Raw genomic sequence first — 144,179 nt, forward strand, 5'->3', positions numbered from 1 at the left:
TGCTCTCTACCTCAGGCGTATTATGTCCCCATCTCTGTTGTTGGTTCATTTTCCACCTTTAGTCCCCTCGGGTACCATTGTTGCCACCTGTCCATTCTCCTTCTAGTCCTTCTCTCCCATACTCTCTTCCAGTGCGGGCCTTCTTCAGATGCTGGCAGGGAACTAAGAGAACATGCCGGTGGGGGGAGATCGTGGCCTTCCTGCTGGCCCTGTCGGGCTGGGTGCTGGTCTGCTCCACGCTGCCCACCGACTACTGGAAGTGTGTGACTCTGTGTGTGTGTGGCTCTGCATGTGGCTCTGTAGGTATGTATGTGTGTGGGACTCTGTGTGGGTCTGTGTGTTTGTGTTTGGCATTTGCGAGAGATTAAGCTATTGGCATTGTAAATGACAGTGCCATTTATTTATCTATTTTCAAAACCAACTCAAATAAAAAATGTGTCATTTACAATGCCAATAGCTCTAACTTTTTCAAAGGCGAGACCATTGCATTGTAAATGCTTGTTAATTACCACCAGGCCTCAGACACAGAGGGACCCGGCCCACTTAAAGCCCTGAGATAGACTAAAGGATTCTAGAGACAGAAGGTAGCAGGTTGATAGGATTCCTGTGTTATTTTAAGGTTGTATTCCCCTCGGCGGATGGAGAGGGGTGTCAGGATAGGGGCTGCCACAGCAGATATGAGCAGTTCCCCTTTAGCATTTGGAATGAGGGGAGAGTCCTTGCAGTGTGCTGCACGCTGCCCCCCTTTATTTCTAGAGAGCATCCGACAGCCATTGCAGCTGTGTGGACTTCTCTCTAATGAGATCCCTTGTTCTTCCTCTGTCTTTATGGTAAGCAGCGTGCTGGGGTGGCGCAGTGGTGTCATGGCTGCTTAAGTGTCTAAGTTATGGCAGGGTTCATTCTGGCGGGTCAAGCACACGTGACCTTGTAGTTTGCTAAAAATGCAGCAGCAGCATCGTCATGTGAATGAATGAATAGAAGAATGAATGACATACTCAACGAGAGCAGGCCTACAATCAAACTCAACGAAAAACAACCAAATACATTTCAAGTTCAATCCTCGGCCCAGGGGGAGGGTTCCCTCCTACCATAAACAGCAGCACCGTTTGACAGCGTGAAAGGAGCTTCCAACACACTACCAATGTGTAGATGAAATACCGTGTGTGTGCCATCAGATGTCTTTATGTAGGACGGATCCAGACTCAAAGACGGGCACTTTTCATTGTTTAAAAAAATGTACAACGAATTCTGTTTATAATGGTTGAATTATATTTACTGCATGGATGCGTGTCCATCTGGTGAACTTTGGCATTCTCTGCATGAGCAGAGCCCATGGAGACAGACCCAGCCTTGCGACGGGGCTTTCAGCGCTGACAGGCCTGCTCTGAGGGCGCACAGTGAGCATTGTTGGGAAGCGGCGCCTTCCGCTATAAATAGATAAACTGGTGGCTGATCATCAATAGGTGTCTGTGTGTTGTGTGCGAAAGATGCCGTAAAAATGGCGGAATGACGGCAGCAGACAGTGCTTCACCCACAAGGCGCACTTCTGTTTGTAAGTGGTGGATTCTGGTCCCCTGCGACAGGACCAGCAGCTGGGTATCGAATGGAGGGGTGTGGGCCGGCAGCACTAGCAAATACAGCTCCGTGCTACTCTGCTGTCAGGGCAGCCCCATGTAAAACCATGATTCAATCCTCTTCCTGTACAGCTCAGGTGGCTACTGGCTTCGTACAATAACCCGGGAGCCTCAGAAGTTAGTGTGGAATCTATATGACCACCTCGGATGCATGTTGTTAAAAAGAAATAGGAAACAAAAAAAGTGATGGATGGAATACTTGAATTAATTTCCTCACCGCTGGAAATTACTCTGGGCTGCTTTTCAGTCCATTTCTTGCTGACTGCGCCATTCCAGACAAGAACCACCCTCATGCTAATCAGGGATCGCCATGCTTCAGTAGGAATAGTCCATGCCGAACAGTCAGACAAGGGCCCCACTGTATGGGAAAAGAGCAACTCCAGACTGTTTTTGGTCCAGTTAGGCCTTGCCAGTGAGGCGCAGCTTTATTCCTCTGGCACTGTGAGCACATGAGCCACATCTGCTCACCCCTGTTGTACTTAAGGCGTCACACTGATGAATACCGAACACTGATCATTGGGATGCTTGACTTCTCTCAGCCACTGCTGAATACTCCTGGCTGCATTCCAGTCTGTCGTTTTTGTCATGTTCCTTTCGTTCTCATCTGGAGGGGGCCTTACCTGTTTCTACAGGAGCAGGATTAAGTCTCATATGACTATAGCTGGTCTCTGTCTAGAGTGGAATAGTGGACAATATAAAGATGGCCTGGGATGTAGCCCGTGTAATTACCAGTGACTGAGATCAACGCAAGCATTCCACCCATCTCTTTAGCAAATGGTTTGTGTGAATTAGCATGTAGGGTATATTGGGCTGATTCCATTGCTGGCAGTGATTACTTTGGATCTAATATGGCGTTGCTGGATTGATGATGTTGTAATCCAAGACTTAGGGCCTTGTTCAGAGTTTTGCAGCCATTGTACCCCTTCAAAAGATGGCGGTAGACCTATCTGCCATATTTAGAATGCCATTCACTAAAACTCACTTGTAATGCAGCAGATGGGAAACCAGGCACACTGTGGATAAAGTACCTTGTCTGCCATCTAACTAAAGCCCTAAGAGTTTTAATTTGTTCTCTGTGTTGGTCAAAGTAGACCAGTTTGTATTTGTGGTGTGCTCAGAGAGTGTACACCCTTAATATATTGAAACCACTGGCACACAGTATTGAGGACAAAATCTCAAAAAGAAAATATCAACAAGTAAGTATATTTAGATTTTCTATGCCTCCTCCTATATTTACCTACATATATATCCCAACGCAAAGGTTGAGCCATCGATGGAAGTGGCCACTTGATCGGAAATTTTGAATCCATTTCATTTTCAAAGCAGGTGCCATGGGAGACGCAGGGGGAACAGTCATCTAGCTTCTTATGCCATGCCAGACCGGTTTCGGGATACTTGTCCCTTCCTCAAGGCTTCTGCGCACAGTTAAAGCTGCTTCTTGCACTCCATTGTTAAGAGCCTGTCCCAGTGGGCGTGTCGCAAAAGACACAAGCAGGTGAATTACGGCATGAGGACACCCAGCAGAGCAGTGCATCAGCCCACTGGGGTTTTATGAAAAACGTTTTATTTGCTGCCACATTGAAAAACTCACTTGAGGAGATGTTTGAAGTAACACACCACAAGATCCATAATGCCGTCTTTTGCGACACGCCCACTGGGGCAGGCTCTTAACAATGGAGTGCAAGAAGCAGCTTTAACTGTGCGCAGAAGCCTTGAGGAAGGGACAAGTATCCCGAAACCGGTCTGGCATGGCATAAGAAGCTAGATGACTGTTCCCCCTGCGTCTCCCATGGCACCTGCTTTGAAAATGAAATGGATTCAAAATTTCCGATCAAGTTGCTACTTCCATTGATGGCTCAACCTTTGCGTTGGGATATATATATATATATATATATATATATATATATATATATATATATATATATATATATATATATATATATATATATTTTTTTTTTTTTTTTCTTTTGTTCCTTTTTGTTTTTTTTACGGAGTTTATATAGCGCAAACGTGACCCGAAGGTATTGAGTATCAGAGCGCTTTACACGAGCATTAGTTGCGTTACATGAGGACACATTCATTTGTGTTAGGCACGGGGAGATTAAGTGATTTGCCCAGAATCACAGGATGTTGTGCGTCCTTGTCAAGACCCGAACCCGCTTCCCCAGATTTGAGGTTGACTGCCCTAGCCATTAGGCCAACTCCTCTCCCCAAATGGATAGATGACAGCTTTCCCCTGCCCTGCTGCTGTTGTTAGAACTCTGCCCAGGAGGGCTAGAGAGTCAGACAGGTTTTTCTGCTCCCTTTCACTATTTGATATTTTTACCTCCAGACGCGGGCAAGCCTTGCTTGTCTCTCATTTACTAATCTGTGCATTTATCTGTAGCACTTAGAATTGCTGAGACAGTTGAAAGGGAGGTAAGCTGGGGGAGTGCCAATAGCTCAGAGTTTGAGCTTCTAGAAAGAAAGGTACACCAGGGTTTGAGACCGAACCCAACGTTGTGCTGTTAGGAAAGGTGACTTGCCAATATCCCAAACAATTGCAGCAGGTCTGATGCCTATGCTCAAGCGGGGTCCCGCCAGGCTGTGTGCACCTTGGGATGGTCCAGAACTCTGGTTTCATGACAGGATTTCAGGGAGAAGACAGAAAATTGTGCCATCAGGCAGCCACCCTCAGGAGGTAGAACCACAAATACATATGTACACAGCTGCACATGCACACATATGTTACCTAATATCCAGGCTCCTCCCTCTTACTCAATATATTCCAATCCATAGGCCCACAGCACTGGTTGATAGGTCTCTACTGCAACTAAAGACACACTAATCAGTCCCATGCAGAACTTCTTTTTTTAAAGGAAGCACGTATTGGACTGATCAATCCATTGCTTATTTTGTTTAAAAAATGTAAGTGCCAGGGCCCTCCCAGCTTTAAACACCCAGTGCCACTGCCAGCGCTGCCAATGGCAGTACATACACGAGTACAAGCCATCAAACTGCTACAAGTGCTACAATTCAGACTATTTAAGGCCCCCCAAAGCTGTAAAGGTGGCTTAGGAGGCAGGTATTAGTTATTTTAATATCTATTTCATTAATAAACAACTCTTGATGTGCTGGTCTCTATGGGGCACACGCATCATTGTAGGAATTTGCATTTCCTAAATTGCGAAAATTAAGGAATCGCAATTTAGGAATTGCAAAATCCTATGCATCAAGAAATCCGAATTTTTTTTAGGATTTCTTAATTTTCGGAATTTGTGATTCCTTAATTGCGAACCGCAATTAAGGAATGGCATTACATTGATTCCTATGGGCCTAGAGGCCCATAGGAATCAATGCCGTTTTGCATTTCTTTTTTTGGGAATTCGCAATTTGTTGATGCATTGCAAGGGTGCAGAGGGGGGTCCAAAGGACCCCTCCCCCTGCACCCCTGATATGTATTTTAAAGTGCATGTTTCACACACACATGTCCTAAAGACATGTGTGTGTGTAACATGACACTTTCCAAAATGCATTTTTGTGCTTTTTTAAAGCATTTCGCAAATTAACACGAGGGTCAACCTCGTGTTAATTTGCACTTCCTATTTCAAAATTTGCATTTTTAAAAAAAAATGATGCATTGCATTTAAGGAATCGCACAAATGCGATTCCTTAAATGCATTCGCATTTTTAGGAAATGCAAATAAAAGCGAATTTTGAAAACTTGTTTCATGCATCCCAAAAACGTATTTAGGAAGCGCAAACGGCCGAATTTACCGATTCGCACCGTTTGCACTTCCTAAATAGGTTGATGCATGTGCCCGTATATTATACAAACAGCGCCATCATGTGACCGCTGTCATAAGTGCCAGTGTTGACAATTAAATGCCAGTGCCACACACTGGAAACCACCAGCTCAAATAAAGCACTGGTCCAATTGAATAAAACTTCTACTAAACATGTTTCTTAAAACACTTTAAGGCAATATTATGAAAGGTTTTGCACAGGGACAATAAGTGGAGCCAATCTATGTTGCACCCAATCTGCTCATTATATAATTGGCAACAAAGAAATGTTTTGCAACACTGCAAAATTGAGAAAGTGAATTTACCACTTTTTTGTAGAAAACCTAAAATGGGAAAATATTTTTTCTACATTTCTCTACTGTGAAAGCTGTAAATAGGTACGAGGCCAAATCTGATTGTTACAGTCCTTATTTCATATGCTGTAAAAATCATGTGAATCCATTTGCTGTGTTTTGAATGTATGAGCATAGAGGGCAGGTCATGGTGGCACATAGTGTCCAGAGCCAAGCAATAACTCATGCATGGGGATCTGTTAAATCTAGTGAGAAGGCATCACTCTTTATTGAGAACTAAAAATAAGGTAAGCACTTACAGGAGATAAATACAAATCCTTTTCTTGGCAGCTCCTCTTACTGCTGCCAGGGACCATCTGCTTCTTTACTTGGAAAGATGTTAGGCCAATCAGCAGGTCTATATGGTGCATGGAAAACTCATTAAAATCAATATTCCACGTTAATGCTGTCACATTAAACAAATGTGATCAAAACACCTTTTGGTCAATAAAACTGATTTTTATTTGTTTACTGAACGTATCTGACCTTAGTGATACTTTGTCTTACTTAAAAACTAAACTGCTCCTTAAAATGTAAAAAATATAGGTTTCATTTTACAATAGGTAGTCGTAGTTCTAAAAGTTATTTTCACATTTCTATGTGTGATAATGTATTCTTGTATTTTCTGTTTTTTATAGCATTCTCTCCAAAGCCTGATACAGAGCTCCAATAGAAATAGAATATGTTTGCAGTAATCTGAAATCCCTGGGTGAAAAACTATACATATTCTCATAGTAGAACAGCACCAGAACATCCAGTTTTAAAGATTATGTATTGTAATATTCAGCGACGGCTCGTGGAGGGAGTTACGGTGGGGCAGGAGGGCGGGGAGGGGGAGGGCAGGGTGGAGGTTGCTAAAAACCGGCATATGGATAATTGCAGGTAAGTAAACAATTTAATTAATAAAACGAATTTCGTAGCTCGCACTGCATTGCATTTTGCGATGCAAGGCGCACCACGAAATTCGTTTTATTAATTAAATTGTTTACTTACCTGCAATTATCCATATGCCGGTTTTTAGCAACCTCCACCCTGCCCCTCCCCCTCCCCACCCTCCTGCCCCACCGTAACTCCCTCCACGAGCCGTCACTGGTAATATTTCTTTTTCAATACAGAAAAATATATCAATAGAAAGGTGATTGTTTGCAAGTGTAATGTCCAGTGAATTTTATATCTCCGATTTGACTGAAAAATAGACCCATTTCCATTCAAGTGAGAGGTAGATAGGTTTGTGACATCTGTTCATGTGTGGAAGCTATGTTGTTACAAATATTCTGTGCCAGCAGTTCTTACCTTTTGACTTCTGGGGACCACCAATGAATCATTACTGGAATCTGGGGAGCGCCACTGAGTCATTACTGGGAGACGGAGACCAAAACAAAGCAATTTCTATGATAGGAACCTCAGAGCAACACACAAACATACGGAAACTAGTATATATCAACTAAATACAGTAATAAATTACATATTTTATCTAATTTTCAAATATATAAAATCGAATTTCTAATTCTATGGGAAGACTAGACGTTTAATTCTAAAAGACTAGGTAATTGCTTGAGTCAAACATAACACTTTGTCTATTTTGCTTATAATGCATGCTTTCTGTTTATCAGCACTTTAATTGAGGTCACCCATTGTTTGTAAGATATTTTGTTTTCTGTATTTGCACTAGTCCTGCAAATCAAGCTAACAATTCCAAGTTTATTTTAGCTCCCAATTTCAAATCCCTTCACATGGAAGTGGAGAAGTGTGGCTCACTGGTTAGAGGAGGCAGACCTGGAAGCAGAGGTCAGCCTGGGACCAGGCTTCAATTCCCGGCTCGGCGGGGTCTTGAGTCCTAAAATGTCCATGGACTCGACAATTCTCCTCCGGTGCCTACTCGATTCATGGGTTCACACTCTGCGACTCTGGGCAATAGCTTGCTTAATCTCCACAATGGCCCCTCACGGCGGGATGCCTGGCTTTCATCTTGCGGATACCCTGTCGGGTTATCTCGCAGGGGAATACCAGGACGGGTTCCCTAAGCAAGAGCTTAGAAACCAGTGGTGATTTGCGCTATATAAATACATTTGCATATATAACTAGTTTTAACATTTTCAATTTTGCATTTTGCTTCTTTTTTTCTATTCTTATTATTGTACTAATATTATAGGATTTTCAACAGTTGCAGATCCCCAATGGTCCATAGACTACAGGTTAAAAACCGCTGTTCTAGAGCTAATTAATCCCCTCCTATTTTTAGGTCTCAACTAGGCAGCGCATGATCTGTCTCGTCGAGAGATGCTGTATACAGTATAGCGGGGGAAGCTCCGCCCACTTTCCGCCTATCTTTTTGATTGGCCAAATTCCTAAATGCTGCAATCAGATTGGGTTTCCTCAACTTAATCCCACCTCTTGACGGTCATGTTGTTGTTTTTCTCCTTCCATAACTATCGGCCCCTTTGCTTTTAAAACTCTTTTGTTTCCCTGCCTCCCCCATTCCCTCACGCAGTCCGTCACTTCGCTGCCCACCATAACCTCCCACCCACTCCCGTTCCTGCCTTCTTAGACGCCCGCATTTTTATTTACAATGCAATAGGTCACGGGTAAATACGAGTCCTATTGCATTTGTAAATGCTTTTTTCCACCTCTGATTGGCTGGCTGCATTTGCACTCTTTTTTGCCTGACCTGTCCAGACTCTCGCATGCAAGCGATTCTATACATCATACGCATGCACTCCGAAAATCTGCCTCTTGTTAGGACTTGTGCCCACAGCGCTTGATAGGATACGCTTTCATTTCTTAAATCATGGCAGCCGCTGCATGTGTGCAAGTGCAGCGCGCCAAACATTATCTCCCAGCACCCCCCAGCCGCTGCGCACAGAACCTTCGCCTGGGGTTGCTGCTGCGTGCATGGGAAGCGGGTAGCATATTTGCACTTTCATAATAGCGGACGCACAAACCACTCGTGGGACACTGCCCTTAACCGCCTCTGTACCTTTTCCTGTCAGGTGTGTACCAATGTCCACGCCCACAAGCGGGGTGTTTTCCACTATGAAAATAAAGTGGTGATATTGGTGACTGCGCACTGCATCCACGGGAGGAGCTGCTGTTGTGTTCTCACTCTGCATGGCCCCTCTGTCGAGATATTTGGAGACCCACACAGCCTTACAGGCTGTTGTGTCCACTTCACTTAATGTGTGTTTCAAGCCAGAGGCGCCGGCGCATCTGGAGAGGAGTCGCTCAGTTCCCAATCCCTCTGCGCAGCTCTCCGGAATTATCAAGGACGCCTCCAGGCCAGCCCCCTTGCTTTCAGTATTTGCAATCACAGTTAGGACATGGGTCTGGTTTACAGCACCCTTACCCAAACCCCCTCTGGTGACGTTGGTGATGCAGCACCCTCCCCCCACACCCTCTGGTGACGTTGGTGACTAGGCACAGCTTTCTCTGGAGGAGCTGCTGCTCCGTGTCCTCATTCATTCCCCCTCCTCTGTCGAAGGCTTGGATACCTGCTCAGCCTTACAGGCTACTGTCTCCACTTCACTTAATACTTTTAATTGGTGAGTACCCGCACTCCTCAGAAACAAGCAGGTACTTTGCTACAAAGTACCTGCACTTCTGTTTCTCCATTTTAAGCACTGCTGGTTAGAACATGAAAGGGACATCACAAACGCAAATAGTATCCTGCTTGTGCAGAACTGTTTTTTTTATGTATTGGATGTACAAGGGCTGGTAGCAAGGTTCGAGTCGGGGGTGCACGCTGGTACACCGCGTCCCCCCACTCTTTTCACAGGGTAGACACCGTCCCCCCTGCCAGGAAGCTGGGCCCCACAGAAATATGCTGAACGTGTCCCTTTCTAATTTTCAGACACAGGGACACGTTCAGCATGTGAAGGTCATGAGGTCATTTGCATATTGTCAGTCCCACCACTTCTTTTTATAGGACTTTTGCCCTGGCTATTAGCGTGTGGTCTGCACGCATAGAATTCCTTCCCCCTTTGCGTTAGTTAGGGTTTTTTAATTCTATAAAAGCCACGGAGCAAGGGGACTTGTTATCATCTGATGAATGTAATTAATTTCGATTGTTGTGAGTCTTAACATTTCGATCCGAAATGGCTTTTGCGTGGTGTATTTTAAAAGCTTGCTACTGTTCTGTAGTATTGGATGCCAGTTACGCCTGATGATTGTATTATTTTCGCTGGATCTGAGGTCTCTGTGCCTAGCTTAATTTTTTCTTTCTATGCCATCTTGATACTTGATCCGAGTCCTGTGATTGTAGCTTAAGATGGTTTATTTTGCTTACCCACAGCAAGTTCTGGGTATCTATTCTACTACTAGCCTGTTTGCAAATTACATGTCCATAAGCAATCGGTGCCACCTGACGAGCAGGTAGACAATCTTCTTTGTGCCGCAAGTGTTTAGGAGAAACAGAAATTTGGCTAAGGTGATGTTAGATTCATATGTACGGAATGGAAGGGTGGTGGTAGCACTAAAACACCGTTAGCATAAGACCAAATGATGACACCTGCAAGGCTAGTACTTTGGCACTAGTAACCGTGGCCATTGGGTAATCCTTCCAACAGATGTTGCCTCTTGAATTTGGTACCTCAGGAAACATGTACTGCAAATTGACTGAATATATAGAGACTCTGTATAGGCTTTGAATCTCAGGATGGCTAGGGTGAGCAGTAGAGGTGGACACAGGGGATTCGTGTGACTGGCCAAGCCACTGGTCTCCTTTGAATCAAAGAGCCAAACTCAAGTCAACTCAATAAAAAATCATGTGAATTCTCTCCCTTCCTATCATTACTGCTGTGTTCCCATACCTGGAGTGTCATGCAGTTTGGTGCTTACTTGCCCTCCATGTTAAACAACAGCAGATGTTTCAGCACCCAGGCTAATGTGCTGCATAGCTAGATACATATAAGGTTCCAAAGGCGAGACCGATTGCATTGCAAATGCTTTTTTAGCGATTGCTCCCGCTTTCTGTGCTTAAGGTGGGGATATTAGGTGTTGGTTGTCGGTGCTTGCTTTAAGAAGTGAAAAAAATAGTGGTTTATGGAATGTCCAGGGAAGTCGTTGAGCATTTTTTCAACTGAAAATCAAGTTCGTGGGTCAAGGCATTTTATGGGCCATGCACGACATCTGGCATGGATATAGCTCATGAGGTAGCAAAGGACCCACCAATATTTTAGATAACCTGGCTGCCATTCAGTGTTAAGCTTCCTTAATGCTTTACATGTAACTGACCTCTTATAATGCTTTGAACTCCACTTGAAGACACTGCTTCGTTTTCATATTTCGACTACCTATATTTCGCTTCCGGCTCCTGAAGAAGGTTCGCTGCCTTGAGCGAGGCTGACACCGTGAATCACCACCATAACGTCACACTTGTCATGCTTCCCCGAAATGACGGTGGCGCTCCCTCACTAGTGAATTCAACCCTTCCTAACTAGGGAAACATTGAAGGTGAAATGAAAGGCCCCACAAAAAAGGGTGGGACGTGGAGATGCGACATTAAACTGGACAGCGGCGATTCCAAAATTAAAAACAAAATATTCTCCTGTTCACGTTTAAATGGGAGAGCGGTTTGCACTCCTTTGTCGAGCATCATTGGTGCCTCGGTTGGCTGCCGCTGACTACGCAGTAATAAGCGTCAGCTAAGAATAGGCACGAGACGGTAACAGGATAAGACAGTCTGGCGCACGCGGAAAGTCGTGCTTGCAGCAGGCTTCACTTCTCCTTTAGACGCCAAGGTCTTCCCCTCTCCCGCTAGTTACCAGACGACGGTATTACAAAACGATTCAGACACGGCCTAATAGGCGTTCTACTGGCTCCTTCCTCCCAGCGCTGAAGGGGCGCCAAGAGGCCACGCGTCGCGCCTGAACGCTAATAACTACTTAAGAGCATCGGTAACTTGTATACATGGAGAAGTTATGGCATTCACTTTTAATCTCTTTGTGTAAATGATATTACCCTATCAAAATTGTTGCTTTTTACGACCACACCCAGATGAAAGATATGTGAGTACTGAAATCACTGGAGGATACATCTGGAATCAAAGGAGGTAGCCCTCCTTGCACGTAAAGCATGAGATGAAAAATGAACTGACCTCGCTTTGCTTTTTTCTCCATTGTTTTTTATTTTGTAGCTATTCTGGCTCCACCAGCAATACTTTCATCACAGGAAAACATGAAAAATGTTGAGCAGTTTTGGATTCGAATCAATCCTCGTCTAAGCCTAAGGAGGTGACAAATCGGAGTAGCGGGGCAAAACCGGTCGGCAGGTGAGGGCAAGAGTGGGTAGGACAGGCAGGCGGGGAGCTGAGAGGCGTCCGTGCTCCCTAGGTGGTGTTGTTGTGGGTCTGGTGAAGTGCGCCTCTGCCTGCAGCCACTGGTCCGAATCTGCCCGTGAATTTACCGGCTGCGTTTCTGCCGGTGCATCAGGCGTTTCTGCGGCCACTGATGCCAGGTGCTGGCACTCCAGGCGTCTTGTACCTGGCCAGTGCGATCAACTCACCTGTAAAAGAAGACTGCAGTGTGAAACACCACGAACGCTACTTAGGCGCTGGTTCTGTCTCTGCTCTCAAGCAATTGTTAGTACTCATGTTTGTTTCAGCACCATGAAGTGTCATATTATATGAATGCAATAAATCGGCATATTCTGAAGTATTACTCTATCTATTTTCCCTTCTTTTTTTAAGTTTGAGTTTATTGAGAAATAAAGAGGCAAAGAACAGAAAGAGAAAATAAAAAACAATCAAAGGTTACAATCAAACAAAAGGCACCTCAAAAGTACGAAACAGTATAAACAGAATAAGTCAAGGCATTAAAGACTATACATGCAAATAACACTAGTAATCTCAATATTAAGGTTAAAAAGGCATTGGGAGAGAATCATGGTGGCTTACGAACTTCAACATTCTCAATATGGGAAGAAAGTGGTGAGGAAGCTACTAGGGATAAATAAGTGGTTAGAGGGAGCCATAGGAGGTCACGTTTGACTGCAAGGGAGATAGGATATCTATTTTCCCTTCTGACACACATGGATACCGGTGTGCAACAATACCAGGTTTCCGAAGAAAGTCAGCTGCACACATTCAGGGGATGCAAAACACATTGATATTTACGTGAAATTAATACACCTGACTGTCATGGAAGAAGAGTAATACCTGTTTACTAACGCTGTCTTTGTTGCCTCTGAGGACACGCATGTATGTACATGTATGCCATGTCAATGAAATACATGCGGCCCAATGATACATGGAATCGATTCCTTAACCCTTTCGATGCTGATGACGAGCTCAGCTCGTCATCACCCACGGGTGTCGTGTGCTGATGACGAGCTGAGCTCGTCATAGTGCCACTAAAATGGCATTTTCCAGCACACAGCGGGAAAACGCCTAGCAGCCAAGAGGTTAAAAGCTACACAGTGCTGGACACAAGAGAAAGCAAGCCCACTTGTGCACACTCCTAGTAGTAAAAGGTGTGCATGACGCCTTCAATACACTCCTTATGTTCTGAATTGTGTCTCCCGCTTTGGAACTAAAGTGTTTCTGAAAGCACCTCTCTCCAACTAGAAACCGCTCCGCAGACCTGCACAGAGCAACTATAATTACTCCGTCTGTGTCTCACTGGAAGGCCCTTCAGGATTCAAGGCTTTGGGTCTGAAAATAGATTTGGGGTTGGTTTAGATTCTGAGCGCGTCTTCAGCTAGCTACTGCTTTTAAAACGTGGTGCGCAATGTAATGAAGAATGTGTGTGACTATTAAAACAAAACCGACCGCACTTTGTTTGAATTACATTTGAGTATGGAGTGACACCTGCACAGAACATCGTTTGCTGTGCCAGAAATCAAAGCTTTTCATTTACTCCTGAGGCTTGAGCCGGGAGGTTTAACTTTTAAAAATTGATCTTGCTTTTAAAAACTGCTGAATATTTTCCCCCGTGTGTCCTTCCCCCTCCCCCTGGCATTTGTGCTTAATACTCAGGGTTTAATCTAGAGGCACAAACATCGTAGGGTTTACCTTGCACCGATTTAGGGTGCCAGACAAGGAAAGGGTGTTCAGACCTTACCCGTATTTTCCTCGATAGCTTGGCAGATTACTTGCCTACCCCCCTCAGCGTGTGACCGATTTTCGGGCCGTCATCTGCGGGGATCGACAGGGAAAGGGTAGCGGCCATCTTTGTGAGGGCTCGCGTTGTACGTCGCACGGACGACGGCATAAAAACATACGGTCATGGCTCCGCGCAGCGGACGCACATTGCGGGCGCGCCAATCGCGCGCCGGATTCAAGCCAGAGTCCTGCCCGTCTGTGCTCGTCCGCGAACGATCGGGGCGCGGGGCTGGACTCCATGGCCCCACCCTTCAAACAGATGCCCCAAGCAGTAGCAGCCACCGGATACACTATCCCAAAGCAGATCTCCTTACACTTGGTAAGAGGCCGACTCAAAACTGCTCTCATACTCTAGAACCTGATTATATACCCCCCTTTGTAAAATATGCAACCAAGTACTTCCCACGATAAATAAACTACCAAGAAAGGTAGCTAACCTAAAGATGATATTGTTAAACTGTAGGTCTTTGACTAAACATAAAATGGAGATCCACGACCTATTGATAAATAAAGATCTGGATGCCATGTTCCTCAGGGAGACATGGCTAGAAGAATCGTCCTCCCTTGATATTCTGGACGCAATACCCCCCAGTTATAGCCTACTGAGAATTGACAGACAAAAACAACGTGGAGGAGGGCTAGCACTTATCTATAAATCAGAGATAGAATGCACTTTAATGAAAACCACCATAACTAATAGTGAATGTGGCCTATTTACAATAAAAATAGAACCGACAAATGCGATCACTGGTCTACTGATATATCGACCCCCGGGAGCCGCGGCGCCTTTCTGCATCCAACTCATTGAGTCGGCAACCCAGCTAGCAGTTAGATACAAAAAACTAATTATCTTAGGCGACCTAAATCTTCATTTTGAAGATATTAACTCCAGCGAGGCACAACTTGTAGCGGCCGCACTTAACTCTGTAGATATAAAACTTCTCTCTACAATCCCCACACACCAGCAGGGGCATCTTCTAGACCCCATTTTTGCGAATTGGGAAGGCATTAAGATCCTACCCCCGATCCCACTGATCTGGTCTGGCCACAGCATTGTGCCATTTGAGATACTAAGAGAACCGATAGGAACTATACCCATAAAACATCCTCCTCAGAAACTTCGCAATTGGAAAAGATTCACCCCTGAACTCTTTAATAGCATTTTAGCAGAGCAGCCTCCAACAATAGGTAACACCTTACAGGAGGTTTGGGACAACTATGAATTATGGATGTCGAAAGCATTAGATAAGATTGCTCCTTGGACAGCCAAACCTCCAACAAGACAATCCAGAACCGCTCCATGGTTTTCGGAGAAACTTAGAGCAGCAAAGGCTCAATGTAAATCTACGGAGCGTAGATGGAGAAAAAGCTATGCACCTGAACTCAAAGAAAGTTACAGAATTGAGCTAAAAAAGTATCAGAAACTGGTCAGAGCGGAAAAAAGTATCCACTATAATAATAGAATTGAGCAAGCAGACAATCCCACGAGAGAGCTGTTTAGTATCTACAAAGAACTCACAATTCCATCAGGACTAGATGCTCAAGACACATACTCTGCTGAGATATGTGATCAAATTGCTGACTTCTTTGTAGAAAAGGTGGATAGAATCCATGCCACCTTTGTAAGCAACACAACTCCCGTAAATATCAACGCGGACACCAGGTCCACTCGAACATACAAATCCCCACTTACCAGTTTTAAAACCCCTGACAAACAGGATTTGTTGGAAATCATTAATCACATACAGTCCGGCTCCCCCACCGACGCCTGTCCACCGGATCGGTGTAAGGGAGTTATGGAAAGCACATTAATTTATCATATTAGTCATATGATCACTTCATCTTTCCAGGATTGCTATGTTCCAGAAACATGGAAAACTGCCCAAGTTATGCCATTAAAGAAAAAGCCCAACATTCACATTTCTCAGTTCCAAAATCTCCGCCCAATCTCACTTCTCCCTTTCTGTGCTAAAATCATAGAAAAAGTTGCTAATAAACAACTCATGGAGTTTTTGGAGAAAGAAGCTCTCCTTCATCCCTCCCAGTCAGGATTTAGATCAGGCTACTCAACTGAGTCGGCAGTTCTATATTCGACTGAATGTATTCGGCAGATGGTGGACGAGGGCGAGACAGCGGCGTTGGTCCTGTTGGACCTATGTGCAGCATTTGACACCGTGCTGCACTCAACGCTGCTGTCTCGTCTCTCGGACATGGGAGTAATGGGCCCAGCACTTGCTTGGCTATGCTCCTTTCTGACCGACAGAAGTTTCCAGCTACACTGCCCACCCTTCCGATCATCTCCTCGGAAGGTGAGCAATGGGGTTCCACAGGGCTCGAGCCTTAGCCCTACGTTATTTAACATCTATATGGAACCCCTGGCACACATTGTAGAGGACTTTGGCGTGGGCATTGTCAGCTACGCTGACGACACCCAGTTGGTGTTTAAGCTAACCCCTGACCGAAGAGAATATGCCACCAATTTCTCGGACTGTATGTCGGCAGTAGCGGACTGGATGAACAACAACTGTCTCCGTCTGAATAGCGATAAGACCGAATTACTGATGGCCGGGAGAACTGCTTCTGCGTGGTCTCATGCATGGTGGCCTAGTGAACTGGGCAATCTGCCTACCCCCGGAGAGGCGGTTAGAAACCTAGGCGTTATGCTGGACTCCGACCTCTCCGGTAAGACCCAAGTCAACAAGATAACGGGAAAGTGCTTTGGCATATTAAAAGTTCTTCGAAAGGTGTTGGATCTTCTTCCCACCGAAGCAAGGAAAACCATAGTCCATGCACTGGTGACACCCCATTTGGACTATGGAAATGCCCTCCTGATTGGGCTCAGCCAGAAGGGCCTTCATCAATTACAATGCGTGCAGAATGCTGCCGCACGACTGGTGCTCGGACTTTCAAGAAGAATCACTGCTAAAGCTGCCTTATCCAAACTCCATTGGCTCCCAGTCAAGGAGAGGATTAAGTTTAAGTCCCTTTGCTATGCCCACCGCATCGCTCAAGACAAAGGTCCTGAATACTTAAAAAATCTCCTTACTATACATCGCCCGACTCGGAATCTAAGATCATCGGGCATGATGCTATTCAAACTTCCCCGAATCACCAGAGCCAAAATGGGAGGAAAATCCTTTAGATACTTAGCCTCCAAACACTGGAATGCGCTCCCGCTCCACCTGCGGATGGAGCCATTCGAACTGAGATTTAGGACAAAATTAAAAACGTATCTGTTCCCTAGCATGTAATTCCACTCTGAGCTCCTTTGCCTCTGGATTTCTGTATTGTATTAGCAGTCAGCGCGGGGACACGCAGTTTTGTGCAGCCAGGCGCTTTATAAATGCCTTATTATTATTATTATTATTATTATTATTCTACCTGATTTATGCAGATAATTCAGCCCTACTGGCTAGAACTGACAACACAACATGGCAGCTTCTCTCCAATCCAACTACATCCAAGTGAACTAAACCACATGACAGGAGGCCTTAATGTTACACGCAAATGATGAATACATGCCTGTAAACTGTTTCTGCTACCTGGCAGTAACTTCCTGGCTGCCTATAATTTGGAAGCGTTATGTTGGGAAAGCTGGGAAGAACATTGGTGTTGTACCGCTGGGTCTAGTGAGGAAACAAGGCCTCCAAGCAACATCCAAGGTAAAGGTGTATGAGAGTCAAAGGTGGAAGCCAGCTCCTCTTCAGAGCTGAACTGTGGGGGTCTCTCCAAAGAGGCCAACAAGACTGAGAAACTCAAAAAAGGTTCTGGAGTATATCCTGCTGCTTTACCAATCACTGCTTTCCACAGTCGTCCAGGTGGACTGCGGCTACTTCCCTCTTGAGCTTGCAGCCAGGTAGGAACTATGAATTTTATCTGGAAAAATAAACCCCCTCCAAAGAAAGTAATACAACGGTCTTCCATGGAAGCATAGCAATAGATTTTTAGTAACACTGTCCTTTTTGCCTTTGAAGTTATGCAGTTGGAAAATCGTCATAATCCCAGATTCTAAAGATTTGACACAAATTAAGGAGAAAGAAAAGTGGTTGAAATTTAAAGGAATGTAGTGACCCCAGTCGGCTCGGACGTCGGCGTGAAGTACCGACAGACAGAGCGGTGCTTCCTTTCCCTGAGCCGCTGCCAGGTGAAGTGAGGCTCATTTCTCCTGCACAATAGTGACAGAAATTGTCCATTCACAGGAAAGAAACAGACACCTAGGATTTCAGGTGCCCACGTTCCTTTTTTTTTCCTTTCATTATTCACTACTTTATCACTTTTCACATTTTGCAATAGCACGTATACATTGGTCCTGATTAAGGCAAGGACTACTTGGGCCATCTAATTGCTGAAACATGTTGACCTATATACCATCGGAGTAGTTATTTGTTGTAAACTGCTCTTTGTCGCTTTGTTTTTAACATTGGAGGATTGAACAAAATAATAAAAGTACTGTTGCTCACTCACCCAATTTTAACACACTTTTTCTCACTTTCACATGCACTGCAATTCAGTCACTCACTAGTTTAGACGTTAAGCTAACATCACGAGGACCTCCCAGTGAGCTATCTGTGGATGGCGGACATTCCACCTAGTCCTTATATATCATTCAGATCTCAGGGAGTAAGGTCCACAAGGAGTCCCAAATGATGAAGGGCGGTATCGAGTGGTGACTGATGGTAATCCTTATCTTGTGATGATATGTCAGGATCGGATCAATCTTTACCAATCAAAAATGTTTTCTGATCTCGACTAAGTGTAGTTGCTCAATTTGCATCATATGAGGTTAAAGGTTCTTCTCTTCTTTTGACTTAGACCTGTAGACATTTGTGTGTTTATTACAATATTTGGAAGGGAATGTGTCTATGCTTGGTCTCTGCATATTCCCTAGGGCCCCCACCCACCGTGTTGTCTATGCAAGTTCTTGAGTCACCTTATTTAAAGTAGCGAGGACAAAAATGGTTAGAAAGTGATATTTAAAGAAGAAGGACCATTGATTCATCAATCAACTCAGACAGCCAACACTTTACAAACTCTTTATTTTCTCTACTATCGTTTATTATTTATTCTTCTTTTCTTGGCTCTATGGCGGCGCAGCATATTTATAAAGCAACTCATTTGCCAAAATAGGTAATTTTATAAGGCTTTCATAGGGCAAAAACTGTTCTGAAAACAGCTGTGCCATGCGTTTTATAATATAATATAAATAATATATTTAATGTAGGTGTTCCCCCACAAATATAGTTGTAAATATAATGCAATCATATTTATGGGTTTGCCAATGCATTCTGAATAGTTGTGAAGTGCATCACAAAGCCTGAAATGCACGAGAATTGCTGTGCATCAGGAACCCAGGCGTAGGAAATGACACAATGACTGTGGAAAAAAAGGAGCAACCCCACAAAACATTTCGGCAACCTCATCTACATCATGGAGGTCATCCTCCTGCAACTAGGAGTCATTAGGAGACCACAACCATCACCACATAAACAGCCAAGGAGGAGGGAGCTCGTGCTCTGGGAGTGCATATCCCTCATCAACCGCAGGGAAGATGAGGTCATCAAAATCTAAAGACTCAGGAGGGAGTCCATCATTCAATTGTGGCAGAAGATTGGGCCAAGTCTACAGCCACCAACTGCAAGGCCCAATAACATTCCCCCACATGCAAAACGTATGGCTGTACCACACATGCTGGCATACGGTTCCTTCCAGTTATCAACAGCCAGATTAATAGGAATTTTACAGGGAGTATTTTCTGCCTTTTTACCCTCTATCTTGGGTGCTAGACTCAAACTCACACCATAGTATCTCCTCTTCCTCAAAACTCAACAACAACTGGAACCAATCAAGGATTTTATGCAATTGGTGGATTTCCACATGTCCTTGGTGCAATTGATTGCACACATTTCCAGTAGGTGCCTCCTGCTGCAATATCCCACCTCTTCAGAAACCGGAAGCACATCAGTGTCCAGGCTATGGTGGACTACTAAGGGATGTTTCTCAATGTGCTGGCCAAATATCTAGGGAGTGCACATGATGCCTACATGCAATAGCGACTCCTGAAGGGAGTGCTGTGGGGCAGGGGAGGAGCAGGGTGGATGGTAGTTAACTACGGCATACGGCTGAACAGAGGTAAGTAAACCAATAAATAAATGAAACAACTTCTTATTTATTTATTTGTTTACTTAGCTCCGTTCTGCCGTATTCCGTAGTTTATTACCCCCACCCTGCTACTCCCCCGCCCGGCCCCACCGCCCGCAGCACTCCCTCCATGCTGCCTACATGTTCCATCACAGCACATGAAATGAGCGGTTCCAGAATGGAAATATCCTCCTCATTGGTAAGAAAAGCAGAAATATGGTAAATAGCCATTAGTACGCAAATTGTACTTTGCATACCATTACCACGTAAGCGTAACAATGCATGCCCTATAATAACGTGTAGCCTTTACTACGCATGTTATTACCTCGCATGCGCTGTTACAATGCAAGCGTTGTAATGTGTGGCCAACTCATCCACAACCCTGTGCACGAAGGGCTCCCCGCAGCAGCACCAGATCCGCCCTCAGCTTCTCGACTTGCCCCCAGCAGCAGTCCTTGCTGCACTCCTTCCTGCAACACCCGGGCAGTAAGGGGAAGCGCCTCTAAGCCAGGGTCTGGTGCGTTGTTGTGGGCAGGACCTGTTGGGGGCTCCATGCGGGTCCAGTGCAGAGCAATGGGGTACGATCTGGCACATGTCGATCTTGCCCTTACCGTAGCATCGAGCACCCCCTACCTCACGGGAGGCTTCCAACGGCAGTTCCGGCTTAGCGACCCCTCCGGCCTGGTAACCAATACCGGTGCCCAGTGGGCAGAGAATGCGAGGAGGCAGCGATGATGGCAGTGGGGCGGAGGTGGCCTCTAAATCTCCTGTGTGTTGGGGGCTTTTTGGGCACTTCTGCTGTCCTCTCCACCTTTGATTGAGAATGCTTGCAGCCCAGGACAAGGGACGTGCACAGAGGAGAGAGAGGTAAGAGGAGCTCTGTATTTTTAAAGGGTTTGTGTATGAGGAGTAGTGTTTTTGGGTTTAGGGTAGTGTTGTGGATCGTGCAGGGTAGTGTTTGTGTAGGGACAGGAGTAGGGGAAGGGGGACGGTCGTGCAGGGGTTAGTGTTTTAGGGATTAGGGTAGTGTTATAGTGTTTGTGTAGTGTAGTGTTTCAGTGTAGGGACTGGACTGGGAGTAGGGGCTGGGTCGTGCAGGGGTAGAGTTTTAGGGTTTAGGGTAGTGTTGTGGTGTTTGTGTAGTGTAGGGCAGTGTTTTAGGGTTTAGGGTAGTGTCAAGTGTGTCGTGCAAGGTGGTGTTAGAGTGTAGGGACTGGAATGGGGAAGGGGAGGGTAATGCAGGGGGTAGTGTTTTAGGATTTAGGGTAGTGTTGTGTTGTTTGTGTAGTGTAGGGTAGTGTTTTAGGGTTTAGGGTAGTGTTGGGGGTCATGCAGAGTAGTATTTGCAAGTAGGGACCGGTTTGGTGGAAGAGGGAGGGTCATGCTGGGGGTAATGTTTGAGGGTTTAGGGTAGTGTTTTGGAGTATGTGTTTTGTAGAGTAGTGTATATGGAGGTAGAAATTAGCATAGTGTTGGGGGTATTTAAAAAAAATGTGTTGTAAAAGTATGCGGGTAATGTCAGAATCTGAACGTGCGCCTGCATCATCAAGAAAACGGGGGAACTACAAGTCCCAGAAGGCAAATGGGGAGGAGTCACGCACTATTTCAGGCTGGAACTCGCTTCACCAGAGGTACGTAATTCCAGATATTGTTTGGATGTTCCACATTGCTACAGGGGAGTAGCATGTTTGTTTCCTGAACTCTGCGGCTATCTCGGCAATTTCTAGGGGCTTTCTGCGTTCAGCAGGAGAAGCTGTTTGTGTGCTCATTGACCCGAAGAGGAGGTAAAAGTCTGAGCCCCAGGGCTTAATTTGTGCCGGTGCTTTCCGGTGCTCAGCACCGGCACTTAAATATCAGGGCCGGGTCTATGAGTCTGCTGGTCGTGCACACACACATTGATGTTTTGTTACTGTAAATATAAATGTACCGTTCTTTATTGTACTCTGTCTCTGTGCAGCTACAGGCCCGCCCCGGCCCCCGTAGCGTGTTTTTATTTAAGTATATATCCCGCCGCCGGCCGCAGAGTGTGTGAGTCACTCTCATAAATCATACTGTCAGTGTCACAGTCACGGCGTTTGGGTTTCGTGTTGCGAGTGAGAATTCACTTGCAAGTTGGGAGTCAGTCAGTCAGTGCTGCCATGATATATATATATATATATAAAATATATTATTGTTGTGAAGGAAAGTTCGTTTCATCATCAGCAGAGTTGACAGTTTCTGTTTGCCAGTGGGTGGGCGGGCTGCGGAAGTTGGTGGGGCCAGGCTGGAGGTTCTGATGGGGGTAGGGGCTGTGCTCGCACGCAGATTTCTTTCACTTTGGGCCAGGCTGCCACGCCCCAGCATAACCAACGCGCTGCGCAGTTACAGCAGCAGGCAGCAGCTCCCCACGCCATGAGTCATCCTACGTTAGCCCGGAGGCCCAGCCCGACCCGACCTATGACAACGACGAAGGGCTGTGTAACTGTGTCTGGTCAGGTGACGCCTGGTGGCCTGGCACTGCAGCCAGTACTGTGTGTGTGTGTACAGTACTACAGGACGGTCTGGGCTGGCACTGCAGACTGCGGCCTGGTAGCAAGCAGGGAGCCCTCACCAAAGTACAACTGAGCAGTCCAGTGTGCAGCTAGCTAGCAACGTGTGTGTGTCCTGGCCTGCCGACCGGTCCCACCACGAATAACGGTAAGATACAAATTAAATTAATGAAGCAAGCATTTACAGTTTTAAGTTAAGCTGACCCGGTCAGCTCCCACACTTTGTTTTATTCCGGTGGATAGGGAAGAGGAGGAGGGGTGGGGGAGGTGCGAATATAAGTTTCACTTCATGTTAAGGGCAGGCATTCTTTTAATACTCACCAATTTCAAGCTCTGCAGTCTGCAGCAGTAATGGAATTCTTGTATTCATTATGATTTGTAAACTGTTACTACCTAAGCAAAGCCAGGTGAGCTAACTAGGGATCCCCATTGCCAATGCTATGCCGTCACCGTCAGGACCAGTCGGACCGTTAAAACCAATGCTGTATTTTTTTTTGGTTAGCGTGATGGGGTCCGCCGGTCCGGTTGTAACTTCTAACATCAACCGCTGATTCGGCAGAACTAAATGAAAGAACTCAGGAATGAAAATCTGCAGATTGCCTGTAAGGCCCCAAGCAAAAGGTTTCTTGGTTTAACGTTATCCTGGTAGTCTGTTGAGCTAGCTGCCGCGGCAGCGCTAATATCAGGAAAGGAATTCTTTAGGTGTAAAGGAATAACAATATTTCCGTGATTGATTGCCCTTCAGAAAGGTGTCCCTCCAGCAAAATGGACGAGAAAAAATAATCAGCTGCTTCGGTACCCTTCCGTACCTGCTCTTCCATAGTTAAAACATAACGGCTCATTTGGCAATCCAATTCATGAACTAGCTAACAGAGGACGAAGTAAATCGGAGCAGCCCGCTTGCAGTTTGGTTGGGCACATTTTGTTACAGAGTTTGTGTTGTGGGAAAATGCCTCTCCGAAGTGTCATATCCGGAACCTGTTCACACACAGCACAAACATTCAATAAAACCTCGTCTGCTCGTTTCTCTGATCTCTAATGACGTATTTGCAACCAGTGGCAGGTAGGATCGCATTTTTTGTTCGAGTGATTGGGCCTTTGTGGTCGCCCGTTCCCACGTTCAAGCTTTGTACGCGTCATCTTACCTTACAATTCGCCAGGTCTCTCGGCGCTGAAGAAACATAAAGATAGGGGGTGGGGGCAGCATTCAAAATGTAAGTAACTTATTGGATGGTTGGTCAGAAAGTGGACACATTTCATATTATAAACGTTAAGGCCAAATTTTATTTTAAGCTGTAAGAATAATTTTGTAATTGTAAACGCATGTTTGTGTGTGGTGCCTTTTGTGAAGCAACAGAAGCAGCAATAAAACAGACAGATGGGCAACCAGTGGCAGGCACGATGCTCGGTGTTCTTTATCTGGTTGAGTATAAAGACACTGGCAGTCTGAGCCAGGGACAGAAAAGTTACAGCGATACTACAGGGCTCATATTTCAGATAGCTGAAGAGAGGGGCTAACAAGTCACAGCCACGAACCCGCACATGGAACCCACATCATCGAGGGGCATTCTTTTGCGTTACGCCACCGGTGTATGCACCAAAGGCTATGCCTCAAAGCCGCACTGAGTCTCTGTATGAAAGCAGTATCTCTTTTATAAGTAGAAATATAAGGCATGTATCAAAACTAAAGTACACACTCTGCAATAAAACTGTCCCGCAGGAAATGTATTTTTATTAAACCTCCACAGTAAGCCCTGTATAATATCTATCAGAAATGCACCACACTGTGTGTATTACTGCTGACACTCAGGCCAAGGCGTGGACCGTGGGGCTGGCTCGAGGCAGGAGGCACTGAGGCAGGCAGCAGGGCAGGCTGCAGGACAATCTGCAGGGCAGGCAGCAGGCAGCTCACTTCCGGCGGCTCCAACTGCTCCATAATATATATATGCATACAACGATTATTAGATCAGTGTGATCCTCATGATCAGAGAGAGAATTATTCTGGGCAGGGGATGTGAGTGTGATGAGGAATGCGGTGCCTGCCTTTTTGAGCTCCTCAGGTCCTATTTGTGCAGTGCCACTTGAAGATGTGGGTGGAGCTTGAAAAAGTGGGTGTGGCCTCCGAGAAACAGTTGAGCACCTGCACTTCATATTTTACAAATTAAGCACTGCTGAGCCCTTCAATTCGATACCGCTGTTTGGACTCTGAGGTGTGTAGCGGAAAAAACTCTTTCTTTTTTTTTTTACTTTGGGGACTCCGGCATTTTTTCTATCTGAATGCCGACCCGCTCCATGAACTCTTTGAAGTGGTTCTCAGTGGTGAGAATTAACCGCAAGAGATGCCGTTCACCTTGCCTCTGGTTCTGAAGAATTCTCGACGGCTGTCGATATCTATTAGTTACTCGGGATAGAGTGGCAATATTAGGAGGAGTACAAAGCGGGTGCAGGAGTGGAGAATCATTATAAGGTTGCAATGGTTAACGCCCTGTTATTAACGACCAATGCTGGTTATTTGAAGTATTTGGTCTTCACTCTTTTTTTCTTGACTTTATTTTCTGGATATTTACAAAATGCCATGAGTGGGAACTCACATTTTGTTTATTGTGCCTATGACATTGCAATAGGGTTGGGGACCCTCTGGAATCCTTTGCTTCAAATTTCTTACTTTCTGGGAAGGTTACATCTAGGGTACATATGTGAAAGGGCTAAGACTGATTTGCATAAACAAGTGTTGGCTGTGTGCTTTGTGGTTTCAGGAAATCTTTTTCCGTTGTGAGCTGTATCATAATTGGGTAGTGTGCAGGAGCAAGAATACTACGTGAGGAGCCTTAGTCATAGGTAACGGTGTTATCTAGTGACATCATATGAGAGTAGTAGAAAGTAATAGTGTTCTGACCTATGTATTTTCTGTATTCAGGTATCCCTTTTGCAGCTGATCCTTCCTTTTACCTTTCCCCCACTTGATCGCCTCAATACTCGGTACCTTTTCATGGTAGAGTTGATCATATCTAGAGGTGGACCCTTTTGAGCATCACCCAAGTTCTGAGGAGTTCCGAAGGACGTTAAAGGGAATTGGGATCCGTTGAAAAGACATTATATATGCATTTTAAAGCACTCACGAAATAATGGTATGCGCTATATAAAAATGTGTTGCAATGGTACTTGCGAACTAAAAACAAAGTTGTAAAAGTATGCATTGTTTTAGTTTGTGAAGAATCAACATATATTCCAGAAATATATATCATACTCACTAGCAAGTCTTAATGTATGACATAATAGCCATCTCTGTGTTTGTCTATGGAGGCTGTGCCATGTGCACAGTGGGGAAGATTTACTCCAACATGTAGACAATGCTGTTCCATTGTGTAATTCTCTCATAAATCATGCAATGTGTGTAGAAAAATAACAACTGTGAGAAGTATTGTGTCATCTCACACTGTGTGAAAGGACAGAACCACATAATCTGCAGTGGTTAAAAAATAAATTAGCAAATCATTTGCCAAACAAGTCAAGTCAATATGAGTACAAAGGGTGCATATAAGCTAAGTGTGAGATGAGTGTTTTTCAATGGCGTACTGTTGGAAAATGGCCCTCTCTGAAGGGCCACCCCAAACATTTTGCCTTCCTCCTCTTATTGTCTGCCTTTCTTTTTATTGGCTTCAGGAATCACCATCCTCTTTTGTACCGCTTCAGGAATCTGAGCCCTTTACCACTACTGATCAGTGCTCAAGTGCATATGCTTCTCCCCTAAACCTGGTGTCATTGGCGTATCCCCAATTGACATATTTAGTTTACTTGTAAGTCCCTTGTAATACCCAGGGCCTGTAACCTAAATGCTACCAGCACTAATTAGGCTACCCACAAAAGTAGACTTTCAAATTTGTCTCAGGCCTGCCATTGTAAAGTGTGTGTGTGAAGTTTACTGCCACATCCACTTAGCATTTAATACCACTTGAATTTTATGCTAGACTTTATTTAGATATGTTTTATATGAGATTGTATTTGTGGAGATTTTGGGTGTTTAAGGGCTAACTGGTCCAAAGAAACTTTTGTTTGAACTGACAAATACCAATTGCCAAGCCTTAAACTCTCCCTTATTACACACAAGGCACCCCTAAGTCAGCCCTAGGAAGTCCTTTGGGCAGGGTGCTGTATAAGTAAAAGGTAGGACATGTACTTTTAAGATTCACATGTCCCGGTAATGACAAACACCCAAATTCGCTTTTCACTTCTGTTAGGCCTACGACTCTCATAGTTCAGCATTGGGAATTTCTTAATGCAAAGGAATTCCTGATTGGAAACTGATAGATCTGACACCTTTGACATGCGTATACCCTGTCTTTTTTGCTCACGATCTCATGTTTTTGACTGTGTGCTGCATTTAGTTTTTGCTGATTTTAGAACTCTGGGCACGTTATCACTGCTGACCAGTGAGAAGTGCAAGTTATCCCTGTGTAAAATGTATCTGTAATTGGTTTATCCAGGATTGGCATATTTGATAAGTCCCTAGTAAAGGACACCAGGTATGCCCAGGGCCTGAAAATTAAACGCTACTTGTGGGCCTGCAGCACTGATTGTGCCACTCACACAAGTAGCCCTGCAAACATATCTCAGACTTGCCACTGCAGTGTCTGTGTGGGCAGTTTTAAACTGACATTTTGATCCTGGCAAGTGTAACCACTTGCCCGGCCCTAACCTTCCCTTTTACTACATGTAAGACAGCCCTATGATAGGCCCAAGGTAGCCCCATGGGCAGGGTGCAGTGTATGTGATAGGTAGGACATATACTGGTGTGTTTTACATGTCCTGATAGTGAAATTCTGCTAATTTCGTTTTTCACTTTTGCAAGGACTATCTCGCCCATAGGTTACCATTGGAGCTGACTTGTAACATCTTACAAGCGTAACTTCAAATTGCGAACAGATAGAGACTTAGCGTTTGGGTCTTGTTAGACCTGGCACCTTGGCATGAGTTTCCCTCCCACTTTTTGCTGATGTGCCTCAGATGTTTTGCTGGTGTTCGCTGCTCAGGGCACTGAGCCACGAGCCAATCCGTGCCGCAGTGCAAGTGCTCCCAATGTAAAGTGTATACGTGTAATTGATTTCCATGATTGACTTCTTGGATTTACTGTCAGTCCCCAGTAAAGTGCAGCAGGAGTGCCAGGGCTTGTAAATACTGATGCGGCTCGTGGGCCTGCAGCGTGGGTTGCGCCACCCACAGAAGCCGCCTTGTAAAATGTGTCTAAGGTCTGCCATTGCAGAACCTGCATGCATTCTGGTACTGTCATGCTGGCTGGTTAGGTGCACACACTGACCAGCCTCTAACCCTTCCCTTTACTTCATATCAGTTACCCCTTTGGTAGGCCCACGGGCAGGGTGCATTGTATGCATAAGGTAGGACAAGCCCTGATGTGTGTGGCATGTCCTAATAGTGAATTACAGCCATTCTCGTTTTTCATTATTGCAAGGCTACCTGTTCTCGTAGGCCAGAATGGGCTGCTGGATTATTACACTCCATAATCCCAGTAGACTCAGGGAACATGGTAGGAAGTCAAGTTTAGGATGCCTGAACTCAGAATAGTAAAATACTTCTTTTAGTTAAGTTTATTTTAATATCCTATGTTTGCAAATCCTACTTTTCGAAAGTTAGCATTTGCTAGCCTAACCATCTCGGCCCGCCTCTGCTCTTATGTGTATTTGCTGTCTGGATTGTGTGAGTGACAGTGCTGGGGAAAGACAGGTGGTGAATAGAAAGATTACACCAGGATGGGTGGGGGGAGTGCCCCTTGACTCTGAACAGGCCTGTGCTCTGCCACCTCAATGCCGGCTCCGCCCCCTGGGGAGCGGCTGACGACTCTGCCCTACACCGTGTAAGGAGAGAGGGGAAGATCGTCAACAGAGTACTCCTGGACTGCACTTGTCGTCACAATGCTGGCTCCAACTCCTGCGGAGCATCTGCGGGGCCTGCCCTGCTCACTGAAAGGAAAAACCAGACTTCGCAAAACAAAGTACTCAAGAGCTGAGATGGACTATGCAAAGGCCCCCCTGGTTGGGAACGACAAAAGAAACGGTGTATTAAAAGAGGAGCTCTGCTCCTACCAAATCAGATCCAGTTTTGACCATGACGAACCTCTGCCTGACTAGAAGGACCAAGAGAAGCTGAAGAAAGGAAACCTGCAGTGGTGCCTTGCTGAGAACAGAGAGGAAAAGACCAGGGATGACTTTGAAGACTTGTGCCTGAAACGATCTCCAAGGGCTTGATCGTGAGCTTGCCCCCTGAACTGAACCCCAGGACCTGTGGGTTCAATTCTGCCTGTGCCCGTCTGTTGCTGGGCCCTTAAGTTCTTTTCCCTCGCCGGAGTTGTGACTCTGGTGCCTTCACCCTCCTAAGGTCCTGACAGCTCGGAGCCTGGTCGCCCCGCCGTAGAGAGCCCCTCTCTAGCTTGAGTCGCTCTCCGCTTCAGTGCTGGGCCGCCTGCTCTCCTGACACCTCGCCTGCTATGGAGCGAGTTGTGTGCCTCTCATCTTCTCCTGCCGGAATCTGCACGGAGCGCATCTGATAGGCCCGGACGGTCCATACGTCGAAACGTACCTGACTGTCTTGCTTTGCCCTCCTGCATACCAAGGCCCGTGCAACACCTCAAGAAGGCCTTCTGTACGTTGGTACCAGAGGCCCGGTGCTGCACCCGTCTGCACGAGAACGCGTTTACCCACACAGATCCACAGGTACGATCCGGCGTACTAAGAAGAAGTATGTCCCGCAGGCCTGAACAGCACCTCGCCCCGTGAGTTACTCCAGACCCCGGAACGCCGCAACCCTCCACCATCCCGCTCACCCGCCTCGCACCTCGAGGGGGCTTCGAGCCGGATAAACCCCCGTAGAACCGCCGGCCTCGTCCCGAGTCTGCCCTCACCTGAAGCCACACCTGAAACGCCTCGGACACCCGCAACAAGGTACACTTGAACTCGATCCCGAGTTCACATCGGATCCAGGGTTCGCAACGTTTGTTTTCCCTGTCGTCCATCCTTCACCAACGGGTCGCTTCACCAGCGTGGAGCGCGCATCGACCCACAGCATACCTTGCTGACAAAGAACACTTAAGAACTATTGCCTATTTAAGTCTGGTGGCCTAAATTGCTAAACATTATATATTGTCTTGTGATAATTCTGCAACTAAGTATTTTTATATAAAGTCTACGTATTTTTGATACACCTTACGCCTGGTGTCCGTTTGTGGTGGGTCATTATATTTACTGTATGTGATCATAAATGCTTAACTAACTATCGCCCTGAAGATTAGCCTTGTCTGCTCGCACCACACTACCTAGAGGGTGAGCAAGGGTTATTTCTAAGGAGTAGTTCTCTTACCCTGACTAGAAGAGAGGGTCCCTGTTTGTCACAAGTGCATACCTGTGCCAACCAGAGACCTCCGAGTCTAACATTGGAGCCAGCGGTGAGGATTTCGAATTTGCATTTATGATTCATGTACAGTGAATTATTGATCACCACGTAGTGAGAGCAGACCTATAACGAAGCCACAGATTTATTGTCTTTTAATTCTTGTCGAGAGATCTCGTATCGTCGAATCATGCATGGTTCACTCCCTGTAAGACCAGCCTCTGTCATCTCTGGACTAGATGATGTGGATTGGGAAAGGCTTGAAAACTTCAAAGTAGAGCAGCTAAAAGGTTTCTGCCTGAAGTTCCGAGTCGCCCAAACAGGGTACAAAAGTAAAGCCCAACTCATCAAGGCACTGAGAGCCTGGAAAGAATCGAGAGAACCAGAGAATCAGCTGGTGGTGGATCCACCAGATAGCCTTGTCGAGGTGCACAAAGTCCTGTCGACAGAGGAGCTGGTAGACAGGGCCGCAACCAGAGCGCATGAAGTAGAGATGGCAAGATTGAATGGACAAATGTAAATGGAAAAGCAAAGATTGGCAATGGAGGAAAAGAAACTCCAGTTGGATCACGATATGAGAATCAAAGAATTGGAGCTGAAAGCAAAAAGTTTGGACGCAGCTCCTGGTGGCAGCGCAACACCAGTGCAGGTAGAGTCAAGGGTGTACATGCCGAAAGATGTAGTGAAGGAGTACTTCAAGGGGGATAACATAGGACAGTAGTTCTGGGCATACGAGGTAGCCATGTTCTCTCACCGGGTCCCTGAAAGAGATTGGGGAGCAGGGTTGTGGGGGAAGTTGTTATATCCCTTGTACATATTATGTTTTCTTTTAAGTTCCTGTTAATATTATGTTTCTCCTTTAAGCCTCTCTTAACATGTCATTGTTGCTTAGCAATACTAGAATGTTTAGGCTCTTGCTGCTCACTTGAGACTGGAGCTTGACAGAGAGACACTCTGGCAGTTTGAGAGCTGTACTTGTCTTTAAGAATAAATCTTCTTAACATATTGGACTGGATCTGTCTTCTTTGGATACAACATAAATTTGGCGACGAGGTGGTCAAGTCAGCCCTCTTTGGACCCACATCCAACTAAAAAAGCCTCAAATTTCTTCAACTTTACCTTCAACTGCCAGACTACAGTGCCCTCTCTAAATTTCTTCATTTGATTTGATCAAAATGAGACTTCAATCAACTTATTCAAATTCAAGACTCAACCTACGTAATTTCTCAAGATAAGTTACCATTTTCATTATTTTTGTGAACCTTTTCTGCAATTTCTGCATTGATATATCCATTCTTTAAATTTACAAACTCATAGACTTACTCATCTGTGAATTTTTTCAAGTTCTGACTTGATTTTACAATTCTATTTTTACTCAAAAGCCTCATTTTTTCACATGAGTAATTTACTTGACATTATAAAAAAAGAGGATTTAATTTTAACTCAAGCACTACTGAAACACTTGCTTACTGCCTTACTTGACTTTTATACAAGCACTTGTTTTACCACTTTGTTTCTCTACTACTGAGGCACTCGTTTTTTTGCTTTCCTGCTTTAATATTTATGATGATTGCCTTATGAAACTTCAAGACAAGTGTTTTCTTTGAGAACTTTTCCTCTACAACCAACAAATTTGACTGTTTTTATCAGCGTACTACTGTCAGCCTTTCCGAAGTTGTGTTGTTTTCCCCATTAACGTGCTGTCTGGTTGCTCGCGCTCGCCTTTCTTCATACCGGCGACATTTAAAATCACAAGTTCAACGCTTACCGGCTTCGGAACTCTCACGTCTTTGCTGGCATCCTCGGAGCTTCACAGCGCGACCATTCTTACCGCTTCAGAACTCTGACGTCTCTGCCGGCATCTTCGAAGCCTCACAGCGCGACCATTTCTTCGTCTTCGTCTTCACGGACACGTCATCGCGCAGCGTTGCTACGTTACGCAACGTGTCCGCCATTTTAACAGTAACCTAGCAACCACTTTCAACACAACACCGCACTTCGTTAATGCGCTACGTGCACTCGCTGATGTGCACAGCTGATTCATTTCAACTTTTGCCATAATTATACCTTTGCTGACATCCTCACTTCAGAGTGCACTCGCTGATGTGCACAGCTTTATTTGCATCGATTTTTCTTCGTTGCCTTCACGCTGATAGGCACAGCTACTCCAAACATTCCTCATTGGATGTCTTTTTACTGCCTTCACGCTGATAGGCACAACTAAGTCATATTTCATTTTATCAGTTTATACGTTATCTTTTGATCTATTTTCTCATTTTCACATTGTCTTTTGATCTATTTTCTTTGCTTTTCTATCATTTTTCATTTTCCTTGCTTTTCTTTTATTTCCTATTATTCTCATGACCATGCAAACTGCTATTCTCCCTTCTCCTTTTCTTCCTGAACCAGGTTGTCCCAAAATAAAATGGACTCAATGGTATAAATCTTTCAACAGTTATATTATAGCCATTGATGGCATTAAGTTTCCCCCTGTACGTAAAAATGCTATGTTGTATAATGCTTTAGGTGCAGAGGGTCAGAGGATTTTTGACCATCAACCCAAAATCATACGCCCGCCCTCTGATGATTGGAATGAATACACTGAAGCTGTCCTCAGGTTGGAAAAACATTTTATTGATGAACCAAGCATTATTGTAGAAAGACACAAATTTTACACTCGGAAACAAAGGGAACATGAGAGTATTGATACCTTTTTAGCAGAATTGAGAGTATTAGCAGCTTCCTGTGAATTTGAAGGTCCCATTGACCAATATTTGAGAGATCACTAGTTGTCAATTGTCATTCTAACAAAGTCCAAAAAAGAAACCTATGTTGTAGAAATCCTTCACTCACTGAGACTTTGGAAATTGCAAGAGGCATAGAAAGATCTGTTTCAGCTGCCAAAGAACTTGGCAATAACAAACCCTCTATTTCAGAGACAGTTAATAAAATTTCACAACAAGGTTCACAACCTTCTTCACAAAATGAAAAAGATAAGCTCCCTAATAAGACAGAATGGAAAAAATCTGATAAATCCCTTCAATGCTTTAGATGTGGTTCGAAATCTCATCTTGCTAACTCACCAACTTGTCCAGCTTTAAAAAAACAATGCACTAATTGTAAGAAAATTGGTCACTTTAATTCAGTTTGTAAATTTAAAGCTAAAACCATGTGTGTTATAACAGATAACTCCACTGAAGTAAATCTTATAACTGAAAACAACACAGTAAACACAATATTACTATCTGTGGAGATGATTAATTCACAAGAAGATTCTGATAGTGGTGATCCTGTATGTGATATCATTATAGGAAAAGTTTCTCTCACAGTTACAGTTGATTCTGGTTCTCCAGTTACTATTATTCCTGATGTGTTTTTCTTTAAAGAATGGGCTGGAATTGATTTATTTCCAACTGATATACACACTGTTGCCTTCAATGATATTGAAATTGAAATGATGGGATATTTTTTAGATAACATTACCTTTGAAAATAGAACTATTGATACTAAAATTTATGTTTCTAAAAAAGGCTATAAAATCCTAGGTTGGAAGGACCAGGGAAAATTTAAAATGGTTTTGAGACCAGGAAGTGATAATCCCATTTCTCTGGATCGTTCTGAAAATATTAATTCCATTACTATCAATCATTCTTCATTAGACACCATAATTAATAAACATCAGGGTGTCTTTTCTGATAAGTTGGGTTCAGTCATTGGCTATGAACACAAAATAATCCTAAAACCAGATGCCATTCCTGTAGTTCACAAGGTCAGACATGTCCCTTTAAGTATCTGGGATAGACTCAAAACCCATCTTGATCAATTATGCAATGAAGGTGTGATTGAGCAAATTGATTCTTCATTGTGAATTTCCCCTATTGTCGTTGCTCTTAAAAAGAATTGTGATGAGATTAGGCTCTGCATTGACCTTAGGTCCTTAAATAAGAATATCCAGATTGATTGCTTTCCTTTACCTCGCATTCAGGACATGCTTGCTCAACTCAAAGGTACATAAGTATTCTCTACGATTGATTTAAGAGCGGCATACCATCAAATTCAACTGAATGTTGAGTCCAAGGATCTCACTGCTTTCCACACTCCATTTGGTCCTTTTAGATTTCTAAGACTACCCTTTGGCCTAGCCTCAGCGGCCTCAGTCTTTCCAAAATTAATGTCACAACTGTTTGGTAATGTAAAGGATGTTTTGGCCTATCAAGATGACATACTTATTTCCACCAATACTGTTCAAGAACATCTGGCTAAGTTAGACCAAGTTTTAGGTATATTGAACAAACATGGTATGACTGTAAAAAAACAGAAATGTAAATTTTTACTTGATAAGGTGGAGTATTTAGGTCATGTCATTTCTCATGAAGGCATTAGTCCCAAACAAGACCTACTAAGGCCATTGGAGAATGTGCTCAGCCATCCAATAAGGACCAATTGAGGTAATTTTTAGGATTGAGTGAATTCTATTCAAGGTTTGTACAGAACTTCGCCTTAATCAGTGAACCTTTAAGAATATTAACCAAGAACAAAGTTACATTTGTCTGGAGTGATGAGCAAAGTTCTGCTTTTGAGAAATTAAAGAATCTGATCATTTCTGCTCCGCTTACATCTTACATTACTGTTGATGCCAGTAACACGGGTCTAGGTGCTATACTTAGTCAGTCAGACAATGGGAATGAAAATATAATTGCCTTTGCTTCTAGACAACTTTCGTCCTCAGAAAAAAAACTACAGCACTATAGCAAAGGAAGCCCTTGCTTGTGTCTGGGGTGTCAAACATTTTTCCACTTATGTATGGGGCAAAGAGTTTGTACTTGTCTCTGATCACAAACCCCTTATTTTCATATGGAATGATAAAGGGTTGAGAAATGCAAGTCTTAGATTGGTCCGTTTATTTTCTAAATTATATGACTTCAATTTTTCAATGAGACATATTCCCGGAGGAAAGAATTTTAAGGCAGACTTTTTATCAAGATGTCCTGTGAATTCTTCGGAGGTTGAATCCATACTTGATGATAAGGAGGTGGTTCTAAGTTTAGTTGATGGCTTAAAATTAACTGAGGGGGTCATTTCCAAATCGGACTGGTTACAAGCTTCAGGTGGTGACAATTCCCAGATTCTTTTGAAGAAATGGATATCTGATGGTTGGCCGAGAGAAAGTCAGATTGATAAGAACATGGTTCCTTTTGCTAAAATTAGGGACAAATTGAGTCTAGAAGAAGATTTGGTTATGAGAGGATCGTTACTTGTGCCCCCTATATCTATCAGAGACAAAGTAATTGCTTTAGCTCACAAGGAACATGGAGGAATTACTAGTACTAAGAAAAGACTTAGATTGCACTATTGGTGGCCAGGTATGGATGTTTCTGTTGAAACATTACTTAACAACTGTCTTGAATGTTCTCATGCTGAAAAATCCTTGCGTACAGTCAATTCTCCTTTGTCTCTGGTTAAGTTTCCTGAAAATCCTTGGGTGAAATTAGGTATAGATTTTTTGGGACCAATTGGCGGTTTGAACCAAGGTTTTAGATTTATTTTAACTGTTGTGGATTATCACTCTAAATGGGTGTCTTTTAAATTTATGAAGGACCCCAATACAGAAAATGTGATTCGCTTTTTGTTTAAATTATTTAGGTCAGAAGGAATCCCTGGTTTCATAGTCTCAGACAATGGTGTGCAATTTGTTTCACACAACATGAGAGACTTTTTGAATAATTATGGAGTTAAACATCTTACCACGGCCTTGTATAGTCCACAGGGCAATGGTTTAGTGGAAAGGGTAAACCGCATTTTAAAAGATTCTGTTCAGCTTGCTATCTCTTCTGGACAAATCGTACAAGATGTTGTCAGTGACAGAGTCTGGTCATATAATAACACTCCCCACTCTACCACGGGTATCACTCCATTTGCTATGCTACGTGGTAGGGAATCCTTTAATGAATTGTCTCCTCAATGGGTGGTTACTAAAACTAAATCTGGCAGTATTTCCCCTGATCTGAATGTGGTTAAAAACAGGGTTGAGAATTCTCAAATTCGGTCAAAGATTAGATATGATGACAGTAAACATGTTATGAATCAATCTTTTTCTGTTGGAGATAAAGTCAGAATAAGGAGACCAAGTAAAGTCAGAGGATCAAGATTTTATCCTGAAACTACCATTGTCAAAGTTGGCAAATATTCTGTTATGGTTTCAGGTGGTAAACGGTGGAGCAACAGACGTATTGCTAGAGTTGGAGGTGATAAGTCTCCTTCCTCTTCTGCTTCTGGGTTATCACACTCTGTTGAAGATCCTTACAATACTGTTTCGACTGTTCCTGTTTTTTCTTCTGTTGCTGAATCTTCTGTAAATAATGATTCATCCGTCCCTGCTGTTGCTTTGGACGGTCCTGAGTTTGCTTCTGACCCTCCCATTAGAGTCAGCTCCAGGTTGAGGGCCACTCCAAAGTATCAGGATGATTATGTGACTTAACTTTTTGTTTTACAGGTGAGGAGGTGTGTTATATCCCTTGTACATATTATGTTTTCTTTTAAGTTCCTGTTAATATTATGTTTCTCCTTTAAGCCTCTCTTAACATGTCATTGTTGCTTAGCAATACTAGAATGTTTACGCTCTTGCTGCTCACTTGAGACTGGAGCTTGACAGAGAGACACTCTGGCAGTTTGAGAGCTGTACTTGTCTTTAAGAATAAATCTTCTTAACATATTGGACTGGATCTGTCTTCTTTGGATGCAACAGAAGTTCCTTAGCGAGGGACGGGACACCCTGTTAGATTTGCCCTCTGAAGTATACAATTTCTACACCCACATGAAAGAGGCCTTAATGACCAGGTTTGGGTTAACTCCTGAGATGTAGAGACAGATGTTCAGGGGGTGAACTAAGATTCCTGGGGGTACGTATGTGGAGTATGTGACCTTTTTCTGCAGAGCACTGGATTGTTAGGTAAAGGGTAGCAAGGTGAATGATTTTCAAGGGCTTCTTGATTTAATGGCATGGGAGCACTTGTCCAGTAATTGTTTTCCTGAGCTACGCCAGCACCTGATTGATAGCAAGTTGTCCAACCCAAGGAAGCTTGCTGAGGAGGCGGACCACTGGCTCAGCACCAGGGTCCACAAGGGTCACGTGGGAGACTCAGCCAAAGGTGGGCAGGGTCCCCAGCAGAAGAGTGGGGGGGGGACAAGGAAAACAAAAAGGGTTCCAACGAGGACCCCAAAGTAATCCCCAAGGGAACCAGCAGAAGGGTTCTCAGCCTCCCCCACCCCCGAAGCAGAACGGGCCCGACAGGTAAACCTGTTCAAAGAGGGCCCATCACCTGTTACAGGTGTGGTGACTAGGGTCACATTGCCACTGATCCTAAGTGTCGCCTATTTGTAAAACCCACACCCACTGGTGCTCCACCCTGGCAACTGGTTAGTGTTAATTTTGGGGAGGAGGTAGCAGTCCAAGGGGGTGGGGATCCCGTTCAGATGACCCTAGTCTCACTCGGAGACAGCAAGATGGTCCCTGAGAACTACTTACCCTCTAACACTAAAAATTATGGGCAAGTAGTGACCATCAATGGAAAGAAGGTTGAGACTCTTAGAGATTCAGGAGCCAGTGTGACTGCAGTCCGGCAGCACCTGGTGTATCAAGAGCAGGTTGTACCCCATGCCTACTGTAGGGTTGTCAATGCTGACAACTCTGAGAGTCGTTGTCCAATGGCTCATGGCTCAGGTTCCTTTTGAGTGGGTGGAAGGTCTCTGGTACTCTGCAGGTCGCTGTGAGAAACGCCATGCCTGTAGACTGTTTGCTAGGGAACGATTTGGAGAACTCACCTTGGGAAAAGGTGGAGAAAACAACCCATCTGCGGATGGTGGGTTTACCCGATTGGGCGTGCGTGACCACCCGGTCAATGGCAGCTAGTAGGGGTGTTGAAGAGGTCCTGGAGCCTGAAGGAGAGGCCCAGGAACCGGCCTTAGAGAGAAGGCGCAGGGGGCGCGGTTAGCCGGTCCCCAAAGTTCCCACGGGCCAGGAGGAGGCAGACCTCGAGGGGGATGCCCTGAAGCCTACCGGGAAACAGATCGCTGAACTGGGAGACCTGCCTGAGCCGACCCATTGGCAGCAAGAAGGAGGTCCCTCCATAGAGGAGTTCTGCAAGGAGCAGAAAGAATGCCCTTCTCTCGTGGGTATGCGGCAGCAGGCTGCAGACCAGGCCAATGGTAGTCAGTCAGGAAAACACTGGGAGAACGACCTCCTGTATTCAGAGCCTAAGGTTGCTGAACCTGGGTCAGCCCATGTGGTGGTAGTACCCCAGAAGTTCAGAGCCTTCCTACTGGGACTGGCTCACGATGTACCGTTAGCAGGACATTTGGGGAAGGACAAGTCCTATGACAGGCTTGTCACCCACTTTTATTGGCCACAAATGCACAGGAGCTCAGACGCTCACTGTCGAACGTGTCAGACTTGCCAGGCAAGTGGTAAGAGTAGAGGTAAGAACAAAGCTCCCCTCCAGCCATTCCCCGTCATCAATACCCCATTCCAGCGAGTGGGAATTGACATTGTTGGGCCTCTGGATCCCAAGACAGCCAGGGGCAACAAGTTCATCCTGGTCTTGGTGGACCATGCCACCCGGTACCCGGAATACATCCCTCTGAGAACAGTGACGGCCCCGTGGTGGGATGAGCGCTGATGGGAATTTTCTCCCGAGCGGGATTCCCTCTAGAGGTGGTGTCTGACATGGGCACCAATTTTACTTCCAAGTACAGGAAATCCCTTTGGCAAGAGTGTGGTGTAACCTACAAGTTCACCACCCCTTACCATCCCCAAGGAAATGGGTTGGTTGAGAGATTCAACCGAACCCTAAAAGGCATGATTATGGGTCTGGAAGAACCTATGAGGCTTAAGTGGGACGTCCTCTTGCCGTGCCTTCTCTTCGCATACCACGAGGTACTCAGGAAGTCTCTAGGGTTCAGCCCCTTTGAGCTTCTGTACAGTCACCCCGTGAGAGGACCTCTGAGTCTGGTAAAGGAAGGCTGGGAGCAGTCTCCCAGGAAACCTCCCCAGAATGTATACAGTTACATGCTGGCCTTCAGAAACCAGACCAGGCAATTCAGGCAACTTGCTGATACAAATATGGTTCCCAGCCAGGAAGAGATGAAGAGGTGGTACGGCCAGAATGCCACTCTGGTAGAGCTTCAGCCTGGACAAAAGGTGTGGGTCTTGGCCCCAGTGGAGCCTTGTGCACTTCAGGATAAGTGGACAGGTCCATCTGAGGTTGTGGAGTGCAAGAGTCCTGTCACCTACTTGGTGGACTTGCAGATGCCCAGGAACCCTTTGAGGGTCCTACATGTTAACCGCCTTAAGCCCCACTTGGAGAGGTCCGAAGTGGGCATGCTCTTGGCAACTGATGATGGGATGGAGGAGGAGACCGAGCCTCTTTCTGTCCTCTTGGTAGCCTCAGAGCGAGATGGGTCAGTAGATGGAGGTAACCTCTCACCCGCACTGACGCCTGAACAACAGGACGACTGCCGCCAATTCCTGGGGCAGTTTCCAGATCTGTTCTCCCTGGTTCCTGGTATCACAGATTGGTGCGTCCATGATGTGGATACAGGAGACAGCTTACCGATTAAGCATAAGGCTTACAGAGTAACTGACAGGGTCAGGGCCTGCATCAAAGAGGAGGTCTCAAAGATGCATGATCTTGGGGTGTTTGAGTCCTCCAGCAGTCCTTGGGCCAGCCCACTGGTCTTGGTCCCAAAGGCTGCAGCGCCAGGAGCCACACCCGAACTCCGGTTCTGTGTGGATTACAGAGGACGCTGAGACAGTAACCAAGACTGACGTGCACCCCATCCCCAGAGCTGATGAGCTGATCGATCGGTTAGGGGCTGCTCAGTTCCTCAGCATGTTTGATTTAACGTCTGGGTACTGGCAGATCGCCTTGACTGATGGGGCCAAAGAGAGGTCAGCATTCTCCACCCCAGATGGGCATTTCCAGTTCCATTTGGGATGAAGAATGCCCCTGTCACCTTCCAGAGATTGGTCAACCGGGTGTTGGCTGGGCTGGCCGAGTTCAACGCCTCCTACCTGGATGACATTGCAGAGTTGAGTAGTACCTGGAAAGAACACTTGCTACACCTCTGGGAAGGGTTGAAGGAACTGCGCAAGGCAGGCCTCACGATCAAGGCAAGCAGGTGACAGATCGGGCAGGGTTCAGTGGTGTACTTGGGACACCAAGTAGGGAGCGGCAAGGTGGCGCCCCTGCAACCCAAGATCGAAACCATCCTGGCTTGGGAACCCCCCAAGACCCGAACGGAGGTGAGGGCCTTCCTAGGACTCACCAGGTACTACAGGAGGTTTGTCAAGGGGTATGGCAGCATCGTTGCCCACTTGACAGGGCTGACTTCGAAGAAGCAGCCCCGGAAAGTGATCTGGACTGACACCTGTCAGGAAGCATTTGACACCCTGAAGACTGCTATGTGCACGGCGCCCATGCTCCTGGCTCCTGATTTCTCCAAAGAGTTCTTAGTGCAAACAGACGCCTCAGAGCATGGTATAGGGGCTGTTCTCTCACAGATGACTGAGGAGGGCTGGGACCAATCCGTAGCCTTCATCAGTAGGAGGTAACACAAATGGAATGCAATAGAGCAAGAAGCCTTTGCTGTGGTCTGGGCCTTGAAGAAGCTAAGACCCTACTTGTTTGGGTCTCACTTACGTGTTCAGACCGACCACAGGCCCCTCAGATGGTTGATGCAAATGATAGGTGAGAATCCAAAGCTGTTGAGGTGGTCCATTTCCTATACAGGGTATGGATTTCACGGTGGAACACCGCCCTGGCACAGATCACGCCAACGCTGACGGTCTGTCCAGGTTTTTCCGCCTTAGTGAGGAGGAACTCCCAGGGGTAGGGTAGTTCTCCCCACATTTCAGCTGGAGGGGACACGTGCTAGACCTGGCACCTTGGCGTGAGTCTCCCTCCCACTTTTTGCTGATGTGCCTCAGATGTTTTGCTGGTGTTCGCTGCTTAGGGCACTGTGCCACAGCCAATCCGTGCCGCAGCGCAAGTGCTCCCAATGTAAAGTGTAAACGTGTAATTAATTTCCATGATTGGCTTATTGGATTTACTGTCAGTCCCCAGTAAAGTGCACCAGGAGTGCCAGGGCTTGTAAATACCGATACGGCTCGAGGGCCTGCAGCGCGGGTTGCGCCACCCACAAAAGCCGCCTGTAAAATATGTCTAAGGTCTGCCATTGCAGAACCTGCGTGCAGTCTGGTACTGTCATGCTGGCTGGCTAAGTGCACACACTTACCAGCCTCTAACCCTTCCCTTTACTTCATATCAGTCACCCCTTTGGTAGGCCCACGGGCAGGATGCATTGTAAGCATGAGTTAGGACATGCCCTGCTGTGCGTGGCATGTCCTAATAGTGAATTACAGCCATTCTCGTTTTTCACTATTGCAAGGCTACCTGTTCTCGTAGGCCAGAATGGGCTGCTGGATTATAACACTCTATAATCCCAGTAGACTCAGGGAACATGTTAGGAAGTCAAGTTTAGGATGCCTGAACTCAGAATAATAAAATACTTCTTTTAGTAAAGTTTACTTTAATATTTTATTAAACTGTGTTTACAAATGCTACTTTTAGAAAGTTAGCATTTGCTTGCCTAACCATCTTGGCCCGCCTCTGCTCTTATGTGTATTTGCTGTCTGGATTGTGTGAGTGACAGGGCTGGGGGAAGACAGGTGGTGAATAGAAAGATTACACCAGGATGGGTGGGGGGAGTGCCCCTTGACTCTGAATAGGCCTGTGCTCTGCCAACTCAATGCTGGCTCCGCCCCCTGGGGAGCGGCTGACGACGCTGCCCTACACCTTGTAAGGAGAGAGGGGAAGATCGTCAACGGAGTACTCCTGGACTGTACTTGTCATCACAATGCTGGCTCCACCTCCTGCGGAGCGTCTGCGGGGCCTGCCCTGCTCACTGAAATGAAAAACCAGACTTCGCAAAACAAAGTACTCCAGAGCTGAGTTGGACTATGCAAAGGCCCCCTTGGCCGGGAAAAACAAAAGAAATGGTGTATAAAAAGAGGAGCTCCGCTCTTACCCAATCAGATCCAGTTTTGACAATGACAAACCTTTACCTTACTAGAAGGACCAAGAGAAGCTGAAGGAAGGAAACCTGCAGTGGTGCTTTGCTGAGAACGGAGAGGAAAAGACCAGAGAGGACTTTGAAGACTTGTGCCTGAAATGATCTCCAAAGGGCTTGATCTTGAGCTTGTCTCCTGAACTGAACCCCAGGACCAATGGGTTCAATTCTGCCTGTGCCCGTCTGTTTCGGTGCCCTTAAGTTCTTTTCCCTCGCCGGAGTTGTGACTCGGGTGCCTTCGCCCTCCTAAGGTGGTGACAGCTCGGAGCCTGGTCGCCCCGCCGTAGAGAGCCCCGCTCAAACTTGAGTCACTCTCCGCTTCAGTGCCGGGCCGCCCGCTCTCCTGACACCTCACTTGCTACGAAGTGCGTTGTGTGCCTCTCATCTTCTCCCGCCAGAATCTGCACGGAGCGCATCTGATAGCCCCGGACGGTCCGTACGTAGAAACATACCCGACTGTCTCGCTTTGCTCTCCTGCATACCAAGGCCCGTGCCGGACCTCAAGAAGGCCTTCCATACTTTGGTACCGGAGGCCCGGTGCTGCACCCGTCTGCCCGAGAATGCGATGACCCACACAGATCCACAGGTACGATCCGGTGTACGAAGAAGAAGTACGTCCCGCAGGCCTGAACAGCGCCTCGCCCCGTGAGTTGCTCCAGACCCCGTATCGCCGCAACCCTCCACCGTCCCGCTCACCTGCCTCGCACCTCGAGGGGGCTTCGAGCCGGATAAACCCCCGGAGAACTGCCGGCCTCGTCCCGAGCCCCCCTCACTTGAGGCCACGCCTGAAATGCCTCGGACACCACCAACAAGGTACACTTGAACTCGATCCCGAGTTCCCATTGGATCCAGGGTCCGCAACGTTTGTTTTCCCTGTCATCCATCCTTCACCAACGGGTCGCTTCATCAGCGCAGAGCGCGCATCGTCCCAAAGCGTACCTTGCTGACAAAGAACACTGAAGAACTATTGCCTATTTAAATCTGGTGGCCTAAATCGCTAAACATTATATATTGTCTTGTGATAATTCTGCAACTAAGTATTTTTATATAAAGTCTACGTATTTTTGATACAACCTTACGCCTTGTGTCCGTTTGTGGTGGGTCATTATATTTACTGTATGTGATCATAAATGCTTAACTAACTATCGCCCTGAAGATTAGCCTTGTCTGCTCGCGCCACACTACCTAGAGGGTGAGCAAGGGTTATTTCTAAGGAGTAGTTCTCTTACCCTGACTAGAAGAGAGGGTCCCTGTTTGTCACAAGTGCATACCTGTGCCAACCAGAGACCCCCCAGTCTAACAGGTCTTTAAACTCACAGTTTAAAAATACATTTAGTGAAGTTGGCTTTTAAATTGCGTGTTGCAAAATGCCACTTTTAGAAAGTATATATCTATCATAACGAGGAGTGATCCTGTTCTGGACCTAGTGGGATGGGATCAGTAAACTTTTCAAGAGTGTGATGGTACCCCTATACGAAAGATCATGAATAATTCCAAAAGAGAAACGTCCCTATTCACTTCTCAATTATGAACCTATGACTATTGTACAATTTAAATGCTGATCACTCTGCTACCACATATCTGTTATTAGTATAAAGTTGTGCACCCAATGTCATTGTTTTTTCTTTTTAAGTATCACCTTTAATTCATTCACTGACTTATAAAGGACCAATTATATACAATTTGTAATTAAATCCTTATACACACAACAACATAAATGAAATATAAATTTATATTGAGACTTTGTAAATACATATCCCATTTATAATTTTTAAAATGGGCATATGTTGACAATTTGAGAAGCGTATAAGGGACGTTTCTCATTTGAAATTATTCATGATCTATGGCAGAGGGGGTACCATCACAATCTTTAAAACTTTTAGAAAGTTACTTTTCGGATTGTGCTTCTAACTGGCTAATGAAATCCACGTCTATGTGTGGTAGACAGTTGGACTGTTTGTGCATTTACTCTAGACATTCACACATAGGGACCTGAGGTGTGCCCTGCATATCCTGAGGCCCATAACCAGGATGATGGGTCCTCCTGAGCTAGAGTGGTGAGAGGCGTTGTCACTGACACCTGAATAGGGCTGTGCCTGCCCTCACACAAAGCTGTCTCCTCCCCCCTGGAGTGTGTCTAGAGCCAGGTCAGGGAAAGACAGGGTCTTGTGCACCTACACATACCTTTCCCTGAAGTTTGCCTACTTCAAAGGTAGAAACTAGTATAACTACTGGAGCTGGGACACCATAGCTTCAGAACACGTCTGTACTAAAGGAAATTCTGACAAGAAGAATATCTGAATGCTGTAGGAGTGATTGACACTCTGCTTGTTGCTTTGTTTTTGGTGACCTGCTTCTTGCGGCTTTTGTCTTAGGTATTGAAAGGGCTGGACGGTGCTCTCTGTATCCTGCTTCTAAGGTTCTCCAAGGGCTTGTGTATGCTTGCCTCCAGTTAAGAAGTCTCAGAGGCATCAACAACTTCATCTGCAGGCCCTGAACTCCTCTGCTGGGAGTTCTGACCTGCTAAGTAGTGCAAAATCCATGCATCGACTCGCAGATCTGTTTTTCCGACACAGCACAACTGTGCGGCTGAAAAAACTAATGCATCCCCACTGTGTAGCTAAAGCATTGACACAACACCTGCCGTGCGGCCAGATGATGACTGTTTCCAAAGTCCCGAGCACTGCATCACCGACGTCTGTGAAGCACGTTACAACTCTGGTGCTGGCCCTGCTGTGTGGCTGAAGAAATGGCAGCATTACCTGCTTCGCGGCTGTGAAATCCATGATAAGCCTAATCCAGCACCACCATATTGATACAGCACATCTGGATTTTTGGAGCATCATCCCTGGACACCAAGTACTTCATCGACTTTGCCCGCACTAAGGAACTGAGGGCATGTGTCCGGCTATTGATGTATCACCTCTCCTGACAGTAAGGAACCAATGCATTACCTCCCTTGACAGTAAGGAACAGATGCATCACCTCCCTTGGCAGTTAGGAACCAACGTATCACCTCCCCTTGGAGTAAGGAACAGACGCATCTCTTTGCTTTCCTGGTGTCTCACCTCACCCCCTTGCCTGTTTTTGATTTTGACGCATCCCAGTTAATTTGTGCTGAAAGTGACACATCCATAGATTTGCATTAACTGAACTGTTTTTAACCTTTAACCCTTTCACTGGGGTGGCTATTCCGCCGCAATGCTAAGCGCGGGGGGCCGCACGGCGCTCCCGCGCTGGTGATGGAACCACTCCGTCAAGCCCCTCAGGAGAGCTGTGCTTGTGACGGAACGTTTCCGTCACGGCCCCGCCCGCTCAATAGAACGTGCCACACAGGCGCGAAATCAGCACCGCGCAGGCGCGGCGAGCGGGCCATGACGGAACCGTTCCGTCACTAGCACAGCCCACCCGAGGGGCGTGATGGAGTGGTTCCGTCACAAGCGTCGGAGGGGTTAAAAGTGATATCTTTGCTTGTGCATGTTGGATTTGTGTAGTTTTGGTCTCGTTTTATTCAGATAAATATTGGTTAATATTATAAACTGGTGTGATGTCCATTCGTAGTGTTTCCACTTTGTTACTGCATGTGGTGGTACAAATGCTTTACACATTGTCTTTGAGATAAGCTTGACCTCTCGTGTCCAGCTACCAAGGGCGTGAGCAGGGGTTATCTTAGATGTGTGACTCCGTTACCCTGACTAGAATAAGGGTCCCTAATTGGACAGGGTTCAAACGTCTGCCAACTAGAGACCCCCGTTTCTAACAGAAAGGAGTAGCTGCATCATGTTTCATATCTTTGGAATGGTAAGGATAAATCCTCTTTACTGGTAAAGTTAGATTTAACATTTCTATTTAAGAAATGCAATTTTTAGAAAGTGGACATTTCTCAGCTCTTACTGCTCTGTGTGCCTTGCAGCCTGTTTCCAAATCCATGTCTGGGATGGGTGACAGTTACACTTTGTGCATTCCCTCCAGACAACCAAAAACACAGGAAGGGTGAGTGTGCTAGAGAACTCATCTGCATTCATTTGCATTCTGATAGCTCTTCCGGGGCAGGAAGAGTGGGGAGAGCTGACACTTACACTGGAATAGGTAGTGTCCTGTTTCCGGATGTATTTCGTTACAACGCATACTTTTACTCCGCGTACCATTACAACGCGGTATTTACAACGCATACCGCTACAACGCATAGCGCTTTGGGGTGCTGGATAGTGGTAAGTATAATTTACTATTCTAACTCCAGTCCCCGTGGACCCTAGGGAAGGTGTTGGATAGTAAATTAAACTTACCTCTTATCCTAGAGCGCCCCCCAGCGCAATGCGTTGTAACGGTATGCGTTGTAATGCCCGCGTTGTAGTGGTAGTGCGGAGTAAAAAATGCGTTGTAACAGGTGAATACCCCTGTTTCCCACACAAATGATTGATTATTCCCTATTGATAGTCTGGATTCAGGGCTGAGGAAAAAAGGGGGCACTTCAAGGTCCTGCTTTGAAGTCACCCCCACTGCAAAGGCACAACTGGGTCTCTGACCCAACTAAGACAGTACACTACTTGGCCTGTGGAGAACTCTACCAGGAATAAAGACTACTGTGCTACAAGGATTGGCACTCTGCGTGACTGCTGCTCTGGAAGAACTGCTTTTCTACTTTGCTGTGCTGCCCTGCTGGCTGCTGATCTCTGCCCTGCTGAACCCAGAGCAACTCCAAAAGCTTGCTGGTTTGCCCCCTGTTCTGACGTCTCAGGGCCATCATAGACTTCCTTCAACTCTGCAACAGCACCTGGACTCTGCCATCTTTGAGTCCTGTCCTGTCAAGTGTTTCCAATCCAGTCCTGGGCACTTGAATATCAGCACCTGCTGTACAGAACCTTAAAATCGATTCAATGACAAATTTGCGCCGATAGGAACCGACGCATTGACCTTTGACGCCGATGCAGGAGCTAATCGATGACATTGCTTCAATGGACTGCGTGGCTAGACAACAACGGACAGTGCAGTTCAACGATGCAGTACCTGCATCATAAAGGGGTTTGTTCACGAAGCCTTCATCGTCTGCAAAGATAGGGACCAGCTCATCGACTCTCTGACACTGACGCTTCTTCCATCCGAGGTACTTTTTCAGCGGGACCTGCGTGATTTCTATACCCAGCCTGGCCTCCAGCGTGGCCAGCTTGAACTTTGGATTAACCCTGGTCCAGCATGATCTTAAGTCACCCCTAAGCACTATTTGCTTCTAGGCACCATATTTTTTAATTGATCTTTCGCAATGATCGTTTGTCATTTTGGTCTTGTTTTACTCATAAAAATATAATCTATTACTGTGGTGTTTTTATCTGTGGAGTATTTTTGTAGTGTTTTCATTGTGTTGCTGTGTGTGTGTGTTGTACAAATACATTACACATTGCCTCTTTAGATAAGCCTGACTGCTCTATGCCAAGCTACCAGAGGGTAAGCACTGCTTTTATTTTAGTGTGCATCTAGCTCATCCTGACTAGAGTGGCGGTTCCTGCTTGGACAGGGTACATACCTCTGCCAAACAGAAACCCTTGTTCTAACACATACCTAGTCTTGTTAGCAGTTAAAGTTCCACTAAATTATTTGTGTGTGAACAAATATGTTGTTCATAAATGAATGTGTCGCATGTGCCAGTAACCTTGTATGTTGAGCTCAGTTTCTGGAGCAACATTGGAAGAAGCTGTTGTAAATACCATGTGTGTCATGCAATCTAAGCGTTAGCCCAATTCAGGGGTAAATATCAAGGTCTGGTACCAATGTGATACCAACAGTACAAAGACCTGGCTTTTTGTCCAATAGTAGCGCTAGATCTCCCTCAGTTTTTTAGCTGTTGTGTTGTTACTCTGTACTCAGTTCTCTTCGCCAAAGCGCCGGGATGCTCTTGGGAGTAGCCGTGCGCTATAGAAGAAAATAAATAAATAACATAACATAACATAACATAACATAACATGTGTCCGCCATACTTACAATCTAGGTTCAAACCTAGTCATATTGACATATTTAGTCAATGTGATAGATCACCAGGTTTGTGCTGAAATTGCCTACATTCCCAGGTTCTGAGTCCATCAACGTAAAAATCACAGTAACTAACATAGAATAAAATGCAACCAGGGCACCGTATCACTATGTACTCAGGATCCCAATATGAACATTCACTTGCCACATCAATAAGGACAGATCCAAGGCATATACGCACAGAATCACCTACAAGTCAAAATGTCGTACATATATGTGAAAACATAAATTCTTGTGTCCAGGTCTGTAGTTGAAAGTTATTGTAGCTACATTAGTTTGTCCTACAGAAAACTGGTCCACTTTGTCATACCTATATGTCAATCTAAATTCAGCATGGTACCTTGTACACCAAAAAGCATTAGCTGTAGGTCGCCCACAATATATATAACTATCTACATCACATTTTGAAAAAGCACCAAGCAAATACCCATGCTGAATGAAGTGAATAAATCAAAAGCTGTGCCAATGTCATCTAGGCAAGCAAACATATCAGAGGTTTCCATCGCACGCATGTATATGTAAGTGTCAAACATGTTGGCACTGCTCAAACCTACCTAGGGCTGAATAGATGCTAGAAAATCAGATCATAAGTTTGTCACTTTCAAACTATGATGAGTACATATAACAGAGTGAGGGCAAGAACATTTCAAAATATCTATCATAGTAAATTACTGCCTGAACATGAAAGTCAGCATGTAGAAGCATCCAAAGTATTACAACATGGTCAACATTTATAATGACACACAGAACTGGAAAAGATATGTGTAAACCAATGGTCAACAGTATCTAACCCATATTGTTTCATATTCTAAGAAATGTGACTGAGTTTGAAAGTATACATAACACACATGGACAGTTATATCTCTTGAAAAATGTGCTAAATCATTAATAGTTGTATTTGTGTACTTCAGCTGGCCAAGGATGTGGATTGCATCCATGGGTCTTGACCCCAAACATCCATTCCCAAATGGAGCCAGAAAAACGCTACAATATCGCACTGATCAAGACGAGGAATGTAGTGGAGAAGACCTTTGTAGCACTGAAGTCCAGGTTCAGATGATTGGACATGTCAGGGGGAAGACTGTTGTGCTCTCCGCCATGGTCTGCCAAATTATCCTTGTCTGTGCTATTTTCCACAATATCAGTGTTACAACAAATGTTCAGTGGGACTTCGTGCAAAAAGATAAAATGGAGGAGGAGGAGGAAAATGAAAGAGAGGTCCAGCTCACATTGGCTGGCCGGCAGAGACGCAACCGGATTCTGACAATGTTTTTTACGTGAACCATATCACATGATGGAGATAAAGCCTGAGATTTTCTTAACATTTCAAAATATGAATAAATATTTCAAACTCATTCATTGTGCTGTCGTTATGTCAAAGTCAATGTAAAAATTAAGTCAGACACACTGTCAACTAGATGTAGGCCTCCACATGTAGTAATGATGTTGTCTGAGCTGTTGAGGAACAAAGGGCCATGCCTCAAATTAATAAATCAACCAACCAGCAATGCAATGTAATTCATTGTACTCCAAACACATGCCAGGCCAGGATTGCCACATACCTTTAAATTGTCAGTTCCTGTCCTAACACACTCAAGCAGTGCAGCATAGCTAGAAGTCTTGCTTTGTTCTACGGCTGGAAGTGTGTTTCATATGGCACTCACTGATTGAGGGAATACAAATGGGCCAAAATTGCTCTACTGAGGCTAACCCCTCATTGTAGGGTGTCTCACCCTTGTACAAGCATGCAGATTGTCATCATCTTGCAGGGTTAAATATTGTTGCAGATACCATCACAGACTATGAGTGACATTTGTCATGGTCAAAAACCTAGTCACAGGTGTTGATGTTAAAATGTTATATATGAAGAAGGCATCCATTTATGTTTAGAGATCCACTAAACACTATACATGTGCCAACTTTCTGGCCCTGAGTGATGTCAATGGCATATCTTGCCACAATCGACAAATTATACATGTGCTTTAACACAACACAATAACCTGATAAAGTAGCAATGTCTGGAATTAACCAGAGAAACAAGGCAAGGGAGATGTTTGCCTAACATCACATCAGCTCATGAATACAGAGATGGTAAATGTGTGAAGCGTCCATGTCAAAAGTCAAGCACATGTACGGTATGAAATTAACTTAACCCATTCGTCCTTTGGCTCATCCATCTCTCCACCTACTCTTTCACTCACTCATCCATATTTTCACTCACTCACTCACCCACCCTTTCATTTTATTTGTGAACATTTGCTTGATGTTTTCCAGAAATAAGAGGCCCATCAGACACACCACCCCTGCTGTAGCTGCAAAAGTGGGGGGTTGATAACGGCCCTGGCTGCTCCAAGAGTAGAAATGCATAGTTCTGTGTCTTACCAACTCTGGTATATACCCAGAGGGGAACTTGAAATACAGATGTGTGCCATTACCTAGTCTTGTTTCAAGGATTTCAATCTGCTTGGCCCACGATGATCACAAACACACCTGCCCTTATATTAGATATACGCTACTGACATTGCCAGTATTAAGACTAAGCTAAAGTGGGGATGGCAGCATGTTGTGTAGTGAACTGTGCAGTAGCGCAAATTAGCATTCAACCCTGGGTCACTGCACTGAGGGTTACAAGAACACACACATCCTCAAAAGGTCTGGTGCTGTGTTTCACTTCTGCACAGCATCAGGTTGTACATGAAATGTAATCATGACAAAAACGTGCAGAATTCATGGGCCTGTGCAAGACATACAGAATTCGCCAGCCAGACTCATCCTCGACCTTCACCTTCAAACCCACATCACACTCCACCTCAAGCAACTCCACTGGCTCCCCATACAGAAGAGATGCCAAATCAAGGTACTGACCCACGCACCCAAGATGCCATAAATCCAAGGACCCACGTACACTAGCCCCCACCTGAGCTTTCACCAACTATCTGAAACTTTTCTCCCCCACCATCTTATTTGGCTAAACTCCCCTCTTCTACTGAAGCAGAAGTGGATGATGCTCCTTCTCCCACACCGCAAATAAGACCTGAAACAGCCTTCCTACGCAACTCCAGACCATCATCTCACTTTCGGATTTCCAAAGGGCTCCAATCAGTGGTGGCTGGTATTTACCACTGGTGAGGCGGGCAAGTCACCGAGGGGGAGGAGGAGAGTGGGGAAGGAGTTAAAATAAAAAATACACTTACCTGTCTGCTGCTGCCGCTTCTGCCGCCACCTCCTCCTCTCCGTCCCACAGGGCAGGAAGCACCTGGCTACCCGCTTTCCAATAGCCAATCACAATGCTGCAATGCAGCGTTGTGCTTGGTCTGAGTGCCATGGATCAGCGCTCAGCCAAAGAATGGGAGGCTGGTAAAGATCTTCATGCAGGCTGTAATGCAGCCTGCATAAGAACATACAAAGTGCACATGACAGTTTGATCCGGCTGACCGGGCCAAGAGGGCCGGCCAAAGCATCATGCGCACTAAGAGTGATAAAGCTACTCCTCTCCTGCCCTGCTCTGTGAGAAGAGCAGCCCCGCCGGCCCCAGCTGAGCAAGGACGTAAAAATAAAATGATAAAAACAATGAGTTATTAATATTTTCTTTTTACCTTTTTTACTTTCTCAGTGTGGCGACAGTCCTCTACCATAGCGGAGGTGCTGCCACTGGCTCCAATACCAGCCTGTTCAATAGAGACTCCAGGACCTGCAAGTGCCTGGATACCCTGTCAGGGGATGAGCTGCACTTTACAAATCCTGATTGATTGCTTAATTGTCAAAATGCATAGAAATATGCCCCTAAGTGTCACAGACACAAAATGGAAAGAAAACAAGCTTGCTTCCTCACCTGGACACTGTCACCTATCACGCAGACCTGCCAAGTGTGCCACCTTAGTCCAGGAACCATGGAGGTGGTCCTGAGGTGTATCATCCAACAGAAGCCATGCTTCTACTGTAGATTTCACACATTTTCTGTATTGCACAGAGCCGAACTCGAGCATTTCCCCTGTTCGTCAACTCACAACTCGCATGTTTGGGTCTGATTATGCATGTCACCACCCTTGCGTGTAAGTGAAAGAATGTGGACGGTGCACCAGGATGAAGTCAAAGGATTCCGTATATATTCCAATATCAACTCTTTATTTAGTGTCAATTAAAAACATGGACATCAGCCAACGCGTTTCGTTCCAGACGGAACTTCGTCAGGGCTATTGTATTTTTCAATTAGTCCAATAATCAAATAAATCCACGTTTGAAAAGTATTCCGTGAACGTCAAAGTAAGAAACAAAGATAATCAGCACATTTGTAATCCCGGTTTTCTAGATAAAAGGTAAGTCTGTACAGGACCCAAAATTGTCCTTCTAATAAATTTGATGTCAATAATGCATGTAGTTAAGATATGTAAAGAAGAAATCCGAAGACCAAAATCACAGCCAATGTTCCTTATAAATCTCAAATCACGCGTTCTCCACGACAGTCCCTCATTCGGACACCCTTGCATGTAAGTAACTGTAATGCAATGCATCAAAAAAATCGATGAATATGTTTGAAATGTTTGGGATACACCCAGGATATGGCGTAATGGGTGTGGCAGACAGCATACTAGGAAGTGTGCAAGTTAGTTTCATTTTCTCTTACTCTCTGTTAATTTGTGCTGGGTGTTGGCAATTTTTTGGAGCATCTGTGCTGTTGGTGGATTTTTGGTCTTGCCAGTGTCTGATCTGTCCCTGTCTTTTGTGTTTTATATAACTTTTGTGTCTTTTAATATTGTTTTGTTTAAATATTTGTCATTGTATTGTTGGGTGTTTCTTTTTTAGGGGTTTTCTATGTTAGGGTTGGGGTTAGTTTTAAGAGGCTTACTTTTATGTTTTTAGGGAGCAATAGGGACATATCACGAAGGTGCAAACATTTATCTGAGTGAGAGTTGGGTGGTCTCCTATTGCTAGTAGTGCCTTACTTGCCCTGGATGCTCACCTCTAGGGGTAGGATCAGCCAGGGGTACCCGGCTAAAGACAAGAAGGACAGGTGGGAGCATGTGCGCTGACACCTGAACAAATACTTTGGATCATAGCCCAAATAAAAAATCGCTGGGCAGATGTGGTGGCTCGGCAGGCTGATCGTGTGGACTACCTTGGACTGGAGATCGGAGGGCCAGCAAGTATGTATGAGTGAACCATCTGCGTGCAGTAATGTAGCCATTGCAGCAATTCAAAATGTAAACATGTAAGAGACATTATTTGATTTGTTGAATTTTCAAATTGCAATATGCAATTTCCAACATGTACATTTCAATTAATTAATGTAAAGGAATTAGAGTGTGTAGATTAAGCCAGCGTAAAGCAATGCAGTGGCAATAGCTGCGCTGCCATAACCTGGCATAAGGGACTGATCAATGAGTTGTGGGTGGTTGTATTCAATGAAAATGTATGGTATTTTGAGACTTCCCTTACTTAACATACGTGAATGTGGTATTCAATACTGTATATCACACCATTTGAGAGATAGGCTCAGGGAAGAGGGAAATCAGGATAACGCCTTGGATTGGCTCACCTCCTTCTTAGAAAACAGATCCCATCAAGTCATGAACAATTCCTGCTTCTCTGGTAGTTTGCTATCCATATGTGGAGTGCCACAGGGATCGTCGCTCAGCCCAACCCTGTTCAATGTTTCCATTTGACTGCTATATTCTATGGTACAGAAGTTTGGTATCTTTGCTGTCTTCTATGCAGATGATACCCAGTTGGTAGTTTCTCTGACAAATGAGGCGAATCTTGAGCATCAAAAATTCCTTGGTAAGAGTGGCCAATTGGATGGTGAACCGGTGTTTGAAACTGAACTGTGAAAAGAATAAACTAATGATATTAGGGAACATGCTCATACCTAGATCACTGGATAGCTGGCCAAATTGCATGAGCAACCCGCCTGGGTCCAAATACTCTGTAAAATAATTTGGGATTGTGGCTGGACAGAGCCCGTACGATGGATCATCAAGCAAAAAAACTGGCTGGCATCTGCTTTGGTCTACTTGGAATGATCAGGAAGATATTAGCACTGATCACGGAGCATTTAAGAAAAACTGTGATTCAATCACTCATAGTTTCACAATAGGACTACGGTTATTCCCTTTACGTAGGCTCGCCAAAGTATGTAATAAAAATTATTCAGGTGGTGCAAAATGTGGCAGCAAGGCTTCTGCTAAAGGTCCCAAGTTATGTTCCGGTAAGAGAATATTTGAAACAGCTCCACTGGCTTCCAATTGAGGCAAGGATTAAGTTCAAATCCCTTTGCATTGCACACATAGCCATAAAGAATAGAGGTCCAGCTAAGCTCAGATGTCTGGTATCTTCTGTCCCAGTCAGACTACTAAGATCTTCTCCACAGCACTTCCTTAGCACGACTAGAGCCAAATGGGAGTGATGGGGAGGAAGATCGGTTGCACGCCTGGTACCAAAGTTATGGAATGGTCTTCCACTCGGTATAAGGTCACTGGAAGTTGAACTCACTTTTAGGAAAAAACTCAAAACCTGGTTGTTACCCCACTAACCCGTTACCATGCACACTTACCCAGTTCGGCACTCACCAGCGTGGGGTTGCCCTTGGGCAGTCATGAGCTTTACAAAATACAAACATAAACATAATGACCAGGGAATGCTCCCAAAATGCCAGAGCACCATCATTGACGGCTAAGTAGGAAATACATGTTCAGTCTCAAGTCATGTGAAATGTTCCATGTGTGCTGCATGGTGATGCACATATATGCAGATTAAGATGCCTTAGACAATGTAAATGTGCAAAAATGTGGCCCTTACAGGGCAGCACTAATCGAACCTGTTTACAAGGCAGGCATCCTTGCACATAGTTGGAAGGGACCAAGATTTTCCACTAGTTAGGAGTCTGTGCATCGAAACCCTTACTTGGCTTTTACAAAGTCACACACAGTGTACACCTGTCATTTCCCCTCACAGCACTACTTAGTTCTGTCTAGACCCAATTGTGTCTCCTATTTGCCATGGTAAACTGGAGCCTGCAATGATACTGACCAGCATTAGGAGTTGAGTGTTGGCTATATCTGAAATCCTGGGATGTTATAGGTATTCACTTTGAATGTCCACCATGTTTAACTCCACTATTTACAATGCAATGACCAGTTTTGTGTTTTATAGGTGGACATCTCCCATACACCTAGGGTGAGGTGGACAGCTTCAGGGACCCAAATGCTACCAGAAAGTGTACTAAGTACCCGTATGTAGCTTTTTGATGTGTGTGTGTGTAATCTATGTGATTTGTAACATTGTGATGTGTTTTGGGAAGTTTGGATTACCTACAATCCAATTTACAATCAGTGTGCCAACACAGCAGAACTAGAACACACATTCATTTGAAAGGAACAAGGAGGAATGTCATTGTTAATGTAGGGTGGAAGTAAGTAGGCCCACAGGATATAACCATCTTTACATCTGTGATGATGTTGTCATATCCATAATTTCGATGCTTTTGGCACAGTAACCATCATCTGGTGCATAATCTGTAGGTGGTTACACAAATACATTAGGTTGTACCACAAAATGCACAAACCAAATAAATCATGTATCTACATATGTAGATGCATAGTCAATTGAATGTAGCTGAGCTAGACTGGGCAGGTTTCTGTTGCATATGTCCATTAATGTGTAGGAGAATTACTTACCTGCCGCCACCGCCGAGAGTCACTCCACGCCAGCAGGGAAGAACAGAGCGGACGTCCAAGCCGCCACCGCCGAGAGTCACACCGGGGCACAGCAAACCGCGCCGCCGCTCCGGGAGGACCACAACTCTCGGCAGGCATCGCGGCGGCGCGAGGGAGTGACGCGGAACGCGCCAGCAGGGCGCACACACAGCCGGTTAAAGGGAGGAGGAGAGCCGCGTCACGGGACGCCCGGGGCTAAGGGCGGGCCCTCTGTGGCCCTCCGGGGACCGAGGAGCCGGGCCGGGGCCACACCCTTTTCGTCCTTCCATCCTCACTGCTCGTCCGAGCTGCTCCCAATTACGTGAGTGAGATCCTGTTTTTATATTTTTACATCTCGTATTAAGTGAGCACGGAACTATTAGCCACTATGACCACTAAAGTGGTCACTATGGACAATTTTCTCATTAAGAAGGTAGCGCAAATTAACAGCAACAGGAGGGCTTCATTGGGTTTGGAACATTCACCTGCTATTACTATTGCACCAGAGCCCCCAGTTAAAGTTCCTGATATCTCTGTGGCAAAGGAACACCCGGTCCCTGCAGGCAAAGTAACTATTGTAACAGCTATGGTCCATGCGGGCCATCATGATGAAATCCCTTGTGTTCAAGCCCCCACAGTGTTGGCCATATCATCTACAGGAATAAATGATCTAGTAACTAAAGAATCCCCTAGAAGATTCAAGAAAGCCTGAGTGAGACGGAGGGGGAAGCAAAGTAAGGCAAGCCATAAAATTACACAAGGAGGGGGGAGTGTGCCCGGAACAGTACCTCTACTTTTTGAGTTGAGGTCTCCAAACTTGGGAGGAATGGGGGATGCTACTTCACAGAGTCGACCTACAGACTCTGTGATGCTTATTGATTACTCACAATCAGGGATTATAGATAATACTGATAATTTTCCTCTTGATCCCATTACAACGAGCAAACATCTTTTGTCTAGTACGCCAACTAGCTCATCACTACTGGACTCACCTACAGGGAATGATAATGGTAGGTTATCAGGATCCCCAAAAATTCCCATTGAGTCATCTTCCAGGTCTTCTATTTCCCCCCTCACTATAAGAACCAGCAAAAAAAGGGGGGGGTGAGCCACTGTGTAATCGAGCTCAGAAGATAAGGAAAGGGGTAGCTCAGTCCCCACAGTCACAAACTGGTCAAACTTTATTAGGCGAAGAGGCCATGATGGCCAAAATTGTAGAACTAATCAGGGGTGTGATGCAACCGATTCTGGATAAGACCAACATGATGTGTACACACCTAGACATCATAGAGAAAAAGGTTGAACAGAATTCCCTCCTTTTACATGACCTAATAAAGGGCCCGGGAATAGCTAAGACAAATCCCATAGTAAAGACTAACCTTCCTGCAAAATCTAAAGTTATAGCTCCCCCTATAACATTAGCTCCTATAACGCCAGTAACTAAAGCACCAGCACCTGTGCTAAAAAAGAAACCAGTGCAAGAAAAGGGTAGAGCGGGTAGCCCCACGATCACGCTATTAACTCCCACACCGCAACTGCCTATAACTCAGCCGGCGGCCCCAGTAACTAAAGATCAAACTCTTAAATCTGGGGGACCTCAAAATCAGGGAGGTAGAAAGGACCCTTTAACAACTAATCCGAGAAATGAAAATCCACCAACCATTGCCTTAGAAAAGACGGGCCACACTATAGATTTACCCCCAGATTCTGCCCCTTTCGTTATTGTAATGGCAGGGGTTCCAGAACTACCTGCAGGTAAATGGGAAGATCACGTTGCCTTACGGAACAAGGTTACTTTTTGGCTCCGAGACAACAGACCGTTGCCTGCATCCATCAATGGTGAAATCCTAAGTGTAAGGCGTGCCTATTGGGTGGGAGTCAGACCTAAGGATAGAATGGGTGATGTAATAGTCATTAATTTTAAGGATTATAGGGCAGTGAGGCATATTGGAGATTGGTTCGATGCCAGTAGCAGCGATGCCATCTCCACACATCTTTTATCCTATTTCTATCCCTATGCACCATCAAAAGATCATAATAAACAGGGCTGGAATAGGCAGCTATTTAAGAAACCATTCCATCAGCGGGGGTCTAGAAAGGTGAGACCATGGGATAGGCCCGATTCAACGGGGCCACCACCTTTGATGGGTTATCCTGTTTATGTAAATGCTCAGGACCCCCATATTCACATGCAAAGGTCGGAGGTGTTCTATCCCAGACATCAGTCGCAAGATTATCAATACCCCTCTTTAAATAATCAATATCCACCATATCCGGAGTTTTACCCCCCACAAGGGAGACCATGGAATAACAGAGAGTTCCACCCACACATGTATAATCTACCTATCCAAAATCGCTTCCAGATTTTCAGTGGTCTGGATGGGGTTGATTGACAGCAAGCTCAGATATCCCAAGAAAATCTGGTTGGGAATACATTTTTTCCTCCAGTTTTTCACCCCTTCATTAAGGATATAGTTCCCCCTAAAAGTACTGAGACTTTGAGTGAGCCTCCCCAAGATTTGCCAACCCTACAAAAGGTCCCTAACTCTGACAGTTTGTCAGCATGCGACAGTGATACTCTGGAGCAGATGCAATCTCTCATAGTTGTTGTTAATAATAGGTGTGGGGAACAGGTAGGAGATGGCCCGACCCAGACGAAGAATGATCTATGCGCATTGCTGTTTTGGAACATAGCAGGGTTCAGGCAAAAAATTACTAATCCAGCCTGGGAGTCAGTAATAAACGGCCAGGACATAGTGGCCTTGCAAGAAACATGGACTCAGGAATCAATCCATGTAAATGGCTATAGAACCTTTTTTACACCAGCTGTTGGAGGTCATTTTGGTAGAGCCAAGGGTGGATTGACCACGCTTGTTTCAAATCAACTTAAAATTAAACAAGCTCATTGCCATTTAAATTCCAGTTATTTCCAACTTATAACCCTAAGGAATTTTAAAGGAGCCGTGGTGTTAATTATTAATTTCTATAATAATGTCCCGAGAGATGACATTCTGGTTGTAATGAAGCAGCTTAAGGAGGAAATTCAGTTAGAGGTAGACAAAAATGAAAGGGAGTTGATAATCTTATGGGGGGGGGGATTTTAATTGTTCATTACGTACTAAAGGGAATCAGGGCCTATGTGGCCTAATGACAGAGAGAGATATGCATTTGACACATTTTGATCATACTCTGATGGGGGACTTGCTTAATGAATTATTATTCATGTTTGATTTAGGGTTTGCAAATGAATCTGCCCTAGAACCCACACCCTTCGCACCGACTTTTGTTGGTAGAGGCTTAGCTACAACAATTGATTTCATCATCGCCTCCAGTAATCTTAATCATAGACTGTTGGGGGTTACGAACATCCAATTACCCATAAGTGACCACCTTCCACAATGCCTTAAGGTAGTAGATTTGTTCCCAGACCCATCGACGGCCGCGCCTCTAGTTGAGACAGCGGTTGATGTTGTCCTTGGGAGACAAAATGGGTACACACTTAAATGGAGCAAAGTAATCCCCACAACCTTTTTTAAGGAACTCTGGGAGGTGTGCTCAAATAGTTTTAGGATTTGCCTAAGTGACAACTCCACTAATGATCACATTATTGAGCATTTTGGAATAATAGCTATAAACATAAAAAGTAGCCTAAGGGTGGAGGCAAAACATAGAGGTAAGGGACCCAAGAGCTGGTTTAATAACGCATGCACTAGGGCATTGAAAAATCTAAAACAGGCAGTACACAGATGCCCTAGGGATAAAAATGAAATAAGAGAGTGCAGGTACACATATACCCAGGCCCTGAAAGTAAGGAAAACCGCGCTAAAAAAGGAGGCAATAGATTCCCTTTGTGAGGCCTCGCAATCTAAAGATTCCGCTGCATTCTGGAAAGTAATTAACACCCCTTTCCCATATGAAACTCATACGGCGCGAATCGAGATTGCAATAGACGAGGACAAATGGGTAGATCATTTTTCAAATCTTTATAAGGCACAGGAAGACATCCATGGTGGGGGTCCTAACTCTAGCTTGGATGCACAACAGAGTTACAACTTGGTTGTAACACTTGATGAAGTACTTCTAGCCTTGAGATCTACCAAAGGCGGTAAGGCTGCCGGACCTGATGGGATTCCGGCAGACCTATTTAAAGCTAACACTGAAATCTGGGGGCCTATGTTGGTACAACTTTTTAATGCAGCTCTCTCAATGGGTCTGAAAGAATCCTGGTTCACCTCAGTCATTGCCCCGATTTACAAGAAGGGGGATAGGAACAGTTGTGCCTGTTATAGACCAATCTCCCTTCTTGACTCCTCAGTAAAAAGTCTAGGACGTGTTGTGTTGGCAAGACTCCAAAGCTGGGCAGAGGAAAACGATATTATTAGTGATTTGCAATTTGGTTTTCAAAAAGGGATTGGCACAATTGAGCAAGGTTTAAACCTAATGCTTTTGCAGCATAAATATATAAGGATAAAATCTGAACTCTTATATTTTACTTTTGTCGACCTTTCATCAGCGTTCGACTGTGTATCACACTCTAAATTGTGGGGAATAATGAAAGGTTTGGGTGTGGACAATAACATTATCTGTTTCTTGAGGGAACTCTACAGTGGAGCCACAGCTTCTGTTCGTTATGGCAGGGGAGGAGAATGCTCCAGACAATTTAGTGTAGGTCACGGAGTGCGGCAAGGTTGCGTATTGGCACCTTTTTTATTTCTTCTTTATATTAATGGGCTCGAGCGTCACCTGCTGCAAGAGTGTAGGGATATGCCCAGGGTGGGGAGGAGGGAAATCCCTGCGCTCATGTATGCGGATGACGCAGTACTCATGGCACGCACTCCGCGCGCTCTACAAAAACTAGTAGTTAGTTTTGAGAAATTTATGTTGAACCTGGACCTACTAGTAAACTGTAGTAAGACTTTTACAATGAATTGTGGCCCAAAACCAGGTAAACTGATGAAGCGTATGTTTTTAAACAATGTGCCACTGGATAACACCCCAACCTTTTCTTATTTGGGCATTTTATTCCATGAGTCAGGTTCCTGGACAAGTGCAATTAAGGCTAGAACTCTTTTATTTATGAAAACGATCATGGCCTTACAGAATTTCGTCAGAAAATTGGGCAGGAAGCCGATAAAAGAAATGTTAACCATATATAAAGCTACATGCTTGTCTGTGGCTATGTATGGCTCAGGTCTGTGGGGATATGCAAATGTTGATCAAATCCAGCTGGTAGAGAATATATTTTTGAGGGGAGTTCTAGCAGTTCCACAGTGCGCTGCCACATTCAATTGTCACGCTGAACTTGGCCAACCTTACATAACGGACATTATCAGAATTCAACCTATCCTACTGTGGCATAGGGTATGGACTACTAATGAATGCGTTATGAACCGGGCCCTGCTATGTGACACCCTCAGTCTGGACCATGTGGACAGAATGGAATGGCTGGGTTATGTAAAGCACTCTCTAACCGAGATTGGATTACATTCATATTTTTCGGACCCAACCTCAATGGATACCATTTCCAGGAAGACACTAAAAACCATCTGCCTGGACCACCTGGTGGATAAGAGGAAGAGAGTGGAAATTTTGAAACCCTCAGTACACTCTCACCTTCCTACTCTCTGTGAGACTAACACTGTACAGCCATATTTATCCTTGTCCATGACTAACTATGATCGTTTTCTTTTAACTCGTTTTAGATTTTGTATATTTTTTAGATTAGTGTCTTTTCCATGCATGAACTCATGGAACCACATTTTGCCCACCTGTTTGTGTGATGGTACGTCACAACAATCTGATATTCATATCCTTTTTTTCTGCAAATTTTATAGTGCCATACGTAGGAAAATCATTGCCCCTTTTTTAAAAAACATGAATTTAACCAGATGTCGCCCAGCTTTTTTAGAAGTACAGAAAATTGACACGATTTTAACTGTTACTGTGATTTTAAATTATTTAAAAAGTGTTTTTAAATTCAGGAAACAAATGCTAATTGAAATAGCCTAGACCTCCTACTGATCTACCTCACTGCACCAATAATCATGAGATGTAATTATTGTAATTATTGTAATCATTGTACTTTGTTTTATGTCTGTTACTTTTATGGTTATTTGCTTTTAACCGAATAAAGTTTATTGAACTGAACTGAACTGAACCATTAATGTGTAAGACATAGGTGCCAAGTTACCAAGTATGAACAGGGAGGTATCATGAAATCAGAGTGATACAAAATGTACATCACTGTACAATATATATTCCATCCAAATGCCAGCTGGCCTCAATGCATGGATTAAGTCTTATTGGCATGGTGTGGGTAGCTGGCCAAATGCAAATGCCTTCACATTGATTTGTTATGTTATGTTCATAACCATTTCTAGAGCGCACATACACCCGTAGGTTTCATGGCGCTGTTGTGGAGAGACATAACTAATCCCTAAGCGTATGCTTGCTCGAACAACCACGTCTTCAGGGACTTCCTGAAGGCCAAGAGATTGTCACAGTTCCTGAGTGACAAGAGGAGTGAGTTCCAGAAAGTAGCAGTTAGATAGGAGAAGCAGCTTCCTCCTTGCCTTTTTCGTTTGAACGCTGGGATAGCAACCAAGCGAAGGTGGGCAGAGCATAGGTTGCACTGGGGTTTGTAGTAGTTGATCATGTTTTTTACAAATTTAGGGCCATTGCCGTGCAATGCCTTAAAAACATTGCAACCCGTCTTAAAGGCAATAAGGCAATCCTTTGGGCCTCCGTAGCAGAGTCCCGGGAATTCAGAGGTATTATCAGCTGCAGGTCATCGGCGTAATTAAAAACGGTAATCTTGCATTTGTTTAGAGAGTGTATCAAGGGTCTAAGATAAAGATTGAACAAGAGTGGTGACAATGACGATCCGTGAGGGACCCCACAGAGGGAAGATAGTCTCAGGGCTGTAAATGATCCAAGTCTTACTGATTGCGTCCGCTTGGTAATGAAGGAGGCTATCCATCTGAGAGCGGGTCCCCTGATGCCAGCCTGTTCGACACGGTTCAATAGTATGTTATGTTCGACCGTGTCGAACGCGGCCGACAGATCGAGGAGCACCAAGGCCTGATGGTTGCCCTTGTCCGCATTGACTCTAAGGGTATCCTGGACTGCGAAGATCACTGCTTCCGTTGAGTGTGACAGGCAAAAACCGTCTTGCTTTGGTTCTAGATAGTCCGAGTGTTCAATAAAATTCGAAAGACATCCAGCCACGTGAGCTTCAAGTATTTTGGCCATGAAAGGGAGATGGGCCTGTAGTTGGACGGGTCCATGGGTCTGCCCCAAGTTTTTTGGACCGTTGCATTTTTAAAAGTGCAGGGGTCGCCCTGTGAGAGAGATTTATTGAGGATGGGAAGAATGCTCTGAGGTAGAGCAGACCAGACCTCTTTCAGAATATGTGGTGGGCAACTGTCATTAGGTGACCCAGAGTTGACCCGAGACAGAAGCTCCGAAAATGTTTTCGGGTCAATGGGAGGGAGGGCTTTGAGAGTATAGTGATTATTACATATATCGTCCAGTGGTTCCTGACTGAGCGGATTAGGGATGCTCTTCTTTATAGCAGAGATTTTGTCTATAAAAAACGTATTTAGCGAGTTACAGAGCTCCTGTGTAGGGGTCTGGGTGGTTGCCGTTCTCTCACTGTTGCATAGATCATTCACTATTTAAAAAATATCCTTTGATTTATTTTGAGAGTTTAATATTTTCGTAGAGAAATAAGCAGCTTTGCTATTTAAGATAGTTTTCTTATATTCCCTACAGGCTGTGGAGAATTCCTCCTTCTCTAGCAAGGTATATTTTGCTCTCCATTTCCTTTCTTTCTGACGTAATTCAACTTTTAATTTTTTTAGGTCAGAGGTAAACCATTTGTGGGCATCCATACAGCGTGTGTGGGAGAATTTAGCAGGGGGAGCATGAGTGTCGCTGGCTGCTGATAACCACTCTGTAATTTTTCCTTCAATAATGTCGACATCCGAACAGAGCGTGGGTAAGGTGGATTTCAGAGTGTTGACGAAGGCTGCTGTGTTTATAGATTTCCATTTTCTAGTTACCCCTCCAGCCTGGGGCAGAGATTTAATATACCCATTAATGGTGGTTGTGAACTGGATTAGATGGTGGTCAGACCACATACAGGGCATGATGGATGGAGTCGAGAGTGATAGGTTGTGTGACCATACTTGGTCAAGAATATGACCTTTTTCATGAGTGGGGGAGTCTATGTGCTGAATCAAGTTCAGGTTCAGAAGGAGCTCCGAGAGTTCAGCCGCCTGGGGGCCGCCTTTGAAATCATTAAACCAATAATTCAGGTCCCCGATTAGGAGAACTTTGGCAAAATTTACTACTAGGGAGGCATTGAAATACCAGCCTCATGCCCCATATACCCTTAGGTTCTATTTCTGAGCGGCATTCTAACAACGCAAAGTATATAGTATGCTGCTGCACGGTTTAAAAGTTAACATGCAGGAAAGCAAATACTGGTGGGCTAGGTTAGACTGGCTAGCACCAATGCAGTTAGCCTACATCGTTGTGTTAGAATACAAAAAATTATGCATTCGCATTGTTTTACGTAAGTTAGAATTTGCTGTTCCATTTTGTGTTACAGCGCCATTTTGTATAATGATCGAAGCTAATCTCTTGCCAGTTCTCGAGAAGCGGCCTTCTCTAGGTTAGGTTTCTGCGGAGCTGACTTTTGCTTCATTAATGAATGCACTGTTCTTATTAGCGCATACCTTTCCATTCGATATAAGTCTTCTCCCACTTGTCTAGTGGTGGGTTCAGGCAGAGTGACCTTGAATGGTATATAAGATGTGCCCGGCCTCAGAATCAAAGCACACTCCTTTGTCATTTACGGTCCAGCTGCATCTCCCTGGAAAATTCCATGGTGGGTGTGCTTTCATTGGTTTCGAAGTGTACATAATGTATCGCTATGCTTACTAATGACATTCCCCTTTGCAGCACTCCTTGCGACTGGGCAGATAGGGCTCCGCTCTGAGTATAATTTGAATAAACTCTTATTGGTTTGTATTCTCTACTGTCTGACCGACTCTTCATTTGGTATGGAAGGCTGAGAGGTGGTTGTGAGTGACGTGGGTGACCCTAATCGGGTGACTTCCTTAAGATGGCGCCCAAACAAGGACTTCTTCGGGTGAGTGACTCATCCCCTTCTGTGGACAGGAGGAGGGTCTAGGCCATCATTGGGTTGTACAGACGGATCAGGGATCCCTGCTTAAAATAGTTCCAGGTACTCACAACTGCACCTTCTGTCCCACCGGACGATGCCTCTGCCAGTGGTCATCCCAACTGGAGTCCTGAATGGTGAAACTCCTGGGTCTGATCGTTTGGTCTGAAGAGTCGGCAGTGGAGGAGCAATTCATTTAACCTGCATATATTAGGTTGTAGTGTAGTTCCTATATTCCAAATAGGCTCTGCGCATTGAAATAATATATCTTATAGATTTGACGCAGGACTTGTGTCGAATAGGTCTCTATCGAATATATTAGACTTAATTGTGAGTGCCAGCTAGCTCAGAGGTCACTAGAAACTTTCTCGAATTCACAAGAAGGGATTCGTTTCTGACAACCGCATAAACATGACAACTTTTTTTCCCCAAGAATAAAACTGATCTTCAGAGTCGTGGAAACAATAGATAGATATTTTCCTCAGTCAATCGTGCATGCTTCGTTTCATCAGAGGTGCAGAGAAATAGAGAGACAGGCCTTTTCAATAAAAGGGTTTATTGAACAGTCTTCTTTCTCATGCAAGTGAAGTGAACTGCAACAATTGTAATACTGGTTGCAAAGTATAATGCGTACAGTAAAAAGAATATTATAAAATAATACTGTTAAAGCATTGTATGGTTCCTAGACCATAGATAAATACATACATAAATAACAAAGCTAAAAAGTGCTCAACTGGTGCTTCTAAAATACGCCTACCCCAAATGTACCTAACCAAAGTCTAGTACGAGGGAAGAAGTAAGTGAGGTGTCGCATAGGTTTAATCTGTTGTTGCCAAGAATCTAACCAAGATTTCTCTTAGGGTCTAATCAGCTCCGTACCTTGGTTTTAGAATGAAGGAGGTCTGGTATCTCTGTCTCGGGACTCGATTTCCCAACACCCCGCTAGGGGAGCTTGGAAACACTGGAGCTGGATTCTCAGCGAGAGAAAGGACATCTTCTCTGTTAGTGTGTCAGCTGGAGGGTCAGCTTCCTTCGGCACTTGCTGTAGCGAGCTGCGTTGGGCAAGTAGATAGTCGAGCTGCTCCGAACCACCGTGTGTTTGCTAGGGCAAGTGTAGGCATATTTATACCTTGAAGGTGCCTGGTTTGATGTAAATTTGAACATAATAACGTCACCAAAGAACCCCAAGGGAATGGTAGTTCTTTATAAACGCCATGATTTCTAGGACAAATCAATATTCAAGTAAGGGGATGTCCCTGACTGCTAAAGCCGAGTTTTCAAAGAAATCGTTCTAGCTTTTTGGAAGTAGTGGAAGTAGCCATGCCTGTATTTGGACTGGATGGATTATGTCTAAAAATGGGCATGATTTCTGTGCCTTTATAAGGGCAATGTGAATTATACCTATATAAGGGCATGAATCGGTAAATTACGCTTGATTCTAAAATGCTTCACAACACCCATTCCACTTTATTATGTTTGATATTACTAAATTCTAAGCATTTTTAAACATATCTAAAGCAAGATGTGTATAAAATCCCTCCCAAAATACATAGAATGCATTTGAAATGGTTGTACACGAAAGAAGAGCATTGTGCGGTACGCATTAAAAAGCAATATTTTGAATTCAAAGCATGTAGTGTGACATTGAAAAATGCTTATCAGAATGAGGTATGAAAATAACATTTATAACATGGCTCTTAAATACAGAAAAAAAGTGGAGACCATTCCATGACAGGAAATACTGTTTAGGTTGTGGACAAGGTGAAATTTTGTCTCTTGGAAGTGTGTCAAAGAATTCTTGTTCTCTATGAATAGTTCTACTTTAAGCAGATTCCTTTGTGCCAAAAAAAGTTCAATTTTGGAAAACTCAAATCGCAGAAAAATAGAGATCTTAAAGTAGGAAGTTTTGTTTTGAAAAGTGAAGGTCGAATACAGAGTCCCATGGAACGCTGTGTGCTAACTTCAAAAGTCATTCTTGTTGTTAGGAGAAAACATCAAATCTTCTAAACTGGCAAAAAAATCGTCTACCACAGTAGGTGAAAGTTGGACCATGTCATTAAGTAAACCGATAGCAAAAAAAATGTGAAGCATCGCCTTCAGCGTTAGCCGCATTAGCAATGTTCGTCAGAGATGGAGATGAAGGTGGTACTGTGTGCCTGTTGATCCACGTATCTCACCATCAGCAGATTGCGTCTGTGAGAACTTAATGAATGCCGTCATCAGGATTGGTAGCCACTGGGGACAACACGATGCATGGGCCATTACCAAACCAAGCAGGGTATCAACATCCGTTGGCAGTGCTGATGGAAGCGTTAGACCGATATCCAACACACATTCTTCTCCACATAGCAGGCATCGTAGAACAGGTAAGATGCAATCTTGCCAGATTGGTCGGAATGATAGGAACCACGTCGTGTTCAGGTCTCTTAGACGAGCCAGGGCCAGGATCTATATCATGCGCTCACAAAACATCATTGCCAGGAGAGTGTTCTCGATGGTAATCTGGGTGTCGTTGCTGACCGGATTTGCCATATCAAAGCAGGAAGAACAAGAATAGGATTCCTGCTACGAGTACCAAAATGAGAGGCAGGCCGCCGAACACAGAGTGCACAAAGTTTGGAAAAATGCAGAGGACTGCTTCAAAAGGTGCTAACAGTCTCAAAAAAACAGTCTTAAATACATGTACAATACCACTAGTATCAGACACGTTTAAGATACGAGCTAACATTTCTACGAAATGTTTTGGACAGTTTGTGGATAAAAGGGCATGTATCTCTGCAGAGGACCTTGCAACTTGTACTTCATACGTCTCTTTGGACGAGGTCAGTGGCACAGTGTTTTGTAAAATAATTGCTTTCATTCTGCTTAAAGTATCAATTCGAATAGAAGAGATGTTCAGTGAAGACCATAGCGGCGACTCCCCGTCTGTCTTAGCTTTAGGAAACAATACTCGCATACAACAAGTGACCCTGGCCGACACAGTAACGAGATAGGCTATTCCTGGCATCATTCCACAACAGCTGTGATCATTCAACATTATATAGCTCCTGTTAGAAAGCTGCCTAAAAATTGGTTCTATCACTGCTGCTGGAGAACCTTGCAGGTGGCAGGATAAGTTGTTTGAAGAACCTTCACAGGCCCCGTATAAATTAATACCCTGACATAAGAGTGTACCACTTAGTGCACTTTTGGATTGTGTGCCACTAAGAAATACCTCTTTTCCCCCACTCCAACATCTGTGTGTGTCTGGGAGACCTATTGTCTCAGTGATAGGTTCATTACTTGAACCCCTTTCTTGTTTCTGTGATGTCTTTTTCAAAACGATGGTTCAAAAAACTAGCACCTACTTACAGGATACCAAAAGCGTACTACGACTCCTGGATCAACTGACCATAGATGATGACACCATCTTAGTAAGCTTCGACATTGAGAGCTTATATACAAGCATTCCTCAGGATGCTACTCTGGAGGTGCTCAAAAGGGCTCTAGATAAAGAAGATTGGACCTCGAGAACCCCAAGAGAGTTCATCTTAGAATGCGCAAGACTGGCCTTAAAGAAAAACTATTTCCAATAGGAGGACAAGATCTATCTCCAAACCGGGGGCACTTCTATGGGCAGTACTTTTGCCCCTAGTGTAGCAGGTTTGTACGTACATGATTTTGAGGTGAAGTACATCCTTAACCAGCAAAACCCCTACGGCTCCAATATCTTACTGTGGAGAAGATATATAGACGATGTGCTGACCATTTGGAAAGGCAGCGAAGACACGTTACTATGCTTCTTTAATTGGATCAACACACGGGATGAACATTTGAAATTCACTTATGTAAAAGACCTGAATTCGTTGGTCTTCCTGGATCTCACCATAACTAAAACCAATGGAAAATTGTCAACTGCCACCCACTACAAACCCACTGCTAAAAACAATTTACTCCGCTTCGAAAGCTTCCATCCAAGACCTCTGCGGGAAAACTTACCATATGGGCAATACCTACGGCTACGCAGAAATTGCAGTGAACTTGATGATTATAAACATCAGGCCCAGGATCTCACAACCAAACTGAAAAACCGGGGATACCCGAATAAGATCCTGAGTAAGAGTCAAAAACGAGCCCGCAACCAACATCGAGCGGCCCTCTTAGAGGATGCAACCAGAGAGGAGGATGAACCACCCCTAACATGTGTTACAACGTACAACACGATTTCCAATGATGTAACTAAAATCATAGGAAAACACTGGAACATCCTCAATACTGGCAACCTGCGATGGGAAAAGCCCCTCTTCTCATATAGAAGGGCTAGGAGCATCAGAGATGCAGTTGTGAACACTAGACCCAAAGCAACTGCAGTGGAGAATGAATCAGTCCTGAACACATGGGGGCTGCCAAAAGTGATAGGACACTACAAATGCGGCAATTGCAGCGTATGCCCTTTTACCCACAACACCAAAACCTTACAACTGGAGCCCAATAAAGTCTGGACGATTAGGGGGCATACGAACTGCAACAGTGAGAACGTGGTGTATTTGCTAACATGTCCTTGTGATCTAAGATACGTGGGTATGACTAGTAGAAAAATTAAAACACGCATTGGTGAACAAAGAAGCACCATCAGGTGCAAAAAGGCCAATACAAAACTTACCGAACACTTTCTGTCGGTAGGACATAGTGCGGATGACATCCACTGGACAATAATAGAACAATTAAGACCAGGAACCAATGTGACCCAACGCCTTTTTGAAAAGGAACAAAGGTGGGTCTACAGACTTGCCACCTACAAAACTGGTCTTAATGATAATATCCCATGGAACACAGTAATGGGTTAACTAACCCCCGCTAACACAGTGTGTGCATTAACTCTATACTCCCCCACACTGTAACTGAATATGAGTCATAACATTCTGAGCTGGAGCCTGTCCGGTATATTGTTTTACCCGAAATCTTACACCTGCATAGCTCTAATTATTTGTTTTCCCAATCTTTGTGTTTTTTTCCTCAATATCGATCTTTCAGATCAGGTCAACACCCTGAATTCTGTTTTTTTCCGATGGGGCGCAGCTCCTTCGTGAGCTCCGTATGCCCAGCAGTTACCTGGACAACCGAAAACACCAAATCCCACGTGACCGCTACGTCAAACGCAGCGTCAACGGGTATCGCCCCTGAGCTGCGCTACGATTGGTCTACCGGGATCCTCCGAGCGGAGCCACGCCCAACCAGGAAGTAGCAAACAATCTACTTCTGGGCGACGCTACCGCTTCGGATCACTCCACGGGGCATTTTCCGAGTAACAAACCAAGTAGGTTTATATGCCAGACGAGCAGAAGCCGTAAGTAAGTGCCCTGAGACTAGAACCTAGACTTTAATTTGGCGTCTTGGACCAAGACATGTCCATCTCGTGCATTAGGCTAATAGGCTGCACACCTTTTTATTTTGCTGTAATTTTTAGGTGACGGACCCTTGCAGTCTTGGCCAACTCGATGCCCATGAAGCGCTAATTTACCGCTTCAAGTGTAAGCAACACAGTCACTTCGTGTATGATATTTACTACAGATTGTGACTACTTCCTTCGGTACTAAAACTTAGATACCGTTCACTTCCAGAAATGCCTGGGCGTGTTGTGACGCTGCACTAGTAGTGGCGATTGCTCTCCCACACCTCCCCCTTCCCTTTTCACGTGTACCAACAACTAGTGTACTAACTAGAGGCTGGAATCATTTTTAGCACTTCTACACTCCGGTAAACTTCACCTGAGCACTACTGTCTAGTACCTTAGACAGACCACGGGTACGACCTGAAATGTTAGGTGTTTTACTATCACCTGAATGCCGTTATATTCACCCTGCACAATAATTGTCATAATATGCACCCTTGTTTTGTCATCCCCAGTATGTATACCCAACCTTTATATGTTTTTCTATTTACAGGTTTTTCTCCTGAACTCAGGAAAAAGCACTTTTTACATCAGACCACTATTTACGGTCTGCTTTTGAACGAGGGCTGGACACGCCTTAGCGTGTGTGGACCACCCCGCTCAAGATACACGGTCCTGACGAAAACCAAATAATCTTACTGATGGTTGAAACATGTAGACCTACTTTTAATTAACTCACATAGCACACTTGGCTATTTTTAAGTTTTTTTCACACGTCTCGAGGCACCTAAACCTTCCTAAATAGGCACAAATATATTTTAAACAGGGCTCAAGCACTCCAGAATAAATTCTTGGTGTGAGTAGACTTGGCCCTTTTTAACACACTTTCACTGTTTTCTTTCGCACATATAAAAACAAAGAAACCCGCTCCACTGTAACCAGGTGTCGCAGCACACCCTATGGGCATTCGGCCTATGGGGTGGGACCCCAATGATGAAGCATGTCACCAACCAGGTTGGTGAGTGAGGGGTCTTCTCTAAGGACTACTACTGTCCTACATAAAGGTTGGGGCAATCTTTTGCTAACCAGAGCCTTAAGCTCCTGATACAGAATGATTCTCTTCTTTGTATTTTTTCGCCTATAGGGGGTACTCCTCCATTGTTGTTTAAAAAAAATGTGTAAGGTAGTTCCCAGGTTGACTTTAAGTATACCTTATCCAACCTTTCATACACTGCAACTGGTATATGTTTCAAACAGTATTAAAAGTTGAAAATTGTGACAGACAGAGTGAATATCCTGTGTATTATCCATTCCGTTGCAGGCTTTTCTGAAACAGTTAATGGTAATCTCTCCAGTTTTCAATGCTCAGCAACGTGTAGTCTGCTCCTTTCTGTGCCAAAGTGATTTGTTTATCTGTAAGGTTAAATACAGAAAACAATGACGTGGTGTTGATTAGACGCCATGGCACATATCCAGAACGAAGATTTTGCAACATCCAGCCTAATAGCATTATAGAACGTAATTGTGACTTTCCATGCCGTAGCATGAGCAAGTCCTGTTCCATTATGTCAATGGCAGAGGATACTATGCTGTCCAAAGAATAAATTCTGGATGACAGGGTCGTTAACCCATAGTCAACTACAGAGAGTACTTTCTCTAAATTAATACGACCAATTTCTCGTATTCTTTCTGCAGTCTCTGCCTGTGTCTCTTTCCAAACTTCATTATAACTGGCATATATACCTGCGTATATGAAACTTTTATGACGTCTGTTGGACTTGGCCTTTCTGGCAGGTTCACGGCTAAACTTTTTGCTTTTTGAATGTGAATTGGTGGTAGTGATTTTTGGTTACTGCGTACTTTCACTGTGTCTCAGTGGAAAGTGAGTGCGCACTCTGAGTGCGTGGAGTAAGGTTGGCCTGCCCTCCCATAGGAATGCATGGGGAATGTCTGTGTCCCTGGTAGTTCCTGATGCGTGACGTGTGCAGGCTCGAGTTTGATATGTGCGGACTCGTGTGATTGAATGCTGCGCAATGATGTGTGCGGCGTGAATGTGTCTAGTGTGGAAGTGCCACTTTTAGACATGGGTGTGCGTGTGCAGTGAGCGTGCTGACACATGAATGGCTGGAGCTGGCTGGTGAGCCTGGCTCCAGGAGTCTGGATGGGTCTGCCCGGTGGTGAGTGTGGAGATTAGTATGCTGATCGCTGGGGAGGAGTGCACTTGGGTCCTGAATAGGGCTGGGCTTTCCCCACACATTGCTGGCTCCGCCCCCTGTGGTGCGACTGATGACCCTAGCCCTGCCAGTGAATAGAGTGAGGGGCTGAGCACATCAAGGGTGCTCCCAGACCAGCTGCGACTGGTTCTTCCCCCACCCTACCCACAGACAAAGGAATTTACAGTATAAGAAGGGGCTGTGTCCCCTTATAATTTGTTCTGTTCCTGATCCCACTGAGGGGGGCTGCTGCTGGGCGCCAGGAGGAACCGCCACTTGGGACTGCCTTCCTGCCTGGAGGGCCCTGTGAGCTGGCCCCTGGCCCAGCCTTGCACACCCCTACCTTGCTCTGCTGAGGGACCTTTTGCTGGACTTTTTGTTCCCTATAGCGCTTGGGAGCGCTCTATCTTGCCCTAGCACCTGGAAGCGCTTTATCTTGCCCTAGCGCTCAGAGCGCTTTATTTTTACTCTATCGGCTGCCCACGCCGCATATTGCCGTGTCTGCAAACGAAATCGCCACTGCCGCCCGGCTGGAAGTCAGGCAGGCCGAGGGCGGAGCAAGGGGACATCCGGAAGCTCAGGCAGGAGCCTACCCCGCACTGGGAAGTGCTGCGCAAAGAGTCCGGAGCCTAGCGAGGCTCCCATGAGGAAGGAGCCCCGCCTGCGGCATGAGGAGAAGCAGGAAAGCCGGAAGGAGGACGGGAGCCCACCCCGCCTCCACAGGACGAAGCGCGTCTCCAGGCTTCGCACCGGAGCAGGAAGAGTCCGGCCACAGCATCGGAGAGTCCCGAGGAGCGGGAGCTCTCCTTCCCCAGCCGCCGCCAGACCCGGTGAGTGTTGCAGAGGAGAGAGGGGCGTCGGGACACATTGCCGATGTCCGCCCCCCCCCCCCAGTAGCGCAATCTCGGGCGCATTGTTGTTGTGAAGCCCACGAGGGCTTCAGGGGCATTTCCAGTGGTTGGAGCCCACAAGGCTCTGGGGGCATATTGTGTGAGAGTTCCCCGAGCGGGACTCTGACGTCTGAGGCCCATGAGGACCCCCGGGGGCAGATCTTGGTTCCGAGTCCCCCGAGCGGGAATCCAAAGAAAAAGGCACTATTAGTTGAGGAGTCCACGAGGGGCTCAGGCGCCCCAGTTGTTTTTGAGAGCCCAGAGAGGCTCAAGGGGGCATTCATCTGTCGTGTTAGAGCGGCCCCAGAAAGCAGCGGCCGCTCCCACCTTGCCTCACATTGTTGTGCAGAGCCAGGGAGGCTCTAGGGGACATCACTTTGCTTTAGAGCCCAGCGAGGCTCCAAGGGGACAGTCATTTGGTTTGTTAAGAGCCTGCGAGGCTCCCAAGTTGGCCCCCCCATTATCTACACAGCTGACCAGCCCTTAGTGGGCAGCTGCCACATTTAGGCCCCCCCCTGACTTTGGGACACAGGGCGTCCTAGCCCTAGAGAGGTCAGTTGGCCTAGGGACAGTCACAGGTGATGACTTATGTGAGTTTGGCGCAATTGTGTTTTCCTGCACCTCTGAATGTGTTTTGATGCGTCATGTGCCTTGTTCTTACACCGCTGAATGTATGGTATGCATCATGTGTTTTCCTTCCCTACACCTCTGAATGTGTTGTTATGCATCATGTGTAATGTGCCTATGTCCCTACATGTATTGTGGTACTTAGGTGGTTGTTCTTGCTAGTACAGGTGTTGCTAGTGAGGTCCTGGGTCGCTGCGTGACATATTCCTAAGGTTGTTAGGGTTGCGTAGGCGGTACTTATCTGTTACCAGTAGTTACTGGTTGTGTGCTAATTTGTGCTACAGTGATTTTACATTCAAAGTGCTAGTTCTAAAAGTGCTGATTCCTGACAGTGGTCCATGTGACCCTGTCTTGTACATATCCCCTGTAAATTCTGCCCGTGCCTGTTGGCACATTGTAAAGTGTGTGATTTTATCTAATGTGTTTTGGTATAATACAAAGGCTATTTTTATATATAACCTTGTGTGGATTTTCCTTTGTGGTGGGCCTTGGGTGTTGTTGTTGGGTGAGCGCGCAAACACTTAACCTACATAGCCTCCAAGTTTAGCCTTGCTGCTCGCGTCACGTTACCTAGAGGGTGAGCAGGGGTTATCTTGGCGTGTAACTCCCTTGCCCTGACTTAGGAATGGTGGTCTCTGACTGACTTTGGCGCAAGCCCTGGCCAGCCCGGGATCCCATTTCTAACAACGTTGTTTTGCCGGACATTGTAAGTAGTCCCTTAAATCAACGCCATCTTTAAATAAAGATAAGTGTTGTTTAACCTCTGTAAGTGTTGATTTTTGTAGCCACTCAAGGCACAGTTATCCTACACTGGATGTTGTTACTATCCCTGGATGTTGTCTCTGGACATATCTTGGATGTGTCCTAGTTACTGTAAACCCTTGTGTCTTGTTCAGGAATATATCTTGACATTTATTCATGTCTGTGGGCCAGATTAACCATTTTTTCCAATCAGGATCAGTTCTGTTTTTAAGTAAAATATTGTTTACGTCGACCCCTCCCTCTGAAGTGTTTTTACTATCAGATGTAGGTGTAGGTATAGACGGTTTGTTTAGGTCTTTTATCTTGGCTAGGCCAAAAACATTATTTCTTCAGAAATAATGCAGGCTTGAAATGAAGCTTCTATTCCCTGCACTTGCCAGTTTTTTGAGCCCCAGACAGTTTTTGTTTCTATGTTCTCACACCAGAAGTCTAAACCTAACGAGGACAGCAGGGCATAAAATGCTGCTGAATAAATTTGCTTTGTATTGGTCAACATACTTTTCATTCCTATCCTATTAACATTTCTAAAGTAAAATGTTTCCGGATTTGTGGTATTAAAACCTGAGAAGTATGGACATTTGTCATTGAATGTTTTTAAGCTGCCTTTTGGTGGCGTTGGACAATGTTCCCATTGATTGAAAGTATAACAATTTCTAGGGCTTGCAGATTTGTGCAAGTATTGATGACCATAGTGATTATAACAATACATTTGTGCATAATCTGATGAACCTTCTAAGTATTCATGTTTTGTAAATTTAGCAGACATCTCTAAATCTAACATCATATTATTAACAGTGTCAAAGTCCCAATCATCAGAAAACGTGCTTTGTGAAACAAAGTCACTCAAGGAAACCTTAAATTGATGTAAAATCTTCAGCAGCTCTGCCGGACCATAAATGTCAAAATCAGTTCTATCCCTTGCTATACCATGAGGTACAGGAACGGCTGTGATGTTTACTGATGTCAAGTCTCTGTTCAAAATGAGATGATTTGTGTGGCTTCAGGAGCAAGTTGATGTTCTTACTTGCTGTGTCCATTTGACTATATTTTCCATTTATCAGCATCCCCAAGGTTAATACCATGATTATCCAAAGTAGAGAAAAAGTACACAAAGCACAATCAAAAGTTCAACCCATGGGGAAACCAGATAAGTTTTTCCAAGTTGCTGAAAGAGTTCTGTTACTTGATCTTTAAAAGTTTTATTTGCTGGCATCCTTTCAGGCTCACTTGGATCCTCAGAAAACGTATCAAAGTTGATGAAATAGCCAGAAGCAGTTCTGTCAATTGTTGGAATTGCATTGGGATTATTTGAAATCACTGGGGCTATCGGATCCTTTGTCATATTAGTGTAGTCCGATGCTACATGCATCATTGTAGACGGGAGTGTCTTGACGAACTGTAATTTGGGTCTCATGAGGTACAAGTTCCATTGATTTATTGTTTAGTCCTTCTTTTCTTACTGCAGAATCTTCAAAGGTGATCAGTCTTTCAGTTTGAACCTCTTGGACAGTAGCCAGATTTGGTCTTCTGATACATCTTTGTAGTCCACTGGGTCTACTACTTATTATCGGCCACATGATGTGGTTTGACCAGGTCGATGGATACAAACCTGTTCTCTTTTCCTCCAGCAAGGGGCGGCAGTAACACTGTTCTTGTTCCGTGGATTGCTGGTATAGGTACTGGTTTTCTGTAAAAAGGCCCAAATTCCTTCTTATCTGTGATCTTTTCTCTGACTAGATCCCCAATCTTTGGAATCCAGACAGGCCTTTCTGGGATGGGTGGTTCTCCTTCAGTTGTCGTTGGCTTCTGTATTGTGTTGCTTTGACTTCTTCTTTTCTCATTTAAGTCCAGCAAAACAGTCAAACGGTCTTTGATATCAAACGGTTTTTGTTCCACCACTGAAGTGTGACGATCGAGGTCCTGGACAAGCATTCTAGTACCAAAAAGCATTTCATATGGAGTGATTCCACCCAGAGAATTTCCTGGCAGATTGTTAAGACTACGTTGGACACTTATTAGATGTTTGACCCACCCGTCAGCCGAGCCTAGTACCCTAGCTGTTATAGATTGCTTTATGTCACAGTTTTTTCGTTCCACAACCGAATTTCCCTCAGGATGGAATGGACTCGAATTCCGCAATGCAACACCCAAATTGGCCATGGCCTCCTTGTAAGCTCGAGAGCTAAACGCAGGACCCTGGTCAGAATGTAGCGTGCCGATTGCGCATGGACCGATAAAGACTTGCAAGTCTTTTATAACACTTCGGGCGTCAGCCAAGTGCTGAGGCCACATCCGAATGAATCTTAAGCATGAATCCACTGCGCCCATGATATATTTGTAGTTACCATCCCTTTGTAATGGACCACAGTGGTCCAGGTAAACACATGCTAATGTTTTTCTGAAATTAAAAGGGGCGTCTGTGCCGGGCGTTTCACTGTTGAAACTTTCATTTTCCAAAAACATAGTTTCTGGTCTGTTTCCTCATGCGAGGCCACCAGTATCTTTGTTTTAATAATGATACTGTAGCGGAAACACCTGCATGTACGGAGGCGAGCCCTTCATGTGCTGCTAGGATTAGTCCTAATCTGTGTTCCATGTTTGGAATTACTCACTCAAGGGATTTGAGCAAAAGGAACATTATTTACATCAGTTATATATGAGTACTTGAGTGGAAATCCTTTTGGTAACGTTTTACCGCTCTCCTATTTTGGAAGCGGTGACAGCCTGCATTATTTTGCTGTCTATTTTAGTTTTTGAACGAGTGATTGCAGCTATGGAAGCCCTTAGCACAGCTGCCTTTGCGGCTTCATTATCCAATTAATTCCCTGCAACGTGAACGCCATCACGCTGATGACTCAGTGTATGGATCACATGAGTCTTTGTAGTTTTTTCTATAATTGAACTACTTGTTCCCAAAGCAACTTATGCTTGATTGTGCCAACTTTTGCATCTTTGAAACCTTTTTGAACCCAGTTCTGCAAGTATTCATTGTAAGACTGGACGCAGTACGAATTTCACACTATGAGTGTGGGGAATTCGCGATCAGTATTTTCAAGCGCCATCTTGAAAACCTGTAGTTCACCTCGCTGAGCTGTACAGTCTCCGTGAGATTGTGTTTTTGTGATCATTGGTCGGAATTTACCATCGCACCAGCAACCTTTAACAATCATGCACGCAGCACTATAAGCTTTTTTACCCCAAATTGTGGGTTGCGCTGATCCTTCTGTATAAATTATACATTCGTACTGTTCCAGAGGCAGAATTTCAGTGGGCAGAGGACGATCTTGTTTGTATTGTAGAAATTCTTGAGTTTTCAAGTAGGGGTCAAACAGGGGTTCAATGTCTGTTGCAGCAAGAGAGTTAACCCATTGTATCCATCTTGTATGTAAAGCCTTTGCATTCTGGTTGCTTGCTTTTGTCACTGCCTCTAAGGCAGGTTCAAGAGTAACGACCATTATGCGCTCAACCTGTGCGAGAGCTCTCTCTTTTGCTACTGCAGTTTGAACTGTTGTCAGATTTTTTTCTGTTGAAGTGAATTTCATTTCAGCTTGTATGTACAAGTGTGATTTGTTAGCAATTGGTACTTTGTCACCTTCATTAAAGGTTAAGTACGTAAATCCGCATCTTCCTGGGATTATTCTGATTACAAGATTGCGTACCTTTACGCGTGTCTGTAAATGTTTTGTTGGTAACATGTCTGTTTGAACTGAACGCAAAATTTTTGTGTGTTTTTTAGTCCAATTAGTAGTTTTGAAATCAGGTTTTATTAATTCGTAGAGCGGTTTAACCCTTTCTGTGTAGTTTAGAATGTAAGTTCTTCCGGAATTCAAAAAACCTACAATTGACTGTAAGTTTTTCAGCGTTTTTGGAGGTTGGAGCAGCGCACACTTTTCTAAAAAGTTGTCTGCCAGGCTTTTGCCTTCACTTGATAACTCATATCCTAGAAAAAGGACGTTGAGGTGGGCAATTCTCGATTTCTTAAAATTGAATTTGTACCCTTCAGAGGCGAATCCAAGTATCATGGTATTCACTCTTTTCAAGTGCCTGTCCAAATTATCGTCTGTTAGATAGATGTCATTGATATAAGATAATGCCTCATTATCATATGTTTGTAGTAACTCTGTTACTCTGGCTGGAAATAACCCCGGACTATTCTTGAATCCCTGGGGGAGACGCCAGAAGTGACGTTGTTTCCCCATAATTGAGAAAGCGGTCAAGCTCCTGCTTTCAGGTGCAATGTTTTGGCAGAACAAACCATTGAAAATATCTAATCTGGTTTTATACTTTTTACGCACAGTGTTATTCATCAGTGCTGCACTATGTGCATTTTGAACTGCAAAGGTTTTGCAACAAGAGTTTAAATGTCTGCAGTCCAAAACTATACAATATGTATTGTCTGGTTTGGGAACAGGAAACAAAGGATTGTTCATTGACGAGGTGCATGTTTCAATCACCCCTTGGTATTCAAGTTGATCTAAGATCTCCCTGACCTGTTTTTTAGCTTCTTGCTTAACTGGATACTGCCTCTGTGAATTTGCTTGAGTTTTTAACTGGATTTTGTGGTGAGGAGAATCCTCATCCCATCCCACATGATTTTTATATAATGCTGGAGCCTGGGCTACAGCCCATTTTCTGGCATAAGTGTATTTTAAATGAATTGGAATATGATTGGAGAAGTCTGGCATAATGATGTCTTTGCCGTGTGGGCACTCCCTGACAAATTTTGGTGGCCAGTCTTTTTCAGCTAGAAGAATATCATAACCCTTAGAGAGCTTCTCCCAAAAGAGTGCTTTTATTTTCCTAGTTATGTCCCCCTCCATCCGGAGCGTTACTTCATATAACTTATGGGGTACGCTATCCCTGGTGTCAGCTGTTTCAACTTGAATGTACTCATTCAAGTCCAATGTCTCCAGATGATCCTTCAAGATCTTGCGAGCTGTGGTGACCTCTGCTGCGCTGTCAAGCATTGTCTGGGCCCACTCCCCGTTTTTGAGTTGTGTCCTCAAGATCCTCGGCATGTCTGATTTTTAGACCTGCTACCTTCTTTTTGGTGAATTGCGTTTTCTTATTTTTTGGAACGTGTTGATCGTCTTTGGACTTCACTTGTTCTTCCTTGTGTTTTGATCGTCCTCTTCTTTCCGATTTCTGTGAGGAAGTCTGAAAGGTACAAGAGGAAACTGTATCAGTATCTTGATATCTATAAGGTTTTCTTAAATTGTCCCTATTCCTGAGATTATACCTCTTTTCAGAGGGCTCCTTTTGAGGAGACCTTCCTCGGGTCTGAGAACACTTCTCATTAGAAGTTTGTAGAGTGTTTTTAATAAAGACTTTTTCAGGATTTTCTGTTAGTTGGGGCTTTACTGGTTTCCCACCCAAACTATCTCTTCCTAGTTCTTCATAGGATTTTTCAATTATTCTGGCAAGTTCATATGGTTGCTCAGTTATATCTATTTCTCGTATTTTTTGGTGGATCGCCACAAGTGTTGCCTCACCTTTAAGATTAGCTAATATTATAGCTGAGACCTGTTTGAAATCTTTCAGTAATTTCATAACCAGATTTAACGCAGGCTTTGCCCCGTATTCATTTTTAATCTGTTTCAGGATGTCCGGTATCACCACCAGAGACGGAACACCATGTGTTTTTGTGTAGATTGCAGCAAAGACTGTACCCCAAGTGTCGCAGTCCTCCAAGTGTGGTGTGATCCCTATTGGTAAACAGATTGTCAAAATTCTGTGTTTCTCATGAGGTACTATCAGGAAATACTGCCTCAATTTGAGTAATTTTTTTAGCTATCCAGAATGAAATTTGTTCGCTTTTTGCAGGCAATTTACCAATGACTGATTGTATAATCTGTGGTGTAATTTTATTTGTGTTCCCCTGGTGAGGGGTTTGTTGTGGAATCCTTATAGGAGGTTGGACTGTTAAAGTCCGCATGACATATTGCACCAATTGTCTATGTATTTTTATTAGTTGTTTTCGTTGAACTAATAGTTCTTCACTTGACATTTCTTCAATGTCAGGATGTGGTGTATAGCTGGCTAATACTGGCCATGTTGCTCCTGGTCTACCTAGTGGACCGAGCCTGGTAATGTGATTTTGATGTTGTAGGGCGCCTTTAAATCAGAGCTGATGCTCTTGGTAAGTTAGTGGAATTTCAATGTCCTCAAAAGGAACGTATTCCGTTGGATTATCCTCTACTTTGTAGAAGTAAAACACATGCGATACTGCATTTGCTTCAGGGAAAATAATCTACAAATAGAATATCTCTGTCTGCCGATATTCATGTGCCTCTATGACAAAAATTACCCTACCACCTCTAAGTGATAGGCCATTCGTTATAAGGTTTATAGCGATGGTTTTCCTTAGGTTTTCCGGGATGATTATAGCATCTGCGTTGGTTTCTTGGAAACCTGTAATGTTTAAACCCGGTTGGGCTGCAGCCCCACCGGTCTCGTTTTCAGTCATTTTGTTGGCTGAAAGTTTGCAGGACAAGTTTCAAGGAAACAAAGATAAGGTTCACAATATTTTGAAACACTGTATCCTTCAACGTAGAACAAACCAAAAAAGAATACAGAAGATTTTCTTCCTACTCAGTAATGGCGGATATTTTATTCTTTTACCCACTCCAGACGTCTATTGGAGTATTTTTACAGGAAAAAGTGTCTCTGTGAAAAGCACAACTTAGTTACTCTAGTATCTGGTGTTAAAATAGTGCCTTACCAAACCTTGGGCGCCATGTAGTGTAGTTTCTATATTCCCAATAGGCTCTGCGCATTGGAATAATATATCCTATAGATTCGACGTAGGACTTGTGTCGAATAGGTCTCTATCGAATATATTAGACTTAATTGTGATTGCCAGCTAGCTCAGATGTCACTAGAAACTTTCTTGAATTCACAAGAAGGGGTTCGTTTCTGACAACCGCATAAACATGACAACTTTGTTTCCCCAAGAATAAAATTGATCTTCAGAGTCGTGGAAACAATAGATAGATATTTTACTCAGTCAATCGTGCAAGCTTCGTTTCATAAGAGGTGCAGAGAAATAGAGAGACGGGCGTTTTCAATAAAAGGGTTATTGAACAGTCTTCTTTCTCATGCAAGTAAAGTTAACTACTACAATCGTAATACTGGTTGCAAAGTATAATGCGTACAGTAAAAAGAGTATTATAAAATAATACTGTAAAAGCATTGTATGGTTCCTAGACCATAGATAAATACATACATAAATAACAAAGCTAAAAAGTACTCAACTGGCGCTTCTGAAATACGCCTACCCCAAATGTACCTAACCTAAGTCTAGTACGAGGGAAGGAGTAAGTGAGGTGTAGCATAGGATAATCTGTTTTTGCCAAGAATGTAACCAAGATTTCTCTTTGGGTCTAATCAGCTCTGTACCTTGGTTTTAGAATGAAGGATGTCTGGTATCTCTGTCTCGGGACTCGATTTCCCAGCAACCCGCGAGGGGAGCTTGGAAACATTGGAGCTGGATTCTCAGCGAGAGAATGGACAGCTTCTCTGTTAGTGCGTCAGCTGGAGAATCGGCTTCCTTGGGCACTTGCTGTAGCGAACTGCATTGGGCAAGTAGATAGTCTAGCTACTCCGAACCACCGTGTGTTTGCTAGGACAAGTGTAAGCATATTTGTACCTTGAAGGTGCCTGGTTTGACGTAAAGTCGGACATAATAACGTCACCAAAGAACCCCAAGGGAATGGAAGTTCTTTGAAAACACCATGATTTCTAGGACAAATCAATATTCAAGTAAGAGGATGTCCCTGACTGCTGAAGCCGAGTTTTCCAAGAAATCGTTATGGCTTTTTGGAACTAGTAGAAGTAGCCATGTCTGTATTTGGACTAAATGGGTTATATCTAAACATTGGCATGATTTCTATGCCTATATAAGGACAATGTGAATTATACCTATATAAGGGCATGAATCTGTAAATTATGCTTGATTCTAAAATGCTTCACAACAAGGTGAGTTTGTTTTGGTTCTTTGTGGATATGGTACCATCTTGGTTTGTATTTGATATAGTCTAAGGACCGTATTTTGGATAACAACATTTGAAATTGTTTTGCCAGGCATATATATAGTGATCTTGTTTTCTTTCGAGAATGCCTGGTGTCAGTAAACCGCTTTCTTTGTGCTGTCGCTGTTGTTCTGAAGATGCTCAATTAGAAGAAGCTCAACCGGCACCTCCAGAAGGCACTTAGAATTTTGATATGTATTCGAAGCATGACCTTGGCCATATTATGTTTAGTACTTTATGGCACAAATATACGAGGAATAATACAGAGTTGCAGTAGCCGCTGACGGGCACATTTGATGTACAAAAGATTGAGTATTTACAACAGTTGTTTAAGAGACGAAGTAGGCAGTCTATGTTTGATTCCCTCAGAACATGGAAGAAACCAGTTAGACAGAGGTTTTTGAAGGCAGTAAAAACGGCCCGGAAAGGGAAATTGCAGACATTGACTCAGAGGGCTGTAGCATATAATATAGAAAAACAGGAAAATTGTGTTATTTTGTAAAGATAGAAGATGTTGATGACAAATTGATAAATTGTATGTGGTTCAGGAAGAAGATGACAAAGATTTGTTAGATACTCGACCCCTGCCTCCATATGCCCCACAAATAATATATCCCACTGTTCCGGTGCCCTCACAGCCGCTCATCATGGCTGCTTCCACCTCCTCTTTCTTCTGTTTCTTTGACAAATGGGGCAACTGTGACTGTCAGTACCCCGGCCACTCCTATTGTCTCAGCGTCCCTCTCACTAGCTCTTTCATCTGTGACACAACAATTAGCGACAATAGTGCCTGTTACTTCTGTTGCTTCGTAGACAGCGGAACGCTGGTACATGGATTTTAGGATAGGGATTGGAATAAATTTAAGGAACACATGGTACCGTTAGTACCATCTGATTTGGGAGGTGATGAGAAATAGGTAATAGCTAATCAGACTGCACAGTGGGCTCGTAATCCTATTTACAGTGTAGAGCAGGGGTCTTCAAACTGTGGGGCGCGACCCCCAGGGGGGCCGTGGAGCGATGCATAGGGGGTCGCGCCTTCCCAGTCACACTTCTGCCCAAGGGCTTCAGCCCCCCTCTTCCCCCGTTGTGTGTCTCAGCCTGGGCTGCTGCAGTGAAACTCAAGCTGCTGGCGGCTCTGCTGGGCTGTGTCTGGAGTCTTATCTCCAGCACCCGAGTTTTTCACAGGTATTTAAAGACTATTTGCATATTTACATGCCTTTGTAAACTGGTTACAGAGGCTTAGTTTTATTCCTGGTTCCAGTACCCCCTGCCCACCTCTGCCTTTTCCTTACATTTGTACAAAGCATGTGACTATGCAGAGCTACAAACCGATAGTTATAGATTAAGTAACGTTTTGCTCACTGTATATTAAACAGTACATTATTTTTTTTGTGATTTTGTTTTTATATAAGTATATTTGATTGAAAGCAGTTTGTGTGGAGCTCAATTTAGAACTATTCATAAAAAAGCCATCCCGATCAATTTTATTTTATAGAAATTACATCAAGCTACAATGAGTCTAAAATATTATGCCTTGAAGCTGCGTACAAACTACAGTTATTTATTTTGTGATTGCTTAGGGGCTGCATGCCAATCACAGCCAGTCTCTTGTCACAAACAGTATAATAATCTAGTTTTACATTACTGAATATGCCTATTGTGTTTTTGTGAAGACCAGTTTAATGCGGCCTACCGGCTGACCTCGAAGCTGGGGGACCGGGTAAGAGTCTCGGCAGGGATAGTCAACACTCTGTGCAAATCACCTTATCTCCCTGTGCCTAACAAAAAATTAATGTGTCCGCCTGTAACATGTAAAGCACTCTGATCCCTTTGGTAGTGTTAGCACTATATAAAACTGCAAATAAATTTGTTTTAAATGTGAAAAGCAGGTTGTTTTAAGGCACTAGGGGGCATATTATCAAGGGGGTTTATCTCCGCTTTTTTGGCTTTAAAAACCAAGAAAGCGGAGATAAAATTATCTCCCTATTACCAAGCTGTCGCTAACACCAGTTAGCGACAGCTAGTAGGAGATAGCGACCATCTTGGGCCCCGCTTTGCATGTCAGTGATATTTATCACTAATGAGATGCAAAGTGGGCGTGCCAAGATGTTAGAGACTGAAAACAGTCGCTAACATGGCTATCTCCTATTACCAACTTTTGGAGATATTCGCGCTAAGCAGGAATATCTCCAAAAGCTAACACCTGCCCTGAGCAGTTCTTAGCCATGTTATCCAATGGGAGGTGGATAACATGGCTAAGAGCATTTGCTCGATAATGCATGAATATCGCTGACTTTTCAGCGATATTCATGCATTTCGGCCGTTTTTTATCGCATTTGCGATAAACCTTGTTAATAGCAAGGTTTATCTGCGATAAAAATCGCCGATGTGCGGCGATAATTTTTGTCTCTAAACAAGCTAGAGACAAAAATTATCGCTAGTTGTTGGTAATATGCCCCTGGGTGATTAAGTGATTTGCCCATAAATACAAACTGTTGAAGTGAGGCTAAGGATATGATTCTGCTACATAACACTCCCAAAAAATAAAATTAAGTCACAAGGGCTTTAGGCCAGGATGGTTTAAAGCCCAATAAATTAACAACTGAGCTACGAGACCTAGGCCAACCCCTACCTCCTCAGACAGCTCAGCGCTTCAGATGCACACCCGTTTTGTTTGGTATTGCAATTACCATTAAGTTTAAGTCATGCATTTGGTGGTAATATGAGATGTTGTTTGACCCTTAATACACTAACGTGAAACAAAGAAGTCCACCTTGCACCAACTGAAACTCCTCGAAAGAACTCAGCTTGTCCTCTAAACAAGCATCCTCCCCTCTATTCAAATCCTGCCTAGGTTATGGCATTGCCCTTTAGCGTGGTCTAGCTACGAGCAACATTAAGGCAACAAAAAAAACCTAAATGCAGTGCATTCCACTTCCTCACCACTTAGAACAATACGCTGAACGCCCATAGAGGCCTTGATTGAATTCAAAATACTTTACAGTATCTACAAAGGTCTGGAATACCATACCTGCAGAGAAAAAAAACACCACTGCCAATTTGACAGCCCACTGTTGTGACAGATTTTTTTTCCCAGCACCAAATAAAAATCAAATCAAGAGTGGGTGGGTTATGTAATTGTCTCTCCACCAACATTGGTAGCGGTCCCAACCTCCTGGAATTCAGGGCAAAACTAAAAGCTCATCTGTTAAACCCAAACATGCTTGACTCAAGATTCAATTAAGTGAATGCAGTGTGGTCCCGCTTTGTTCCCCATCAAATATGTTTACAGAATATTATCCATAGAATGATGTGTAATTTGCTAATGTCCAAATCATCCCTCTCAGTAGAAAATAGAAACAATTGAGCCACAAGTGATTTACTAAGAAAAGTAAACTTTAATATTTCTGGAGGGGTCAGTTTTAGTACATAGACCGCATATGTGGCTACTTGCTGTGACAATTTTGCACACAGCCTGTGACATCAGAAATCTTACAAACAGTAATCATTTCCATTCCTCCACAGATAAAGCATATACACAGCTTTTCCAGGAAATTGAGCTATAAACAAGATCAGATGAGTAGCACCATGGGCTACACCAAATCTTTTACGAAATGATTAGACCTGATTCCACATTCATACTATTACGGCTACTCCTGTAGTTCACTACACAAAGATCTTAGCGTAAAGATATGCCTCACAATTTTTGCCGACTGGGCCAGAGAGGCCATGAGATAAATGCGAGAGACTGTTTGAGATGAGGGCAGTGAAAAGACAGAATCGCAATAGGTGATTAAAGGTGAAGTGAGAGGTTGAATGGGGAGAGTTCGGAAGTTGTAAAAAGAGGTGAAAGAATATGGCCTGCAACGTGAGAGAGGGATCCGGGGTTAGGAGAGGAGAGAGGGATGGAAGGGAGGGGTGAGAGGAAAGTGGCATGGGTAAACTGCTTAACTCTGCACAAAACCACCAAGGTTTTAAGGGACCCCTGCTTCTCCCGGCCAGGGCCAGGTGAGCCTCTAATTTAGCAGCACGTATTCCTGCAGAGTGGAAGGCCCTTCACAAAGATTAAATAGACATCTTTCTGATGTGAATTGATGTATTTTGGTTATAAACGGCTACTCATGGGGTGAAATCTTTCCTCAGTGTTACAGTGTGTAAACAAAGTCAAAATAATGAAGCAATGATATCCTAAAATACGCGGCATCACATAACACCATTTACATTTTCTTCCCACACAATTTAGTCATGCCTGTCGTGTAATTTGGTCCTCACTGCCTCATAATTCCAGTAGCCCTGTCTACAGGTTTAGAAAGTTTTGTCAGGAGGGGTTCCTTACGCCTCAAAATGTTTACAGGGGGGGTCTCGGCATCCAAAAGTTTGAAGACCTCTGATGTAGAGGATGTTTGGGCGACTATGAGAGATTTTGAGCCTTTTATAGAGTAGCATGCTCTTAAACACATTTGCACAACTTTAATTGGTCTTTGCCAGCAGTGTTTTGAAGTGGAAGTACCTCAAATGTTATCTGATATTAGAGATCGGTGTATATTAGTGAATTGGGGAGAACAAGTTTTTGCTAATGTCACAACAATAATAGCTTATAGGGGAAGACTACATGAGAAAATTCCCAGGCCGTGTCTCAGTTTCTGATGCAGGAGGTTCATCACATATATCATCCAGAATTGCCGGAATTAACAGATGGCCGTGGTAATATTACTAGGGCGAGGGTGGCGGCCCGTTTTCAGGAGCAATGGGTTTATACACAGTGGAAAAGAAGTGAAGTTTTGTCCCTTAAGACTAATTTGCCTGATCCTACTGCATGTTATAAAGAATTGACTGAAGCTGCCTCTTCCACTGTAATGACTCTTGCTGATATTGAAATGTTTTTTAGTTTTCTGGTTCCGGTTGATATTTGGAGGCAGGTGCACATGCAAAATATGTTGTGGAATTGGGAGGTACATGGGATCAGATTAAAGCATGGGACTGGGATAGAAAGCCAGGAGTTAAGCCCTGGGCAGACATTTTAGTGTTGCCAGTCCGTATTGTTACATATATCCATTAACTAATTCCACCCAGAAAAGTAGACTGGGATAACCTGTCGGCTTGTCGACAAAAGAAAGATGAGAGTGTGTCCGATTTTTTTACTCGGTTTGAAGGTACGTTTCTGGATCACAGTGGGCAGGATTTGTCCATTGAGGGAGGTGTTCAGTTGTTAATAGGTTTGTTTCTAATCTGCTTCGTGAAATTGCGACTCAATTTCAGACCTCTGAAAGTACTTGGTCCACCTCTACCCCTTCTGTTATTTTGAATATGGCGCAGTATTATGAGCATAGGGATAATGAGGAAAAGCAGAGGACAGAGAAAAGGCATAAGGATTTAAAGGAGAAGGTGTTGTTACAGCAGGCTTTTAGAGGGAATGGTAGAGGAAATGGTGGTCCTGCCTGATAGTTTCCACAAGCTAATAGGCAGCCAAATGCAACGCCTTTGGGTCAGAATCAGTGTGCGTACTGTAAGGAGGAGGAATATTGGTGTAGTGAGCGTCCTATGCTTTTGCAGAAGGTAGCAGTCCCTAGAGGACGAGGTTTCTGTGGACGGAGTCGTGGAGCTGATGGGGCTGATAGGGCACATAGTGCTGCAGCCTCACAGGGTGGTTCTGATAATAATTATTTGGATGACCCTCAGGATGGAGAGCACTATCATGATGATTATGATATGGAGGAAGTGACTGTGATTATGTTCGTTCCATAGCACACATGACACAAGCAGACATTGCACAAATCACCAGCGTATCTTGTTAGGAACAAACGCCACCCCTTTCCTGTGCACCAGCACTTCCTTTAAACAGTATGTTTTTGGATTTAAACTGTGCCTTGGTAAACATTTGTATGCATACACATGATTTGTTATTTAATGTTTTGCACTTTATGTTTTCTTTAGACATCTTTTATTTTCAAAACTCCCTGGTGCGCTTTTGAAAGACTTTGTTGCATTCTTATGCACAATGTACATTTGAAAACAGATACGCTTTCTTAAGATCTGCCCACTGAAAGCGCTTAAAGACTGAAAGATGCTTAGTCATCAGTACAATCCTTTTGAATGCCTAATTCACGCACCGCCGGTAAACGTGATGGTGCGTGTGAGTGCATTAGGGTGCGTCTGGCTATAAAAGCTGCACCCATCCTTCTGCAAGATGATTTGCCTTCCACTTCCACTTGTTTCCTGGCTGAAGTCGTGCTGAAAATCTCCCAACTTACCAGCTTTAAACTCGAGGGATTTCGGGTGGCTCCGGACCATCGGCCTTTGAAGTGCTTCTTCTCTCTCGACGACCAGACCTGAAAAATGAAGCAAGGAAAGGAGATAATTAATTTTTAACATTTCATGTGCCCTTCGCAAGAAAGGTCAAGACTTGTAAAACAATTTTTGGACAAGCACATTGAAGCAAAGCAACTGAACTTTGGAAAGACTTTATAGAAAAAAAGAAAAGGCTTTTGAATGGAACTTTTTGTATTTTACTCAGGAGTTAAGGCATGTTATCAGTGCAATGTATGTTTAGGATGTTGTAGAATCTTTTGTTTATTTCTCTTTTAAAACAGTCAAGCAACATCACAAAAAATTACAAGACAAGCTGTGCCCCAATTTAGTAAGTTTTATTGGTTAAGAAGTGATAAAAAAGATTACAAGCCTTTCAGGATGGAAGAGTAATTTACCTGTTTTATCTTTCAGCAATCATTTATACATGAATAATAATACACAACATAATGTTTGCCTGAAGTTTCAAGTCACCTATCAACACAAGAACTACTGAGACGTAGGCCAGACAAATACTGATTGCAAGTATGCTAAAAGTCAGATTATTAAAAAGGGGTTTCAAAAAATGTAAAAGAATACTGATAGTTTTCTTAATAAAGGAAACCTAGAAGTCTGATCTGACCTTCACTTTTTGCTTCGCAGGTCGACAGCAAGAATCCTACCACGTCCAGTATCCGGCCCTCCTCCCTTATTCCTAAATTTGTAACTTGTAGCAATTTATATTCACAAGTTTTAAGTTAGTCATTTGGTAAGTTGGTCCCTTACGTTCCTGCGAATTCAACTATGTCGTCGCAAGCAAGATAAGGTAGGAGACAATGTTGTAACTTGACAGTGACACAGATTTCTGACAGCTTGGATGGCCAGGGACAGAGTGGGGGATCAGTTCTGATACCTGTAGACCAGCCTGGTCCTTATGTAACAGCAGAACTGCAAGGTTCGACTAAGGAATTTTTGGTGGGCACAGGTGTGAAAAAAAGTTCTGTTTCTCGAAATATAGTCCCTGGGGCGTTCTGTCTGGCCATAATAACTTTTCAGTAGGTTTTTCTGGTGTACCGGTTGTAAGCCCCATTTCAAGACCCCTTGCATTGACTATTGAGCCTTTCGCTGTGGATTTGCCATTTTTGCTGACATCTAATTGTGGTGAAAATGTTATGGGTTTGGACTTGTTGAAGAAATTGCATGCTACTATTTATTGTTCCTCAGCCGGTGTCTATATCACAATGGGTCCAGATGTAGCACATGCTAAACAGTGTTTGTCCAAAGATGCGCCTCTTCCGGTTGAATTTGCTGATGTGCCATCCACTCTGTGGGCGACAGGCGACACGGACGTGGGACTACTGCAGATACCTCCAATCTTGATACAAGTTAAGGAAGGTGCTATTTTACCCCGTATCCCTCAGTATAAAACACCACAAGCGGAAGAGCGAGCCTTATTGCAAATTGCTCAGGATTTGATTAAGAAGGGAGTAGTTGAGGAAATGACTGCTAATACTTGTAATAGCGCTATTCTTCAATTCTTAAATGGACACCCTCAGGTTCCCTTGATGAACATGAAAATGTTTATCATTTTGTGATTGATTTGTTTGAAGTTAATAAAATAGTGGTTCCCCAGTTTGAAGTGGTCCCTGATATTACTATACTTTGACAATGATTCCTTCCACTGCTAAATTCTTTTCTGTCATTGATTTTAAAAAATGTGTTCTTCAGTGTTCCTATTCATCCAGATAGCTGATATCTGTTTGGGTTCACCCTAGCTGGCAGAAGCTTTAGGTTCTGTTGACCTCCTCAGGGCTATACAGAGAGTCTGAGCATTTATTGCCAGGCATTAAAAGGTCAGTTGGATTCCTTGTCACTTCCCATAGGTAATGTATTGGTACAGTATGTCGATGACCTCCTTATTGCTTCCGATACTGAACAAGGTTGTAAAGTCAGTACAGTTAAGCTATTGTTACATTTAGCTCAGCATGGACATAAAGTTTCTCTTTCTAAATTTCACTATTGTCGACAGGAGGTCACCTACTCAGGTCACCTACTGTCGAAGGAGGGTGGGAGATTGACCCTTGAGCGCATTAGTACCATTATTAAATTGCTCATTCTACAGACTCAGAAAGATGTGCATGATTTCATAGGTATCACTTCCTACTGGCTGCAGTGGATACCTAACTAGTCTTTACTAATCAAACCCTTGCTTGCACTAACCACTAAAGAGCCCCTGCCTTTGACGCCTGAATGTCAGCAGTCTTTTGAGCAATTGAATACTGCGCTCTGGTAAGCTCCAGTACTTGGCACCCCATAATATAACAAACCATTTGTGTTGTTCGTCCATCAGATAGCTGGTTGTGCGCTTTTTGTTTTAGCACAAAATTCTGGAGATAAGCAACGGCAGTGTGCTTATTTCTCTGCTGTTCTTCACCCTGTCGCTAGAGCCCTCCTGAGCTGTCTAAGAGCAGTTGCAGCTGTGGCCGCCTCGATAAGACAATCGGCTGGACTTGTACTTGATACTGATCTCACAGTCATGGTACCCCATACTGTGGATACACTTTTGTATAAGACAAAGACACAGCACCTCACCAGTGCACTGATGTTCCCTTATCTGACCCACAAGGGGAACTATATGTCAATGGCTCTTGTTTTAAATTACCAGATGGCACTCCAACTGCTGCGTATGCTATCACTACGCTGCGTACAGTAGATGAGACACCACAAGTTCCTTATCAGTAGGCCCAAACAGCTGAGCTTGTTGCCTTAATAGAAGCTTGCAAATTGAGTGAGGGACTGGTTGTCAATATTTATACTGACAGCCAGTACGCCTTTGGAGTCGCCCATAACTTTGGGCAACTCTGGGCAGAGAGAGGGTTTCCTACTTTGAATGGCACAAAGATTCAGCATGGGCACCGTATATAGAGACTTTTGTCTACTTTGACACTCCCTAAGACATTTTCCATAGTAAAGTGTGGTGCCCACCATAAAGTCACTGACCATGTAGGTAGGGGAAATGGTTTGCAGATCAGGAAGCTGAGGAACAGCCTGGATTAAAATGTAAAGTATACTTGTAGCAAGTCCTGCTGGGGGTGTGCCTGAGTTACCATGTTTGAGGATACACTTGAGAATGTGAAGGCGATACAAAGTGAGGCCACAATATAGGAATTAGCAGTATGGCAAGAAAGTACAGCACAATTGAATGATGAGGGAGGTTTGATTGATAAATCAGGGAAGCAGAGATGGATGCTACCAGATGCAAATGTTCTTCCGGATCACTGACATAATATCAACTACAAAAATATAAGCATTTAAAATATCGACTACAAAAATATTGAAGTCCTATCTACAAACAGGTAAGTACAAAAATATCGAATCAAAAATATCGTTAAAAAATATGTACTTTCCAAGGGCTTTGACCGCTGGGATGACATAGGCATCTCAAACATTGGGGATCTGTGGCAAAAGGGACATGTATTACCCTTTGAGACTCTGCGGCAACAATTTGATCTGGCACCAACAGAACATTTCCGATACATGCAGATACATCATGTGTTAACGACGGCACTACCACCCGAAACGAATATCCCAGAGTCATCCCCGCTCGAGGACAGACTGATTACAGACTACATGCCATCGAAGGCGACATCACTGACATATCGTAAACTGATAAACAATTTACCCGGACCCTCTGGTGGCCTTGCGGGAGAAATGGTCAAGCGATTGTGGAGACATTGATGACTCGGAGTGGCAGGAGGCGATTGCGTCTCTGAAAGAAGTGGGCATCTCCTCACGTCTCCGCTTGGTGCAACTACGCATATTACACAGATCCTACTACACTAGAGACACATTGCATAAGATGAAACGGGTTGCACACCCATACTGCCTGAGGGGATGCGGTGAAGTGGGGAGCTTCTATCACACAATATGGGACTGCCCACAAATTGCACACTACTGGGTACAGGTGATGCGCACCATGTCGCAATCAGAGGAACTCTCCATACTGCCTGACCCCAAGCGTTGCCTTCTAAACATATGGGAACCTAATGACCTCACGCGCAGTGGGCAGAACTGGATGACACTTGGCATGATTGTGGCAAAAAGGAATATAGCGCAGAAATGGGGTGGGACGATGTCACCAACATTATCGGCTTGGAAACACGATATGGACGCAGCAATGATTACGGAACGGGCAGTGTTCAGCAATAGAGGTTGTCCCAAGAAATGGAATAGGATTTGGGGGGCATGGAATAAGTATAGAGGGAACATCTGTGAACCACCCTCAGATAATGATAGTTCTAACTCTGATTCGGAGTGACGCCACAGGACTGCTGTATTTACTGACGACCCAAGTTATGATTGGTGGAATGAGATGTACTTGTATTAATGATATAATCATACTGACATCTGTTACTTAACTGCTGTGCTTGAACTATTTTGTAATTTTGCATAATAACGTATCGCACTGTTTTAAAAATGCAAATAAAAATAATTTAAAAAAAATATGTACTTTGTAAAAATATCGAATTTATTAAAATTAATGTAAAATTAAAAAAATATTAAAAATAAATAACTAAAATATACTTAAAAATACTTCAATAGCCTTAAAATTATTAAATAATTAATTTAAGTTATAAAAAAAATACAATTTTATTTGTTAAAACATATATTTATTAACATAATATTATTAAAAAATATACAATAATATTACTGTAACACAGCAAGAGTGTTAAAATTACTATTCCCACTCCAATGAGTGCAACAGTAGGGAAAGCGTTGGATAGCGTAGCGGTAAAAATTACTATTCCCACTCCAAAGAGTGCAACAGTAGGGAAAGCATTGAATAGCGTAGGGGTAAAAATTACTATTCCCACTCCAGTGAGTGCAACAGTAGAGAAAGCGTTGGATAGCGTAGGGGTAAAAATTACTATTCCCACTCCAGTGAGTGCAACAGTAGGGAAAGCGTTGGATAGCATAGGGGGAAAATTACTATTCCCACTCCAAAGAGTGCAACAGTAGGGAAAGCGTTGAATAGCGTAGGGGTAAAAATTACTATTCACACTCCAGTGAGTGCAACAGTAGGGAAAGCGTTGGATAGCGTAGGGGTACAAATTACTATTCCCACTCCAGTGGGTGCAACAGTAGGGAAAGCGTTGGATAGCGTAGGGGTAACAATTACTAATCCAACTCCAAAGAGTGCAACAGTAGGGAAAGCGTTGGATAGCGTAGGGGTAAAATTTACTATTCCCACTCCAAAGAGTGCAACAGTAGGGAAAGCGTTGGTAATCGTAGGGGTTAAAATTACTATTCCCACTCCAAAGAGTGCAACAGTAGGGAAAGCGTTGGATAGCGTAGGGGTAAAAATTATTATTCCCACTCTAGTGAGTGCAACAGTTGGGAAAGCGTTGGATAGCGTAGAGGTAAAAATTACTATTCCCATTCCAGTGGGTCAATAGTAGGGAAAACGTTGGATAGCATAGGGGTAAAAATTACTATTCCCACTCCAGTGAGTGCAACAGTAGGGAAAGCGTTGGATAGCATAGGGGTAAAAATTACTATTCCCACTCGAAAGAGTGCAACAGTAGGGAAAGCGTTGGATAGCGTAGGGGTTAAAATTACTATTCCCACTCCAAAGAGTGCAACAATAGGGAAAGCATTGGATAGCGTAGGGGTTAAAATTACTATTCCCACTCCAAAGAGTGCAACAGTAGGGAAAGTGTTGGATAGCATAGGCGTTAAAATTACTATTCCCACTCCAAAGAGTGCAACAGTAGGGAAAGCATTGGATAGCGTAGGGGTAAAAATTACTATTCCCACTTCAGAGAGTGCAACAGTAGGGAAAGTAAATACTTCATATATTATTTACAAAAATAAAAATTATTATCTATGAAAACTTCATTAAAAGTAATTATCAATTTAATATAATATAATAATTAATCAATTTAAATTACAAATTAAAATTAATTATTACAATTAGTTACCTATTAATTAAAAATTAACAATTAATTAATTAACAATTAAAAATTAATTAACAATTAATTCAAAGTACATACAATTAAAGAAACTGAAATATTTAATTAATTATAAATAAATTACTTCCCACCCTATTCCCCTATAAACCCACAACCCGCTACAGAAAATAAATTAGTAAAATTAACATAATTAGCCATTAATAAATTAATTAAAATTAATTGCCAATAAAAATGTAATTAATTACCAAATATAAATTAATTAACAATTAATTAAAAATGAATACCAATAAATAAATTTACATATTTAATTAATTATAATTAAATTACTTCCCACCCTATTCCCCTATAAACCCACAACCCGCTACAGAATTAAATTACGCAAAAATTTAAAAAACTAAATTCAGTAATTAAATAAATTATAACATAAATACACACTTTTCACACATATAATAACATAAAAAACACTATAAAAACATTTCTATTATTAAAAATTCGATAATGTTAATAACCTATATAATATACTTGGATATTTTAACTTTCTATATTTTTAACATTCAATATTACATTACTTACCTTAAAATCTATATTCTGTCCATTCGATATTTTGTCCATTCTATATTTTAAACTCGATATTATGTCCATTCGATATTTTTTACTCGATATTTTGACTGTTTACCGTTCTTCCTGTGGTCACAGTGGTCCATTGCCTTGCCCATATTAGTGCTAAAGGTATTTGCAAGTTGTTAGACCCTGTATGGCAGAATGATAATATTTTGAAAACAGCTGCACAAGTACTGTATGATGTGCATGATGCACAATCCTGGAAAGGGTACCCCCACACCACCTGGTAATATTGCACTGCCCACATTTTGTTTAGAGGTCCTTCCGATGGATTACATCGAACTCGATAGGTGCAATAATGTGAAGTATGTTTTGGTGGTTGTATGTGCATTCAGTAAATGGGTTGAGGCTTATCCCACTGAAGACAATACAGCCGTTACAACTGCAAAGGTACACCTGAAGGAGTTATTTTCTGGTATCAGCTTGCCCCATTAGCTTTGGAGTGATAACGGAAACCAAAATGATTCAATTAATTTGTGATGGTTTATGTATTAAGCAGAAGTTTCATGCTGCCAATCATCCACAGTCAGAAAGGCTTAGTTGAGAAGTACAATGGTACTCACAAACATAAATTGGCAAAAAATATGGGGACCAAGGGGTTACAGTGGCCAGATGCTTTACCATTAGCTCTTTTGTCGTCAAGAACAAGAGCACATTCCAGGACAGGATTGTCACCATATGAGGTCGTGTTTGGACGCCAGGTAAACATCTGGGGCATTTCAGATATTGATTATCTGTTGTTGATAGACTATCTTTGCCAGTTAACTGAAAGTTTACGTTCTATTCACCAACAGGTCGGGGAAGCCGGGCCAGCTACACCAGAGGGGCCCGGACACAATATCCAACCTGGTGATTTTGTGCTAGTGCACAATTTCCAGCGGAAAAAGAGTTTGGAGCCGTAATGGAAGGCACCGGAATAGGTCCTCCCATCTCCATGCACAGTTGTTAAAGTCGTCGGCCAAAAGAACGGAGTGCACTTGACTCATTGTCGCAGGATACCTCTACCCTTGCCCCATTATGAATGGGTGAGGGATGGAGTAGGGGTCTCCGAGTGTGAGAAAGTGCCTCAGTTTGTTACCTTCAGTGATGCCAGGCTGACCTGGACCAAAACGGATGGGGAAAATGATGAAGTGTTGAATGCAGCGGTCCCTCCGGAAATACAAGCTATTCAGGAGCTGCTTTTTACTGATCCGTCTGTGCGTGGAGTCTCTAGGTACAATTTGCGCCCTCGGCTGAAGAACGGTGCCCAAAAGGAGAAGTAAGATTAGTTAAGGATTTAATGTATAAGTAAGGGTGTACTTTGCTATAGTACCAACGGAAGTTAGGGTCGAAGTTATCCTGGTCGATGTCGGAACCAGAGCTTGTGACAGAGCAAGCTCCACCGCCAGTGCTAATGAGCACCAACGTTTTTGATGGACAATAGGAGCCTGTACCAATGAGGCTCTGACGGACACTGGGAACTTGTACATGCTTTTGTTGGCATTTCGCCTCCTTGCTTTATCATCTTCTATGTCCAGTAATTCCCCTTGTTCATACTCGCATATTGTATTCTACCGAGAAAAAGATATTATGTAGTGTCCTTGTGCACTGCTATTGATTCTGGTTGGGGTGTCCTGGGTTTTGGAATGTGATCAGGATGCACCTTCATTACTAAACATTAGGGGTTTTTCAAAAATTCACACGAAAAGGACAGCCCGAGTAATGTATTTCTAGACACACATAAAAGATTTTTTGGAGAAGGTAAAGCTTGTAATCCCATTGAGTCTGTTATTAGCTTTTGGACTGCATATCCTTTGTCATTTGTTAATTACACTTACACTCGGCTCCCTGGTTTCATAGCAGTACAAGGAGTATTTGGGTTTGGTTATCCAGGCCCATGTCTATATTACCGAAAGCCACGAGGCAAGGGTTATCCAGGATGTAATAACAATACTTATTGTGATAATTTCTATATGGAAAAACAGAATGTAACATTTATGGGTTGGCATTACAAAGAATTGACAGCTCCCAGAGCGGCTGGTTATTACCCTGCATGTTGTCCAAATGTCCATTTTACTGATCTCATTCTGGATTTCAACTGCTTAGGCATAGTTCTGCGTAAGGGCATGTATTCTAGGGTAGACCTAAAGGATCCTAGTACATTTGGGTGATATTCCAGGTATGCTGCTGTAGATTATGATTGGCCTATTTAAGCACACCCAGAGTTTTTATTTCTATCTAATTGGACCTTATGCATAATGGTACAAATAATGTGGCCCTTGGGATGGTGTTGCCTCTAGGTGTGCCTTGTAAACATACTAAGCCTAATATCAGATGGGTTAAAAGAACACTGACAAAGGAAATTTGCGATGGGGTGACAGACCTTGAAGTCAATAATTATAGTAATGGTATCACTTTTGGGTGTATTCTTTCCTCCATTATTATCTTTGGTGGTACTGCTATAGCCAGGGGTGAAAAAGCTAGAGATTACTTTGGATGTAAGCTGCAAATACTGTCTAACTCTACGGTAGCAGCTTAGCGCGATATCACCACCCAATTGGAAAGTATGCGGATCTATCCCGAGCAGACTAGGTTTGCTTTTGACTTCAGTTTGGCAAAAAGTGGTGGTGTGTGCGCTGTAGTAGGAGACCAGTGGGTATTCGGGATCACTAATATGGAAAATAACATTACCCAACACATTTTAGACATACTAGAAAATGTTAATGGAATGGAGAGTGGAAACTGGAATTTGTAAGCCTTTGGGTTGATAGGGTTGGATCCTTGAAAAGGTGATTTATTTAATTGTAATTTTGATTTCTTGCTGTGTCCTGGTCCAGTGTCTTCCCTTATGTTGCTCTTATTGCACCACCCTTCTCGTTCCTAAGAGAATATCGATTCATGATACTAATGCTACAATTATGATTCAGAAAGAAGTAGAAGAATTCATGCAAATAGATGAGGGGATGTTTGAGACTTCCTCCCTCCTTACTGTCTCCATTCCTGATACGGAAGACATGGAGTGCTCTTAATGTAGTTCACTAATGATTTATTGATTTTCCTATCCTACAAAATGTTTAGCTCATGCTAAAAGGAGGGTCTGTTAGAATAAAAAAAAAATATGCTTTCTCATTGTTTTACGTAAGTTAGCATACGCTGCACCATTTTGTGTAAGGGCGCCATTTTGTATCTTGATCGAAACGAATGCTTTGCCATTTCCGAGAAGTGGCCTTCTCTAGGTTATGTTTCTGCAGAGCTGAGTTTTGCTACATTAATGAATGCACTTATCTTATTAGCGTATACCTTTCCTTTCGATGTAAGCCTTCTCCCACGTGTCTAGTGGTGGGTACAGGCAGAGTTACCTTGAATGGTAGCTAAGATATGCCCGGCCTCAGAATCAAAACGTACGTCTTTGTAATTTACTGTCCAGCTGCATCTCCCTAGAAAATTCCATGGTGGGCGTGCTTTTTATTGGTTTCGAAGTGTACATAATATATCGTTATGCTTACTGATGCCAGTCTCCTCTGCAGCATTCCTAGCGACTGGGCAGATAAGGCTCTGCTCTGAGTGTACTTTGAATAAACTGTTATTGGTATGCATTCTTTACTGTCTGACTGACTCTTCATTTGGTGGGGAAGGCTGTGAGGTGGTCGTGAGTGACCCGGGTGACCCTAATTGGGCCACTTCATTCAGTGGACGTGCTTTCATTGCTTTCAAAATGTACATAATGTATCGTTATGCTTACAGATGCCAGTCCCCTCTGCAGCATTCCTAGTGACTGTGCAGATAAGGCTCCAACCTGAGTCTACTTTGAATAAACTGTTATTGGTTTGTATTCTCTACTGTCTGACCGAGTCTTCATTTGGTATGGAAGGCTGGGAGGTGGTGTTGAGGGACCCAGGTGACCCTAATCGGGCCACTTCCTTCAGTTGAGCAAGGGTCCCTGCATTATATGCCATGACGTTTGTGTACAGATGAGTACTCCAGCATGCATACACACAGTACTGAGATGCATTGTCTCATTTAAAACGTGCACAAATGAATGCAATCCTAGTAAAATGAGTGTTCTGAAATGTGTTTAAGTTAAGATTAACATGGTTTTGCTGCAAGTGTATAACAGAATCTATATGTCAAATTTCGGGGCTTTTAGCTGAGTTTACATTTTTTGGAGTGTACTCTAATAATGTTTTGCAGGAGATAAATACCAAACCCATATCCATGTATTGACTACCTAACACTGTTTATGTAAAGTCAGCAATGTGTGCTGCCTTTTATGACCATCATATTAGAACGGGTTGCACACCTTTTTGTTCCGTTTATTCCACATGTTGAACTCATTTTAAACCATTGTCTATAATGTGTAGCGTGCTCACTGGTGACGTGCCAAGCCCAAACAGAATGCTTAAAACCAAACCCAATCAAATTAGGGCACCATCTGCCCCAAATCCAGTGGCAACAGTTTCTCTGCAAGTTGCATCGCTTATTTCAAACTTAAATTTCATTGATTCTTTTCTAATCCATTTTGCACTGTTTTATCCTCTTGTTTACTTTTTAAACGTCTACATCCCCTTTGCAAGGAGCTGCAATTAGTCAAATTTCTCATGTTCAAGTCAGCCATCCGAACCTTAAGGTTCGGATGGCCAACTTGCGTTTGCAGAAAACATATCCTAAACCCCGTATTTTCATTTTTAACTAGAGCACAGGGTAAGGCGCTGTATACTACTTTTACGTTTGGGTATACTCCCTTTGAAGAACCGGGTTTTAGAACCCAGCGGCGCCAGGGATAGCGCCCAATGTCTTCGGATACCCCTGCCTCGGCAAACAGAGACACAAAACACTTCTTGATGACGTCAAAGACCAAGTTTATTGGCTGCAACCAGGAACAGAGGTCTACGAAGCACAACACAGGTGGTTCGCTAGAGACTGCACAAATTCAATGAGCGGAGCATGGTCTTTTATGCCAAAAATCACATTCCAGGCTAGTATCGATTACATACTAACTGTCCAATGGGAGCATGACATTTCAAACATATCGCATGACGACAATCCCACTTTCCATTGTCCAGCCCACCAGAAATGACCAAGCACATTCCAATATCCTGTTCGATCAGGCCGGACAAACCAATCATAAAGACCTCAACCCAAATCAGTGATTAAGCCATAAAGGAAGGAACAGAAACAGATGAGAAGCAAGATAGAAGGGTGGGTGCAGTGTACCATAAACTCAGCAATGTCCTGCTCTTTGATCTTTATCTGACCAGATGCTTAACAAGGAACTGGCTCAGCGAGGTCAGCCTCGGGCAAGGGAGTCAGTTTCGCCAGGTCACACAAGAGTCAGCTAAGGTGTACGTGTCCCAAGGACTCGTTCGGCCATAGTCATCGGCTTATGTGAGGGCAACCACACAAAATGGCTGCCGCACACAAAATGGAACCCGAGCGTTCAAACGAAATCCCTGAATACGTAGTGTTCTCATTGATCGATTATGACGAAAACACTCCTACACGCCGCACTCGTGATTTGCGGTCCGCTGATACCAAAGTCGTCTATATCCGACGACCTTTATTGCACAGGTTCAGAATCTACGAACCACAGACCCATAAACTACGGAACCACAGACCCTCCTTTTGCCCTTACATAGGCAATAAACCCAAACCCATGTCAGTCTGAATCTAGGTCTATATTCATCAGATCATCAATATGTTGCTGTAGCATCATCCTAGTACTTAGTACCTCTCTCTGGACAGTTCTCCTCGCACACGAAGTAGCACAGAGGCCACAAATACCAGGAGCACACTGTACACAGAGACAGAACAGGAAAAGGATAGCTAAGATCATCCCAATGACCATCAGAATCTTCCATCCCCAGGTGGATATCAATCCCGAAAACCATCCCATCAACGACCAATCTCCCTTGTCTATATGTACAGAGTCGGAGATCTTATGTAGTCTGGAAATGGCCTGGAAGACTGTCGGAGCATTGTCTGGAATGAAAACGCAGCAGCTCGATTTAATCAATTTACACACTCCTCCTCTGTCTGCTAGTTTGACATCAAGAGCAACTCTATTCTGAAGTGTCATAAGTCGATCCGACTGGAGCTCAGCAGTCAAGTTACTAAGGGCACCGGCAGTTTCGACTACGGTGGACTCAACCACTCTCGTCAAATGGCGAATGTTCCTGCTGTTTGCCATCGGTCCCCAGAACGGCAGAAAACCCTTAAAGAAATCTTCCAACTATTGCCCTGCGGTATCTTCCTTACTGAAGACACCTCTAGCAACTATCGTCTTATGGTAATCTGCCGCAGCTGAAAAAGTGGGAGGCAACAGGAAAGAAACAAAACATGTGCCCGAGAAGTGAGGGGGCAACCATGTGTACGCTTTGTCGTAGCAGATGAAATAGGTACCCCTAGCTGCTAGAAACGCTGGGGAAGTCTGAGACGCAAATACATAAGTCTCAGTGCAGACACTCTTCCCTAACTGAGCTCTCGGATTCTTGCCATTACCTTGCAGACAATAGCGACCCTGATGGGGCACTATCCAAATCGGTGGAGAACTTTTCGTCAACACTCAGACTAACTCCATATCCAGTAACGTTCCAACCAATGTATGGTTGTCTCTCATCTCTCGGAATAGTCTCATACGAACTAGTTCCTTTAATCATGTCGACTATACCCTTGGCCAGAGCACTATTCTTCGGATTATCTTTCGCAGAACGTTGGGGATAGACACTATGGGCATAAATGAACATTGTTCTATATTCCCAAATAGAACCATTAAGGCTGAAAGGCAAAACCAAGTACGGAATACCTTTATCGGTCGTATGGGGCATTAGGCCACAAATCAAACAATTTGTTGTGTTCATAACTAGCTGGTGTTGGTGCAAAAGTTGAATAAAGGAATTGTTAGCAAATTCCAATCTTCTAACCATTTCATGTTCAGGCAGAGGGTGAAAAGAATGAGAAGAAATAGTAGGAGGAGGGGTAGATTGCACAGTGGGCATGAGCGTCACTTTAAACGAGAATGTCACATAACCAATTAAAAATATCATTAAGCTCAGTAACATGAATAAACACAGTATTAAAAATCGTTTACGAGTCATCAGTTTGCAAATTTTGCTCTTAAAGCTTATTGTTTCAACAGGTCTCTCCATCTCGAAAAACTCCATCCTCACTAATATGCTGCTCGCGGTGGTAGGGTGTTCTATGCTAAGGAATGCCTCTGTCAGCCCAGGGCAACTCCCTTAGGCCAACCAGAACCGTCGACCTAGTGTCTCAGGCTTGCACTCCAAAGACTTGTCAACCGCGACCCTACAGCTGAACCCGGATGGCTGTTCGAAAAACAAAAATCAAAGTAGTTCCTCGGAGGAGAGTTAACCTGCAAACAGAAAAATCATAAAAACTTCATTTCTTCATTTGTCCAGCGACTCTCGGTCGCAAATTATAACGGTCTTTGCCAGGCAATGTCTGTTCACGGAAAAGGAGTTCCGGTTCAGTGGTGTTCAAACAGTTCGTTGGAGGCACAGCTTCTTGAAGAAGATCGTCACTTTCTTTCTCAGTGTTTGTTCCAATCAAATGGGCATCGCTGAATGGCAGAAAACTAGGCACGGTCTCAGTCTCAGAATCTGGAAGTCCCTTCTGGACCCACCCGACGTACGGCAGGGGCAAAGGAGCCCTTTTGCAGTGTACGCCGTGGATCCAATTCTTTTTACCGTGCACTCGTACTGCGGAACGTGTCAACAACAAAACAAGGAAGGGTCCTGTCCAGCGGGGCTGCTAGTTCTTGCTCCGCTGAAAATTCTTGACAAAAACCCAAGAACCGGGTTCAATGGCGTGCCCTGGATCTTCAGAAGCCTGTGGCAGAGTGTCATGAACCTGTTGATGTAAAACACGCAATTTAGCCATCAATTCATACAAGTAGTCGAGCAACAAAGGATGTTCAATCTCACTAAATGTTGTTGGTCTTGGCACACCCCAAATGTTCACCGGGCGGCCAAACACGACCTCATACGGACTCAAACCCATTAGTGAATGCACAGTCATTCTAGTGGACAGAAGGGCTAGAGGCAAAGCATCTGGCCATTGTAAACCAGAGCTCGCTTGGATTTTGGCCAACTTTAATTTCAGAGTGCCATTATAGCACTCGACTAGACCAGCTGATTGGGGGTGATTTGCAGCGTGGAACTTCTGCCGTATTCCTAACCCGTCACACACTCTCTTCATCACTTGACCCACAAATTCACTCCCATTGTCACTCCAGATCATTCTCGGCAATCCAAACCTAGGGAAGAACTCTTTGATAAGGGCTTTCGCTGTGGGCAAAGCAGTATTGTCCTTCAAAGGGTAGGCTTCCACCCATCTAGAAAAAGAGCAAACAACCACTAACACATACTTTAGGTTGTTGCACCTCTCCATGTGGATGAAATCTAGCTGCAAAGCCTCAAACGGATACGTTGGAGGAGCAAAATGACCAGCTGGAGTTGGAATTCCCTTACCAGGATTATACATCAAACACACCATACAGTTCTTAACCAGATTCTCTGTACATTTAGGAATTCCAGCATTCTGCCAAACCGGAGCCAACAACTTGCAAATCCCTTTCACGCTGGTATGTGCCATTCCATGAGCCATTGCAACCACTGGAAGCACATACGCATCAGGTAACAACCATCTCTGATGCTCTGACAAAGCAATCCAACATCCATTTGAATCCAGTCTACCCTTACTCTCTCTCCATTCATTCAACTCTTTCTCTGTAGCTTCAGCTTGGATGGATTTCACACTCTCAATCGTATCTTCACACATACTTCTATCTGGAACACATCTCGCCGGACCTGCAACATACATTCGGCTCATCACATGTCTCGCAGTTTCTTTCGTGACCTCATCTGCAAACGCATTACCGCGACCAACATCATCCGTAACTTTCTTATGCGCACTGCATTTCACAATCGCTACTTGCAATGGCAAAGTAAGTGATTCAAGGAGTTCATTCACGAACTGTCCATGCTGGATTTTTGTCCCATGCGAAGTCAGGAACACACGCTCTGTCCACAAGCGCCCAAAACTATGGGCCACACCAAACGCATACTGGCTGTCAGTATACACAGTCACTTGTTTACCTTTCGCCAACACACATGCTCTCGTCAATGCAATCAACTCTGCTGCTTGCGCTGAATTATGTGGTATACGGGCAGCTTCAACAATCGTATGCAAAGTCGTAACAGCATATGCCGCAGTCGTATCACCATTCGGAAGCTTGAAGCATGAACCATCAACCCACAAAGTACCATCACATTCTGGAAGAGGAGTATCCCTAAGGTCTATCCTCCCTTTCGTTTCTTCCTCAGTTCTAAGGAAACAATCATGCTGTTCTGTGTTATCTGACTCAGCTGAAATCGGCAACAACGTGGCTGGATTCAACGTGTTGCATCTCTTAATATGCACATGACTCGCTAACAATGTCAATTCGTAACCCGACAACCGAGCACTAGTTAAGTGCTGTGTCTTGGTACGATTCAACAAGGTATCCACTGCATGTGGAACCATCACAATCAGTGTATTGTCCATAACCAAACCAGCAGGCTGTCAAATCGAAACAGCCGCTGCTGCTGTAGCTCTCAAACAACTCTGCAACGCTCTAGCTACCGGATCCAAGGTCGACGAAAAATAAGCACATGGACGCTGCTTATCGCCAAATTGTTGAGTCAAGACTGGCAATGCACATCCCTCTCTCTCGTGGACATACAATGTGAAAGGCTTACTGTAGTCGGGGGTACCCAACACAGAAACCGAACACAACGCATCACGTAATTCTGAAAAGCTCTTCTGACATTCATCAGTCCAAGGAATAGGATTTGGAGTATCCTTAACAGTAAGAGCTATCAAAGGTTTCGCTAACAACGAGAAATTAGGGATCCACTGTCTACAATACGACGTAATACCCAAAAACGCACGTACTTCTCTCTGTTTGGTAGGCACACTCATTTTCGCAATCGCTTGAATTCTTTCTGGGGTCAATTTCCTTCCCTCCTTCGATAAGAGGTGACCTGAGTAGGTAACTTCTTGTCGACAATATTGCAACTTCGAAAGAGAAACCTTATGATGGAAATGAGACAAATGACGTAACAACGACAAAGTAGCCTCTCTACAAATCTCTTCATTGTCGGCAGCAACTAACTGATCGTCAACGTACTGTATAAGAGCAGCACCATCAGGTAAAACCAACAAATCAAGTTGCGTCTTCAAAGCTTGACTATAGATCGATGGACTCTCACAATAGCCTTGAGGAGCGCGCTTAAAGCGGAAACTTCGTCCTCCTAAAGAGAAGCCAAAGATGTCTCTACTTTCCACTGCAATCGGGATGCTGAAGAAAGCATTCTTCAAGTCAATCACCGAAAACCACGTGGCTGTAGCCGGGATCAAAGTCAACAAAGCGGTGATATCAGGTACAACAGGAAATTGCGGAACAACTATCTTATTCACCTCGCGGAGATCAATCAAGAACCTACATACAGGAGGTTGTGAAGAATCAGTTCTCTTCAGAACAGGCAAAACAGGACTATTGCACACATTACCTCTCGTTTCTTCAATCACACCTTTCTCAATCAGATCATAGATGATCGCCAAACAGAAAAATCATAAAAACGTCATTTCTTCATTTGTCCAGCGACTCTCGGTCGCAAATTATAACGGTCTTTGCCAGGCAATGTCTGTTCACGGAAAAGGAGTTCCGGTTCAGTGGTGTTCAAACAGTTCGTTGGAGGCACAGCTTCTTGAAGAAGATCGTCACTTTCTTTCTCAGTGTTTGTTCCAATCAAATGGGCATCGCTGAATGGCAGAAAACTAGGCACGGTCTCAGTCTCAGAATCTGGAAGTCCCTTCTGGACCCACCCGACGTACGGCAGGGTCAAAGGAGCCCTTTTGCAGTGTACGCCGTGGATCCAATTCTTTTTACCGTGCACTCGTACTGCGGAACGTGTCAACAACAAAACAAGGAAGGGTCCTGTCCAGCGGGGCTGCTAGTTCTTGCTCCGCTGAAAATTCTTGACAAAAACCCAAGAACCGGGTTCAATGGCGTGCCCTGGATCTTCAGAAGCCTGTGGCAGAGTGTCATGAACCTGTTGATGTAAAACACGCAATTTAGCCATCAATTCATACAAGTAGTCGAGCAACAAAGGATGTTCAATCTCACTAAATGTTGTTGGTCTTGGCACACCCCAAATGTTCACCGGGCGGCCAAACACGACCTCATACGGACTCAAACCCATTAGTGAATGCACAGTCATTCTAGTGGACAGAAGGGCTAGAGGCAAAGCATCTGGCCATTGTAAACCAGAGCTCGCTTGGATTTTGGCCAACTTTAATTTCAGAGTGCCATTATAGCACTCGACTAGACCAGCTGATTGGGGGTGATTTGCAGCGTGGAACTTCTGCCGTATTCCTAACCCGTCACACACTCTCTTCATTACTTGACCCACAAATTCACTCCCATTGTCACTCCAGATCATTCTCGGCAATCCAAACCTAGGGAAGAACTCTTTGATAAGGGCTTTCGCTGTGGGCAAAGCAGTATTGTCCTTCAAAGGGTAGGCTTCCACCCATCTAGAAAAAGAGCAAACAACCACTAACACATACTTTAGGTTGTTGCACCTCTCCATGTGGATGAAATCTAGCTGCAAAGCCTCAAACGGATACGTTGGAGGAGCAAAATGACCAGCTGGAGTTGGAATTCCCTTACCAGGATTATACATCAAACACACCATACAGTTCTTAACCAGATTCTCTGTACATTTAGGAATTCCAGCATTCTGCCAAACCGGAGCCAACAACTTGCAAATCCCTTTCACGCTGATATGTGCCATTCCATGAGCCATTGCAACCACTGGAAGCACATACGCATCAGGTAACAACCATCTCTGATGCTCTGACAAAGCAATCCAACATCCATTTGAATCCAGTCTACCCTTACTCTCTCTCCATTCATTCAACTCTTTCTCTGTAGCTTCAGCTTGGATGGATTTCACACTCTCAATCGTATCTTCACACATACTTTCTGGAACACATCTCGCCGGACCTGCAACATACATTCGGCTCATCACATTTCTCGCAGTTTCTTTCGCGACCTCATCTGCAAACGCATTACCGCGACCAACATCATCCGTAACTTTCTTATGCGCACTGCATTTCACAATCGCTACTTGCAATGGCAAAGTAAGTGATTCAAGGAGTTCATTCACGAACTGTCCATGCTGGATTTTTGTCCCATGCGAAGTCAGGAACACACGCTCTGTCCACAAGCGCCCAAAACTATGGGCCACACCAAACGCATACTGGCTGTCAGTATACACAGTCACTTGTTTACCTTTCGCCAACACACATGCTCTCGTCAATGCAATCAACTCTGCTGCTTGCGCTGAATTATGTGGTATACGGGCAGCTTCAACAATCGTATGCAAAGTCGTAACAGCATATGCCGCAGTCGTATCACCATTCGGAAGCTTGAAGCATGAACCATCAACCCACAAAGTACCATCACATTCTGGAAGAGGAGTATCCCTAAGGTCTATCCTCCCTTTCGTTTCTTCCTCAGTTCTAAGGAAACAATCATGCTGTTCTGTGTTATCTGACTCAGCTGAAATCGGCAACAACGTGGCTGGATTCAACGTGTTGCATCTCTTAATATGCACATGACTCGCTAACAATGTCAATTCGTAACCCGACAACCGAGCACTAGTTAAGTGCTGTGTCTTGGTACGATTCAACAAGGTATCCACTGCATGTGGAACCATCACAATCAGTGTATTGTCCATAACCAAACCAGCAGGCTGTCGAATCGAAACAGCCGCTGCTGCTGTAGCTCTCAAACAACTCTGCAACGCTCTAGCTACCGGATCCAAGGTCGACGAAAAATAAGCACATGGACGCTGCTTATCGCCAAATTGTTGAGTCAAGACTGGCAATGCACATCCCTCTCTCTCGTGGACATACAATGTGAAAGGCTTACTGTAGTCGGGGGTACCCAACACAGAAACCGAACACAACGCATCACGTAATTCTGAAAAGCTCTTCTGACATTCATCAGTCCAAGGAATAGGATTTGGAGTATCCTTAACAGTAAGAGCTATCAAAGGTTTCGCTAACAACGAGAAATTAGGGATCCACTGTCTACAATACGACGTAATACCCAAAAACGCACGTACTTCTCTCTGTTTGGTAGGCACACTCATTTTCGCAATCGCTTGAATTCTTTCTGGGGTCAATTTCCTTCCCTCCTTCGATAAGAGGTGACCTGAGTAGGTAACTTCTTGTCGACAATATTGCAACTTCGAAAGAGAAACCTTATGATGGAAATGAGACAAATGACGTAACAACGACAAAGTAGCCTCTCTACAAATCTCTTCATTGTCGGCAGCAACTAACTGATCGTCAACGTACTGTATAAGAGCAGCACCATCAGGTAAAACCAACAAATCAAGTTGCGTCTTCAAAAGCTTGACTATAGATCGATGGACTCTCACAATAGCCTTGAGGAGCGCGCTTAAAGCGGAAACTTCGTCCTCCTAAAGAGAAGCCAAAGATGTCTCTACTTTCCACTGCAATCGGGATGCTGAAGAAAGCATTCTTCAAGTCAATCACCGTAAACCACGTGGCTGTAGCCGGGATCAAAGTCAACAAAGAGGTGATATCAGGTACAACAGGAAATTGCGGAACAACTATCTTATTCACCTCGCGGAGATCAATCAAGAACCTACATACAGGAGGTTGTGAAGAATCAGTTCTCTTCAGAACAGGCAAAACAGGACTATTGCACACATTACCTCTCGTTTCTTCAATCACACCTTTCTCAATCAGATCATAGATGATCGCCAAAAGTGCTCTTTCACCATCGCTCGAGATTCGGTACTGTGGAATGCGTGGTAACCTAGCATTCGCTCTCAACGTCACAACATATGGCGGAATCTCTAAAAGGCCTACATTGTTCGGACCAGTAGCCCAAAGAGAATCAGGGAGAGAAGACAATTCAGTGGGAAGTCGATCTTTAGACAAGTACATCGGAGAGATCACTCTCTTACCCAATGTAAGATGTACTCCTGAAGGAGAACAATATAGCGTGGCATAAATCTCTTTAACGAGTCCAATCCCAACAAGTTCTCACCACAACCGGTCGTCAGAATGAGGGGTGCTTCGAATTCACAAGGTCCAACAGAAATAGACAACGGACTAGAAATTGGATTCGTAACCGGGGCGCCAGAAAAACCTACTGAAACATTTTCTAAGCCAGACAAAGGTGCGCCAGGGAGTTTAGAGTGCATAATAGAACTCTTCGCAGCACCAGTATCCAACAGAAAAGGCTCTGACACACCTGATGCAATCACTTCAACATAGGGTCCACTCTGATCTACTGGAACTGAAACAACTCCCTCTCTTTGTCTATGGCTGCCCTAACAATCATTACCGTTCACTTCCTCACCTTCGACGTAGTAATCATCCGCATAGTACTGTGGCGTCCTACCAGACGCACCATTCTGCTGATCAAAGCTATTCATAGAAATCTGTGGAGGCAAAGAACGCGCATTGTGACCACGACCTCTACCTTTAGGCGCTTGTTGATCACCTCAATCCTCTTACTCACACCAGAAGCACCATTCGTGCGCTGTAACAGAACCGGACAACTACTCTTGAAATGGCCCTCTTCTTTGAAATACGCACATTGATTAGGACCAACGGGAAAACGCTGTTGAGAAGACTCGAACCTTTGCGAGTTTCTCGGATATTGCTGATTCTGCTGATAATCGCGCTGATTATTACGGGGCGGATAAGCTTGCTGTAGAAGAACTTTAGTCTTCAATTCCCTAGTCTTCCTATCCGCTTTCTCTATCTCATCCTTATTCCTATTTTCATAGTACTGGGCAGTAGCTAAAATCTGCGCTGACGTGGAAACGGCGCAAGCACTCTCAGAATCCTTTAACCTATTGCACAACTCTGGAAGCAAATTATGAACAAATTTGTTGACGAACAATCTCTGACCACCTTCGGTAGCCATGTCCTGACCACTGTGGTCTACAAAGGTCTCTTTGAACCGCGTGAAAAAGTCAGATACAGTTTTGTCTTTCTTCTGCTTACATGCAGACAACTTGTCCCAATTAACACGCACTTCGGGCATTGAAGTCTTCATATAATTAATAATCCTACCAGGAAGGTCAGCAATCAAATCCTCAGGTTTAGCACCACCTACTTGTCTATTATCTGCATCTCTAAGATTATTCCATGTCTCACCTAATTCTTGCGCATGATCCGTATGACGAATCTTACCCCAAATAGGCTGTGGAACAACATTCCCAAACAAAATATCTATATCAGCTAGATTCATGATACATGAACTCACAGTCTGAGTTAGCGCCTTATAGTACCCTGCTGGATTTTTGCGCGGATCAGGCAAAGACTGCTTAATAGCTAAAACTTCAGCACGCTTCCAAGGAACATGTACCCAGACATGCTGAAAGTGTGCAGCAATAGGTGGATTAACAGTTGCATCAGCAGGTCTCCAAACTGGAGGAACCTCACGCATCGGATACTGACGCGCCTTTCTTCTAACTGACGAATCAGGCTCAAACAATCGGTCAGAAGGAGATGCATTCCGTAATGACAACAACGTCCCAACTGCTTTCTCAATCTCGAGACCCACAACAGTCCCTTTCGCAAACTCAGAACGTATTCGGTACAACTCAGACGTAGTCTGTCCTACTTCATCTTCCCATTGTTCACAAAGGAAAGCACACATCATATCAAAGACATACCATTGCTTTGGTGCTTCCCATTGATGGAAAACATCCATGATACCCTCAAGGTCATATTGGGTAGGATACGTAATCCATTTACGCGCCATGAGATCCAACACTGTCCTTTCATCAATATTAGGCAATTGACTATGCGACTGTCTACGCTCGACAACAGGAGACATACCCAAGGAACCCAACCGAGGAGAAAAAAGACTAGCAACTGCATCAGTCATTCTCTGTCGAGCAGAAGGAGAAAGTGACAAAAGAAGAGGAGACGGAGCAGAATGAGAGGAAACCAAAGTTGGAACAGTAACAGGAGGAGTAAACAAGACAGGCATAGGAGTGGCAGACGAAGGAGGTAGCAAAGGCGGCGGCCCTTGAGAAGGCTGCACCAAAGGAATTGTAGCCAACGGAAAAGGAGCTGGCTGTTGAGGAATCGCAGGTGGCAAAGCAACCGGAGGTTGTGCAACTACAACTGGTGGCTGAGGTGCCGTAGCATCCTGCGCATAAGGGGGTGGAGAACTCAATAGATGCGACATTAAAGGATCTTTCACAAGATCTTTCTTCTCGTCTTGCTCTTTAGGTGGAAAAGCTGGGTAGCACTTATCTACCGCTAATTTACGGATCCTAAGCATCTGTTCGCTGTCTTGTTCTTCCTCATTATCCCTAAACTGTATAGCAGCTTGCACCATTGACATACCTCGTTCACGTTTATTTTTCTTCGCTAACTTAATTTCTTTCTGTTTAGCTTCCTTTCGCCATAAGCGGAAAGAGTCAAACATCGCCGGCCTGGCTTTCTTCTTGAACAGTTTAACTTCGAGATTGTCTAAAATCTCTGTTTCAAAGCTACCATAACAAGGCCACTGTAGGACACCGTCTTTCCTCGTGTATTTAACCCATATGTCATTATACGTGATGGGGCCCACTCCATGTTTTACGTAGAGCTCATAGGTCGGAGTTCCAATTGGAGGAACCGGACACGAATCCTCCAATCGCGAATCCCTAGTACAACCAAAACCAAATATCTTTCCAAGTCTGCTAAGACCAGGCATCTTCGCTCACTAGTCTAGCTTCAAACTTCAAGGGAAAATCTCAAAAACAATAGCCTTGTGAAAACACGAGTCCCTCGGCTTTGGGGCCTGCAGGTACCAAATCAAAGCGATCCCGAAGGATACCCAAACAAAACTAAGGACTGGGAGACGCTCCACTCATACTTAACTGAAATGTCGATGGCGTCACCAGAAGACCCGTCTATTGTCTTGCTCTACAAATCGTCTAATGGCTCCAAGATAGGGCGACAGTCAGGGCAGCAGTCCTTCGTAGCCGTCAGAAAGCGGGGAACCTCGCAGCAAAGACTTTCGGACCACGACGACATACAGGGGTCGATGAAGTGGCAGGCCTTCCTCCAGAATTTCCACACGAAGCTCCTCACGATCTTCGGGCTTGGACCGGTACCGCTGAAGTCGCCCTACGTTGGGCGCCAACTGAAGAACCGGGTTTTAGAACCCAGTGGCGCCAGGGATAACGCCCGATGTCTTCGGATTCCCCTGCCTCGGTAAACAGAGACACGGGACACTTCTTGATGACGTCAAAGACCAAGTTTATTTGCTGCAACCAGGAACAGAGGTCTATGAAGCACAACACGGGTGGTTCGATAGAGACTGCACAAATTCAATGAGCGGAGCATGGTCTTTTATGCCAAAATTCACATTCCAGACTAGTATCGATTACATACTAACTGTCCAATGGGAGCATGACATTTCAAACATATCGCATGACGACAATCCTACTTTCCGTTGTCCAGCCCACCAGAAATGACCAAGCACATTCCAATATCCTGTTCGATCAGGCCGGACAAACCCATCATAAAGACCTCAACCCAAATCAGTGATTAAGCCATAAAAGAAGGAACAAAAACAGATGAGAAGCAAGATAAAAGGGTGGTTGCAGTGTACCATAAACTCAGCAATGTTCTGCTCTTTGATCTTTATCTGACCAGCTGCTTAACAAGGAACTGGCTCAACGAGGTCAGCCTCGGGCAAGGGAGTCAGTTCGGCCAGGTCACACAAGAGTCAGCTAAGGTGTAGGTGTCCCAAGGACTCGTTCGGCCATAGTCATCGGCCTATGTGAGGGCAACCACACAAAATGGCTGCCGCACACAAAATGGAACCCGAGAGTTCAAACGAAATCCCTGAATACGTAGTGTTCTCATTGATCGATTATGACGAAAACACTCGTACACGCCGCACTCGTGATTTGCGGTCCGCTGATACCAAAGTCGTCTATATCCGACGACCTTTATTGCACAGGTTCAGAATCTACGAACCACAGACCCATAAACTACGGAACCACACCTTTAGCAACATTTTTAGCTAGCTGGGATGGCACAAATAACCCCAAAGGCATATGTGAATTATGCAAAGGTGGCCGACGTTTTACTAATCTGTCCTAATGCGAGGATAGTAGCGGCACAACAACGTTATATAACTCCAATTCAATTAAAGTATAATGCATTTTTGGCCCAAGATTTTATTATGTTGTGTAACTCTCCATCAAATTAATTTGTATGCCATAACTTGTATACGTTTTTGAAAAGCTTTCTGTAGCTGTTCGCACAATTCGAAGATTTTATCTTATTTTATTGAATGTTGTATGGTAGGTAAAAGAACACTGTTACTTTTTCATTTAATAGTATGCTTTAAAAGTTAAAGTTTTACCATGTTAATCATTTTAAACTTAATATTAATAATTTTATATCTGTATTTGTTGATTTCAGTTGAGGCCTCAATCAAATAAAAATTTACTGATTTACTGATTTACTGACATCACATTGTGATGCTCCTTAGCTATCATAGGACAGTATGATGAATGACCAGAGGCACAGCATGTGCAAATAAATGCATTCCAAGACACATTCCCTGCATGCATGTCACTCATCTGCACAGGCACTTCACACAGACAAGTGTGGGGGTGACATGTAGTGCTAGCAATTTGGGAATTTGTTAATGGTTGGTGGGTGTGTCAACTTTGTGCAGTGAGGCTGTTTAGGGTGTCACGTATTCGAACTGCCAGTTCTGTATGTCACAATTGGTAAGTGACAACAGGGCTTCTTTTGAGCTCTGATGTATGCCGCAATGATGCAGGGATGCACACTGTGACTCAAGTCCCATGACATGGGCAACAAGTGAGTAAGGGGGAGTCACTGCCCCTACATTAGTCCATACTTTCATTATTGTTTGATCATGTAAATGGCAAAACTCTGTGCAGGGGGTGTTGATTGTCCCACTGCAATGTGAGGAGGAGATGCGGTTTCACAGTGTGTTCCATGTATATTTCAGCATTGGCACAGGTTACATACAGAATGCATGTCAATGTACATTGTACCTGTTTGTGAGGAGATGCCTATCTGATGCGGGACAATCGTCATTTGTTCTATGTCACGGCTGTGGGGTTGTGCTTGTACGTTGTCATCTCACCATTTTTTAAATCTGCTTTTATAGAGCATTTTCCCGCATGACGCCTGGGAATTGCTGGCCTGTCGCTGGTTATTGCTGATGTTGTATCGCGAATGGCCTCTTTGCTACTATTTTCGCGTTGGTGTTTCTTGCTTTTTTGGCATCACATTGGTTTTAACGCAGACACGTGACGTGTCATTGTGAGCCTATTGCATGGTTCGGGCTTGTATGAATACACCGTTAACACAGCATTGTTTTCAAACTATAGACTGCGATGTGCAATGTTGCGTTATGCTTATTTTGCACTGATTATCATGCTTTCTTGAGAATTACTCCCCTTGAGTGTCCTCTTTGGGTGATTTGACTCATATCACAATACCAATAGTCTCTTAAGGTGGCTCTGTGTGTGATGGAGATAGGGCAGGTTAAGTTGGCATAGTTTGGTCTCTAGAGATTACTGATTCCTGGCTGCGCTGGGACACAGACATGTGGCTGCCACTACCGTACATACCCATGCACCATTGTGAACGTGGGTCGTAGTAGTTGGATGATTACAAATCATGAGTGTATCCATACCTGCCTGAAAAACCTCCATCATCATTGGCATCATTACTTGATAAGCGTGGCACTTAGAATGTATCTTTGGTTTTCTACTTTCAAAGTTTCAGGCACATAATTCTCCCATGTCCTCTTCCACTGGGGAGGTGTTGCTTTGTTCCTGGTTCTGTGCTGTGGCTCCTATGAAAATATAGGTGTGTACAATGGACAAGTTATATAAATTGTGGATACACTCACCCTCAAAACATAAGAGGCCTCTCGGAGGCAGAGAAACACATTTCCACACCTTATCCCAGTGTAGCATTATTCACCCTTTCTTGCATGCTGACAAGACATCCAAGGTATAGGATTGGCCTTGAGCATCCATGTATGGCACAGGTATAATGCCAATTTAAAAGGAGTATGGCCATTAATAACTGCATATTATTAATACAACCATGCAAATTTATGTACTGTAGGATCTCTTCAATGTGCGTATTGAGGCTATCATATTAGGATGATCATGTTGTCATATCCACTGAAGTAGATAAGTGGAAAAGTGTTATAGTCTCACATGCATCACAACCTCCCATTTATAGCAAGTAAACATTTGTGTGGATAAAAAGAGTCTTTTTAATGAGTGTCAGTCAAGAAACTGCAGCTTATTGTTACACCCTTACTGTCCATTGGGAGACAACATATCCCTCATTATGCCATTGCAGTGGATGTACTTGTTTTTTGGTGCATTTCTAATGTGCTAGTGACTTTGAGCTGCTAAGATATGGGGTATGATAATACTCATCCAAGATGGTATATGTAGTCCAGCTACAAGCAAACAACACTCTGGTTTGTAAGAGTGACTTTATTTACAAATGTGGGTCGTAAGCATCGACATTTTTTCAGTGTTTGGGACAACAACAACAACATTGATTGTGGTTAAAGTATGACCCCACAGAGTCCATTTGGTAAACATGTCAAGCAATATTTAGAGGAAGGAAGGAAGGAAGGAAGGATGTGAATTTGTAGAGCGCGAATTGCTGCCCGGAGGCGTCCAAGCCAGTGGCGGTTTCTCTTTGCGGGCGTCGGGGCTCCGCCCCAGGGACATTTTTACATTTGCACACATGCAGCAGCAGCTAGTCCACGTGGTTGCTGTCCGGACAGTTCACCAGGTAAGGCGGTGGCCCCTAGGCAGGCAGTTTTTAACCTATAGGCCTGCGTGTTATTCTCTCCAATGGTGGAGCGGAGGAATAAGGGGAGATAGTTTGACTGATCCGTAAACTGAAAGTTAGGTTTGGCCGTCTTTTTTATAATGCACATTTCAGAATACGTTCTGTTCCCATAATTCTACTTTACCGTTTTGGCAAGCACGGAGTGCATACTGAAGCCAGACAGATGCTGGATGGATGGTAGTAGGAGGCGGGGTCCCTCACTCTCCAGTATGCCGCTGGCCGAGCGACGTAAAGGGTAGCTAAGCGAGACAGCGTCTTAGTACCACATGCCGCGCGAGCAGAACGATAGCGGCCAGTCCCTGAGCCGCCCCCTTCTCAAGCGACCAATGGGAGGGCATCACAGGGCAAGGGGGGCGGCCTCAAGGGGCTTATAACTAGCACAGCAAACAATGCTCGGTCTTTCCTGCCGCGTTTCCTGGGCTGCTCTGGGCTGTTGTGCGTCGGTGAAACCGTCGTTGATCAGAAGGTATGTGGTTACTACTAGGCCTCCCCCCGGCCCCGTCCCTGGGCATGACCAGGTCGATAGGGCCCAGTGGTTCGTCCACGGGGGGGGTTGGTAGTGGCTGGAGGGGTCGGTTTGAGCGGCGGGGATAGGCCGAGCGGCCGAATAGGGTCTTTGTTTGGCGGGCAGTGCAGGATTCTTGCGGCTTTGCGGGAGCGGGTTTACCGTACAGTCGGCGGTAGGGATGGAGCATGTGCGCGATGTTAAAGGTCAAATGTGGGTTCCAGCGGAGGACCGTCTAATGGGTTTTAATTATCTGGATGTGTGGCGGTCAAGCGGAGCGGCCGAATGAGGTCTTTGTTGCAGGGCTTGCGGCTTTGTGTGAGCGGAGTTAGGCCTACGCTTCATCGGAGAAAGGGGCTGGTGCGTTCCTGTTAAAGTTTTCCGTTCAGTCGGCGAGGCAGCTTTGTGTGAGCGGATTTAGGCCTTCGCTTCATCGGAGACGGTGCGCTTGAGGGGGCTTGCGCGTTCCTGCTAAAGTTTACAGTACAGTCGACGAGGTGGCTTTGTGTGAGCGGAGTTAGGCCTACGCTTCATCGTGACGGGGCACTTGATGGGGCTGGCGCGTTCCGGCAAAAGTTTACCGTACAGTCGGCGAGGCGGCTTTGTGTGAGCGCCTTGAGAGGGCTTGCGCGTTCCGGCTAAAGTTTACCGCTTGAAGGGGCTTGCGCGTTCCTGCTACAGTTTACCGTACAGTCGGCGGTAGGGAGGGGCATGGGCGCGCAGTTTTAAAGGCAAACGTGGGTATCAGCGAAAGATCGGCTAATAGGCTTTAATTGTCTGGATGTTTGGTGGACCAGCCGAGCAGCTGAATAAGGTCTTTGTTGCAGGCAGGGCTTGTGGCTTTGTGTGAGCGGATTTAGGCATGGAATGGGTAGGCCCCGATGTGGTCGTGAGCATCGGGGGGAATCTTGCGGCTTGAGGGAGAGCGGGCCTTTGCCTAGGCCTCATCGGGGATCGGTAGAGCAATGGGCGCAATATAATGAAGTCGAATCCGTGTTTTAGTGGAGGTTCGAATACTATGCATGGTTTTGTTTGGCTGCGTGGTGTATACAGGCTGCCGCGCTTTTGGCATAAAAAAAAAAAAAAAATCACGCTTTTGGCGCCAAAGATAATACCGAATGGCGGTAGGACACTGGGCATACGGGGTGCCCTCCACCGTGATCGGTTCCCCCAGCAATCAAGAATTCGTCGTCAATGTTTTATTGTTTCCCTATAAAGCAGCACGGGACCGGCCATTAGGGAGTGCCTTTACGACGAAGATTCAGGGTCAATGGGGTAGGGCAACGCCGGGATCGGCTTGCGAAGCGAGGCCGGGACTTGTAGTCATTTCCGGTCGGGAGCTCAGCACCCTCATTGTGTTTAGCAGGCGGATTGAAGCACTAGCATGGGGAACTAGGCTCACAATAGATCAACGGCAATCTGACAAGTAGGCGTTTTAGCTGGGCGCTGAGAAGGGGTGGGTATAATAATTAATTACATCGTTTTAGGAAGACGGGCAAGGTACTTATAACAGGTTCAGTTTGAACGATTATGGCGATATCAGCACATGGAAACCCCAAACCACTTTTGATCGACTTTCCTTTCACCGTGTAGTATTGTGTCGAGCCGGATAATCAAAGGCGTGCCATTGAAGGCATTTCTTGGTTAACTCATATTTCCCTAAAATCGTCTGATATACAAAGTTACGGGCACAGATCACGCACCGAAGGAATGCTGCTGGCAGTAGCACAATTTTGTTTATAGTACTGTAGACATAGACTGGTTTTAAATATCGAGCCAAACACCTCTTAACAGTAACATCTGCTTTTCTGTTAATCAAACTATTGACTTACCTTCAAATTTGTCAATTCACACAATGCTATATACGCCTTTCTTTTTCTGTGGCAGCTAGCGCGAGGACGGAGTGACCATTAGAGCCCATCTGCACCAGCACCAGCCTACCTCTCGCGGTACCCGCTTCGCGGGTCCCGCTTCGCTCTGGGTGGATTCTGTGCCCCTGACGTGGGACCAGCGTTTGGAGAAGGAGACTGTCAGGCGGGGCTGCGAGTGAAGAGCAGGCGCAGGAGCGGGACTACAGCTCCCAGGAGCGCCTGCCTGCCCAAATTGTGACCACCTGGGCCGCTCTCCCTGTCTGCTCCTCCCCCTCCCTTGGATTTTAAAACTCCTGTGCCCTGGACTCGCATTGGGACGCCTTTCTTTTTCTGTGGCAGCTAGCGCGAGGACGGAGTGACCATTAGAGCCCATCTGCACCAGCACCAGCCTACCTCTCGCGGTACCCGCTTCGCGGGTCCCGCTTCGCTCTGGGTGGATTCTGTGCCCCTGATGTGGGACCAGCGTTTGGAGAAGGAGACTGTCAGGCGGGGCTGCGAGTGAAGAGCAGGCGCAGGAGCGGGACTACAGCTCCCAGGAGCGCCTGCCTGCCCAAATTGTGACCACCTGGGCCGCTCTCCCTGTCTGCTCCTCCCCCTCCCTTGGATTTTAAAACTCCTGTGCCCTGGACTCGCATTGGGACGCCTTTCTTTTTCTGTGGCAGCTAGCGCGAGGACGGAGTGACCATTAGAGCCCATCTGCACCAGCACCAGCCTACCTCTCGCGGTACCCGCTTCGCGGGTCCCGCTTCGCTCTGGGTGGATTCTGTGCCCCTGACGTGGGACCAGCGTTTGGAGAAGGAGACTGTCAGGCGGGGCTGCGAGTGAAGAGCAGGCGCAGGAGCGGGACTACAGCTCCCAGGAGCGCCTGCCTGCCCAAATTGTGACCACCTGGGCCGCTCTCCCTGTCTGCTCCTCCCTCTCCCATCACATTGTACATAAATTGACATTGCCATTACCGCTGCGCGGTAGCGCGCGGTAGCGCCGGGAGAAGCCCGGGACAAGGGCGGGACCGTCTGTGGCCGTCCGGGGCCGCAGGAGGCCGGGCAGGGCCACCCATCTAACATTTATCCTTTCCTAAACTGTGGTTTTTATTAGGCTTTAATATTTGGTATTTATTATCTTGAGGTATATATCATGTATATTCATTAATTGTTTATTGAGACCCGTGAAATCTTAGACTTCTGTAAATTTCTTTACAAACATGCCCCTAAGGTCGGGTAAAGAGAGACATGTTCAGGTTTCCACTTCAAATGGCACTTTTACCGGGACTATTGATCAATTTTTCACACGTTCTACTGCCGTCTTGGAAAAGGAGATAGCCTTGGTTGAAAAGCGTCTTTCGCTTGATATTATTACGGGCAAACGTTCCTCTCTTGGTAATATTAATGTGGACGTCCCCCCTGTCCCACTTACATTGTTGACTACAAATAGTAACGATATTAATGCGGAGTCGTTATTGTTAACAGCTCCCGATAACTATTCTGTGGAGGTAGTGGGGACAAACCAAGAAAGTGTCTATAACACTGCACAAGGCAACCTATCGAATGGTGGGACTACTGTTTTAGACCTGGTCAGTGAGAAATCTGGCCTTTCAGATTCGCCTAATCTTAATGTCAGTACTGAACAGATGGATTCCACTTTTAGTTCACAACATACATCTTCCCATAACCGTGGGAAGCGTAAAAGGGTAGATTCACCTGACATAGATGTACAAACCGAGGGTGCGGGAAACCTTATACCATCTCCCTCGCAGCCACCTAATACTAATCTGACTGTCCATCCTGAGGAATGTAATCCTACAATTAGTATCTCAGAAGAAATTTTCTTGGCCAGGACTGAGTTACTACTCAAATCACTTCTTTTACCACTTTTCGAAAGGACTAGATTGTTAAATGATAAAATGGATGCCTTAGACAAATTGGTTAAAGATAATATAGTGTCATCGAATAAAATCCTTGCTGGCTTAGTACCAAAAGGATTGAATCCCCTTGCCCCTCCCACTAAATTGCCTACCACTATGGCCAATAATAAAATAGGGGCAAATAATAATCATGGTAATAACAGCAAAAATACCTCCAAAGTGGGGTCATCTATTTCCAAATCAGCACAAAATATAACAGCACCAGCTCCCAAAAAAGTAACCATGGAGAACTCAACTGGGCTAAAGTCTGCTGTAAACTCGCAGAATCAGAGAAACCCAACTTCTACACAGAATAAGGCTTTAAGCCATCATCCCAAATTTATCCCAAGGAAGCAGTGTGTGAATCTCCCCCCGGAATCAGTGCCGTATACTATTATTTTAACTGGGGTGGCTCCCCTTAGTAGTGGCACGAGAGAAACACACAAGGATCTTTACAATAAGGTCATATTTTGGCTTAATAAAAACCGCCCGCTTCCCCCTGATTTAAAACCTGAAATCCTTAATGTAAGGAGGGTGGACTGGGTAGGCTTTGAGAAAAAAGACCTTGAGGGTGACTGTGTGGTTATTAGTTTTAGAGAACCATGGGTAGCTGAATTTATCAGTAGGGAAGCAAGATTTGGACGAGTTGGAGATGTGCAAACACTATCACTGCATTATTTTTATCCTACCTTATACGCTACTAGACCCCAATCTCCAATCCATCACAATAGAAGGGATAGGTTTAGAGGCAGATTTCAACCTGAAACTCCGATCTACCCAATGTTTTATCCTCACCTTGCAAATCGGTTTGCACCATTGTCAGGGCTAGAAGGTGTAGATTGACAAGATGCTGAATCTTTAGATATTGGGGTACCTGAAGTTGTAGTAACCCAGCCCCCAAATAATTTGAAAACCCCTGAAATGGAGATTGCTTTAGGGTCCATTAATGTAATACAGAGGGAGGTAGAAAGGGATATACACCCTAACTGTACACCTAGCCCTTTGAATATAGTAGAAACTATGAGTCCAATGGTATCTATGGGAGAGAAACCACCTCACATTCTGACAGTCTTATCATGGAATGTAGCGGGATTGAGGGGGAAAATGTCAGAGGCAGAGTGGTGTTCCTTTATAGATTTACACGATATAATTGTTCTGCAGGAAAGCTGGTCAACAGAACCTATCTATCGAGCTGGCTATCTTAACTATTACAAACCAGCCTGCAAAGGACTGAAGGGACGTCCGTCGGGTGGCTTGGTCATCTGGATAAAACAATCTTTAGCCTTTGCGATAACAGACCTCCCTACTGTGAGTAATGATGTTCTGGCTCTGAAATTATGTGGTGTAAATAAACAGGTTTTTTTCCTTATTAATATTTATGCAAGAGGACTACCAGGAGGGAAGCCCGCGAGTGTGATAGCTGAACTGGACTCTGTATTGAATAGTATTAGTAGAGATAAATGTGTTATGGTGGCAGGTGATTTTAATTGTTCTTTTGAACCTTTTCCTAGCCTTGTTGATGGGGGTTAAGGGGACATTGACCAGTTATGGAATATCCCTCATTTAACTATTCCACCAGTTAAAAAAGTTACTGAGGCTGCTATGCAGTGGTTAGGTCTGTGCCTTGATTGGAATTTGCGTGCAGCAAATGGCAGGACCAAATCAGATATAATGGGAATGGTTACATTTGATAATTCCTTGCACTCGAGTCGCATTGACTATTTCTTGTTAAGATTAGAATACTGGAAATTATTGGAGGATATGGCGGTAGTCACGAGACCTGAAAGCGATCATAATCCCCTGGCCGTAAAGCTATTATTGCAGGAGGGTTTGTTTTTGGAGCCTGCAACCAGCATCTATACTGCAGATGCTGGTCTTACGAATGATTGTAGAAGGGTAAGATGGGCCAGGTTACTAGATAACCCCTCTATTATCAATAAAGTTGCCGATGAGGTCATAACTGCAACAAACCTGATAGTACCCTTATTTGATGAAGGAATCTCACCTGATCAAATTGGGATGATTCACGAATCTCTTTTTAATAAAATTAAATCTTTTTTTATTGAACCAGTTAAAGGAAGGATAATAGTGCAATCTAAGTCTAAGTGGTACGACAAGTCTTGTCGTGCCGCCCATAGCTCTTTGTTATCTGCTATTAAATCTAAAATAGCCAGGGATATTAGGTTGGCCAGGGCAAACTACAGGAAAGTACTTAAAGAGGCAAAAACCAGATGGGATGACCAGCGTTGGTTGGATTTATACCAGGCAAGCACCTCATCCAACCAACAAAAATTCTGGGAGGTTGTTAAATGGGGTGGGACGGGTGATATGCACGTTCCCGTTAATTATGTTTCAGTTGAGCAATGGGTCAAGCATTTTGAGGCACAGTTTAGTGTCGCGGAACGGATCTCCCTTAATAATAGGGAAGATGCCAGCGTACAGTTTCCTGTGCCATCTCATGATCACATTGTCTTTACTAAATTAGAAGCGATCACCGCCCTGAATCAAGTGCAGAACGGTAAAGCCCCAGGTATGGACTGCATCCCTGCGGACCTTTTTAAGTATGATCAATTGCATTGGGTCCCGTATATAACACTTTTGGCAAATGCAATAGCTAGAGGGACTGAGATTCCCATCTCATGGAAAGGGGCAGAGATTCTGCCGGTGTATAAAAAAGGGGACAGAACTGATGCAGGGAACTATAGACCCATCAGTCTTATTGATGCCCTTCAAAAGGTTGTAGCTCGAATGTTGTTAGGAAAAATTCACTCATGGATGTCTGAAGTTGACATTCTGTCTCCTATGCAGGCGGGCTTTAGGGAATACACTAGCACAGTTGACCAGATATTAAGATTTGTCATGATTTTCTGGAAAACTGTATTCCTGAGAGGTGGCACGATATATGCTGCATTTGTGGACCTCAAATCAGCATTTGATTTGGTCCCAAGAGCAAAGATGTGGTCAGCCCTGAGAAGGATGGGTGTGCCTGCCGCACTCCTTGATCTCACAATCAGGATGCATGAGGGAAATTTTGCCAGAGTTAGATGGGGGCGGCAGGGTCAGGTCACAGACACCTTCCCCGTGACACGTGGAGTGAGGCAGGGCTGTGTCCTGGCTCCTACCCTGTTTATACTCTTTATCAACCAGGTGGTGAAATTTCTCACAGACACTCCGACTGATGCCCCTTCTTTGGGTGGGACTAAATTCCCTCTTTTAATATTTGCTGACGACACACTTATACTGGCTAAAACTCAGAAGGGTCTGCAAGTGCCTATAAATAAATTTGTGGATTTCTGTAATGAGAATGACCTGGAAATTAACATCAATAAAACTAAGTTCATGGTCTTGACAAAAAACAAGCCGAAGAGGGGGTTTGTTACCATGAATGGGTCTAGTTTGGAGCAGGTTGAAGCTATGACATACCTTGGTGTTTCAATAGACCATAGATTAAGATGGAAAGAACAAGTGGCTGCGCTCAGTTTGAAATTTGCTCGCTTGACCGGTTGTTTAGTGAAGGAGCAGCGATGCTCTCTCACTAAAAGAGTTTTACCGGCTCTTAAAATCTATAGTGCCAAAATTAGTTCAGCTATTTTATATGGGGCCGATATTTGGGGCTATGTGGACCTGTCTGTCTTAGATAGGATTCAGAGCAAATTCCTTCGAAACCTTGTCAGCCTGCCCCCATCAACACCAGTCCTACCATTATTAATGGATATGGGCTTGTATTCCATCAAACTTCAAGCCCTCTACAGGATGGTAGCTCTATGGAGGCGCATATGGTCTACTCCAGAACTTGCCATGTTTGCCCGAGAAATACAGGATGTGAGAATGCAGCAGGGGGCCGGTGACATACCGTGGTTTAAGCAAATTAAGACCGCCCTGATCAAAATGGGTCTTCCTTTGCTCTGGTCTGAGCCGGGTTCTAATACTTTCCCTACAAAAAAAGACTTCAAGCTACTTTTCTGGTCTACGGTAAAAGTAGAACATGTTGCTCTAACGGAGAAACAGAACTTGACAGGTCAGTTTCTGCTTCATAAAATAGTCCCTCACATAGAGAACTATTGGGATGTTATTCCTAAAACATTAGATAGAAAATTATACCATCAGTTTTGTGTAGGTACACTCCCATTGAGGGCTTTTACTAATGGTTGGCAGAAGACAGAATCATCCCTTTGCCCCTGTTGTACCGTTTGCAGAGAAACATTAGGTCACTTTTTATTTGTATGTACTGCTTACAGTGACCCACGATGTAAATGGTTGAAACCAGTATGCTCCAGACTTAATACCCGAGTGAGTAGCGAAGCTTTGTACATTCTGAGAACAAATACTGCTGAATGGCTATCCATTGGAATGGCCAAATTTCTTGGATGGGCTTGGCTAATCAGGATTAAGTCAGTTCGAAACTTATCGTCATGAATAATTATGAATAGTATGCTTTTGCATTATACTATGGTCTGTCCAGAATTGATGTCCAGTTTTCTTTCATATACAAATGTATATTTTTAAGTTTTTCCTTTTATATTTCTAGTAATTTTCTTCTTCCTGACGTCTATAAATGTATGTTTAATTGGAAATTTTTATCTAACTAATTATTGTTATTCTTTATTTGCCTGTTAGTATTGCTTTGATATTTTTAGATTCTGTTAAATTAATTTGCATTGTTTGTTTTGTATGTGTGTCTTTTATGAATAACTATTCGCAATAAAGACGTTAAAAACTGAAAACTGAACTGATTTTGTAGGTGTTAGGGCAAAACGTAGTAGTAAACATGTCAACGTCCATAATGCTTCGCTGCGCTAAGGCAATCCTTTCAAGACATTAAGAACGGCATTTTGAGTTGTGAACTCATACTGCATTCCTTACACTGCCATTATGACCTCACATGTTACACAGTACCAGCAAGTTACGGGGTGGCTCACTCATTAGTTGGTGGGTGCTGAATGGCATAGGTAACGAGCGCGAGTAATAGGTATCTGGGCAGGGCTGGGAGGAGTCCAGGCACGTGTTGCCAATGAACACACCGATCGGGCGGTAACACAAAGCGTTAAAACTATTGAATGTACCATGCAAAGACATGGTTGGAAATTGCCAGGTTATAACAGTGTATTGTTCTTTCAGACGCCACGTGGACCACGTCGCAAGGTTAGCGGCCCATGGGGAAAGGAAAGGCGGAAAGCATCAGGTAACGACGGGGCAATGTCTATCTTCAGCCCGTGAGTGAGGGGGCTTAGGGGTGCGAGCGGCATGCCCCGCCCGGGTAGGGTGGGGGTCGAGCAATGGAGCGGTGCATCGGGCAACGCGGGTTTCGTTACAAGTGTGTGGGCAGTGAATAGGTTTTGATATCGAATTACACGGTTCTTTTGCAGATTGAGTCCAAGAACGCGGGCAAAGACTGGCAGCAGCTGACTTCGAAAGAGCATCAGGTAAAGCAGGAGTTGCGTACGTCGGTTGCGAGCGGGGCATCGGGCAACGCGGGTCTCTTTACAGGTGTGCTAGCAAGGATCCGTTTGACGACAAATAACGCAGTATTGTTTTACAGATTCGTCCAGAACTGCGGGCAGGGACCGGCGGCGGCTGTATTTAAAGGAGCGGCAGGTAATATACGAGTTGCATACGTGGGTTGTGAACGGGCCATCGGGTAACGCGGGTTCCTCTGCAGGTGTGCGAGCGGGAAGTACGTGCATGATGAATAACACGTGTTGTTTTACAGATCGCGTCAGGAACTCGGGAAAGGTTTGGCAGCGGCCGACGTTGAAGGAGCAGCAGGTAATACACGGGTTGCATTCATAGCTCCGCTGCAGAGTCCCAAAGTTTTCTTCATTCAACACTAAAAATATAAAGCGGCGAATGTGCATATTAAACGGCTACAGTATAAAATATGATCAAGAAGAACTTAAACTTCTCCCAAAAAATGACAACAAATTCTCTCTGCCACAGTGTTGTATATGTTCTGTGCACGGATGTGTCCAGTAGATTACCTTTCGACTACTGCTGATATTTTGCGGGTAACGCGGGTTCCGTTATGGGTGTGCTAGCAAGGAATAGGTTCTGATCAAATGTGTGGTTCAATTTCGTGTACATTCTCACCCGTAGGGACTCGGAAGGGTAGGAGCATTCGCGATGAGCTCCCGCGGCGCCGCGTTGCCACAGGATGGGCTGTGGGCGGAATTCTTGGCGGTCGCACAGATGAAAGGGCCAGCCTGGGCACAAGGCTTCATTGAAGCGCGCCGGCTGGAGGAGGCTGGCAGACCTGGGGCCCCCGAGGACGCACCCGGCACTTCGGGAGAGGGGACGCGTCGGTCCACCCGCAAGAGGAAGGGCACCCGGAAGGAATTCCCAGCCACGCCAGCACGCAGGAATGAGACAATGACACCATCCCCTCCCGTGGTGGCGCCAGCTAACACGGCGTTAGTACCTACCGTGGTACACGAGTCAGTGGCGGAAATGACGGACTTGGCCCAAATGGGTAAGACAATGGACGACATAATGGGTTTGATGGCTATGTTTCAGAAACGTTTAGACTCCATGGCGGCTGCACAGGAAAAGTTGGCCCCACTTTACGGGGCAGCAGCGGCAGATCCGGTGAGCCAAGTATGGGCTCAGTCAGGGCCGCCATCGCTAGCAGGGCCACCACTGCTGGCCGGACCATCAGCGTTGATACACGCCAACTCGGGTGCCAACTCCCAGGCTACACAGAGTGCCTCACCAGCTAGCCAACAGAGTGCGGCCAGCAATGTTTCCCGAACGGTCGCCCCAATTCTCACGGTCACCCCGCAGAGTGTTAATACCTTCAATTCTCAAAGTGTATCGGCAGTCGCTCAGCAGAGTAGTACTCCCGCTGTTCACCAAAGTATGGCCCCCATGTTTCCTCTAACTGTAGCCCCCCAGATTGTCAATGCCCTTAATTCACAGAGTGTGTCAGCAGTCGGTCAGCAAAGTGTGGCCCCCGTTGTTCCTCACAGTGGGACCCCCATTATGCCTTTAGGTACCCCCCCTGTCGTACCTCAGTCTGGCAACACCTCGGGCCCACAGGCAGCAGGCCAGGCACTGGCCACGGAAGGGGCATCAGCGGGCCCAGGGACTGGTACGGGTGGGGCAGCGGTTGGGGCCGCTTCAGTTCCGACAGGGGCAGGTCAGCCAGCTGGCGCAGGGAAACCAGGCTTTAAATCAAAAGGTGGCTGTTCATTGGCCAGGCAGGTGCCTCAGGCTGCGAAGGAAGGTATATGGAGAAGAGAGTATATAGACATTCTGACCTTATCAATGCACGACAATGCAGGGGCTGACACAAGGAGGATGGGAAAGAAAGAGGAGGACAAGGTTAGGTTTCAGCGTTGGCCTGAAAAGACCATTGAGAACTGGACCGAGGCATTCAACATATTGGCAGCTATCATTGTGCAGAAGGACCCAGATCAGAGCGAGGCCCTGATGGAGTATGCCAACTCCATCCAACAAGGGGCAAGAGAGTCTGGAGGGATGGGCTGGTTTTCATACGATCAGGAATTCAGAAAGACCATGGCCAGTTGCCCAGAAATAGGGTGGGACCATACTGACATCCAGCTTTGGTTTAAGCACATGTGTAGGACTGGGAACAGCAAGAGGGACACATCTCACAGGACACAGAGCGAGGGTAATGAAGCCAAGAGGTGGGAGCAGGATCAAAAGTGGGAGCAGTATCCAAGGCGGTCCTTCCAGCAGCCCTTTCGGGGAGGGCGGGGGAGGGGTCATGGAACGGGACCAAGACGCTTTAACTCAGGGACCTGCAGACTGTTTAACAATGGGGCATGCACCTGGGGGAGGGTGTGCAAGTTTGCCCATGAGTGCAGCAAATGTGGTTCCCAACACGCAGCAATCTCTTGCACCAGTGGGCAAAATCCACCCCCCACTACAACACAGGGAACAGAGGGTGCTCGATAATAGGTTGTTTGAAGGGCAGACAGGACGGATTGAGCATGGCCACGAAATAAGTGGTAGATTTCTTGGGCAGCACGAAGAACAGGCAGATCACAGCAGGGTCCCAACTTTCAGGAAATCTCGGGGCAAGGGTGGGACTGACAGCTACCATTCAAGCGCCAATGTCAGAATCCCCCAGCTGGGTGGGGGGATGGAGCATTCCAAGGGTCCTTCCCCCATTGTGTTGCAAAACATCTTACCGTTGCTCAGGGTGTATCCACTTAGGAAGGAGCGTGAGCTATTGATTGACGGATTTGTGGATGGTTTCAAGATTCCTTACAAAGGCCCCCTTGGTCCCAGGGATGCCTTGAATTTGAAGTCAGCTAGGGAATTACATCAAGTGGTCAGTGAAAAGATCAGGAAGGAGGTTGATCTGGGGAGGGTGGCCGGGCCATATCCTTCACCCCCGCTACAGAATTTCTTAATTTCCCCGCTAGGTGTGGTCCCAAAAAAGCAGCAGGGATCTTACAGACTGATCCACCACCTGTCATACCCGGAGGGCAATTCAGTCAACCACTGGTTGGAGGAGGGGGCGTGTTCAGTCTCTTACTGCTCGCTAGACATGGCCATCGATCTGGTCAGGAGAACAGGCAAGGGAGCGTGGTTGGCAAAGGCAGACATCGAGTCAGCGTTCCGCCTCCTGCCTGTTCACCCAGACAATCAGCACTTGCTGGGTTTCAGGTGGGAGGGGGCATTCTTTTTCGATCGCTGCATGCCTATGGGTTGCGCTGTCTCGTGCGCCTTTTTCGAGGCATTCAGCTCCTTCCTGCAGTGGGCCCTCACGACCAGGCATGGCATTTCACAAGTCACTCACTATTTGGACAACTTCCTCTTCTTTGGCAGGGACGGTTCTCGGGAGTGCGCTGAGGCCTTGCAGGCCTTTGAGGTCCTGTCAGAACATTTGGGAGTTCCCCTGGCACCAGGGAAAACTGAAGGGCCCGCGCAGGTGCTGACATTCCTGGGCATTGAACTTGATACGATCAGAGGGCAATCCAGACTCCCGGTGGAGAAGGTGTGTGAATTGAGACAAGACATTAGCGCAATGATTGGAAAGGGCAGCGCAACCCTGGAGCTAGTGCAGAGTCTGTTGGGCAAATTGAACTTCGCAGCAAGGGTCATTCCAGCTGGTAAGGTGTTTTCCCGCAGGTTGGCTAAGGCTACGGCTAGGGTGGAGAAGAAGCATCACCTAGTGCGTCTGGGACCAGGATTGAGAGCAGACTTGTGCATGTGGGATGAGTTCCTGAAAAATTTTAATGGTACAGTGATATGGAGGGCCCCCTGGGAAAGCAGCCAAGGCTTATGTCTCTTTTCCGATGCATCCGGTAGAGTAGGTTTCGGGGTAATATTTAGAGAGAAGTGGTGTGCAATGAAATGGCCGGATGCGTGGCGTAAAAAAAGGGGTGACGGCAAATATCACAATCCTTGAGCTGTTTCCCATTGTAGTGGCACTGCACTTATGGCCAGAAGGACTGGGCAACAAGAAGGTGGTGTTTTGGTCTGACAACCTTGCTGTGGTCCGGGCAATCAATGGCCTGAGCGCGAACTGCCCGTTAGTTTTAAGTCTGCTGAGAGAGCTAGTCAGGGCGGGATTACGTCACAACATCGAGTTCAGGGCTAGACATGTCGAAGGTGTCAAGAATGTGGCAGCTGACGCTCTCTCTCGCTTTCAGCTGTCACGATTCCGGGAGGCATGACCGCAGGCAGGGGAGGAGATGACACCGTTCCCGGCAGCACTATGGTGACTCCTTCGGTGGGGGAACGGTTGAAAAGGATGGGCCAACGTTCCCTGGTCCAGTCAACCAGGAGAAGATATGCGGCCCAACTGACCACTTTCCGAGCAGTGATACAGTCCCTGGGAGCAGCAACTTTAAGCTCGAGGGAGCAAGTGGAGGGTTTTGTCGTTTGTGCTAGGGAAACGGGCAAGTCCCACTCTTGGGTGTGCAGCCACCTGGCAGCGCCCAAACACGAGACTCGGTTAAATGGAGAGCAGGACCCAACGGGAGCGTTCAGGATCAGGGCAGCACTGAAAGGGTGGGCCCGGGACGAGGTCAGGATCCCTGACAAAAGAGCAGGAATAGAGTTCCCCGCCCTGAAGCGCATGGTGGACACAGTGCCGTCTGTTGCTAATTCGGCATTTGAGGCGCAGCTCTTTGCAACAGCCTTCTGTCTGGCTTTCTTCGGAGCCTTTCGGGCCAGCGAGTTGGTGGTGAAATCCAAAACTGATAGATCTGGGAGAGCTTTGGACATGATAGACGTTTGTGCCAGGGATTCGCTAGTTCTGTGGCTACGCAAATCTAAAACTGATCAGGCTGGTAAAGGTGTGGCTATAACATTACATGCATTCAAGGACCCTAGATACTGCCCGGTAACTCTGGTTAGGGAATACCTGAAAATCAGACCCCTGCTGGCGGGCGCCTTCTTAATTCACGCAGACTGCACGCCATTGACCAAATTTCAATTCGAGCGAGTGATGGAGAGGGTATTGGCCAAGGCGGGCTTGTCAGTTGCAGGGGAAGGACGAAAATTTTCCAGCCATTCCTTTAGAATAGGGGCGGCTACTGCTGCATATAGGGCTGGGCTGGGCGAGGAAGGTGTCAAGCGGGTGGGGAGGTGGTCGTCCTCCTGCTATCAGAGATATGTCCGCCCATGAATATGACGAGTGGCAAAGGCCATACTCATCGCATAATTGGGAGAAGGAGCCATTGTGCAGCAGGCCATGGCTCACAGAAGATTCATTGATTGTGGTGTTGTAGTTATGTAAAGCCAATTTTCAGGATGGCTGATACTGTATTTTAAGTTTTTCGTTTGCTGTGCAGGTCATTATAAATAAAACAATAATGCCAACGGTATCTTTTCTTGCAGTTGACTGTTGCGTGTGGGTGATGGGCCATTCAGATGTTACCAGGCTGGAACAGTGGGCGTCATACAGGAAGTGGGAATTGGCCTTTGCAAGGACACGAATAGTGTGGCTGGGCTCCCCGGGAATGAGATGGGGCCAGCTGAGGCGCAGACTTGACCAATGTTTGACAGCACGGGGAGGGCCTCCCAACATCCTCGTGATACACCTGGGAGGGAATGATCTGGTGACGGTGGGGAGGAGAGCATTAGTGGATGCCATGCAGAGGGATGTAACCGCTATAACGAACAAATTGGGTGCCACTGAACTAATATGGTCGGAGATTGTCCCCCGCAGGGCCTGGAGAGGAGCGCGGTCAGCTCTTGCCATCGAGCAAGGCAGGAAGAGGGTCAACAGGGCCATGCAAAAATTCATGGAGAAAAGGGGCCTGGGTTTTATTAGGCACGCGCTGATACAAGAAAGGACTGTGGGTTACTATGAAAGCGATGGGGTTCACTTGTCTGGGATTGGGATGGATGTCTTCCTCCTAGACTTACAGGAAGCTCTGGCAGCAGCAGGGTGCCAGTGATGTTGAGGGCACTAGGGAGCAACGGAAGGTAGCTAGGTGGTGGGGGGGCTCTGTCATCGACGGGGGCCTCCTCCAGAGCTGTGGCGGAGTACAGGGCGATCTGGAAGCAGATGGACAGTAAGGGTACCTCTGCGGCAGAAGGATACAGTCAATACCTCTGCCTGGCACAGTAGGGGTGCCTGAGCAAAGAACCTGGAGCCGAGGGGGTTCCAGGAAACAGCGTCGGCGCCCCGTTAGTCCTTTGGGCGGTCGGGGGGCCTGAACCGACCGGGGGTGTGCCTCATCGCTCCGCCCTGACAGGGGGGGCGGGAGTAGAACGAAATAAAGTGTTAATGTACTGCACCGTCAGAGCATCGACTCACCGTGCAAGATGGCTAATTAGGCATGCGGGTCAGCGAGGGGCTGACGCATTGGATCGCCTGTAAGATGACCCACCTTATCTGCTACTTGTTATGCGAAATAAACCTGCACCACTGTTTCCCACAATTCTGTCTCATGAGTCTCCTTGGTATGCAAATGGTATGGTGCTCAATGTGAAGCGAGCGCTGGTGGTGTGGGCACTATGCTTTATTCATTCAACAAATAGTACGGAAGCACTGCTGCTGTGACGGTACGGACTAGATTGCCCAATTTAATTGTGCAATCTAGTCCGTACCGTCACAGCAGCAGTGCTTCCGTACTATTTGTTGAATCAATAAAGCATACTGGAGAGTGAGGGACCCAATTTCTTCATTCAGGCAAAATGGTTGGAGTGAATGCGTTTGCCAATTCTGTAGTAGGAAATGGAACCCGCAAAGTTTGCTGAAGTTTCTGCACCGTGGCAGAACTGAAGCTAACTAAAGCTGTCCTGTTTCTAGCGCATTTAGGGCCAGATGTAGGTAAGTAACATTTACTGAATCTTAATTACCGAAAATTACCGAATTTTACCGATTCGGTAATTAAGATTCGGTAAATGTGAGGGGTTGGTATGTAGGGAATCCAGATGTTCCCTTTTACCGAATCGGTAAAATTCGGTATTTACCGATTCGGTAAATACCGAATCGGTAAAGCCTATTGATTCCTATGGGCTTCAAAGCCCATAGAAATCAATAGGCTTTACCGATTCGGTATTTACCGAATCGGTAAATACCGAATTTCACAAGGGTGCAGGGGGTGTCACTTTGACACCCCCTGGCACCCCCAAAACAGGCTTGGGTGCCATGTGGCAGGCATACCTGCCCTAAGGGCAGGTCTGCCTGTCACATGACATAGGTGTGCATGCACACATGTGCATGCACACCGGAATCGGTATTTTACCATGGATTTGTATTCCATGGTAAAATACCGATTCTGTAAGCCATGTGCAGAAGGTACATTGCCTACCTACATAGCATTTTCGGTAATTTTACCAAATCGGTATATATTACCGAATCGGTAATTATTTTACCGAATCGGTACATATTACCGAATCAGTAAATTTACCGATTCGGTAATGATACCGATTCGGTAAAATTACCGAAAATGTGCCCCTACATCTCAATAGCCCTTTACCGATCGGAAACGGCCGAAAATCGGTATTTTCGGCCGATTCCGATCGGTAAAGGGCTACCTACATCTGGCCCACAATGAATACTGAAAGCAACACTGACAGCATTTCCACGCCCTGAAATCACACTGGCAGCAGTGCTAACTTGCTACCCTGGATTGCTGCGGTCACTCCCCGCTCCATATTTTTACTCCTGCAGCGAATCCACACGGATGCCTTTGAAGGGCCTGTGGGCACCTGCGCCACATTCTCCTCGCATAATTGGAAATTAAAAAGAAATACCGCAGAAAAGAGTCGGGATGTGCTCATTGCCAGAATTATTATTCTACACTCCGTACCGGGTTACAGTTAAAGGATGTGCGTTTCTTCTCCAGTTGTACATTTTGCTCGTAATACCCCTTTACAGACCAGTTAATTGCAATTGAAGACTTGTTAACGTAATTACTGCAAGGGTATGGGTGGAGACTGGAGAGAGCTGCCCCTACTTAACGTGCCGTGGTGCCGGTCTCCTACACGGCGAGACAAACAATGTGCAATATCAGGACAAAAGAGGCTGGCATGATGATCTATTGTTCTATCGCAGTGTCACCACAGTTGCAATGTTTGATCTCGAAAGCTCACTTTTTGTGCTGCTTTGTCCACTTCTACAGCTGTACATGTATAGCATAAGAGTGACATTTACTGGTATAAGAACCACATTGATATGGGTGAGTTAGGTGGAGTTCTACCTTTGTTCCTCAGCCTGGGTCGTTAAAAAGGCTGTGGAGACTTTCTCATTGATGTTTTTCAAAGTTGTCTGGCATCACAGACTTAGTTTCGCTGGGAATACTCTGTATGGGGTTGGGTTCAGTGTTTACTTTGTTTAATAATAGGTGCCCGAAGCTGGCACAGGTAGGCCAAATACCAAGGCTTCGTCGTCTGGAATTCACCCCATGCCTCTTTAATCTACAGCCCTTTTACATCAATCATGTACGTTTCAGCTCTATCCCTTTGTAACAATTGTTTTGTCCTTTTTATCTCCTTCTATCCCCTTTGTGGGCTTTTCCCTCTCATGTTCTCCGGAAATGTTGACAATGAAAAATTGATGGATGTCAGGGAGGAAGGCAGACTGTACCAATGTGTTAATTTAAATGTGTTAAGTGGCCACTGAACCGATTGGCGCTGCGTCACATTGCACTTACTAGAGACTAGCATCCCATAGTATAGTCCTGAGGCAAATGGCCTACGGGCACTACCCTCCCCACCCAAGCCCAGCCCCACCACTCACAAACCTCACCAGCCGCCACTGGTCCAAGCGCTAAGAATACCGTGAATCCGACCATAAAGGAACTCAGGGGAGAGAGTGGGAGTTAGTGGTGCGGAGAATTTCAGTGAGTGGTACAAATTGCCATTAGAGAAGATAGGCTTCTTCAAAAATTCACAAGTGGCTAAGATCAACTGGTGCACAAATAAAAAGCTACAGTACTAGGTGACAAAGGAGGTGGTATGATGATAGACACAGGCCCACCAGGGAACTGTCCAAGAAGCACAGACAAATGTTACCTGACAGTTCGCTGACAGAAACTGGGAAATTCCACATCTCCACCCCCACCCCCCCCGATGGGTCTTGTGCCTCCCCTACAGTTGGTGGTGTTTGTGTGAGAGGCATCTGAGGTGCACAATCAGGGGCAGAAGATGCAGCTCCCCTGTCCCCGCCAGCATTTATCCGTGCCAATAAGGAAGGCTGTACATTGCTGAGAAGGGTCTGATGGCTTCTCAACAAAACAACAATCTTGCAATTGAGGGCACTCCTTATTGGTATGTAGGAGTCCAACATGCACTCAATTGATTCGAAGATGGTACCGATTGTGAGAAGTTGGCCTGGTATATAATGCTCACTAATTCTTAGTGATCACTTTGTACCATGCCAAGCAACCTTATGATGATGGTTGTAATTCAACCTTGTAGACCAGTTATCCTAGTGGTAACGTGGACAAAGCAGTCTTAGGCTAAACTCTGAAAGGCATGTGAAGCCAGCTGTTATACCATACACAACCCCCTTGAATACCAAATGAAAGGGACACCACACAGATATATATTGAAAATATATATTGATTTATTAACTATAAAATCCCCTGGACTCTTTATGAGCACAGAAGCACAAGCGTTAAATCACAAGACAGTTTAAAATACACAAAAGTTGCACAATATGGATGAGCCCTAGGGGCCACCTAAACCATATACTAAGAAAGTGGTATAAGAGATACCCATAGGAAAGGGAACAGGCCTAGGGCCTTGGGAATCGCTGGAGCTATTCGAGACTAGCAATGATTAAGTCGGGAAAGGCCCACGGGACTCGGGTGCAGTGTTCAAAGTGCACGCACTTTCCAATGCAAAGTCTATGGTGCGTAAAAAGTACAAAGTTAGAAAGTTAGGAACCTTCCGAGTGACCTACGGAGCTGAAACTTAAGACACAGGCCCTTGAGATGTGTACCAGTGCAGGAGCACCGGCGGAGCTGAGTTACCTCACCCACAGGAAGCGGGTGCACAGGGTCGAAGTAGTGTCGGGTTTCGTCACGCTGGTCGATGGTGCTTGGAGCTGAAGATGCTGCAGGCGGCTCGATGTGAAGAGTTCCGGTGGATCCAAGGGTGGATCTGAAGATGTGAAGTCCTGAAAGCAGAGGGGACAGTGTTCAAAGTCACTAGCCAGTGACTACCGTGGAACCAGATTGGAACCAGGCGATGTCGGGTGCAAACAGGCGTTGTCGGGTAGCTTCTTTCTGCAGCCACGTGGATACCCGGGGACGAGGATGTTCAGGAGTCGGTCACGAGCTGTCCCACGTAGGCTTCTCGCTGTTGGCGGTGTCGGCAACCTGATCGGAGCAAACAGGCCTTGGCAAATGCAAGCCACGCAGAAGTTGAAAGATGCTTATCACTCGGACCAGCAAGGTCAGAGCGGGTGCTCCTTTTTACAGGAGCTGGGTTAGGTCTGGAGCCACCAGACCTGCTGTGTAAATCGTCGGTTTCGTCGCCAAGATGGCCGCTGACCACGTGGCTAGTGGCCGGGATGGCGCGTCGAGTGGCACAATGCAAAAGGGCCCCACGCAGATCGTGGAGATGCTGGAGGGCTGATCTTCGGTGCAAGGGCTGCTCGGTGGTGGGGGTTCTCAGTCCCCAAAGCACAACGTCGAGGATGCCTCGGAAGCTGCGCAGTCAGCTTTTCGAGTGTCTTCCAAGAGGTCCGGTCCCACGTCACTCGGTGCCTCCACGGGTCCCTTCTTTGCAGGGACTGTGGATCGGGCTCTGAGAGGTCTGGGAGTCTGGTTCTTGTCGGGCTCTGGGCTCGGGCTCCGGCGGGAGGCGGCGGCAAAGCAGATGTTGAGTTGCTGGTTGGTACCTGTGTTCACAGGGTGGCCACTCCTAGGCCACAAGGGAGATTCTCTTCCGTCTTCTGTGCAGCAGAATGTCGAAGTCCAGTCTTCTTCTTCGTGTAAAGTTGATTCAGGATGATCTGCTGTGCAATGGCACTGCTCCCACTCTTATTCCCAATCTGAGGGCTGGATCACCTACTAGGTCCCTCCTCTGGGAGGAACCAGGAAGGGGGGCGGTTACACCCCCTTTCCTTTGTCCAGTTCCGCGCCAAGCCTGGGTCTGGAAAGTCCCAGGACCGGTTTGGACTGGCCTATGCACGGGGACACCTTGTGTGCCCCGGGCATGTCTGATTCTATTCAGCCCTGTCCTACCCAATACACAAAACCCTGTCTGGGGTGGTGCTCGCACCTCCCAAGGCAGGAAACCCTTTGTCCAGGCCACCATCTGCCGAGTTTCGGTCAGCAGCAGGAGGCCAGACTCGTGTCTGTGGTGGCAGCATCCATTTTGTGATGTTGAGGCTCTGTTTAACTTTAACCGGGGTTAAGGCTACACACATGTCGTGTCCCTCTAGAAGGGTGGAATGCTATCCCCGTCGCCAGAATTGGCGAGGGGATAGTATTCCAATTCGTATGACACCTTACTCGACATGTTTTGATAAAGCCAAACCAAAGATATCAAATAACCGCGAGGATTATAATGCACTTAAGAGTATATGGTATGGCAATATCCCGGAACAGCTTAGGGAGTGGTTCCCGACAGCTGCAGACAGGCTCAGCTCATGCTAGAGCACCATCTTACATATTTCCAAGCACTCTGCCTCCAGGATTGATGAGGCCTTCCATAGGAGTGGCTGATAGGAACATATGTGTCCAGTTTAGGGTTAGGCACAGACATACTGTACCTAAGTAAGAGGTGATTACACCAACTTACCCCAGCTGAGTGATCAGCCAGTTGTGTCAAATATGGAGGCCAGGCCAGGGGTGGCATAATACATGCTGCAGCCCCTGGTAGGCCTTGGATACACCTATGCCCTGGGTACCTAGGGTACACTACTACAGGGGCTCATAAGGTGAACCAGTTCCAATTCGTAATGCACCTAAAGTGCATTGGCAGTTATTTAGAGAGAGAACAGCAGGCTGTGGGTCTGATTAGCAGGCCCACAGCCACATTAAGTCGGAAACCAGTGAAGCAAAAAGCAAAAATTTGGGGTGACCATAGGATAGCAGACCCTACTCTCCTACACCGATGGCCCCCAGCTGGGTGGCAACCTCACTGGTGTCAGATGTGTAGGCCTGTTATTCTTGCCTCTCCCTCATGACACCAGTGATGTCAGCTAGGGGGTCATCCATACTATGGGGCCAAGAGTAGGTGTCTCTAATTGCCTGAGTCATATTCTTATTGGGACTGAGACACCTAAGGACTCCTTCTAGGGTGCTCATGAGGCTCTCCATCCTCGCCAGCACATCATCAAGCATTTGCTGCTGGGCTTCTACCACTCGTCATTGGAAGTCACCCTGGGGGTCCTCGGAGTCTGCAGCTGGCCTTTGACTGGCAGCTGGGGTATGCCCTATGGGTGGCGGTTCCTCTGGAGACCCTACAACGCTTTCATTTCTTGCCATGACCGGAGGAGAAGATTCAAAGGAGTCCATGGAGTTGGTGAAAAGTGTCATCATTGATGAGGGCAGGATGGCATCACCAACAGCTTGGTCATTACTGCTGTATAGGAAGTGTTGTTTGTCCCTCTGCAAAGAAATAGAAATATGTCATTGATGATCTATGATAGATGTTGACAAAAGCAATTTAGGGGGCAATCAGACTTTTGTTTGAATCACTTTATATTGCATGTAGATGTCTAGAACATATCTTCTGACAAGTAAATAAGGTCAAGTTACACTGTTGTTGCCTTGCACATGTCAATATTTTTATATTGTTCACACAACCACTGTGCTACAAGGCGGCCTATTTATGTGATACCACACAGTGCATCACAGCTAGGTAGTTTTCAGGCCTGCCTTCCATGAAAGAATGAGTGCAGGTAAAGGCCCTGTTGAACATACTGATTAGCTTTTACATATTATGGCTACATTGATGTAAACCTCACTTATTGACACCACTGCTGAGAACATTCCACCATGTCACCCGGTTTCTCCCTTCACTTCAGCCACCAGTCAGGCCACAACACTGACAAATCAATGTTATTTTCTCATCTTCGATATTTAATCCTGTACTCTGCCTTTCACAAAGTAGAGCAGACCAAGCTTGCTTGCTGTGCTGTCTTGCATGTAATTTGTGCAATCAAGTGGCTGAGGGATCATATTTGACACACATCCACAAAGCTACCTTGCCACACCGCAGGAATGGGTAACAGCGTGTATTTACCATTCATTAGCTATTTATGTGGATTCCATGAGTTTCCTTACACACACACACAGACATCTCCAGAGTCCAGACCAGTAGACACTGAGACCCATCTGATGGGGAAGGGCACTGTCACCCTTGGAAATATGCAACTGCTCATGCTCACTCCATTGCTCACATGCTCATTCCATTACCTCAATACCGAAGCTGATCATCTGCAGAGTAGTATACATGTCTTCACTCAACCCTATTCACTTGTACTTAGAACAAACTTGACCCGAATCGGGTATCGGAGCGCTTTACATAGCACCAGTTGCATTACATGAGGACACATTCATTTTTGTTAGGCACAGGGAGATTAAGTGATTTGCCCAGAATCACAGGATGTTCAGCGTCATTACCGAGACTCGAACCCAGTAACCCAGACTTGAGGTCGACCGCCCTAGCTGTTAGGCCAACTCCTCCCTCGACTTTTACATGACTATTACGTCAATCATCAATCAGACCCAGGGACTCTACTTCATCTCACACACTGATGTCACCCAGATCGTAAATTAACTCTCAGGAGACACCAACACCACCCACAATAATGATAATATGTAATTAACCAACATACTTCCCTGTATGTGAGAGCTATGACTCATGCAGAACCTCACAAGATAGCAGTGAGGATATGCAGCAACCAGCACCTACTCTGGTTGCCTACACAACTATACCCAAACACCTCACCCTCCACCCATCCCAAAAATGAGGCCTTCATCATGAGCTCCTTACTCACATTGTCACTTCGCTATGCCCTGTTTCATCTCCACCTGCTTTCAGATATGTTGCATAGTCAGACGTATCTTCTTATGGCTCCCTCCTGAGAACTGGGACGCCATCACCCAGGCCCACATCACATTTAGAATGTAGTACACCAATGGCCTCTTCTACAGCATCCCTGCACAGTTGCTGCACAAGTGTGAAACTAATAAACACAACAGTGCCTGACTATCACTCAGTCTACTTGGGACACACTCAACACTTTTTTCTTTGGTCTCCAATGTTGATCTTATCCACGATGGCCTGCCAAATGGCATCCTTCCTCTCCACGGGCAATTTTGAGGTGACAAAGAGAAGGTGTTCATTCTTTTTCAACTCAGTTATTAATATCTGGTTCTCCTCTTCACTGAAATTGGTCTTCCTCTTTCCCTGGCGTGCTGTCTAGTCATCTTGGCTGGGTTTTGTTTTGTAGGGCTCTATATGGAAGTTTTTGCTGTCCTGAAGTGCAGAGGATTCCAATGCATCATTTTTTCCTGAAAATGCATTGCTTTTTAAAAACTTTACGCCACGCAAAGCACTCCTCCGTGACGCACAGCTGATTTGTGACACGCAATTCACCCTAGTGTCACGTAGGTCGCTGTTGCATTCTGACACCTTACTATTTTTACTCTCTGATTCATCGGAATTTCTGACACGCCTTCGGTACTTGCAATATTGTGCACCATATTATAAATACGGCGCAACCATGTCACACAGAAGTAATACATCACACCACATTTTTAGTGAGGCAATGCTGCTGAAACGCAGCGCTGCGTCACTTCTCATAATTACGCTCCTATAAACTTGATATATTTGAGAATGCCTTAATGTTTTTATTTCTATGATGGGCGTCCGCAGAAATTTTTCCAGGGGGGGGGCAAACCTGGCAAATGAAGAGGCGTGGCTAATGTTAATCAATAGGGGCGGGGCTAAAATGGCAGACAATCAGGATCGAGTAATACTCAGGCCAAGCTGAGAAAAACAAGCATTGGCATAGCCAACAGGTCTCGCCTTTGGGACCTTACAAGTATTTAGTTATGCAGCAGTCCCAAAGGTGAGACCTATTGGCTATGCCAATGCTTGTTGTTATATCTGGGCATATTGAGAGGCTAGGGGACTGGGTCTCGATGTCAGGTTGGGAGCACAGCAATGACTTACTCAATTTGAATGCGTAGGAAATACAACCGAAGGCGTGAAATGAAAGGTTCCCCACCAGGAATAACAGGAAGGTAGAAAGTTAGGCTGGTTAGAAAGGTAAGGAGAGGTAGAGGCAGGCATGGTGGTGAGGGGAGAAACAGATGCATGCTAGGAGAGCGCTTAGAGGGAGGGAGGCGAAATGGGAATAGGCACTGAAAGGTGGGGTGGATAAAGACCGTAGTGAGGCAAACAGAAGGGTTGTGAGGGGTGAAGGGTAAACAAAGAAGTGAGGTGTGGAAGAAAAAGATTCAGGTGCAGAGATAGGTAAATTAAAGATGGAGAGGGGAGAATAACGCAGTCGTAGAACAAGAGAGGGCCAGGTAGAGAGGGAAAGGTGTGTCAGAGACAGGTAGAGACAGCTGAGGAAGAGGGAATAATAAAGACTGAGGCAGACAGGTGAGGTAGAGGGGTGCGTTGATATAAAGGAAGTTCAGAGATGTGTCAGAGAGCTGTTACTGAAGAGGAAAAGAAGTAGAGGTATTGAGAAAGGAGTAAGGTACTAAAAGAAGTAAGGGGGTGAACAGAGGTAGAAAGAATGGAAGGGGAGAGAACACGTAGAAGATAAATTTCAGGGTAAAGTGAGCGATCAGGCAGTGCGTGTGAGGAGTGGGATACCGAGGGATATGTGGCATTGAGCGCAAGGTGTGGTGTACAGAGGAATATTTGGCAGTGAGAGCGAGGTGTGGGCTACAGAGGGGGATGTACGACGTTACAACGCGAACTTTTACAACGCGTGCCGTTACAACGCAACTTTTACAACACAAGTCGTTACAACAACTTGCGTTGGGGGGCGCTGGATAGAAAATATTTTAATTTACTATTCCAACTCCAGTCCCCGTGGATAGTAGGGAAGGAGTTGGATAGTAAATTAAACTATTTACTATCCTGGAGTGCCCCCCAGCGCAAGTCGTTGTAACGACTTCCGTTGTAAAAGTTGCGTGGTAACAGTACCGTGTTGTAAAACCTTCGTTGTAAAGGTTGTTCCCCACAGAGGGATATGTGGCAGTGAGCGCGAGGTGTGGGGTACAGAGGGATATGTGGCAGTGAGTGCAAGGTGTGAGGTACAGAGGGATATAAGGCAGTGAGCATGAGGTATGGGGTACAGAGGGATATATGGCAGTGAGCGCAAGGTGTGGGGTACAGAGGGATATGTGGCAGTCAACGCGGGGAGTGGGGTACCGAGGGATATGTGGGAGTGCGCGAGGTGTGGGGAACAGAGGGATATGTTATGGCAGTGAGAGCAAGGTGTGGGGTACAGAGGGATATGTTGTGGCAGTGAGCGTGAGGTGTGGAGTACAGACGGATATCTTGTGGCAGTGAGCGCGAGGTGTGGGGTACAGAGGGATATCTTGTGGCAGTGAGCGCAAGGTGTGGGGTACAGAGGGATATGTTGTGGCAGTGAGCGTGAGGTGTGGGGTACAGAGGGATATCTTGTGGCAGTAAGCGCAAGGTGTGGGATACAGAGGGATATCTTGTGGCAGTGAGCGTGAGGTGTGGGGTACAGAGGGATATGTTATGGCAGTGAGCGCAAGGTGTGGGGTACAGAGGGATATGTTGTGGCAGTGAGCGCAAGGAGTTGGGTACAGAGGGATATCTTGTGGGAGTGAGGTATGGGGTACAGAGGGATATCTTGTGGCAGTGAGCGCGAGGTGTGGGATACAGAGGGATATAAGGCAGTGAGCGCAAGGTGTGCAGTACAGAGGGATATGTAGTGGCAGTGAGTGCAAGGTGTGGGGTACAGAGGGATATAAGGCAGTGAGTGCAAAGTGTGGGGTACAGAGGGATATATGGCAGTGAGCGCAAGGTGTGGGGTACAGAGGGATATAAGGCATTGAGCGCGAGGTGTGGGGTACAGAGGGATATAAGGCAGTGAGCACGGGGAGTGGGGTACAGGCGGATACGAGGCAGTGAAACACAGGGTCGGGACGTCCTGCCAGACATGACAGGGTGCATACTGGTAGATAGATGTTATTGACATGAGTCTGTGTATGTTTTAGTGGGATCTGAAATCCGGGCTATGCTGCAACCTCAATTTTTGACTTGGGAGTATAATTTTTTTTATAAAGTTTTATATAGCGCTAACAAGAACCCAAAGGTTATCAGAGCGCTTTACAAAAGGTTATCAGAGCGCTTTACAAAAGGGCGGAAGGAAGGTCAAAAACCCAATATCTACATCAAGTAAGAATACACAACATGAATAATCGCATGATTCACAGACAAATGACACAAAGGAGAGTGACACAAAAAAAAAATTCAAGCTTTTGCGCTAGGTATCCTGTGGTGGGAGAGCCTCAGGAAGTGCTAACACTTTCCTCCTAAAACCATGCAAGCATAATATGGGTCTGGTAGCTTAGTTGACTAATGTGTCCACTGTGGGGGCCTAAGTTTGACCTCATGGCCACAAGTTCAAACCCCGTGGGTCCACTCAGCCTATCATCCTTCTGAGATCCCTAAAATTAGTATCATTGAGTTGGATAACAATAAACATCTGTTATTCAGTGCCAACATACCCTTCTGGGTGAAGGTGCGCTTTACAAATACACGTTATGTTATAAATAGGGTTCGCTGCCCATCTGGAGGGAACAGGTGTTATATGGCTACCAATTTA

Source organism: Lissotriton vulgaris, chromosome 5 (genome assembly GCF_964263255.1).
Source record: "Lissotriton vulgaris chromosome 5, aLisVul1.2, whole genome shotgun sequence".
Lineage (NCBI taxonomy): Eukaryota > Metazoa > Chordata > Amphibia > Caudata > Salamandridae > Lissotriton > Lissotriton vulgaris.